Raw genomic sequence first — 109930 nt, 5'->3', positions numbered from 1 at the left:
CTGCTGGCTGGGGTGGAGAGACCAGGGAAGACAAAGAGCCCTGTAATTGTGTTTTGGGGTTTTTTTGTTTAAATTTTGCTCACTTGAAAATGAATTCTACAAGGAGAACATTGTTCCAGGATGGGCAGCTGATCCTGTCCTGCAAGTTTCAAATAAAGAAAAAGGGGAAGAGGTGATGTGATAGAAAAAAACTTTCTATCTCTCTAAAAGGATCTAGATTTTTTTTTTTTTAAAGATTTAATCTTTGTTGAAGTCATCCAGGTAGGTGTATTGGAGTACAGTGTCTTGCTTTCTTGCTTTTTTGAAATAAGGAAATTGTGTTGTGTGAGAATCTTTGTGGGAAAGACAAAGGGTCCCTGGCAGAGTGACCAAGCTCAGCTTTGGCAAGAGGTGAAGAATGCCACAGGAGGTCTGTAGTGAGGTAATGGTCACAGGGATCTGTCAAAGGGCTTGGCAAAGCTGCAGTGTGGTGCCTGTGTGTCCCCTGGCACATGGCGGAAGAGGAGCTGGGAGAAAAATGCAGGGCAGTCCAGGGGTGAAGATGCTGTGGGAGTGTCTGTGTTGTGTAAGATGGCAGAGCTGGTGATCCTGTTAGTGCCTCGGGGCTTTTGGGAGCTTTAAATTGTTTGCTGAAGCAGAAGAGCAGTTGAGACAGCACTAAAGCTGCAGCCACCAGGAATGTCAGAGGCTGGAAGAGAGGGTGAAGCAGTGTTTGGACCAGTTCCACTTACAGGACAGTCTCCCATGAAGAGAAAAGGAGACTTGAGGTGCTCAGTCACTTGTTGGGATGAGTGTTTTTACAGGTTAGGCTTGTTGGACCATGTAATCAACACCACCACCACAAAAAAAATCACTGTTGCATTTGAATGTTGGAATTAAGACTTTTTCAAAGTTAAAGGGCTGTTATGATCATACAGTCCTCATGCAGATACTGGATTATCATCTCTGCTTTCAGGGCTTCTGCTTGGCATCTCTAGCCTTGATCTTGTGGTGGAATGTTTACCTGGCAATTGTAGTCAGTTTTATGGTGCTTCGGAGAAAAAAGTGAGGGGTTTTCTGGTTTGAACATAACTTGCCAGCCCTTTGTTGGCCAGCCCTTTGTTGGTACCTGGGTGTAGCAGATAGATGCCTGAGATCAGGATGGAGTTATTCTCCACCCCAGTCACAGACCAGAGTAGCATAAATTTCCTGCCTTGTTTTTCTCCAGGCACTTATTTGTCTAGCTCCATTCTTCAAATGCTTTGCAGTTTTGAAATCTAGATGACCTCCAAAAAAAGGGGAGGGGAAAGAATGGGCAATGAGGCTGCAGCGAAGCTTCACTTTGTTGATTCTGCATGGAGGTTGTTGCCCAATTGCACGTAGGCAAAGCTGAGTAGCAAGTTGGGGGCTGAAGGTCAAAGAAATCCCTGTCACTAACAACTTGAAGCTTTCGTGGGAAATCCTTGTCACTAACAACTTGAAGCTTTCGTGGGTATTCTCTGTCCTGCTTCATAGTGATGTTAGTGTTGCAGTCCTGTATGTGCAGTAGTTTATAAAGCCACTTATAATTGAAGTGGTGTTGGAACTGACTAATCAAAATGTGACCAGGATCAAGCTAATAGTTCTTAGATTATGTAAATAATGAAAGTCTGCTGGCATTAGACAGGCTGAGTTGTTGAACTCTTCTCCATGTCTAAATCTAAAATTATCTTGTGTTTGTTGGCTAGGCAGGCTGTCAGGCCAGAGAAATTAATATGATTACATTTAACGTATGGCTGTTTGGTGGTAAAAGATATGGATGGACTTTGTATTCCCTTGGTGCTCCCAGGCTGTTGGGTGTTTGGGTTTCCTGGTGTGCAGGAGCTCTGACAGCTGTAGCTGGTGGGATTAACTCCTTGACGTACGGTTGTGCAATAGATAGGGCAGCACGGGGAGGGGGGAGTGCCCTACACTAATCTGCCACAAAGACTTAAAAATCAAGGGCAAGCTCTGACATGTGATTACTTTTTTCATTTCCCTGTCAATGCATGGAGTGTTAGGGGTAGGGAAACAAACACCAAGGGGAGCCTGAGACCAGACATGTTAAAGAATCCATAGAAACCTGCCAGGAAAGGAGAATTGAATCAACAGTTAAAATAACCTAGTGGAAATTTTGCTGTGGACCTAATGAGCTCTGGGTAAGGTTCAGAGTAATTACTTTATGAAAACTCTGATCAGAGCAGTAAGCAGGTGTCTCTGGAAACTCTGCTCCCACTTTTCTTTACACTGGTACATAGTCATTGCCTAAGTACTGTAGCTGGGAATGTATTGAAGGTGATGCCAAGGTTCCCTGAGCTTCTGTGGCATGGAAAAAATGTCTCTACCTCAAAGGAAAAAGGTGTTAGCCAGCCTGGATCTGTGAGCTTGTACTAGTGTCTGCAGTGAGGTGCAGTCCTCTCAGTGCCTTTGTGTTTAGTTTTAGATCAGTTTATCAGTGTTGGTGCTAAAGGCATGGAATATGAGCAGTGATTCATTTAATCACACCTTTTTTTCCTGGAAGAGATGATGGTCTAATAAAAGAGGAGCTGATGAAGTTTAGTAAAATATGATTGCCCCAGAGGTGAAGAGAGATCAGATTTTTTTCCCCACTCTCTTCCAGTGAGATAAGTAGAAGAAATGAAACTAAAGTAGAAGATGCTGGGCTTAGTATGGGTGAAGTTTCTTCAGTAAAATGGCAGCTGTAGGACTCCTTGCATGTCGGTGCTCTGAATTTCTGGTGCCCACATGGGCTTCAAAGCAACTTGTCAGATCCCTCGAAATAAAAATATATTATGGGGAATAAATGCATACACTTTATTTGGGCATTTATTGCTGGCCCTGTTGGACGTGTGGTGTTGGTTTGCATGAAGCTTTGGTCAAGCTTGGTATGTTCTTAGTCCAGTAGTACTATTTACCAGTGGTAAAGCTGGACACCAAGGCTCAAACTCAAGTCCTCAAAGGGCTTTCTGTTAAAGCTCTAAGGGTTTTTGTGTGTAGCTCCTGCTGATGGTTGCAGGAGCATTGCTTGCTCTCTGAACAGAGAGGAGAGGCAGGGCTTGCCATGGCTGCTACCAGTGTGTATTACATTAGGCTGGCTGCATCTCTTGTGCATGTCATGTCTTGGGGTTTCCATAGCCTTTGCCGCTCTGGCTTGAAGTTTCAGGTGGTGGTGTATCTCCTAATTTGTGCAGATGGTTCCGTCCTGTCTACTGTATGAACTGGACACCTGGATCCATAATGCTACAGAGGGGACTCTTAATTGAAACACATGGGCTGCTAATCTGGAATTATTTGAATGCCAACCCTTAATGCCTGTTGATCTCTGGGGAGCCTTGCGAAGGTGAGGTATGCAAATGAAAACCACTGAAAGGACAGAGGCAGTTGGCTTTCTGGAAGGGTGCAAGGGGGATGCTGGAGACTTTTCCTGTGCTTCACAGTGATGATGCTGTGCAGCCTGCAAGCATGCTGGGTGTTCCCTCCAGCCCACACTTTGTGGCTTTTCTTTATCTTCTGAAGCTACAGACACCTACAGCTGAGGATGGCACTGAAGGCACAGCTGAGCAGTGCCAAGATGGGTGGGGTTTTCTTTTGTTTCTGTCCTGTTCCCAGTCCCTGATACATTCATGCAGTAATTCTGCTGTTTGGATATTTTAGCATAAAGTTGTCACTATTTCTAGTGCTATTTAAAGTCTGAAAGTGTTAAAAATCTGACTTCACACAGTTGCATTTAATACAATTTTGTGGTACACCTGCTGGAATCTAGAGGAGCCTTTTAAAATATTTCAGGGGTACAAGTTAAGCTATGGGCTTTTTTGCGACACCCGTCTGTAGCACTCTTGTAACTGGCTGAAAGCTGCTAAATCTCCCCATCTGTTTTGCAGTCATTGGTCTCTACTTGCTTGCTTCTCTTCTGTGCTTCTTGCTTGCCTTCAGACCTGCTAACAAATTAATTAGGAAGGAAAAAAATGAGGGAAAGAAATTTGTCTACTGCATGTGGCAAGAGTTAACTGGCAGTGAAGTAAGGTAAATTTAACTTAGGTAAAGTACAGAAATACAACACATCTTACAGAAAGTCCATCTGCTTCATCTTTCTTACTTCAAAGTGGAATGTGCAGGTTTTATCTGGAAAACAGGACCAAGACTGGAAAGATGGGCTACTGTAGTATGGGCTAATTAGCATTGCAGTTAAAGAAGCAAATGGGACAAGACTAGAGTAGGAGAGATAGATATGCTGAGTCTGCTGGCCAGGGAAAAGGGTAACCTGAGCCCAAGGGGCTGGGAAGCAACTGTTTGGAAGCTGGGTGGAAGCAAACAGCCAGCGTGAAGGGCAAAGCTCATCACCAGTTATTCATGCACAGAAAATAAGGTGGGGCAAGCCTTTTTTTCTTTATGGTTTAATCTTGCCCAAGATCAGGCACTGGGGATTCATTAGAAGAGACTTGAACCTCCTTCCTTCCCCTTTGTCCCAGTTAACCTCCTGGTGTAGCCCTTCCTGGTGCCTGGAGTTTTCTTCTCCTGTGCTTGGGCATGCAATCCTAGGAATCCAGAGAAAATTATTCAGTGCTTCCTTGAGAGCCAAGCTTAGAAAGGCAACTGGTCCCATAGCAAATCTTGACCTAGGAGAAAGAAGTCTACTGTGTCCTCCCTTCTTCCCCAGCCCTGCCTTGGTGTGCCATAGCAGTCATGTGAGCTGCTGCAATAACAAATTTTCCCCCTTACAGCACATGGCAGGATTTCTGTAGCAGTTCAGGCCTGGTTAAAGGCAGTGGCTGGTTTGTTGGGGTGTTACTGTATTGCTCAGTTTGCACCGTCAAGCTGGAGGCTAGGAATGCTCTTTGGTTTTACTGTGCTACTGCTCTGGGCTAGATTAATGAATTGCAATAATCACAAGCTGCCAGTGTTACATGGGGTTGTGTAGGTTTGGACTTCAGCCCATCCTGCAGAGGTTTGGAGGAGGCTGCTCAAGCTAGCGAACAGACCAGTGCTCCCCAGGGTGAATCCATTCAATGCACCTCTGGTGCCAGGTCTCTGCACACTACAGTCTTGTGTTTGTTTGTTTTTTGTTTTTTTTTTTTCCTGTTCATTGGCATATTCCAAAATTCAAGCTGTCTTTTTATTCCTTGTAAAGTTCCCACATGCATATGCAAAGGGAAGTTGTCCTGCTTGCATCTTTATTTTTGTACCCATGGCCCAAGCGGGGCCATGGTGGGAGGTGGCTCATGCAGTACCACCAATTTTATTTGCTGGGTAAGTGTGGACCAGTTATGAATTTGCTGCTTGCAAACACTTGAAATGTCACTCTTAAGACTGTGTCAGTCAATCAACAAAGATAGGCCTGTGTGAGTTATCGAAAGTTACACATCTACTGTATTTTTCTTCTTGTGTAATTGACATTTTGTTTTAGCCTTCTTGCCTGAGGTATTTGCGTGGGGAAAATAGTGTCCAGAGAAGGTCAGCAAGAGATGAGGAGGTTGTGCTTGTTAAGAGTGCTAAGGTGTTGATGTGCCAGAAGGAAGGAGCCTGTCACTGGCAGCAGGTGCTGGGAACCCATGTAACATCAAAACCTTTGTACATGTGGTACTCAGGTGTCTGAGGTAGCATCTCCCTGGCTTCCTGCTTTCTTCGTGTCAGCTGCTCTCCATGAGCCAGTGCAGACACTTTCTTCCTTCTCATCTGTGAGTGAAAGCTGCTGCATCCTTGGTGTGTGTGCACGGCCTCTTACCAACAGCTCCTGGCACACCCTTGAGCTGATAGTCTTGTGTTTTGTAGCCTTGGTGGCCTGATCTCTTACCAGTGTCTCCCTTCTGTGTACTAAGGTGGCATTCACATCCCAGTAGCCCTAAGGAGTGAACAGAAAAGGAAGAGAGAACTGTGGAGATGATGGAAAGTTCATTCATTGGACAGTTATAGGTCCATATGAGGAGGGGAGGTGTACTTGTGCCATGAGAGACTGATGTGTTTTGCTGTGGGGAAGACTTGAGGCAGGAGGTCCAATAGTAAGTAGTGTTCAGAATAACTGTTCAGCAGATGAATGTGGGAGATGTTGTCAGGGTTTACCCCAAAAGCTCTTTATTCAGTGCATGCATCCAGGTTTCCTTGTTAGGAGTTCTCTGCCAGCTGTTTCCCCCCTTTGCACCTCCTCCATGTGTAACACATGCCTGTTCTGGACTCAGACCTAAGGTAGTGTCTGGCTAGCTGGGTAATCTAGCCTTGGTGTCATGCCAGGTCCTGCCTCTGGTCTCCTTCCTTCTCCCACACCTTGTGTGGATCTATGGCAGCTGCCTTTTCACTGTTTGTTCCTCTAATTAGGTCCTCAGGAACAGGCAGAACCCAGCTGAGAAAGCTGTAGCCAGAAGTCTTAAAGGAGAAGGTGAAATGGGAGAGGAAGGAAGAGTTTTCAGTGTGTTGATGCTTGTGTCAAAGCAGGTCAAAAACTGCTGGTTTGATGTTGCTCTTTAAGTTGTTTCTGAAGCCACTTCTGTACTTCCAGGCTGTTATCATGGTGGGAACTGGGGCTGAGGTGTTTGATCAGGAGAGTTGTTTCTTCTCCTCCTTGTCTGATAGGAAGAATTCTGTATTTGTGTGGTTCCAGTTGGTGAGGTAGCTGTGCCTGTAGGGCTGAGAGATGGATTGGGCCAGCTTGACCACTGGCCAGTGGTTTGGGTCATCTGCCTTTGGTGATGCTCTTAGCCCTTTGAAGCAGGTTTTTTGATGCTTGGTTTGAACACAGCTGAAAGAAGGTTGAAATCAGATATGTTTCAGGATCCAACTCAGCCTCACTACTTCTTTCACAAAGTATCAACAGGACTTTCCCTGGCAGCATGCAGAATGTAGAAGAGAGGACCACACTGCCTCAGAACAGCCTGATCTTGTATGGTAGCAGTTCACCCCTGGTTTGGGATCCTTTGTCTCTTTTATGCTTTTTAGCATAAGCCCAATAGATCATTGGAGTTGTTCTGCTCTGGGCTCTTTGAAGGAAACTTTAAACAAAAAAAAACACATCACTAATCAAACTCTGAAATTTACTTAATTTCCAGTATCCTGCCCACTGCTGGAATTACCAAGAGGCATGAAGTAATGATTTCCATGTTTCTCTTGTATCTTAGGGCTTGATCAGTGCTGTCACTGCTGAACCTCTTACTGTGACAAGATCTTCCCCACTTTCCCAAGTTTCTGGGCACCTGAGGAGGTGTACTGGGTGAGAACAAAAGGGTAACTGAGTTGGATGATCCCATCTTCTGACAGCAACCACCAAGGAAAGCCCAGGGAATATGGTAGTACTTCCCTCAAAATGCTTACTTGGGCACTTAAAACTTCAACACCTAATAACTGTTCTAAAAAGCAAACTAGTGAGCTCAAGTAGAAGGCTGACAGTGCTGCCTGTGCCAGATCCTTTGAATCCCCTGTTCTTCCAGTACTAAGAGAGTCTGCTCTTGTTTGTGAGCCCATCAAGGGGAGTTGGAATGCTTGTGTCAGGTTGGAATAAAGACAACAGTTGTCCTAGAGATATGCTGAATATAGAGAGAGCTTTTAACTTCTGTATACCATGGATTATGGATGCTTTAGACCTCAAGGCTGAAGTTTGAAAGATCAGTCTGTCTTGAGCAACTTGCTGCTGCTGAAGATGAGGATGCCTATTCCCAGCCATGTGCCTTCCTAGCCTGAGGTTGACTTGATTTGGTCTCTAGACCAGCAGAAAACACCCAGCTGGATGGGAGTGAGGTTTTCCTCTGGTGCACACCAGAGCTGGGGGTAGGAGAGTGTGGGGAAGGCAGGGTGGAAGGCTGCTGCTCTTGCAGGTCTCAGGGAAGCTAAGCTGAGCTCTGGTTTGCCTGCACCCTGAGCCACTCTCTGATGGGGTCTGCTTGCTTTTGTCTCCATGCCAAGTTTCCAAATGTCGTGCAGTGATAATGCCACTGGTATCGATACTGCTGCACATGGCGTGTCGATCTTTCCAGAGGAAACAGCCCTGTCTCCATGTCATTAGCAAAGAAGTCAATTACAATTGATTTATTTTTTTTCCTTTAGTTCCATTAGAGACAAGCAATCCAATATTACATTTGGTATTCCCTGGAACAGGGCAGCACCTTCCAGGCCTCTTCCCTGCTCCTCTAAGCACCCCTGAGCACCCTGCCAATGTTACAGCAGAGTCTGAGGAGTGTTTGCACAGTCAGTGCCCTCTTCTTATTAGAGTTGGACCTGGGCTGGAGACTTCACTTAGCTCACTTATGTTTGTGTTTAGATGTTTGGAAGGTGAATGTGGGATCCTTGTGCAGAGGTGACTGTTCTTGCTGAGCTGAAGGATATTATTTGCTGAGGAGCCGTCCCTTGAATAGTAGGAGGGGGGTTGGCATACAGAGACCTTGGAATGGCTTGCTGGAAACATTGCCTGTACAGACATGTGGTGGAAGAGGCTGCTGATGTGCCAAGAAAACAGCTTTACTGAGGGGAAATTTATGAAGTTAAGTGTCAAGGCTCCTTCTCTGATGCATAGTCTAACAGAGGTTGAAGACTGCATTCGTTAGGTGTACTTCAGCCTGTTTCTGTTGTCTGACATGCTTTTCTGGAATATGTATTTTGGTGGAATCCCAGCTTGGTTCTAGATGTTGAAGCACTGTTTCTGCTTAAGGGAAGGTCTTTTGGGGTGGGAAAGTGAGGGGGTGACATTTTGGCTTCCTTGTCACATCTCTGCTACTGTGCTCAGAATGTAAAGGCAGACTGAGCCCGAGGACATAGAGCTCCCTGGACTACGATGGCAAGATGGTGCTTCCTACTGATTAAGCATCCCTTCTGCTTTCTGAGCTTGTTGCTGTCCTGGAAAAGTGTCCTGAGATAGCTGCTGACCATGACTGTTACTGAAATGCATTCAGTGAGGGCCATCCAGCAAATCCTTTTCCTCGGACTAAATTGTGTCAGGGACTCAGGGTTTGGTACAACTGGAAGACAAAGGACATTTCAGATGCTAATTCAGAAGATTTTCCAAGGAGAGGCAGGGAAACTTAACTGGGAAGAATGCGTGTGTGGGTCTTCAAGAGTTTTTGTTGGATTTCTCCCAGTTTCATATGTGCTGCCTTTCTGTTCTTGTCTTTCTGGATGCTTGTGAATCAAGAAGGGCTTCAGGAATAAATTTTAGGCAGGCTTCTCCTAGTTCTGGCAAGTTCAAATCCTTGTCACCATTGGAATAGTGTCTGCAATAGTGAATGGTGGGCTGCAGAGATCAGGCTTGGATCCACCAGGCTGGGAACAGAAATGGTCCTTCTGCTTTTCTAAAAGCACTTCACATCTGCCCAGGAGGGCTTCCTGTGTGGTGTTCTTCCTATTCTGTGAAGGCATCTGTGATGGGGTCTGTCCCCTCCATTCAGGGCTTGCTGCTGAACTCCTGTACCAGTCCCACTTACTGTTCCTCTTGTGATGGTTTTGTTTTTACTCTGAAGTTATGCATCTGCATTGCCTACTCAATTCAGTTTCTGGCTGACACAGTTGTACTGCCTGGAAATGTAATTAAGTATTGATCACAGTGTGCTCAGCAGACAAATTAGTTATTATATTAATTATGTGTAGTGGTGCCATTCCAGTAATACTTGTAAGCTACTAGCTTAAGCAGCTTTGTTTGCATGTGTAGAGGAAGGGCATAGAGAGACCTTGGAGTGCTGTGCTGTGTCTGCTTTCATTTTTGCCTTTTAATGGTTGTGTGTCCCTTGGATAGTGGTCTGGACTATGCTGTTCTGGTACTGTTGTTTCTTGCCTGTTTCTTCTTGCTAATCCCTGCTGGTCATAAATATCCTGGAGAAGCCACATGGCACCTCAGTGGCTACTGCTAAATCCTCTCGTCTGTTGGAAGCCAGGCTGGAGTATTTCTAGTTCCCCTTTTGGGGACTTGCTGGAGAATGCCACCATCTTCCTTACTCAGCAAGTATCTGTCAGTGATTGACCTGCTTTAGGAGCTGAGTAGTGGACTTGATGATATTGAAGTTTTTTTCCAACAAAAAGAATTCTGTGATTTTATGACCAAATAGTACTGCTCCCAGTAGGGACCTCTGAGGGATATCACTTGTTACTAATCTTGATTTGGTCACTGAGTGCCCAGTCTCAGCCAGACTAGAGGGTCTTAACAAACCTGCAAGAAGTATTTTCAAATGCTCAAGTCATATTGCTCTGAAATAGAGTGGAGATACTGTGTAGTTGAAGCCCATGGTACTTGTGATGCATCCGATGTGGCAGGGTATGGCTGGAGCTGTGACTTGATTTGTGGGACTTGAATGTTGGGAGGAATTTTCAGTTCAGAGCTTGAAACCAGCCATAAATGAAACCCCAGCTTGGATATGGGGTGTGCTGCTTGGAGAAGCATGAAAGGGTCTGTCATTAGAAAGAGCATTTTTAAAATGGTTTGCTGTGTGATTGTGAACTGCTGACAAGGGTGATGACAGAGTTAGGGTTGCCTGCATAATGTTGTCGGGTTTTTTTTGTACCTGTTTGCCATTTAGATCCCACACTCTTTGTAAAGCACATAACTTTGTAAGGTTTTTTTGCCCCAGTAGTGCAGATAGAACAACCCTTCATGTTTTAAGGCATCTTGAGTAACCCTGCAGGATGTCTGGAGACTGTGGGACAATCTTGGGGCTGTTTTTTCTTTATAGAGTGGGTCCCAATTTGGATGTTTCCTAATGAATTCTACCTGAAAATTAATTTGTATTGCTGAACTGTTTGAAGAAGCACCAAAGAAAACTGGAGGGGAAGAGGGTAGGAGAGCCTTTGAAGTACGTTTCATTTTGCAACGTTTTGTTTTTCCAAAACAAATTAAGAAGCATTAAAAGGAGAGGATTTTGATGGAGATGTTTTTTAACATCTGTTAACATATCCTTAAATTCTGAAGATGTTTGAATTTGGAATCCACAGGCATTTCCCAGGATGGAGGAAGCATTTGCCATGAATATATGTTAGGGGAGAAGCAACATCTTTCTGCACTTTCATGTGTACTTGCATCAAAATAGATGCAAAGGAAGGGTTCATTCAGCCTTGAGTTTTAGATGGTATTTATCTGTGTGACTGTTTTACTAATGTCTCTTCTTTCTCCAGTTCTTACTGCTGGGTAAAACTGGCTGAACTTGGATTAAGGGAATGAGGAAAACTGTTTCTAGCAACAAAGGAACAAATCCATGAAACATGCTACCTGGAGAAGGGGAGGGCAAGGTGGAACTCTGCATATAACGTGTTGTAGCATCTTTTGTATTCTCTAAGGAACTGGAAACAGCTCCACAACTTGTTCCAGGGATCATCTTGCACATCCCTCTGCTTAGGGCTGGTCTGCTGCCAGTGGTGCAGTGGCATCTGACAGTGACAGATTTGCCTGTCTGCCTCTGAAGTCTCAGTGTCTCTGCTTTTGCTGTTCCTCTGAGCATCTTTAAATGCATATTCTTTTCCCCTCTGCCTTTTGTTATCTGCCCCTCTCTCCTTTTGCCCTATTAGGCCACTGCTTAGGCACTGAGGGAAATGCAGTATAAAATGAGGGTCTCTGGGTATTTTAAAGAAAAAATACAGTGGTTTGAACATAGTGGATGTATGAGTGTGTTCATATATCTGTATAAACATCAGTTCTGCCTAAATATAAATCTCTTGTGCACAATTTCCAGGAGCTACAACATTGTCTGAGGTATAGTGGGGCTTCAGCTGTATAAAACTCCTAAACAGTAAAATCAGTACTTTGTACAAAAGTCTCTTGTTTGTAGCCTCAATTAAAGGAACTCTTCAGAAACTAATGACTGAAGTGAAGAAATTCAGGTGGGACAAAATCTGCCTCTTGTCAAACACAAGGAAGGAGACTGCAGCCTGGTTTGCAGAGTTACCACTAAATCCATGCACTGGGCATATAAGAACAAGTGCATCTGAGCAAAACTGGCTCTTCTAAGGAGCTAAAAGAGCACATATGAAGTGATGGGTAAAAATACATTTGTGAAAGAGATGGGGACTGAAAGAAATGCAAGCAGAGTTATAAGAACCAGTGGCTGGAAGTTGAAAACTTGCCTAGAGAATGACCACTTAACTGTATATTTACTAGTAGAAAATTAAAAGACAAAGAAATGAAGGTAAATGAATGTCTTCATGCATTTTGCATAAATTACAAGCACCAGGTAAAATATTCTAACACTTTCAGGTCTAGATCTTTAAACGTGTTATATTGCAGAAGCTATTGAGTTGCTGCTTTTTCAAGCTTCTGAAAGGAAAGCATACTCAAAGGTAATCTTATTAGCAGGAATGGAAAGGATATTTTTGGGGAAGTCTCTTTAAAATGCAAGCCTGCAAGACATTGTCAAAAAGCATAAAGATGTTTCAGTATCCTGTCTCTTTTAGTAAGCCTTAAGGAGAGAATTTACCCATTGGTAAACATGAATTGCTTCTAGTCTCAGAATAAATCTCATTCTAGGTATTTGTTGCTATTGAAGCTTTTATAGAATTTGTGTTCTCTTCTTCCCACTGCTCCCTGTCAACACTGCAATACTCACAGAAATATCTCTTGCACATCTATCTTTGTATTGTTAAAATACAAATTTTTAACCTCTGTGGGAGGGGACTTACCAACTGTCCAGCTTGGACAATGCTGTGGACTCCCTGAAGTGTACTTTGATAGTCCACCTTGGTGGTGTCCATGGTTCTGTATGAACTTTAAAGGGGCTTGCTGCAGGAGGTAGAGACAGCTCAGAACCACACCTCCACGTGCCTGGTACCTTGTTTTCAGGTTGCAGTGGCAAACCTGTGAGTCATTGCCTTCCAGATGCCTGCTCAAAGGAACGCTGTTGCCAAGGTGACTTTTCAAATACTATTTTTGCAAGAGCAGATATTTCCAGACAAAGGGAGCTGCAGGTCTGTGCACTTCCCTTGCTGCATGTAAACTGAGGATGGGCTCAAAAGGGAGTGGATCTGTCCAAATCATGCTGGCTAGGTGGGTAGTGACCTGTCAGGGCAGCTGGGAAGCTCCAGCTCTGTACTTTCAGTGCCACTGCCTAATGAAAAGCAAAGGAGAAATCCCTGCTCCCCTGTCTGATCAGCTTGTGCTGAGGCTGGGGTCAAGGGCTGAAGCAAAGCTTGTGTGCTGTCACCAAAGCTGGTGGTGCCAGTCTTTTTTAAACTCAGCAGCTGGTAAGGACAGGGATGAATAATCTGCATTCCTTACTCATGCCATGCCAGGCAAGTGTTTTGTTTTTATGGTATCTTTCCCAGAGGGTAGCCTCCCGATGGGAAACTTGAAAGTAGCTGTATCTATGAAAAGTATCTGAATGTTTTGTTTTGTGGTTGCAAATAATCACAAAATTCCTAAGGCTGGAAGGAACCTCTCAAGATCTTGTTCAGCCCCTGCTCAAGGAGAGCCACATACGGCAGGTTGTCCAGGACTGTCTTGTCAGGTTTTGAATATTTCTGGGGATGGAAATCTGGACATTCCATAACCTTTTTGGGTATCCTCTTCCAGTGTTTGACTACCTTTCACAGCTAATACAATAATTTTTCCAAAATCAAGTGTTTAAATTTGTGCCCATCGCCTCTTGTCCTGTCACTGGGCACCACTGGGAATAGATGTCTCCCTTTTATCCTTCTTTCCCATCACGTATTTACGCGTAAATATATGCATAAATAATAAAGTTAGTTAATAAAGTTTTGCATGAGCCACCTCTTTTCCAGATCTTTTAACCTCTTCTAAAGTAAAAGATGCTCCAGCGTCTTAATCTTCTCAGTAGCCCTTAGCTGCATTCACTTGAGGAAGTGCAAATCTTTCTTGTACTGGGGAGCCTGGAACTGGACCCATCCCTCCAGCTGTGGCCTCCTCAGTGCTGAGCAGAAGGGAAGGATCACCTCCCTTGACCTGCTGGCAGTGCTGCTTCTAAAGCATCCCAGGCCAGCACTGTGGCAGTTTTTGCTGCAAGGGCACATTCCTGGCTCATCTTCAACTTGTTGACCACCAGGACACCCCAGGGCCTTTTCTGCAGGGATGCTCTCCAAACTGGTCAGCTGCTCTCTGCTTATCTGGAAGCCTATGATGCAAAGGAGAGGAGGCAGGTGGAGAAGACAGTAGTGGAGGGAAGATGCAGCACTGAGCTCATGGAAAGGTCTGTCAGGCCTAAGCCCCTTGGTTTGGTTTTGACCTTTCTCACTAATTACTCAGGCATTATTTATCTAACAGTGTTGTGATTCTACATCCAGCTCAATTGAGATTCCAAGTACCTTGTGGCAGTGTGTGAGCCTTTCTCAAAGGTCAGTGCTTAAAAATGGGAACATGGTGTCTCTTAAGTAGCCCTTTTATGTGTGATGTAACACTCAGCATTCTTCTTCCTGTGTCTGACCTTGTCTCTCTGTCTTTTTGTGTCTAAGGAATGACTGCATATAACAGTCACACTTGGAACAAGAAAAGTGACCCCAACACCTGATCTGAAAGTGGTGTGGCTATTTAAAGTTGAGTTTGTTTGACTTAAAGCATGACTTCTGAGACTCCATTCTAGTCAGTATTGAGCACCTGAAAAATAGGTCAGAAGTGTCTGTGGCAGAGATGAGAAGAGGATACTACTGAGACTGCTCTCAGTCCTACCTTACTCCCTGGCTGTACATCTTGCATCCACCTTGGCTGTGAATGCAGGGGCTGCGGTGGAGTGCAGCTTCGTACAAGTCAGTCATAGAATTTGTTAGGGTCTAGAGAACAAGTCCTGTGAGGAGAGACTGACGAGCCTGGGACTGTTTAGTTTGGAATAGAGGCTGAAAGAGAGACCTTCTTGCTCTCTACAACTCCCTGAAAGTAGGTGGTTGTGGGGTGGGTGTTGGCCTCCTCTTTTGATTAAATAAGGGTAGTACTAGAGGAACTGGCCTGAAGTTGTAGCAGGGGAGGTTTAGACTAGATATTAGGAAGAATTTCTCTACTAGTTAGGTACTGGCAGAGGCTGCCCAGGGAGGTGGTGGAGTTACCATCCCTGGAGGTATTCCAAAACCATGTAGATGTGGTGCTTCAGGGCATGCTGTTGTGGTCATGGTGTGTTTCTGGGGGTCTCACAGTTGGTCTCAGTGATCATAGAGATCTTTTCCAGCTGTGACAGTTACTGATTCTATGATACCCCAAGCTTAAGTGCTGCTTCCAAGAAATGGTATAAGTGCTGGATTAAAGGAGGACATTGAGGAAGAGCAGCTTGCTGGGCTTCCATGGAGAAGAGAAGAAATTGGCAGTGAAACAGAGACGCTGCAAATCCTGTTGGATCAGGTCTCATTTCCTGCAGAAGTGGGGAAGCAAGTTAGTGAGTGTACTCTCAACATGGGTTATACACTGTTTATTTGCAAGCCTTTTGCTAGGGCTGGGTGCCACAACTGTGGAATGACTGATACCACTGAGACAGGAGGGCTGCCTGTGCTCCCAGGGGAGCCTTTCTCCCTGACTGTCACACCTTGCAGGCTTTGCATAGCACTGTTGGCCTCTATATCTGAATTATAACCGAGGAAGCTGCTTTAATGCCATTATACAAGGTCACCAGCTTTCTAACCTGAGAGATGGCAGGGATGCACTTGTTCATGTTTAAGGGATATCTTGAGCAGATTAGGCTTGTTTCCCTTAGGTGAGGGAGGGAAATGCATGGTGGCACTGTAGGTCCAGGCTCCCTGGACACTGCATGAAGCAGCAGTTCAGCTCCACTGTCTTGCAGTTCTTGGAGGCTTGACTCTAAGGCTCCTGCATGGCCAGTGAAAGCAAAGAAGCCTGCTTGGGTCTCTGCTCTGAGGAAACTGGGACCATGAAGTCACCCTCAATCTGGCTGGTGGGGTTTCTCTGCTAGTGGTAGTGAGGCAGGACATTGGAGTTTCTCAGGTTTCCTGGCTGAGTGTGGAAAAGCTGAGGCTCTGCTGCAGACCTGTAACTCTTTGGATCAGCTTGATGGCATGGAGGCTTTGCCATTCATTCTTCCTCACATGGAGACACAACAAATTCTCATCTGCTGTGGCTGTTCCCTGTGTGATTTGCTGTGACCAGAGAAGAGTGTGCAGGAAGGACAGGATGCCCTGTCATAAAACCTGAAAGACCTCTTGTGAACTGAGCTATTGGGAGTGTCTGCAGCCTGCACTGATACCCTAATTAGTACTTTGCATCTCTTATGCTTGCACTGGGTGACCTTTTGTGAGACCAGAAGCTGCAGGAGCCCTTGTTGAGAGCTGTTGGGCATAAAACGTCTGTGATCACAGATGTTTAAACTGTTCATGGATGGTTTTCATGAACTTTTTGTGTGTACATCATCTTTTTTTTCTTTGTTTTTGCTTTGCTTTTTTTCTTGTGGACATGAAAAGGACAAAGAGGGGATTGAAATGTCTTTGCTTGAAAGCAAACTTTTTACCCCAAAGATGAATAACCCTCTTGAATGAAATCATAGTTGGTATAGCAAAGTCCCTGACGTATGTGTTTCCCTGGTCACTTGTTTGTGCATGAGTCTGTGGTTTTGTGGTTTTTGCAGTATTGGGCAGTGTTTGGTTTTTGTTGTTGTTGGGGTTTTGTTTGTTTGGTTGGTTTGGTTTGGTTTTTGGGGTTTTTTTTGTTTGGTTTTTTTGTGGTGTATTTTTGGGTTTTTTTCACCTGGGTGCTGCAGAGACATGAATGGAAATAAGTAAAAAGTAACCCAGCATCTTTTCTAACAAGGAGGTGTTGAACCCAGATAGGTTGGTGAGGATACACAGCTGGGGATGCTTTTTCTATCAGGTCAGGTGGAGCTCTGCACTGGTACATCATCATCATCCTCAATAGCTCACTTTTTGCCAAATGGTGTTTCTCTCTGACCAGGAAAGTACTTGAGAAAGGTGAAGAGCTTGTACACTGCTTCCATCTTCAGTGGAAGAAGAGCAGTAAGGTACCTCCAAGTATTATGAGCCACAGAAAGAGGGTTGGCAGTTGCTCGCTGTAATTGTCCAAGAATTCTAGAGAAAGAACAGCAAAATATGCAAGCAGCAGGAGAAAGGTTGAGTGATAGCACCTGCATTATTCAGGCAAAACTGTGTGTCTGCAATGTAATAAACTTCAGTAAATAAAGGGCACTTTCTGCATGCAGAGTTTCTGGAGCTCTAGTAGATGGCTGCCATTCATACCCTTGTGTTTGCTTAAAGACAGACTCTCAGAAAGATGTGTTCAGTACTTAGTTAACTTTGCCCAGTGTAGGCAAGTTCTCCTCTTCCTGTGGGTGCCAGCACACCCTGCTACAACTTCTTTGTCTCCCCTGGGTCCTGGCTGCATCTGTTGTGCTTTCCTGGTCATGAGGGGGAGAAGCAGCATGGCCTGTCTGGAATCAGGCAGTGGCACTGTCTGGCTGGTATCCTGTGTTTCATTCTCCCACTTCAGTCTCACCGCCTACCCAGTGACTCAGCAGGACATGCTGATAGTAAATACAGGGGTTCTTTCATTTTTTTAAAATGAGAAACTTTCCAGAACCAACAAAAATGCATGCGAACAAAAATATTTCAGTGCCCTGGACTAGTGATGGGTCTGACCTATATTACTGCCATCCAGGCTGCTGGCAGCAGGCTGGAGGTAATACAGGAAAGACACAAATGGAAATTTATGAGCAAAATAAAGCACGGACCTTGCGGTTGCCCTGCTGGCTCCTGGTGCTGCTTCTCTGCACATTTTTCCCCTAAGAAGGTTGCATGCCACAGAAGTCATGGTATTCCTTCCTCTGAGCCCACCATGTTTGTACCCTGTACATGTTTTACAGGGAAGATAACTACTGAAATAAGCTGACCTTTTTTTCCATGAGCAAAAGGCAATGTTTCCCAGGGAGGAGCCTGCACAATCTGGCAGGTGAGGTGAGCGGCTTGTGACAGCCATAGCTCCTCCATTGGGAGCCTCAGAGTGGTTTCTGGGACCTGTCACGAATTGGCAATAGCAAGCGCTTGGGTTAGAACAAGGCATTTTGCAGTCCTTATGGCACACTTGTCTCAGGGAACCTACATTTCTGAACCATGTTACTTAGTTTTGACTTTTGAAAACTATGAAGTATGAATAATGATGAAAATATTCCTGCTGCAGAAGTGGATTTCAGGTGGTACACCAGGTCACCTTGAACATCCTCTATGTGCCTCTCCGAGACTGACGCCTCAAGTGTCAGCCTCTCTGCTGGGGAGGGCTGCTGAGAGGGTGCTGGTGGAAAGGCTGAGGACTTCTGAGGTGTGAAGCCTGTCCTTCTAATGAGCACAGGCTGAGAAAGTTGGGTGTCTTAAGCCTGGAGAAGAGAAAGCTCAGATGAGACCTTGTAGTGGTCTTCCAGTATCTGAAGGACTCAGCTACAGTAAAGCTGAAGAGGCACATGTTACACAGGCATGAGGTGATAGGACAAGGGGTAATGACTTTAAACTGGAAGGAGGGAAGATTAAGGTCAGATATTAGGAAGAAATTCTTTGCTGTGAGGGTCGTGAGTCACTGGAATAAGTTGCCCAGAGAAGCTGTGGCTGCCCCATCCCTGGAAGTGTTTGAGGCCAGGCTGGATGGGGCTTGGAGCAATCTGGTTAAGTGGGAGGTGTCCCTGCCCATGATGGGGGGTGTGGAACAGGATGATCTTTAAGGTCCCTTCCAAACCAAACTATTTGGTTATTCTATGATATAATTCTATGAAAAAATCTCGAGCAGAGAAGGTATTTTTTACTATGTGGCAGGGACTGAGTGTGCCTGCAGTGCTGAAGTTACGGCTTAGGAGGACAGACTTTTTCTCCAGAACTGCCTTTCCCAGCCTTCTGTGCAGATTATGACTTCACAGTAACCTCCTGAGGGGAGCTGCTCCTGCTTCAGCTGCTGTGTCACTTAGTGTGCTTGTGTGGCTAATGAGAGATGAGCTGAGGTCCTTCTGCAGAGAGAGGTTTTGTGCCCTCGCTGTAGCTGGTCAGAGCCTGGGGATGTTTACCAGGCCTGATAGAGCCATGACCTTGGTTCAAGGACACGAGTTGTGCTGCTCCTGGGGATCTTGGATGGGAAGCTGGGCTTGGAAGTAGGTTCTGCTTTAAACAACTGGGGGATCTAGAAGGGTTGAAAATACAGATCCAGCTTTAAATCCTGCCTTCCTCATCAGGAGGAGAACCTGGTGTTAGGATTAAGAATGAACAAAACTAATGTAGCTTCTTTCAGAACATAAAAAGCAAACAGTGTCTCCATGGTGAAACCTGTGCTGTCCCCTCAGGGGCTGTCATCTTCTCTTCCAACACTGGTTTATAACCCTGCTGAGGGTGGCAAGGCTTGGATTGGGCAAAACCCAACCATTCCCCAGCAAATGGTCCCTGCATCATGTACAGGCTACCAGGATACCTCTGGGGGCTTCTGTAAGGGCAAAGGGGGTAGGGAGCCTGGATATCAACCTTCTGCTTATGTCCTTGGCACTTCTGAGCTGTGGTCCCACTAATCCCAAATGATTCTGTGTTGGTGCTTTCTGGAGAAGAGGAGCTGGAGGTTGTCTGGTTGGCAGCTGAGCTGTTGGGTGGGTAAGGGGTAGTGAACAGCTTGGAGCACTATCTCTTCTGCTGGACATCTTGGCTGTCTTTTTCCTTGGCCTCTTTCCATCAACTTTCTTCCTAGAGGAACAAGAATACCTTCAGTGGTTCTGCACTGGCATCTGTCAGGTCACACTGGTTTTGTGTTTACCCCAGGAGACTGTGGTTACCATTTCCCAGGCCCTTTCAATGGAAAAGGGTATCAGACAACTTACAAGTGACACTATAATTTTGAAAGAGAAAATCCCCAAGCGCAAAAAAAAAAAAAAAAAAATAAAAATATCAAACCCCAAGCCACACCCAATCTTCTGCTTTTGGATGTACTCTGAATTTGTTTAGTGAACTCATCCCACAGCTGTAGGCATATGCTGCTTTTTGCTGCTGTTGCACAACTGAGGCTAAAATTAACACATCTGTTGTTGCTTAAATTCAATTTATATGGTACCCTGTTTTGCCAAAATATTATGTTTTGAGCAGCAACAGCTTTACTGTAATGTGTCATCAGAGTTCTGGGAATAATACTTAATACTACATACTGTTTCTTAATAGCTCATACCAAAGGGGGGGACTTGATGCTTCCCTGCAGCTTTGCACAGGGGGAGCAGATGCCCAGTGCTGAAGGTCCCCCCTCTGTCCATGTGGCATTGCACAAGTTTATTGGATATTTCTGCTCATGGCAAAATCCATGAAGTTATGTGGTTTTGTGGAATTGTGAAGACTGGTTTTTCACCGTCTCAGTTGTGGAATCAAATTCAAATAGTGGGATCTTGAGTCTCAGGGAAGCCTGTAGTGTTCTGGCTTTACCCTTCTTTCTGAATCCTTAGGAAGGATAAAATGGGTACCTTTAGGGCAGGAGATAAATATATATATAGATAGTAGTCTAAAATAGTCTTTTACCAAAAAACCCTCAGCCTTTTTGAGATGAAGAGAGCCATAATAAAATATAAAAAGAAAATCTATTTGACTGCAGTGAAAGCAGGATCCTGAGAATTGCCAGGAGTTGTATCAAACAGTTGTTGTAGGAGGCAAAGAGCTATTGGTTTGTTTGGTTTTTTTAATCTATTTATATTTGAGATGTTTTGTACTGGGAAGATCAGAGGGAAGAAAAAACATCCTTGCTAAAAGCAATAATTGTCAAGTTTACATTATGTGAATTACCCTCAGCTAATGTGAGTGGGTTTTGCTCACCTGTCTGCTATGCAGAGTTTCAAAGACAAGTGTTGTTTTATTCCATGTGGATCAGGCTGGAGGAGGAGGAGGACCCAAACCCTCCTGATTTCATAGAAAAATAAACTGGAGCTGTTCTCTGGCTTTCATCTTGGAGGTGCTTGCAAGCTAAATAAAAATAAAAGACTACCTCAGGGACAGTCCGTGCTGTTAATTAACCAGCTAAATTCTGCCTCCACTGTTCTCCAGTGGGTTCCCAGCAGCTTTGGCACTCAGCAGGGTGACTGCAAGTTGCCAAACACAACTTGGCACCTTCCAGCAGCAAAACAACCTCCTGTGGGTGGGGAGGGATACGTAAAATGGAGGTGTCTGGCTAACAGGCAGTGAAAAAGGGCAGAAACTGGCTGATTTGCTGTTGTGGCAAGTGGATGAGGAATCCAGCTCCCCTCCATCTGGTGATCTCCTGCTCAGGCCACCATCCTCAGCCTCCAGCATGGTTGGGTTCCTGCCAAAAAAAACAGCTTTTGTGTTTCCTTAAATATACTGCTGCCCTTTAGGGTGGGGGGTGTGGGGGGATAAAATCCAAATTGATGTTATTACTAGAATTGGCCAGCTGGGTGAATGTTTTTATTTATTTATTTTCAATAGCAAATCCTGCCAGGAGCTGTTTTCCCAGTGAAGTAATGAGCGTGACAAGGGGGCAGATCTCAGCACTGGCACTGCTGAACCAGATCTGGGCAGGGTGGAGGTGCCCGGGATACCTTCAGAGCCCATCAGGGTGTTATTTGCATTTTGGCCTTGTGTGATTCATCCTGTTTTTCCCTGAAACTACAGAAATGCGGAGGTGATCATGGGATGGGGGTAGCTGGGAGTTGGTTATTGGAATATGCTATTTATTATTCTAGTATCTGCTTTGATACCACTGCAAACAGATTGAGGAAATTCACCCGTAACATGATTAGATTTTTGTCTCCTTGTTTGGCCAGGTTCTGTGTCCTGGTGAGGCTCTCCTAGCAGGGTGCTCATGCTACAATGATGGAGATGGAAAAATGGATGGCAGCATGAGTCACATACAAACTCTTCGAGACATCTCTGAGCTTTGTAAATCATAGAATCTCAGGCTGGTTTGGGTTGGAAGGGTCCTTAAAGATCATCTAGTTCCAGCACCCTGCATGGGCAGGCACAGACCTGCTGTTAGACCAGGTTGCTGCAAGCCCCATCTAATCTGTCCTAAATAAGTGATAGCTTCTGGGTGTGGTTGCTTCTCACTTCTTGTCTGCATTGACTGCAGTAATGCATTTTCCTGGCATAGGAGGCAGTGAAAGCTACAGCATTGTTCTTAGTTTTCTCTAGAAAGTCAAAACGTGGTGGTAGTTGCTGGCCACAAAATGGTGGAAAAGCCACCCTCATGACCCAGCAGGCTTTTTCTGATCTTCAGGCATTGAAATAACTAAGGTATGATTCTGCTTCTGTTTAAATCATCCTGAAAGGTTCACAGCCTTAGAGAAGTTGTCCTTAGTGAGTTGTTTTTAGAGTTGCATTGAATTCCATTCTCCTATTTCTTCTTGGGAGAAAAAGGGTATTTTTTCTTTTCCAGGCTTAAAAATAATCTAGAGGAGTGGGAGTTTGTTTCTCCATTGTAATTCCTGCAGCAATATTCCTAACACATTTCAGGTGAAGTTGGCTGAAGGCAATTTTTATTTTAAATGCCAACAATAGGATAAGATTTTATAGCATCTATAACAGTAAAAAGATCTGTGACATTATTTTACTTGGTCTTAGATACCAGTGATCAATAGCTGGTTTCCAAATACTGAATTTGGTATAAAGTAGGTATTAACCTTTTTTACAAGCTGTCAGTAATAGGTTGCTCTGTCTCTGGCCCACAATTTCCTTCTTAACTTTATTGGTCTGCATATTTTCAGATCAAATCTTGTATTTATTCTTCCAGTTCTGGAACCTCTAGGTCCTCCCACCACTTGCAGCCCATCCTCAGAAGAAAATACCATCTCCCAGGCCAGGTTCATGTAGGAGTGCAGGACACTGGGCCAGGGTATCTCAGAAAGGTGTTAGGTTTTGGTTTTTTTTTTTTAAAGGGCTTCTTGGTCTGACAAAACAGGGCCTGGGGCACCAGTGATCTGCTCTATTTGCCTGTTTCTTATTTATTAACTGACAGAAAGCCAGGTTTGATTTATTGGCCTAGAAGTTGGGATGTGGTATAGCCCCCAGTCTGCCTGACCTTCCAGCAGGTTCAAAAGCATTAAGGATTTAACAAAATATTATAGACTGTTCTGTCTTTTGGAAGTATTCAGCACTGAATCTGTGTGCATGAGCCAGGCTCCATCTCATGTCTCTCTTCTCCTCTAGGTTTAGAAGAAAAAACAGTTCTTTCCAAGAAAGAAAAAATGAAGCTGAGAAAAGAAAGATGGCTACAGAGTAAGTACTGCTCCAAAGCATGGGGCTGCCATGGGCATCACTGCTCGTGGCTCTGTTGGGTTTCTGTGTAGGGAGTGTGTGTGGGGGGGTGTGGGGTAGTGCCTGGGGAGGCTGAATGCTTCTTGGAAACCTTCAGATCTGCATCCCAGCACATAGAAAGAGGTCCCAGATACCATTCTTAGTGCTTAGCACTGAAATTGAGTCATTGCCCCAAACCTGCTTTTGATCTTTATCCATATGTAATGTGACTACATAAAACCTTTATTCATCCAGATAGGATATTGTGATCATGTGGGTTTAGCATGTTTATCTATCTTCTAAAGTTCTGCTACAGATACAACCAGTATATAGTAGAGCCCCTTCTCCCTGAGGAGCTGCAGGGACAGGGGGCAGCCAGAAGCTGAGCCCCCAGCACCCCCCAGCTAATCCCAAGGCTTTGTGGTGAAAGCCTGCAGTGAGCCCTCCTGCCCTTCAGTCTCTGGATGCTGCTGATTGTGTTACTGCTCTTTCTCATGGGCCACAGGTCAATGAACCCACTTACCAGACAGTCTGGCCTTTCTTGGGGCTGTGAAGTATGAGCTGAACAAAAGCAGCCTGTGGCAGAAAGGCTTCTGTTTCCTGTGGGAAGTGTCTGTATTTTTGCATTGAGTATCTTGGCACAGTCAGAGATGATGCTGTGCTACTCGCTGTAGTAAAGGGTTTCCTCTTGCCACCTGGAGCTGTTCTCAGGACAGGCTTTTCCCTTTACACCTTCTTGCCCAACAGCTGCTGGCAAACTGTGTTTGGGGCTGAGGAATGTGGCTTTCTGCTGCACCATATGCTCTCAGCTTCTAAGCTGAAGTCCATCAACCTGAGATTTCACCCATAGCACTGAAGATATCTCTGCTCTTACATAAAAAGCTGATAATTTTAACACCCTGAATATGAAGGAAACCTCTGTCACCAACTAACAGTTTCCAAATGCCTTTGACACCTCCAACCCTGGGTGTCCCTATTGGGCACAAAGCACAGATGGCTTTGTTAATTTCTGGCCTGCCAGCTGCAATTCCTAAAGGTGTCTCCTTGTCTGTTACTGTTGTGGGAACAGAGGAGGGCACTGATGGAGCACAGCTGAACTTTGCCTCTCCTGACATCAGGACTGGTAGCAGGTGTCATGGAGGAAGGCATGTCCTCAGCAGCAGTGTGACAGAACCCACAGTAACAGGGGTGCAGACTTGTGACTTCTGCAAATAACAGAGGGCATGATCCTGTAGCTAGGTGACAGTGCTGCTCTCATAGTTGAAGAAGCAGCCCAGGAGCAGGATCCCTACAGTGTCTTAATACCTTTGTGTTGCCTTTGTAGCATCAGTCTTTTTCAAGATCATGTATGTTATTTGGACTCTCCTCTTCCCTTGGCTCTGAATTATGAAGCTGAAGGAAAACAAATTAATTGCAGAGACTTTGCTTTGGTTAGAACACCCAGATAAAAAAAAACCTCAGACCAAATTACCTCTGTCTTAGAAGATACTAGGTATTAGAAGTACCTAAATTGCTGTCCTTCTTGACAACCCCAATAAACCTGGAGCCACCTGGGAAATACCAATATTCCCTAGCAAATGCTTTGCCAAGGGTAGCAAGTACCCAGGGATTTCTGTAAGAAGAGTCAGCAAGTACCAGGTGTGCAGCTTGCTATTGGAAAAAAATTGAATAGCTGGAAAGAGCCTATATAAACATCAGTAAAGAAACATTGTTAGTATAAGTATTAGCTGATGGAGCAAAGTAAACTGGTGTTTCCAGAGATGGTGATTTTTAAATGAGATGGGCATTACAACATTGTGACCTTCAGGAGCTGGAGTCAAGCACTGATTTTTATCTGGTGCAGAAAACTGCCATTTCTTTGTGGGTTTTGCAGCCTTTGCCTGCTCCACTCACCCCCTGAAAGAGAAGCCAGCTTGGATTGCTGAAGCTGTTATCATTACATGTCTGTTTTCCCAAGAGTTTGTTGTTTCTTCTTGTCCCAGGGCTGTTTTTGTGACACTGGATACCAAGACCCTGGGAAATAAAGTTCAGCCTAGTAGTGCAAACACAAAACTTGGAGATTTCTTCCATTCCAATAAATCATCTCAGGAGAGACTAGAGAGGGAAAATAATTATGCAATCCTTCAGACACTGGAAGTATGCACATTTAAAAATACATATATCGCATGGCTCCTCAGACGAACAAGACTTCATAGGAAAAGAATTTGGGAAGTTTGTGCAGAATCAGGTGTCTGAAAATTTTGAGCACATACTGTTTATGAAAGCACTGAAGTAGTCATCAGCTTCATAAAGCCAGACCAAAAAAAGAAGTGATGGAGAGCAGAAAGCTGTGTTCTTGGCAGGGATTGCTGTGAGGAGAAGCATTTACAATCCAGATTTGTCACAAACATCCATGTACAGCAAAATTTCAGTTGGTGAAAAACTGTTGCTCTTCAACTTGGCTGAGTTGGGAAGCAAACAAGACAAAGAAATTAAAGGAGGCAGCAGCTGGCTAGGGAATTAGACTTCTGCTTTCTTGAATGTGGGCAACAGGATTAGACCCAGAATTGTCTGAAGTATCTGGAGTGGGACTGGCTGATTTTGTGTTCCCACCAGCAATACTTGTGCTGATTTAGTCTTGCTTCTGTGGCCATGATTCTTTGGAAGCCACTGACCTCCTTGTATTGCCATTTTAGCTCCACTGCTGCTGGCAGTGTGCTCCATCATGTCCAGACAAGGAGTTTTTAGCTTGGTGCTCTTTGAGGAATATGCTCTTTGTCTCAGGCAATAAGCATGAGCCTGTTCCTCTACTGAGTGCACATGGAGGAGGAGGGGTCCTCCATCGTGTACCCCACAGCACTGGTACCCTGGTGAGTGCTGGGGCAATGCAGAGGGCTTCCAAACCCAGAAGTCACTTAACAGAAGTGAACAGGTAGTTCCTGGACTCCCCTGAGCCTTATCTGTTTCTCGTAACGTCATCAAGGGACTCCTGGGACAGGTTGGGGCAGTTTGGAACTCAGCTGAAGTTTTATAGGAATTCTGGGCTTTTATGGGCTGTCTTGGAGGAGAATGTGTTCTGCTGGGGCTTACTCTGGAGGCTTTTGTAAGGCTTGGGCAGCTGAGGGACCTCTTTCTACCTCAGGGCATTTTGAGGACTGAAGCAGAAGCCACCTTCCATGGCAAGAATGGAAACTGCCATAATATTTGTAGACTTTTATGTGTCCTCAGCTCAGCCTTAGTCAATGCTACTGCAGGGAGACTGGTGAACACTGTCTCAAGGCAAAGCCAGCTGCCTCTGCCAGCTGGGGCAGTGCTTTTCTGAGGGTGCAGTTTATCCAGCATCTGCCTGCTTGGAATGAGTCATGAAGGTGGGACCTTGACTTGCTCCAAACTAAGTAAACAACTGAAATTAAGTCCATCTTTTTTGTTTGTGCTAGGAGACCGTTGTTTTGTCCCAAAAGCAAAGCAGAGATAAGACTGTTTAATGCCACCTGTGGAGCTGAGTGTATTTAGTTTCTCACTTCCCCCCTTAGTTCTCTCCCCCAAATCCATGCAGTGTCAGCGTGGGCTTTTTTCTACCCCAAAACTCCTGTGCAACATTGCTGTGAGCAACAAACAGCCTCATGTGCTGCCATGCAAGGGATGGGAGCAGTTCAGACAGGATCAGTTTGGGCATTTCACTTCCTATTTCAAATGTCAGAAGAGATCTATAGCTACAAGCAGACACAGCAAGGGAGGGAACTACCCAGCTGCAGTATTTCCAGTCTTTCCCTGGTTTAAATCACTCCTAGCCTCTTGTTCTTCTAGATGGTGAAGCAGAGGATGAATTTCCTAGCCTAGGGGTTATGTCTTGCAAACGCTTCCCCTTTCTTCAGCAATCTTTTCTTTCTGATTCAGAAATAGAAAATGTGAAGCTAGCCAAGCAGAAGCAAAAAGCCGAAGCAAAGCGGAAAGCAACACCTGTGGTGGGAGACATGCAGCCTTTGATGGAAGCCCTCCCTGAGCTCTCTGACCTCACCATGGGTGGCAGGGGCAGAAAGCCCGCCAAGAGGTATGTGCCATTTAGGGATTTCTTCCCTTCTTCCTTGTAGCTAGAGGCCAGGCAAACTTGGTGCCAATGGCCAGAACAGGGCCTCGTTCACTTTGCCTGTTATGCGCTTCACTCGCTCCAAGAAAAAAGCTTAAACATATCTTCTGAATCCACAGCTGGGAGAGAAACTATTGCTCAGGTGATGCTTGGCATGAGACAGGCTGAGAGCAACCAGATGTCCTGAGAGCTGCAGAAGTGACACGCAAGTGTCCAGAGTGTAAATACTGCTGAGCTCCCCTGTGAATCTGAACTTGTGGTGTATTTTTAATGATGAAAATTGTCCTCAATGTAACTATCAGGAAATGATGTTTGACTCGGTAAGAAAAATCCTGTCTCTACTAGCAAATTATTCTGCAGCATTAAAAAAGGGGGAAAATTCTGGTTTTGTGAGTGACAAAGATGAGGATGATGGCTTGCCCAAGTTCACACAACTCCAGGGGGATAGAGGGGAGTGGGTCTAGAAAGCCAGGGTCCAGAGCACAGTACTGCCTGATAGGTTTTTTGTATTTCCTTCCCTTGTGAGTCTTTAGGCATGTTGCAGCCTGCTGTTCTACTCTTCCAGACCTCCAAGCTTTCTCCTGAGGCTGCTCAAACCTTTTGAGCAGAGCTTTATGCTCTGGCCAGACTCCTTGTTCACCCCATTTGCTCAGAATGTGACTTTAGACAAGAGCAGAAAGATGGTGTTTCCTTTCCCTTTATTGTACTGAAAGAGAAGGACTGTTCCTGGTCCTCTCACATCCTTACCAGCTGTAAGTGTCAGTTCTGGTTGCCCTTATGTTTTCTCTTTTTTAATGCAGTGCTCTGCCTCACCATCTGGTCAGTGTTGCAGCTGCTTTTGCATCTTCCACTGCAGAATAAAAGCATTTTGTGTGCTCCATGAATGCTTGCCCTCCTCTCCAGTTGCTCTGTAGGGGTTGGGACTAGAAACTTGTTTTGACCATAATAAGAAAGTATTTGAATTAGAGAACAGACAAGAAGGCAGCTGTCTGGCAAAGCACCCTATTCTTTGGTTGCAGATCAAGCCTGGAGATATCATGAACATTCCTGTTGACTTGCTGGATGCCCCAAAAATAAACTCTCACGCAGGTGGGACACCCACCTACTGTGCATGGTTGAGTTGGCAGTTCCCTGTGCTTCTTGAAAGCCACTCCTCAGAGGAACAGCAGCTATGAACCTTGCATGTAAGCATGGGAAAATATTTTCCTCCTTAACTAGGCTTCTAATTCTTTGAATAGCAATTTTTTTTCTTTTTTTCTTTTTTCTTTATACCATTCAGTCAGCCTGCCCTCTCTTCTAGTGCGAATGACCAGCAAAAGTACATGCAGAGTTTTGAGTTTTGCAGAGCACTGAGGGTTGGTTGGACAAAGCTCTGTTCCAGGGCTTAGCATGAACCTGAATAAATGACTTTACCCTCTTCCTGTGATGATGTGCCACAACCACACATGGCCTCTCACTCTTAAGTTGTGTTCAGGAGTCATCTCCCCCTCATAATTTCTCCCCTTAGAGGCTTAGCTGCTGTGCAGACGAGTGGCTTGCAGAAAGTACATGTAGGAGGGGTAGGACAGGTAGGGTGCTCTCTCTGGGTATTGCTTTTCTGTGTGGCTGCATGATCTTGTACAAACATATCCTGTGGCTGCAGCCTGCAGCTCTGGACCAGCTCAGTTTGAAGGGTCTGGTCTGGCACAGCTTCTGTGTGCAAGGTATGACTGGATAGGAGATAAAGGCAAAATAGGTTTGGGAATATAATTGTCTATAAAATCAAGTGTGATGTGGTTAGGCAGTAGTTCATCTTTTCTAGTCTGAGAAGTGAAGGACATCACAACACAGCTGGCAAGCAGCTGGTTCAGTGCAAGCAGGAGGCTGATTGCTCTGTGCAGCTGCTTGCTGCAGGATGTCATGGATGAGGGAAGCCTGTGGGTTTTGGTCAGACCTGATGAATCCAGTGAAGGTTTGGAGGCTCACTTCATGTGTATAAACTGCAGCTGGCACAAGGTCTCTGAACTGCACACACTGGAGAGGAGGTGAGTATAAGTCTTATCCCTCTCTGGCTATCTGCTGCTTCAAGACCAGAACACTGGCCAAAATGGTACTTCCAACTGCAGCAATCATTCTTCTCTTTTGTAGTCCACTTCATGGCAGGGGAATGTGTGGCACATGTCAGAGCACTCAGTGGTCTAGCATGAATCCAGAGATCCTTGGAGGGGCTCTCCAAACCCAGACCTTCTGTTGGGGTGTGACAGCCCTTCTCTCTCCTTCTGGAAGCCTGAGCTTGTACTCTGGTTATCACTTAATCTACAAGCCCCAGAGGGCCTGTGGCACAGCAGGGTAAAGCCCAGCCCTGGCTGAGAATTTTGGGGCTGTTCAGCACCATCTTTATTTAGCAGAGTGAAGGTGGGAGCTTGGCATGGACTGATGTCACCCAAACTGCCTGTGACATGCCAACCACAAAGCAGTCCCCATGGCCCTGACACAGATGTGCAGCAGTGCTGCTTCTTACCCTTGCTGGCTTGTGCCTTCCTGGGCTGCATGAGGATGTGTATGTGTGTGTGTGTGTTTGAAATAACCAGAGGAGGCTTTTACAGGATTTGAATCATTACATAAATGAAGGGTAATACTCTGGTGATTTGTCAGCATTATTAATAAAAGATTAGATTCTCCAGGAATTTGATCTCCTGCAGGGTAAAAGAGCATTACAGTGAGGTTTTTATTCCATTTTATAATGAATGAAGGCAATGAAGTGTAATGAAACAGGGCTACTAATGCTGTCCAAGTGAGCAGGCAGCGTGCTGGTGGTTTGGTGGGGGGAAATTCAGGCAGCAGCCTTTTGAACCTGTCCTGCTAGTGGGGCAGAGTGCTGTTGTGTGGAAATGAAAAGCCTTCAGAAGCACCCACCCCTTCCAAATAGTGGGGTGGCTGAAGGCAAAGGTGAGCTTGCACAGCCTGAAGAAGCCCTGTGTGCTTACGGGGTTTCTGCAGAAGAAGCTGTCCTATAGCCACAGCTTCTGGGGCACTTGGTCTTGTGTGGCCCAGGATGTTCTTTCTCTAGAGTCTTTTGTTTAAGCATCATCACCCTCTGCAGAGCATATTGTCTTTGAAGGGACTTTCATGGTGACCTGGTGGCACAGATGGATTTGGTAAGGCCCTGCTCTGGTGCTTGTGGGTTGCCATCTAATTTGACAAGGGGTTTCTTTGTTATTCTGTGAGCAATCCAGGCACACTGGGACAAGAAATCCTTCTTGTGCCAGCCAAACATTTTGACAGACATGAAGAGGGCAGAGATGTTTCCTGCTCTTTCTGTGTCTTGCAGTACCAGTGGGCACAGCAGTGTGACAGGAGCTGCTGAAAGCCCTGTAGCTGTTTGCTCTTGCTGATGGCTGTTCCTTGTGAGCTCTCAGGCCTGTTGTGTAACACCAGCAGTGCTGGGGTGACCTTGAGAGGGAGAGGAGCAGCATGCAGGCATTGATCTGCCTGGCTGCTGGTTGCTGCACAGGCTCTGTGCTGCAGAGGCTGCCTGACATATACCCATCTGCTTTGGGTTTTTACTGTATTGGCATGGAACCTTGATGCTGGGGGGCATGCTGGGCTGAGGACAATTCAGAAGGGATCAGGGCAGTGGTGAGAGCAGCCTGTCGTAGCTTGGACCCACCAGGATCTCCCTTGAGGAAAAATAAAATGGACCAGGATGGGGAGAGGGAAGGATGAGGAGGAGGAGCAGGAGCTGACTGAGTAGAGAGACATGGTGAGAGTGAGTGGGGTGAAGGAATATGAGGCCAGAGAGGAGAAGGAAAGGAAGAACAGGGAGGAAAAAAAGCAGAATAAAAGGATGGAAAGTTGGAGGTCAGAGAGGGATATAAGAAGAGGAGGTCACTGTGACTCTGCCAACAAGGTACCAGATTGTGTTATCTTGAAGAGAATGGGAGGGACCGTCAGTCTTTCCTTGGGAAAGCCAGTGGCACCTTGGGGAAATCAAGGAGGGGAGGCCCTGGCCCCCAGCACCCACCAGTAAGGGAATCCTCCTCCTTGAGCCATGCCTCAGCAGAGGGGTGGGAGGCAGACCCTCTGCCCACCTTGGGCTTCTGGGGCTTAGCCCCAGGGAGAATTGCTGAGGAGCTGCTCTGCAGAGGTAGACCCCCTTCCCCACTTTCCTCTCCTGTTTCCTTCTGTACTCCTGTGATCCTTCTCCTTTCCTTAATGTCTGGTTCTACTGGCAACTCCCCATGTGCACTTTCACGTCCCAAAAGCAGTCACTGCCCTTCCTGCATGTTCCTTTCTGGGACTCAGTGCTTGGTGTTGTGGTAAATCTCTGTTGCTGCCTGGCATTGGGCACCACATGCTTCCAGTATCCTGTGCAGGATGGGATTACACCTCTGGTCTCCTTGGACTTTGCCCAGGAATAATAATGGGTGCAGAGAGTGCAACCTGGCCTTGAACTCTTAAGAGGCATGGGGTAGCCATGGCTTCTCTGGCAACCTGATCCACTCTCTCACTACCTTCACGGTGAAGGATTTCACCTAATGTCTCATCTTCACCTAATCTCTGAAGAATGTCTCACCTAAATCTGCTCAGCTTGAAACCATTGCCCCTCGTCCTGTCACACCATGCCTTTGTACAAAGTCCCTCCCCAGCACTCCTGTAGCCTTCAGGTTACTGAAAGGCCACTACAAGGGCTCCCCAGAGCCTTCTCTTCTCCAGGCCAAACAACCCCAACTCTCTCAGCCTTTCTTCATGGCAGAGGTGCTCCAGCCCTCTGAGCATCTTTGTGGCCTCCTCTGGACTTGCTCCAGCAGCTCCATGTCCTTCCAGTGTTGGAAGCTTCAGCACACTTTATACACCCCAGCAGTACCACCACAGGACTTGGAGCAGGGCTAAGAGTTCCTTCTTCATGCTGAGTGATTGTGGTTCTGTCTCCTGATGCTGGATCTCTGCAGCATTAGCAGGGAACATGAGATATGGAGAAGTGATGTGTGCCTGGTGGTGAGGGGAAGTTCAGTGGGATCTTTTCTCTAAGCAATGGTATTGGTTTGACCTGGAGGTTAATGATATGTAGAAAGTGTTCTGAGTGTGGAGCAGCTCATAATTTTTCTTTAGTGCATTTACCTCCTGCCCATCCTGTCCTGGCTTCTGAGCTGCTCTCAGTGTGTGATGAAAGGAGTTTTCATGCCCATTACTCCCTGACTATGGCAATAATTGCCTTTCAGGACAACTTCCATGTAGGACAATTACCTGTACTTTCTGGGAAAGCAGATGCAGAATCTCTGGACACCATTTGCACAGTAACTGCTAAATTACTGCGTCTCTATAACACTCACTCCTTTTGTTTCTTCTCTCCACAGCCATGTAAAAGCAAAGGCAGAACCAGCAGACTTCTGTCTGATGAAACAAGCTCAGAAACACCGCCTCCTGTAAGTACCCATTTATCTGAGAGTCTGGTCCCTGCTGAGCAGTACTGAGTGGCTGAGACTGGAAAGCTGACCTCTGCAGGTCAGCTGGTCCAACCCTCCTGTTCAGTCAGAGTCACCTAGGGCTGGTTGCCCAGCACCATGTCTATGTTGCTTTTGAATATCTCCAAGGACAGAGATCATGCAAGCTCTCTAGGCAACCCATTTCACTCCTGCACATGTGAAGACCCTGGGAGAAGTGGCAGCTTTGATTTTTATTTTTTTTTTTCCCTTTTATGTAACACAGGATGTTTGTGGGTATCCTCCTGTCTTAGTCCCTACCAGACTAAGTTCTAAATTGACTCGGCTTGCTTCTGCCTCTACCCCATGTAAAATCTAAGCAAAGAGAGCACAAGAAACTACATCTCCTTTTAAGAGTTCACTTTCCCTGCCTTATTTAAAGAAAGTGAAGTCTTTGGCCTGCTTTCTTTGGTCTGTGGGGTTTCAGGACAAACTCATAGCAACGTCATCTTGTTCTTCCTGGGCACAGTTGTAATTTCATACCAGGTGAGAATTGCTGCACTCTGTCCCTCTGTGCAGCACAGATGATGTGATTATCAATCAAGTGATGCATCCTTTGTCTCAAAGTGCTGAGTTGGAGCAGCAACATCTGGCTGTGGCTGAGTCTCTCAGGACACCAGGCCCTCATAGCTATAGATGATACCCTTGGAGAAATCTTCCTATGGCTGTGTAGAGCTCTTGGACTTAAGCATGGCATCAGGAGCTACAGCTGCTCTGTTAAAACACCTCTGGGATGCTAACTTACATGCAGTAAGCTGTCCAGTGGCATCTGCCAAACCTTTTCTTGTAAAGTGAAGCATTAACTAATTGAATAATTCCTGGGATTGGTCTGAGCACACCTTGATCCTCTTGATATTTTATACTACCACCACTGGGCATCAGTAATGTCATTTCTCCTCAGCACAGCTCTTCTGGAGCTAGGCACTGTCATCTGGAAGTGTTTGCTTTCCTGTTCCCAGAATTTGTCTGTTCTGAGCCATTCAACCTCAGGTCAGTTGGTCTGCAGACCCCAGCACTGCTCTCCAGCACAGTCACTGGAAATCCTTCTCTATCTGAAACTGCTCAGTGTCAATGCTGGGATGCCTTTCCTGGTCAGTTCAGCCTTTCTGGATGGGTCCATCCTCAGCTCATTGCAGAAGCCCAAGGGTCTTGACCCTGAGTGCCACCAGTGAGTGTCTCATGGCACTGGAACTCATGGATCAGGAACACTGCTTGAGAATGAACTTGAATACAGAACTAAATCCCAACAGGCAATCCCACCAGTCTTTCATGTTAGGAAGCTGCTGTTTCCTTGTGTGGCACTACACAAAACTGGACAGATGGCACTGAGCAGTAGCATCTGTCCTACCCTAGTCACCTGCAAAGTCTGTGCTTCTTGGGAGGAAGATGGAGATTTATTTTCCAGGATGTTAGTTGGGACTGGAAGTTCCCTAAGCCTCACCTTACTGCCCCAATTGTCACAAGCCAAGCTTCAGGTTTGACTTTCCTCTCTGTCCCTCTGGAAGGGGCAGGGATAGTGTTGAAGGGAAGAGCTGCAGGAGGGAACCAGCTGCATGCTGCAAGCTGAAGAGCACTCTGCTGATCAACAGCAGCTGCTGAGAACATGGAGATCTGTGTCCAGCTGGGCTGTGGAGACCCTGGCAGATGTCTGAGGGAGATGGGGGTGGGGGGGGGCTGCAATAGATGTGACTTATGTGAAAATGCACTGTTCTTTTTTGGTTTGTTTTTAAACTCCTGCTCTGTTCTTATTTCTTCCTGCTTTCTTGCTTTTTAAGACAAGACCATTTCCACAGCAACCACTTGTGACCAGGTGTGCAGAGGTAATTCTGCCATGCTCCTTCCGTGGTGTCTGACTAGTACTACAAATAGGATTGCTAAGCCTCTATATTGAGCACTAAAGAGTCAGTAGGTGAGCTCTCGAAAGCAGAATCTGCTTTTGTGCCAGTGCAATCTGAAGTACTTTTCATTCTTAATGATTTACTGGATCCCCACAGTCTCTTGTTTCTGGTCTGCTAGGGAAAAACTCTAAAAAATATTTTTTTTTCAAGAGTTGCTGGACACTAAAGTGATTGTTTCTCTGTGGCATGAGATCAAGTCTTTGGCTCCCATGAAGCTGGCAGCAATTTGAGCTTTGCCCTTGGGTAAATTAGGTTTATTTCTTGCACTATTTCTTTCTGAGGGTTTCACCGAGGATCATTTTATCTGCACAGAAACCCTGTGTACTTTATGAGATCTGTTCTTATCTGCTCAGTTCCTTTTGCACAAGGCACTTAGCATTTGTCTGTTGGTTTTCTTTCCTCAGAGAGGAGGAAGTGACTCGGTTTCACGAGGTCATCACTGATCCCACGTACAGAGCCAACCCCCTCATGGCCATCACTGAGCATCTCTCCAGGAGGCTGAGGCAGGAGGAAGAAGGTAAACCCCTCTAGGGTGTCAGCTGGCACAGGGGCTTCAGGCTGTAAAGGAGCACATCACTGACATGACCTCTTAGCCACTTCAGTCCTTGGAAACAGTTCAGCAGATGATTAAACCCAACAGTCCTGTTCTGTCTGCATGAATAATGCAGTTCTCTCCTGACAGTGGAGGCTGCTCCTTGGCCAGCAGCCTGCAGAGAGCAGGGTGTTCTGCAAGATCTTTGTGCAGACATTAAGCTCCCTGTGAAGTGTCTTGACACTTTCTCTCTTTGTGTGAGCCACAGCAGAGTGCCTGTTTTCTGTTTCCCTTCTCTTTCTGACAATTGCGAAAAGAGGTTCCCTACTGCTCTGTCGAGGTGGTTCAAGACCCCAAACCCTGGAGCCCAGAAGGATGTTGTAGATCTGTGTCAGAACAGATGCCGCTGTTCAGAGGCACTGTTTTATGTGAGAAATTTAGCTTTGGAATAAACACACTTTTGCACAGTTTGTCTGGCTCTTGTTTTGGTAAATACTAAGTGAAATATGGCCTTTTTCCCATCACTGGAAAAATTACTTAAAATAATGTGGGTTTTACTTAAAATAATGTAGGATGAACCACTAGGCTGATGCTGCAACATGCAACACATGAAATCATTGCAGACCATGTCTAACTCATAGATTTGCCTCCTTTCTACCTTGGAAGTGTGTGCTTTCCATGAGTGATGCTGATCCCTATGTTGTGTTCTCTGATCTGCCATCCTGATAGGAAGCATCCCAAAATGTGTCCTGGCTGTGGGCTGTGAACTCAGTTGCTCATTTATGTGTTTGGGCTTGAGAACCACTGAAGCTGGCAGAGATCTACACTTCTCCCAAACATCAGTTTTCACAAAATCCCGGGATTTTTCCTTGGGACAGCTGAAGGCAGGACTGTTCCCCATTTGAAATGATCTCAACTTGGCACCACAAATGTCAGTTCTGTCTTTTGAATTATACAAATAGTTTTTCTGATGCTTCTTAACCTGGGAAAATCACCCTGCCTATTTTGGGTTACCTGTGATGAGGAGCTGAGGCTTTTAATGAAGAAATTTACTCTGATTCCCCAACAGACCATGGAAGCTGCAGCTGCTCTTACCCAAGTTAGTGTCTAAAACCAGCTGCCATGGGAGTGGCAGGGACAAGAGGAAATTAACTCAAGTTGCACCAGGGGGGGTTAGATTGGATATTAGGAGAAGCTTCTTCCCTGAAAGGGCAATTTAACAATGGCACAAGCTGCCCAGGGAGGTGGTGTTACCAACCAACCATCCCTGGGGGTGTTAAAAAGCCTTGTAGACATGGTGCTGAGAGACATGGTTTAAGCACTGGACTCAGCAGAGTTGGTTTAGTGGTTGGTAGAGTTAGGTTATGGTTGGACTCAATGATCTTAAAGATCTTTTACAACTGGAACAATTCTGTGACCTTGATCATACCTGTTTCTTGCTTCACTGTTAATGCTGCTTTTTTTTCCTCCCCAGGCTGGCACTGTTGCAGAAAGGCATTTCTAACACCTGACTCTTAGCTGTGCAGATGTCATTGCTGATGCTGCTTGCTGTGTTGTTAGAAGAATGTCATTGTGCCACCTCAGCCCCAAAGGCCTGGGCAGGAGAATCCTGCTGGCAGAAGCCACAGACAGATGCTGTTGTGTGCTGTGGACCTCAGGCTCTGGGAAGCAGAAGGCTGTGGTGGGGTCAGACAGCTCCAAATACCCCTACCTTCTGGCTGGTTCCTGTTGGATCTCATGCCAGTGCCTGTTTCTTTTAGGCCATCTTGGATTTTGAGCTCTGAACATCAGCCCTAACTGCAGTCATGGGTCCCCTGCTCACGTTATCCAGGCTGAACAATCTATTGGAGAACTGGGCCTTGGACATGGAGACAGTGCACTAACAGCACCCCTGACCTCATGGCTCCCAGAAGCCCAAGATGTGACTAAGCCTTGGGCAAGGCTGAGGTTTTTTGGGTGGTTTTCTCCATAAACCTATTGTTTACTGCTTTACTCCATCTCAGTCTCCTGAGAAAGGTGCCAGCCTTGTGCTTAAATAGAGGGAGGGTGGGAACACATAGAGGGAAGGTGGAGACATCAAAGTTTGAAGGAGGATGGAGGTGGCTCCCATTCTTGGTGAGCAGGACACTCAGGAGAATTTTATCTGGAGGGCAGGAGAAGCAGAAGGCAGCTTAGGTGGTGTGTTGAAGGTCTTCTATTGCTTGTCTTCTGTAGTTTGCAGGAGCTTTCTTTTTGTCTTGTGGTTTTTAGATGATATATGGAAGATGAGTGGCCTGGCCTCACCCAGGAGCTCATCTGTACCCTCACATTTCTCTTGGCAGCAGTAGTGATGTGTTGGTCTGCACGGGCATAAGTTGCTGCTGTAGCTGGAGAGCAGCCACAGGCAAGTTTATAAAATGCTGTTCTGGGTTTGCACTAAGCCTGGGATCATCTCCCTCCCGTCAGAGGTATGTTACATATCATGGCTGTGGTTTGCAGAGATCCACTGGGAGTAGAGATTGCAGTTGACAAGCACCAATTTTCTGGGCACCATCTATTTTGTACAGAGCAAAACTGACCTTTAAAGCCTCTGGAGAGTTACTTGAATTGTCCCATGCTCCTCCATTCCAGACCAGTTTCTTCTTAGGAGCTTTCGGGTGAAAACAACTGAAAGGGTGACAATTTCTGCCTTCCCAGAAGGCTTTAGTTTTCACAGGTGGTTCCAAGTAACTCTAGAGGTGAATCATCTGCTTTGGATGGCCTGAATTTGCAACTTTAAGGAATATTGTTTATAGTTATAGATAGGTGCTCTATCTGTAAAAGAGTAAAGCTTAACCCGAAGATGTCCTTTTCTCATCCTGTACAATTTTTGCAGAGTCCCTGCAGTTTGGGGCTGAAGTGGAAAAGGGATTTCTGTGTGCAGAACTATCTCTGAGCAATTTGAAGCCCCAAAAACATCACCAGGGTGAAGGGACCTAAGGTTCCTGTAGGTCTTCCAGGATAGCATCAAGGCAGGGGCTGTCCCGTCTCAGTCTGCATGTAGTAACAAGTAACAGGACAAGAGGAAACGTTGCCCCAGGGGAGGCTTAGATTGGATATTAGAAGCAGCTTTTCCGTGGAAAGAATGATTAACACTAGCACAGGGAGGTGGCTGAACTGCCATCCCTGGATGTGTTTAAAAGACGTGTAGATGTGGTGCTGGTAGAGTTAGGATATGGTTGGACTCAGATGATCTCAAAGGTCTTTTCCAACCAGAAGGATTCTGTGACTCTGTGGACTGCCAGCTGTGGTGGTGATGGTGAGAGCAGAGCTAGAGCCTCATTACTTGGGAAGCAAAGGGGTGACTGAGGCTGTAGAGGTGTTGAGCCAGGTGACCCCACATAGCAGTGCCTGTGGTGGCTGTACCCATGCTGCTGGCCCTCCATCTCCAGGTACAGCATCACCCTGCAGCATCTTCACACCTTCCCTTTTCTCTGGGATGGGCCAACGCCATCAGTTGGCTGCCTGTCTAGCTCTTAGCCCGCTGTTTGGAAATGTTGGTCTCCTGGGTATTTAGCAACAGTTAAACATGTGACTGTTTGGAACTACAGTTCACAGCCTGCTGCTGCAGGCATCTCCTGCCCCCGCCATCCTAACAGTTGAGCAAAGGACTTAAAATCTGCCAGGAAACAGGCGTCTGAGACACAGAGTCGCCTTCGCAGTTGGCATGTTTTCAGGATGATAAAAGCTTTCATGCCAAATTTTTTTTTTTTTTAGATAGGAGGGTGGGAAAAAATAGCTTCCAAACTGTAAGGAGTAGTTTTGCCAGAGGGAAGGGCGGGGGCCCGACCCGGCAGCTTTAGGCTTAGCAAGAAGTGAGTAAGCAGCGAGTGCACTGCAAAGCCGGGGCTGGAAGAATCCCGCGGCTACTTTTCACAGCTGCTTTGTTTCTTGTTGGTGATTTTGCCCCTAAGCTGTTAGCAGACCCATGTCTGAAAGCAGAATCTGTAGCTGTATCTTGTCCATCTGGTGGTACCGGCAGATATTTTCTGCTACAAACAAAGCAAAGTGGTGGGTGGAGGGGGATTCTCCTTTAGCAGCAGCTCATGGGTAGTTTCTCTGGTTCACGGGTTGCAAAGAGAGATTATTTTCTTTTTTTATAGCAGCTCTTGCAGCTCCCACATCTCTCTCCAGTATGGGCAATGGCCTGTTGTGCTCGCTTTCTGCTGGAGCAGGGGTTGCATCAGTCCAGTGGCATGTCTCAGAAAAGTGTGGTGAGTCACAGGGACCTGGCCCTGACCCTTCATCTCACCCAAGGAAGTCCTGAATGTGAGTACATAGGCTCTCTTCACCTTCCTTCTGCTTCCTGGCTTGTTTGTCCTGTGAAATTTTCCTTACAGACCTTATGAGTCCCCACTGTCCCTTTGACGTGACAAAGATGACTTCTGCTGCATACAGAGTACTTTTGCTTCAACTCTGGGTGAAGCTATGAGCCCTATTGCCTCATGGCTTTCTTTTTTTTCCTAGAGCTAAGGATGTGTGATGGCTTTCGCCAGCATAGCCCTTGTCACATCTAGCACTGAGGAACAAACCTGTGCTCCAGGTTCCAGCAGGGTGAAGCTGGCTCCCTCTGAGGCTGCCAGGAAAAGCTCTTGGTGGCTGGGGACAGGCAGTGGAGCTCCCAAGTTTGCAGCAGTTTTGCACCTAGGCTGCAGGAGGCTAAATGCCAAACTGGCACCCAGGTGGCAGCCTCCTGCTGTCCCAGCACGTTGTCAGGAGGCCTGTGACTGGGAACCCATCCCTAGAAGTGCATTCCTGCTTGCCCTCCAGGTGGACTCAGCCCTTCATAGTAAACTGGACTTCAGAAATCAGCTAATCTGTGCTGCATTAGTCCAACTGGCTTTGTCAGGAGGTGTTCTGAGATGCAGCATTAGAATGGCATTGAGAAATAGGGGGTGGTATCACAGCAGGTTTTAGGCAGGATAGCATTTTTAGGTACTGTAGTATCTTAGTACCTTTTCTTGGATGACATGAGGGTTGCCATCAGCACCACCTCCACACCAGCTCCAGTGTGCGGAGGAGAGGAATGGGAGCATGACAGATTTGCTTTCTCCTGAGGGTTGCTGAGCCAGTGGAGTGATCCCAGGACTCTGGCTGTATGAGTAGTCTGCACTTGCATCCCTAAAAAGGGCTGTCACCCTGCTTTTCATGCAGGCAGTGCAATCACCAGTCATGGGAGTGAATCCCTCTCTTGGTGTGGCTGAGGAGAAACAGCTGGATGTCTGACTGGGATGCTGTTTTCCAGCCATCCAGCTATCTTCATCCTTTGGGTTCCTGAATTTGATCCCAAGTTCAGACTCATCTTGTGGCTGTGTGAGATCCTGGAGCAGCCTCCAGTGTGCAACTAGGCCTTGATCTGCTTCATGGGAGGCTCCTGCTGAGCCATCCATGAGTGAGCCCAGCCATCCTTACCTCATGGGATTTGCCAGAGGCTCTTGGACAGCTTGTGCCAACTGCTGGCTGGGAGTGGTGGGGCTGTGGGGTGCCATGGGCTCCTTTAGATGACCCCTAGGTTCTCCTTTCTACCATCTGGCTGCAGTACCTTGGTCATGACCTGGTCTAGTGCACCTCCCAGCCCTGGGCTGCACTCCTTACCCAGTACTCAGTGTGTCAGTGACAGCTGGTGAGGAGCAGTGGGAAAATTGGGAGCACTGGGTCTATACTGCAGGATGGTTGCTCTTCTCTGACCAGGGTGTGCCTGGGGCTGACTCCCTTCCCATGTGTCTTCACCACAGCCACTGGGCAGTCAGTCTGTCCCCAGGAGCACTCAGCCTGTCCATGGCTGTCCTTGCTACAGCCCAGGTCCTGGTCACCTCCCTGTGACCTAGAGAGCCTGGCCAGCTCCACCGTGTCCATGTTGGCTTTCTGGGGAGCAGAGTGTCTCATGGAAACACAGGGATCCTGGGGCACAAGGAATATGGGTATTTGAACAGCAATGAGTGATAAACTTCCTTCCTCCACCACTGCCCCCACATGCCCTGCCTGAGGCAGCTTTCCAGGGAGGTGCCTGCAGTGCTCATCTTGGGGACTGGTTCAGACAGGAGGCTCCCTCCAGCCATGAAGAGGAGCCACAGGTCCTCAGCATTCCCACTGTGGCAGCTTGGCTGGCCCAGCACTCAGGGAGCATTAAAGGGTTCAAGCTACAGCAACTCCTATTCCTTCCAGCCCAGAAGTGACAGGATTTAGAACCAAACAAGGCCAGCAGAGAGGACCCAGCACTTGTCACCACCTGCCACTCCCCTCTAGCATGCTCAATGAAGTGGGGTGTGCCCTTTCCCTCTGAAGGGTTATTTCTTCCCCACAGATGCTCTCTTCCCTGGCTGATCTTTGCATTTCCCACACTTTACAAATCTCTTTGCGCACTCATACCTGTTCCTTTAGTCCTTTATCTACAGCGTGGGTGCATCTGAAGCCAGCCCCAGATGGCTTCCTGCAGATTAGCAGAAGCAACTGCAGGGAACCTAAGGTAATACAACTGCATGGGAATTTGAGTGCCTGATTGTTTTGGAAGCAGATGAGACTGGCACCAGGAACTTCTTTCATCCACACATTGCACAAGAGAGGGCGAGGTGAATCACCTGAGAGAATTTCCGTCACTGAGTGTAGAGCCACACGTCCCCACCCTGAAGCGTGGATTGCACCAGAGTCTGGTTGTGGCAGCCTTTGTTAATTTCACCGCCCTTGGTGGCCCCTCTGACAGGGTGTGTCATCACCTTGCTGTCTCCTGGCCTTTTCCAGAGCTCTCAGAGAGGTGCAGGAGATCAGAACCTTGGGGGTTCTACCAGTGCCCTCCCCTGGGAGATGCAGTCCTGCTGTCCTGCTCCTCGCTTCCTGACCTTTAGGCAGTTACTAATCCCAGGAGTTCTCTACTTCTTATCCCATGTCAGCTCGCTTTCTTTAAGAGCTTTTGGACATTCTTTAAGTACTTAAGAGCATTGCCACGTGCCATTTGGAAATCCAGGTAAAGCCTGGTTAATTGGATCACCCTTGTCTCCATACTTAACATTGCCTTGCACAGGAAAAATTATGCCCTGCAATTCCCAAGTGATACTTACCTGGGCATCTGCTGCTTCTGCTCTGAACCATCACTTACTCCAGTGTGAAGCCTGAAACCTGACTTTGTGTTTCAAATTTAATCCATTTCAGACACTTAGTCCAGGAAAGGTGGTGGTGTCTCCCCAGGAGCTGTAGTGCTGCAATCCAGGTTGGAAGCAGCACTGAGTTAGGGTGGCACATGGGGGACCTGGCCTGGCACACCAGCAGCTTGAGCAGAGGTGGATGTCTGACATGCAAATATCAACTTCTCTGCTTTCTTGGAGCTGCTGGGATGTGTCCCCTACTTCACACACAGCAGTGTTCAGTTCTTCACAACAAGAAGACACTGAGGGGCTGGAGTGTGGCCAGAGAAGGGCAGTGGAGCTGGGGAAGGGTCTGGAGCACAAGTCTTTCAAGGAGGGGGTGAGGGAACTGGATGTGTTCAGCCAGAGAAAAGGAGGCTGAGGGGAGACCACCATACTCTCTACAACTCCCTTAAGGGAGGTGGCAGAAAGGCTGGGATCAGTCTTTTCTCCCCTGTAACAGTGGATAGAACAAGAGGAAATGGCCTCAAGTTGCACCAGGGAGGTTCAGATTGGATATTAGGAGCAATTTCTTTACTACAACAGTGATCCAGCGTTAGAACAGGCTATCCAGGGAAGTGGTGCAGTCATCATTACTGGAGGCATTCAGAAAACATGTAGACATCACACTTAGGGATATGGTTTAGTGGATGTGATGGTGTTAGGTTGACAGCTGAACTTGATGATCTTTGAGGTTGTTTCCAACCTTCTTGATTCTATGATTCTGTGGTGAAAGGTGGTCATGTGAACATTGCAGGTCAAGCCACTGGTTCTGCTATGTTTTGGTTGTCAGGGCTGGGCTTCCAGAGTGTGTGAAAAAGTATTGCCAAAAGAAAAAGAGAAGAAAAGGTGGTGAAGGAGGTGACAGTTCTCAAGCACTGATGTATGTAACAGAGTTAGACTTGCGGTGAAAAACCTAAATATTTGAGGGTGATAAGACATACAGACAGGAGAAAAATGCATTATGTGTTAAAGGAAGTATTTAAAAAAACATGCAGAAATAAACAGTTGTCTTCAGTTCCTTGACACTGAGTAGCCAGAGCTGCAGTGTGCAGCTCTGTGGTTTCTTCCCACCTGGCCCAGATGCCTGGCTGGGTGCAGGAGCTCCAGCATCCCCAGCTGGGACTAGTGTCAAGAGCAACATCACTGATGGAGCTCTGTCAGCTGAGTGCTGGGGTGAGGATTTTTGTGGTGGCTTTTTTTTTCCCTTAACCAAGTCAATTCTTCCCTTTCAGGGAAGCTGTTAAATAGGGCAACGAAACCACAGAGTCATGCCAGGAGCATTGTTAAGATTTAGACCTTTGCATCTGAATGTTGAGATTTTACAGATCACTTGGTTTCCAGTGGTATGCATAAAAATATGATCTTGGGGTTTCTCTCTGCTTTAACAATCAGTGTTTTGTGCCAGGCTGAGTGTGTTGGTGACCCTGTTTGAACTCACTGTGTACATGAGCTGCTCCTGTTACCCTACAGGTCCATCTGTATCTGCTTGGTGTAGCTCATCCCTGTCCCTTCTGGTAGCCACAGTTATCCTCAATGGCACTGGAGGGGACAATGAGTTACCCCTGAGGTGACAAGGATGGGTGACTGGTAGTGTGATCCAGACCTTGTGCTCAGTGGTCATCAAGTGAGGATTTCCGTGGTTTAATCTAAAGCAGGTTCTCTGCAACTGAGTGGAGGCAGGGAACAAGGTGTCAGGGTGGCCACTGGGACACATGGCCACCTGGTGGAATCCAGGGGTGCTTGAGGCTGCCCTGCTGTGGTGACCCAGCAGGTCCTCCCAATGTGGGGTGCAGTTTCCCTTGAAGGATGTTGGCAGCACAAAACCTGCCTGCAACACTCGGTTTGCATGATGCAACTAAGTTGCCTTAGTTTCAGTGGCAAATGGAAGAGAGGAAGCCAAGACAAAGGAATATCCCAAACAGGAAGGTTCTGGGAAGGTAACAAATGTCAGGGATGGGTTAGGCAAAGGCAGATGATGCCAGGATATCCTCCCAGGGGAAGGAGGTGGAGGAAGAGATAACCACCCCAGCACACACAACCTTTTGTCCCACACTCAGCCAGCGGGGAAGATGGACTCTCAGGTGGCAGAAGAGGCCATGAGGACAGACAGACTGTTCTCCTGGCTGAACACTTCATCTCTATTTAAACGTGTGGTTTGTCCCGCTTTACCATGTACCCCCTGGGGCACTGAGGGGTAGAGGCCAACGCATACAAAGGAGGAGAGGCCAGCAGGAGACCTTCCTTGGGTGCTATCGCTGCTCCCAGCCCCCGGCAGGCTCTGCCACCTCAGGGAGGAGGGGCTGCTCAGACCCCTGCAGCAGGATAGGGCTGTGGCAGGATCGATGCTTCCGAGGGCTGCAAGCCTGGCTGCATCCTGGTGTGCTGGGTTTCTGAGAGCCTCAGCGGCGCCACAGCCCGGAGGGACGGGCAGCAGCTCCCGGCTGAAAGCGGGGCCGCTGTGTCCTGAGGGGATGTGACTCTGTTTACAGCGATTTTGGATCCGTTTAGTCTGAGAGCCTTTACAGCCATCCTGGATACGTTTAATCACCACTCACCAACGCACCTCCCACTTCACTTGGTGAAACAACAGCCGTCTGTTTCTTTAACCTATTTGCTGGTGGTTTGGGAGTAATAAGGTAGCACTGTGGGAAGAGCCCTTAACTCTTACAAAACTGTTGATGTTCCTCTACCTGCCTTTTGGTCCTATGTGTTAAGGTAGAGCTCATGCTGCTTTAGGAGGTCTGTAATGCCTGATGATGATGATGGTGGGCTCCAAGCGAGTGCTCGAGATGCTCTGCATGCTCAGTGTGCCATGCAAGCTGCTTCAGCCAAGCAGAAGATGCTGCAGGGGCCATGGGATGAGACTGCTGATGGTGGGTAGCCTAAGGAAAGGGGCAAACCAGTTCAAGCATTACATTTGTCCAACCTCCCACAGTCTGTGTTTTGGGATTTTTTGAGACAAAGATGTTGTTCTTGTTTTTACTAACCCTTGCTGAATATTGTTTCAAGTTTTTCATCCTAATACTTCTCAAGTTTAACTTTGCTTTTTGTATTTTTTTAACCTCGTCACAGCTCCACGAAAGGTTCCCTCAGTCTGTCACAGTGCCAAGGCTTTGTGGCTGAGCCTCACTGGCCAGCCCAGGGCTGCAGGACTGGGTTCTCCCAGTGCATCACACTGAGATTGCCCGTGCTACATTTCGGACCTTCTCAATCAGCCTTGAACAAAATCTTTCTGCAGTTCTTTGTGTTCAGCCTTGTCTTTGCTTCCATGATGTATCAGCAACAAACCACATCACCTCACTGCACTCACCTTCTCTGGGTAGTTTATGACCATGTTGGAGAATGTAGTTGCCATCACAGATCCCTGCAGATTTCCCTGGTGAAAACTACCTGATGCTCCCTCCATTCCTTATCTTTGTAGCTGATTTACCCCTGCAAAGACCTTTCCCCTCATCCTGCTGCATCTTGGTGTCCTTAGGCTTGCTGGTGGGTGACCCAGCTGAATGCTGTAGACATCCATCTGCCTTCTGTTGATCTCCCAGTACCTGTGTCCCCTGCCTTCCTGTGGGTCATGTTGTTGCATGCATCTGTTGGTTTTGCTCTATTGGGTGGCATTGGGTTTGGACCAGGACTTCCCTAGATCTAGGATTTTCAGCTTGGAGAAAAGGAGGCTGTGGGGAAACCTTCTCGCTCGCTATGATTTTCTGAAAGGAAGTTGGAATGAGGGGGGGGGTTTCAGTTATCTTCTCCTAAATAACAAGCAACAGGACAAGAGGAAACGGCCTCAAGTTGTACCAGTGAAGGTTTAGATTGGATGTTAGAAGAAACTTTTTTGCTGTAGTGCACTTAAACACTAGTGCAGGCTGTCCAAGGAGATGGTTGAATCACCATCACTGGTATTGGTTAAAAGATGCATAGATGTGGTGCTGAGGGCCATAGTTTAAGCACTGGACTTGATATAGCTGGGTTAATGGTTGGTAGAGTTAGTTTGTGGTTGGACTTGAAGATCTTAGGTTCTTTTCCAACTGGAACAATTCTATGATTTAAAAATTTGCTTTGCATTGGAGGGCATGATTCAACACTGTCTGGCAGCTCCACCTACAATAACATATTCCCAGCAGCATGAAGTTGCATTAGCCTGATGTCACCCTTCCTCCAACCTCCAAGGATGGAGATCCTCATCTCTGGGACCTGTCCCTGGCCTAGTGTGGGAACCCCTCAGTCTTGGGGTCATCCTGCTGCCAGCTCTCCTCTTGGATGAAGCAGACAGGGCATTCCATGTGGGCACCCAATTTGGGTGCTGGCAGGTGTGTGCTGGTGTGGCATCATCACCCTGCCTGCTGAGCCACTGCTGGGCACTGTGTCACCACAGGTGGACATCTCAGTGTTGTTCAAGGGTCTACACAAGAATGGTACTGCAGGTGGAGATGCCAGACTGTGTTGAATCATTCCCTGGCCTCAGAAATTCATGTCACAGAGCAGCTGTGTCAGGCACTGACCTTGGCATCTGTGTGAGACCAGTCCCAGATAAATGAGGTGGCAGGAACACAGGCGTGGTGTGGAATAGCAGCCGGGTCTTGGTGACCAGCACCAATTACACAAAAAACAATTTGATATCTCAACAGCATGGAAACATCAGCAAGTGAGCTTAGGCAGTGCATTGAACATGATGAATAATTGAGGGAGTGATGATGTTTTATGAGGGAGCTAAATTACATGTGATTCTTGGCCACCTCTGCTCAGAAACACACAGCTTGTCCCTGCCAGCTTGCCCAGTGTGGGGCCAGGGTCAGCACTGCCAGGGGGAAGGATCTGGGAATGTGTAAGGTTCCAGGTGGATGGATGGACAAGCAATCAGGTGGGCATTTGGCAGGGTGCCCAGGGCCCCAGTCAGGAGGGGTAATGTGCCCCAGGCACTGCAGACCACAGTGTTTCCCCCAGTCCTGTCTTCTTTCTAAGAAGGATCGCTGTTAGTAAGCAGCTAAATCCTGGAGGAGGCATCCATGCTTCCCAGGTGCCCTCGGGCAGGCAGTCATTACTGTCACAAGTGTGCTGATGTCCTCTCATAGAACAGCCAGCGTGCCACCTTCTGCAAGGTCTGGGTTAAACATCCTCCCTTTTTACAGCATCAATTTTGGAGCAGGTTCCCTGGGTTTGGCTGCTGCTCCACTGAGGATGATATGACAACAGAGAAGGGAAACTACCAAGCTTGGATCTACTGCTGGGGCTTTCCAGGGATGGAGTTTCTCTTGGACTTGTGGCATGGGGATGGAGAAGGCAGTGGGCCCAGCAATGCTTTCACCATGGCTCTCAGGTGAGGGCAAGTACTCTAAAAGCAGGTCTGGGGGAACAAAGGGGTGGCTTCAGCAGGGTGGAAACTGAACTGCAAGGGGGATGCGCTTATGATGTCAGGACCAGCACTCAGTGCCTGCCATGAAGGCTGCCAGGATGCTGAAGCACCTTGGACACACTGCTCCAGGTCAGAGCTCACCAGCAGGTCACCTGCAGAAGATGACAGCACAGAGAGGTGTGTGCAGACAGAGCCATTGTGAAGCAGCAGGAGGTTTCAGCTGGTGGTGAGACGTGGCAAAGAGGCAAGATTTCGAGACACAATTCCCTGAAGTCACTGGTGACACTTCTGGGAAGAGTTGGTCATTGCTGAAATCTGTGGCTCTGGCAAGCCCACAGTCATCTCAGCTTTTAAAGCACCACATCCTGCAGGAACCTCTGATGCTGCACAAGCCTTGCTGGTGACACCAGCTGGAAAATTAGCCCTGGCTGAGGAATGCTGGGGGAGCGTCAGCCCTGTGCTGGGCACGGTCCTGGTCCCACCAGTTCCAAGATATGTCCTGGAGTGTGGGGGACCCCAAAGAGTGAGGCCAGCTTGAAAATCAAGCTGTCCCAGGGTGGAAAACCATTTCAGGGCACAGAAAGTATAAAAGGTGCTTTAGACTTCTGGAGTTGGAAACATGCTGTGCTCAGTTTTACTAGCAACAGCCTAATATTTCCAGTTTGCCAGGACTTTAATGAAAAAGCCACTGTTAAAAAGCCATTAATTTACTGAAGTTTATGGAAAACAAACCAAGCAAAAAGCCCCTGAAACCAAGATTTGGATGAAAGCCAAGAAGAAAAAGAGCAAAGGACTTTGAAAAAAAATCAATGTTTGATAAGCCTCACTGTTAGAGCAGTGCAGCTCGGCAAGGCTGGCACCATTAGGGCAGAGGGTCCTTTTTGTCCTTGCAGTGGCAGGGACCCAAGCTGATGCACAGTGGAGTCAGGCTCACCATCAAGTGGGATGAGGTGCTGAGGAAGATGCTGTGCCTCACACCCCACCCTTGCTCCTATGCTCTCTGCCCAACATGAGCCCTCGGGGGTGCCCTGCTGGTGACAATCCTCTCTCCAACACAGGGCTGGAGGTGGCAGAGACCCTCTCCATGAACACTTGGATGCTGCAGGGGCCAAAGGGGACACCCCTGGGTGTGTTTATGGGTGTTGTGGGGGGCATCAACCTGCCTGGGAGGAACAGCTGCCCTGGGGGCCAGCACCTCACCAGCCTCTTGCAGCCCAGTAGCAGGAGCTTTTCCTCAGCTGAGTGATAGCAGCAGCAGTGCCAGTCAAGGAAATTAATTCCCAGTATCCTCCCCTTGCTATCCCAGCAGTGGTGTCCCTAGCATCCTGGTGGGACACAACTCCTTCAGCTTGTGATAGAGAGGTGGAATTAAGGAACTTAATTTTGTTCTTGCTGGCTTTATTGCTAACCCTAAGCAGGGCTGGGGGGAGAGGGAAGTGGTAGCTGGTGTTAAATTTGTTGAGCTGAAAATAAAATACAATAAGGAAATGCAGACAGGCGTTCCCGGAGGTGAAGGCCAAGAGCTGCCTGCCTGCTGCTGCTCCCAAGCAGGGCAGGGGCAGAGGATTGTCTCTGGGAGGGAGGAAGTATAAAAATAGGTTGTTGTTTTCAGCCCGGGCCTTTGTGCTGGTCCTCTTCACCCTCCCTGTGAACGTGTCCAGTTCCTTACCCTGCCAGGAACAGAGAGGAAGGGAGAAGCAGCCAGGTGCAAGCAGACCAGCCAGATGGGACATGCCAGAGGCACTTTCCACCCTAAGTTCTTTCCAACTACATGTGGGTCAAAGCCTTAGAAAAATACATTTTTTTTGTGTGTAAGTATCTTGTATTTAAACATCTCTTCCTTTTGGATCCTAATTATTTCAAAGAATAGTTTCTTTTTCTTTGGCCAGCAATCTGGGTGTCACCCGTGGGTCTGTGGGCAGCTGCAGGAGGATGTGTGTCAGGAGTGGTCTTTCAGGAGGGTCCTTGAAGGCAAGGTCCCACCTTGCTTTATGTCACCTTGGTTTCAACATTGACTCTTGCAGTTCTGGATATTCCTCTCCTCCACTCTCTACAACTCCCTGAAAGGAGGTTGGAGCCAGGGGGGGGTTGGTCTCTTTTCCCAGGCAACTCTCAGCAAGACAAGAGGGCATGGTCTCAAGTTGTGCCAGGGGAGGTTTAGGTTGGATATTAGACAGAATTTCTTTACCGAGAGGGTGATCAGGCATTGGAATGGGCTGCCCAGGGAAGTAGTGGATTCTCCATCCCTGGAGATATTTAAAAAGAGACTGGATGTGGCACTCAGTGCCATGGTCTGGTAACTGCAGCGGTAGTGGATCAAGGGTTGGACTTGATGATCTCTGAGGTCCCTACCAACCCAGCCAGTTCTATGATTCCATGGGGCTTGGAGCGGACCTGTTCCAGGGGGAGGTGTCCCTGTCCGTGACAGGGGGTTGGCTCGGGATGGGCTTTAAGGTCCCTCCCAGCCCAGTCAGAGATTCAGTCCCAACACTTTCCCTATGAGGCAGCCGCTGAGCGCTGTCAGGGTCCAGCCCGGGCGGGACTCCCGGGGGTAGCAGCGCCGGCGGTGCTGAGGGGACCGAGCCCTTCCCTCCCCTCGCTGCCGCCGCAGCGCCCCGTCCCCTCACACACCCCCAATCCCACCGCCCGCCCCGCCGCTCTCGCCCAATCAGCGCCGTCTCTCCAGCGGCGGCTCCGCCCCTCGCCGGGGTTCCGCCAATGGGAGCCGCGGAGCCCTTCCCGGCACCGCCCCGCGCGCGCGGGGCTCGCGCGGCTGGCGGGCCAGGCGCGGCCTGCACGTCGGCGGGGGCGCGCGCGCGGCCGGTGGCGCGCAGGCGCGCACGGGAGCCGGCAGCGGCAGCAGCAGCAGCAGTGGCGGCAGCGGCGCAACGGGGGCCGCCGCTGGGCTCGGCCGGGGCTGCGGATGGCGAGAGCGGCGGGGACACCGGCGGCGGCGGGACCCGGGCAGCGGCGCGGGACCTGTTTCGGCGGAGGTACGTTTCGGGTGCGGCGGCGACGGGAGCGCCCCGCGGGACCTGTCCAGGTCCTGACGCGGCGGCAGGTGCCGGTGCAGGCGGTGTCGGCGGGCCTGGGCGCCCCGCACCTGTTGAGCTGCGGCGGGGTGACTCGGGCGGGCGGTGGGGTGCCGGCGTGGCGGGGCGCAGTACCGCCCGGGGCCCGGCTGTGCCCGGCGGCGGGAGAGGGGCGGGCTCCCGGGCGGCCTTTCCCGGCCAGGGGCCGTGGCGGCGAAGCCATTTTGAGGGGGTGGCGGCGCGGCGGGGAAGTTTGACCCCGGTCAGCAGCCGCGGGGGAGCCGCCCGCCTCCGAAACGGGGGACGCGGCGGCCGCGGGTACCGGGGTACCTGCCCTGCCCGGCGCTCTGCCGCCGGGAGCCCGCTGCTGGCGGAGAAGGGTGAGTGCGGCGGTCGCGGTGGCCTGGCCGCCCTCGCGTCCACCTCCCCCGGTTACCGCCTGGCCCCCGGGGCCGGTGGGTTCCCGCCGGGGGAGCCGGGCCGGACGCCTCTACCCAGCACCCGCTGCCCGCCCTCTGCAGCGGGGAAGGCGGGCATGTCCTTGGGAGAAGAGCTCGGGCGTGAAATGCGGGTTCTCCTCGCAGCGTCTCTGTTCCCTGGCTGGTTAAAATACCCTGGAAGGCCTTTTTTTAGTGTGCCATCTGTTGCTTTGGCCCCTGGTGGATTTGGGTTTCCTGCTTCTTCCTGGGTTTGGTTGGATCCAGGCTGCTTCGGAACAAACTCCCGTTGCAATAGCTCTTACTGTGTGAAAAGTGTTCGGTTTGCTTAGAACATGTTCATGTGGGTTTTTAGAAATTGGGGTGTGTTGTGTTCCCCTGGGCTGTGTCCAAGGAGTGGCTGCTGGTCTGGTCCAGCCCTGCTGTCTGCCCGTGTCTTCACCTCCTGTCATGCAAAACTTGGGGAGAGGGAGCTCTGAGCTGGAGAGGAGAGGAGGCTGTGAAGCATTCAGGACTCTGGGCTCTGCCTGGTGAAACCACAAAATAGATTGACAAACGATGTAGCCAAGAGCAGCCAGGCTGCTCCTTACAAACATGTTTGGATCAGGCTTTTATTTAGTTCTTCAGGCAGACTTCTCTGTGTGTAGGAGCCTAACCTCTTTTTTTTTTTTATTTTTGTTTTTCACCTCCATTAGATTCTTTCAAGGGGCAGCAAGCCACAGTTGATGTTTCCACGTCATGCCATATTAGATGTGAGTCCTGGGGCTCTGAATGTGGTGCTGTTGCTCGAGGGCTTCTGCCACTGTTTGTGGCCTTGTATTCCTTGGAGAATCTTGTTTCGGTGGCAAATCAAGGCTTCCTGAGTTTTGTAGCTTAAACAAAATTGCGGTCTCCTGGGTTTTTGGAGTTTGGTTTTTTTTGGTGTGTAGAAGCAGTGATGAGCACACCCTGGTTGCAGGACTCGTACGGACACACTGCTTGGTCTGTGAATTATCCATCACTGCTGTTCCAGTGTCGTGTGAGTGAAGTCCTAACCTCATTCTCTGAGCCATTGTGCTTGGGAGTGGCAGCAGGCCAACCTACAGAGCACAGAAGATGTTTAGAATAGTTAGTGATGGAATAGCCTTTTAAAATAATTGTTTGGGTTTATTTAGCACTCAATTGTAGTGATATCTACCTCTAAAAATAGGCAGGCCTCCTGTGTAATGAGTCTCGTAGTATAAACAGTCACGTCTTGAATGACTGTTGTTACTTTTAGGATGTCTAAGATAGATGCTTTTGGAGGTTTTGCCAAATCCTCTGTCTGTTTGACTTTTTTTTTTTTTTCTTCCCCTGCAGTGAATAATGTGGTTCTTGGCCCTTACAGTACGTAGTCGTGCAATGACCAGAGGAAAAGTTGAGTAACTCTCGCCATTCAGGGCTGGTGCAGCAGGAAAGAAAGCTTCTCACCACCCTTCTGGCAGCCCAAGGTCAAGCAGTCGTGTCTCTTCCATGAAATTCCTGCTCTGTATGCTGCCAGGATTTAGCTTTGACAAGTGACTGAGCAACACTTGCTTTGAGGTACCGACCTCAGTTCCTTAAGCACCGAGCTCTATTTGTCTGTGCTGGGACATTGTGGGTTTCGTAGGAAGAGGAGAGAGGAGCAGCTCAGGCGTGATGGTGGTCACAGCCCTCATGCCAGTGCGCTGGTCTCTTTGTCACAGTGCTCAGCTTGGCAGGGCTGGCCTCCCGGGATGCCTTCCCCAAGTTTGCTGAGGCACAGCTGCATGAAGGCAAAATTCTTGCTTTCAGTAATTAAGACAAAGGATTGTGTGGGGAGTTTTCTCACGTTTGGCCATGCAGGTTATTGGGGCGTAACAGATGAGCTGCAGCCCTAACCCCTTGTGTGTACGTGCTTTTTGGAGTTTCTTTTCATCAGCCAGGCTTATCTGGTGTGACTTGTGTGCAAACATGTCAGCTTCTCAGCTCAGGGGAGAGCAGCCCAGCTTTTTCAGCAGGAGGAGAATTTGCTTTATGAGAAAGAACTTGTTTTCTCGGAAGGTACTGTAGAGGACACTGTGCTTAGTGTTTGAAGTGCGAGGTGTCTCGCAGCTTTGCTCATGCTGCTTGTGTGGACCTCAGGCCATTTTTATGTTTGCTCCCCTTGGCTTATTTAGATTTACCTGCTCTGATGGAGTTCAGTGCCCTTTTGGGGGCTCTGTGTGGTTGAGGAATGGAAATGCAGTGCTGGAGGCATTCAGCGGCAGTCCTCTTGCCTGCTATGAGAACATAAGTCTTCTAGAGTACTTTTATCTTGTTCATGATAAGCAAATGGGTCTTTTTTCTCTTTTAAAAGCCCGCTGTGTTTTAAATTGAGTGAGTAAAGCCTTCTGAATTGCTGGGCCTATTAGATCAGGCAGAGCATCATTGCAGACTGGGACTGCAACCAGGTCAGGCTCTGCTGCCCTCCAGCAAACTCTTCTCTGTGCTTGACTCACCCTGCTCCCATGCCTTGGGTCAGAGATCCTGCATGAGAACGAAGGGTTCCTGTTAGACAGGATGATGGCAGACACTTGTGTAGGGGACCAGAAATATAGTAAACCCTCTGAGGAACTCTGCACTGATGTTTTTGAGATATCATCTGTGACTTGAGGAAGTTTTGAGGGTGGCAGGGTGGGTGAGGTTCTTCAGTGAGGAGAACCGATAGTGCTTCTCTGTGCCAGGAAGGTTTTAGGTGAGGCTGAAATGGGCTGTATCCAGTGATGAGCGTGGCTTGCCAGGTTGATACCTCTTGCATTTGTAGTCAGCTCAGTGGGCACTGGACCCTAATGTGTTAGGTGAGGATTTTTGTTGGAATGGCTTAGGATGTGGTCTGATGGAGAGAAACACACAGCAGTTGATGTTTCTGCAACTTCTGAGACTAAGTGCTTGGCACCTTGGAAACTCAGATCATCCAGCTGCTGTACTATGGATTTCAGTTTAAGTTTAAATACCAAAGATTAAAAATGTGGGTTTGGCCTGTATTTATCAGTAGAAGCTGTTATTTATGTACCTTAGTTTGAAAGACAGTACCTTTATAGTATAAATGTTGCATGACCAAAAATGGTTGGCAAATGGATTATGTAAGTTAACAAAATGAAATTTTAAAGCAAGGTTTTCCTGTTTATGTATAATATGGTTGGTTTTTGCTCTTTCATATTATTTAACAACAGAGTGCATTTTCCCAGTCCTTTTAGTCCCTGTCTTTTGTATAGTAGGTATGAGAAATACTTGTTTTCTCAATTTGAATCCTTGAAGAAGCCATCAGCAGACTCTGGAAGCTGACAGGAGTATCATGCTCTGTAGCTGACCAAAGCAGCAACACATCTGTTCATTTAAAAAATAATAATCAAAAAACCCTAAAAAATATGTAACTGATATTAATCAGGGAGACAAGCTTGTCTCAGAGCAGTGCCCCAGACAGCTGACCTCTCAAGGATATCTGCTGGTCAAGGGAATTGGGGTCATTTTTAGGTTCTCTGCCTCCAGGTCAGCTGTGGTGTTTGTGCATTCCTGTGCAGGACTTGGTTATCTCCACAAAAGCTGTGCAGGTTCCCTTGAGCCTTCTTTGCTGGCAGGGAGCATGGGGCTGAGTCAATGCTGGCTGTGACTCAGTGCTGTCCCCTCGGATGCACAGCCATGCCACTGGCAACAGAGCCAGGGAATAACCTCATTAGTGGAGTGTTCTCTGTGAGTATCTGCTGATCTGAGGGATCTGGGAATGTCGGGATGCTTTCAGTAATTATCTGTGTGCTGGCAGAAGTTGGTTATTGCTGAGCTTCCCTGTGTCATGCTGAGCATCTGTGGAAGCACCAGGAAGCCAGGAGCTTCTGTCCTTTGTAATTGATAGCACAGTGTTATGGTTTTATTATCTTTGTGAGTGGTGATGGGTTTCTGGTTTAATATATTTAATTTCAATTTCTGTTTGTTTGTGTGTATGTACTTGAAGAGGAGTGGTACTTGGTTTTCCTTGGGGAGATATGATGCTATAGGGACAGGTCTCTTTATGTTTCTCTCTTAAAGTGAGAATGCTGTTCATGCTTTTAAATCAGGATTGGCTCACAAACAAATGTTTTTTATCACAAACTTCTGCCACCCCTGTATGCTTCTGAGCTCAATTTCCCACTGTTAATGCCCTTGGGTGAAGTTGCTCAATGCATTGAAAAGTCCATTGAATCTGATGAGAGGGTCGAGGTGGCAAAAGTAAGTGCCCAGAAGTTATGTGAGGACAAGAATTGGTGTGGAGGAAATTCTCAGTTTAGTGCTCTGCTGGAAGAAAAACTGTTGGTTGGGTGCAAATGTATTAGTAGACATCAGAGGATCTTCATGGTAGAGAGATAAACTGGAAATCAAGTTTCACACGTGGTTCCAGAAGAAGCTGAGTTGGAAGTGGTAGCAATCTTGCATTGCCATAGGTGAAACACAAGGGTTTGGGTACTGTCCTTCACCCTTCACCCTGGGGCTGAAGAGGCAGGGAGATGAGCAAAGATGTTAAATTTCACTCTAAAGAGTTTTGTAGTTTTCAGTAGTTGTTTCCAAGGTGCCATGGAACCACAAGAGTCAGGATTTTTCTGTGCTTTTGGCAGAGATGCAAAAGGAAGGTCTTTGTGGGGGTTTGAAGAGTTTCATATTTTTCCTGTTTGCATCAGGGTAAATTCAAGATAGTCCTACTGGTGTTCTTCTTCATTTGGATTTCTGAGGTTTTTTTTCCTTGCAAGGTGTTCTGAAACAGGAATTTTATTTATTAGTTTAAATAATGGAGCTCATGGAATTATCTATCATCCTGGGTGTAAGATGCTGAGTATCCTGAGGGTTTTCATTCAGAGAAAACATGGGAACAAATTACTCTGTTTTGAATTCATAGGAACATAGAAATCTTCCTCATTTGGAGATGAGTTTGGTGCTACATTTCAGGGTGTACTCTCTCTTTACCTTGCTGTTGCTTTTATTGCTGCAATACTTTAAGCTGCAGAAACAATTTTGAGATAGGCCTTTGGTAATATTGGGGCTATACTGATGCCAATTTATCATTGTTCCAAACTCTTCATGTGCCAGCCCTCTTAATTTCCCAATGGCTCTCTCCTCCTTTCTGCTATTAGTTTTGTCATACCAGCTCTGGGAAGAGACGAATTGTTTAAAAATTGATCAGAAAGAGAACAAGCCTCTATGGAAATAATTTGTTTCCTTCCTTTGTCAGATGTAGCCTGTGAAAATGGAAGTTTTTGCACAGGGGTTGTGAAGCAGCCTCAACCAGAAGTGTTGGGGTTTTTTTCTATTTAATCTGTTAAAAGTTTTGAGGTTTTCGGAGGTGATTAGTGCCTATCTCTTGCATTCTGAAGAGCTTCTGCTGAAAGCTTTCAGTGTGTCTAAAATGAAGTTAATTTTTATTTAGGTTGACTTACTCAGTTCCTCATCTTTATTAGCAAGTGAGTCCTTAGGTTTAAAGTTTCACTGCCTTTTTGCCTTCTTAATTATACTCTAATATATTTGGGCATAGTCTACTGGGAAACTATTAGAGGGGAAAAATATCTATGACTTCTTTCTTTAGATGCAGCCTTCATAAAACGTGGTTAACTAAGTCCATTCTGAATGAAAATGAGTTTTTATGTTTCACCTCAAATACTGAGCACAGGTACTTAAGAATAATAACAAGGACTTTATGTGACTCCCAAGAGGATCTTTCATTTGAAATCATGATAATTTCTATGTTTTTATGAATTAATTTTGCACATGTGTGCAGGTTAGCTAGAAAATAAATGTAAATTGCCCTAGAAGAATACTCCAGGTGGGTTAATATAAACATTGAGGTATGGATCATAAATTAAGAAATTTGTGCATCAGAAATTTCAGGAGACCTGGAGGGAATATTGGGGAAAAAAAAAAATCTCTGCAGGCTTGCCCTACTCTTGCAGCAGTTCCCGAAGGAAAAGAACAGCCCTCAAGATGATGGCACCTTGGTGTGGTCCACCCTGGATGCTCTTAGGATAGTAAGGAAACAATACGTACTGATGGAAACCAGACTAGGATAACACATTTTGAGGCTGCTTTTGTCCTTAGATTTGCCATGCTTTTCACACCTAAAGGCAGGGGATCAGTACTGGTGTATTTAAGTCTTTGAAAAATGAGAAGAATGAACATAAGCCAATGGCTGGGCGGGGCTTCATTTGCAAGAAACTTGTACTAAAGCTGGCTCCATGGGGAAACTGAGTTTATATCACCCCTCCACTGCCCAGGTTTTAAAGCTTGCTCTTGACACACACACATTTAGTCCACCTTGGGAGACCAAAAGAGAAGGTGGCAACTTCATTTTTGCTCCCCAGTTTTTTAATCCTTTGGTCAAACTTGCACCCTGGAAAAGAACATTGTAGCTTGTGTGTTTCTTCCACGCAGAAATTAGCAAAGAGTTTTAGATAGAGTGGGATCTCCTTTGTGATAGCTGCTTAATCTGCATGCGAAACAGTGTTGTCTTTTCACTTAAATTTTGGTAGGTTTGGTAGCTGAAGCTTTAATTTGGTTGAATGTCCCCTTTTGGAACCTGTTGCCTGTGGAATCTGCATAAAGTCTAGGTGGCATTTCAGAGGTGTGGAATCACAGATCCTATGTTGAGCTGGAGTAATTTTATTTTTTTTTCTTTTTCTTCTCTTTAAGTTTTCAGAGTGGCCCTGTGGCACTACCATTTCCTCAGCTGTTTCAGCTATGATATTTTCTCTCCAGCCCCTCTCCTGGGTAGGAGCACTCTTAGAGCCAGCAAAGTCGTCATTCAAGTGCTGAGAGCAGATGTTGCTTTCTTGGGATTTAATTTGTATTATACAGACATTCCTGCAGTTGTATTTTTACAGATGCTTTTTATCTCCTGCTGCTAACAAGCGCCAAGTGGTATTCTGCAGCTTGATGTCGTGTGATACTGTGTTTTGATAACAAAGTGGAGCTGGAAATTAATACTTAACTCAAACCAGTGATCCTGGCAGCCGGGTATGTTCCTGTGCAGGAACGTGCTCTGCTTGTCCCCATGTACTGAGATTCAGCTCATGTGGAGGAGTGAGGTGTGAGTTCATGCCCAGACTCCCTTGGGCGGATGGTGAGCTCTGAGATGAGCTCTAGGGACACGTCCGCTGACTCTAAGTTTGTGATTGGCTTGTGCCTCATTTTTTGATGAGTGTTCAGCCTTTGATTAATCGAAAGCTAAATTAGGACCCTTGACTGAATTAGCAGCTCTTAAGGACATAAAATAGAAAGGCAGAGCTGACTTGGGCAGCCATGTGGAGGACAAAGTACAGGCAAGAGTCTTCCAGACCAAAGAGCTTTGAAGAAAGTGCAGGAAGTGTGCTTGGAACTGTGGAACCTACCTTCCATGCTCTGACTGTCAGGGCTTTCCATGATAGAAAAGTCTGGGAAGTCTGATTTTTCCTATGTCTTTGAATCTCTGCAAAAATCTGGGAAGTTGTGTTAAACCCAGCTCTGCTGTTTTCCATGATGATGATAAAGAGTTGGAAATGCTTCCTGTCAGTGCAAAGGGAGCATTAGTCTGAAGACCTTTGGGTAGTTTATCTCTGTTGATGCTTTGATATCAAAGTTGATTTCCACAGATCTCAGTGCTGATGAACACAGATCATGAGGGACTGCAAGTACTACTGAAGCTTTGTCTATTTGGGTTTTTTTTCTGGTGCAGCCTAGTTCCTCTTAGCCCCCAAAAGCTATTCTTAGTAAGTGGTTGGGTTGTTTGTTTGTTTTGTTTGTTTGGTTTTTTTTTTAATTAAGTGAGTGAATAATCAGTATTTTGTTCAGTGTCCTTACATATGCTTAAATATAGCATTAACATAATCTTCTTACATGCTTTTCCTCCTGCTGCTCCTGAGTTCATAAAAGAACCAGGTTCACTGTTAGCAAGATCTATGAATGAACTTGCCTGGAAATACAACTGTTCCTTCGGGCTCTGGCTTGTATTTATTGCCAAGATAATTTATTTATATTTTTGGAATATAGCATCGTTCTTTGTGCATATAACTCCTTGTACTGTGCCGTTTGTGTTTGTTTTCTTTGGTGTGGCCGAGAGTAATTTTTCTGTGTGCAAAATACAGTTTGTTAAGGGTGCTTGTTTTGGGGTTTTTTATTTATTTTTTCCCCCCTGCTTTGGAAGTTAAATGACCGACTGGTGGCAAATCTTCCCACTTTTCGGACGGTTTCTCCACTTGAGAAGCGCCGGGTGGTGATTGACACCTGTCAGTCTCCTCCAGCAGGAGCTCCGCACGGTTCCCCTCAGGGCTGGAGCCCTCCGAGCTGAGGAGCGGGCTCGGGGGGGTTTTATCCCGCAGCTCTCGCTCCGGTGCCGGCAGCCTGGAGGGCAGGAGGGAGAGAAGGAGAGAGAGGAGAGAGGGAGGGACGGAGCTCTCCGTGGTGCCGGGCGGGAGCCGAGCCGGGGCCTCGGGAGGGGCGGGTAATGCCGAACCGGGGCCCGGGGCTTCAGCCCCGTTCCTCCGCTCGGGTGCCGGCGGTACTTCCTCCGGTGAGAAGGAATCGTGTCTCCTGCTCAGCGGATCCAGCCGGGCCCGCCGGTTCCAGCGTGTTGGATCGGTCGGACGGATGCTGCCCGTGCCGAGGGACGGAGCCTGCGTGGTCGCTGCGTGCGGCGGCTCTGCCGGGAGCTGCAGCGCTCCCCATGGGGGCAGAAACTTGGAGCGCTGTGAGCGTCGTGCCATGGACATGTTTCCTGGAGACTGAGTGCGTGTCCTCCTTGGGTAAATAGAGTTACTGTGCCTGTAACTCCCTGTGTTTTTTTCTCATCCTTCTCCCATCACTGCATTTCAGGACTTGATGGCTAGCTTTGTCATAGAGATAACACTCAGCACTATTAGACAGTACTCCCAAACCTGCTGTTCCTTTTCTGTTTCCACATTTTTTTCTTGGACAAATCTGCCTCCTTTTCACGTAAGATTTGGTCTGATTTAACAGCCAGTAGGTGGGATCCCAGTCAAAGGTGAACCCCAAAATTTCTGAGGCCCATTTTGCCAGCACCATCATGAAAGTTTACAGCTTATCTCAGCATCAGTGTCCTTGCTGGCTCTTTCAGCATCCACCTGGTTCAGGTTCAGGTTTGCCTTTTGCTTTCGATCTGCGTTTTCATTAGCAACTTGTTCAAGAAATTTACTTTAAAAGAAAGTTGCTTTTCCAGTCTTAAGCAAGTTTCTCTGATAGCTGTGAAGACATTTTCTAAATAGCTACTCTTGATTGCGTTAAGTGAATGTGGAAGAGACTGGAAATACAACATTATATTCTTGCAATAAAAGCTCTGTTAAAGAATATGGCTATTGACTTATTCTCTTGCCAGAGTATCACCTGACCTATAGGACAGCTTGGACAAAACATGCTGCTTTGAATCATAAAGAAAAAAAAGCCAATATTTTGAAGGTCGTAGCTTTTATGATAGAAGGTAGGGAAGGGAATTATTCTCGTTTTCAGTGTAATGTAGCTACTCAGCACTGGCTAAGATTTTGGCTTTTGTATTCCTACTGCTTTGTGGCTTGCATACCTTTCTTGCTGCCTTCTAGTAGTTTCTTGCCTAGGTTTGGTACACTGCTGTAGCCCAAATGGGACATAAATTGTAAAACAGGCATATTAATCTGGACAGGATAGTTCCTATGCCTGGGAAGAGGTAAGGAACACTAATGCTGTCCATTCAGCTGCAGGCTTGCTGCAGACTCAGAAGAACAGCTAGAGAGTGAACTGTCCTGACAAAATGTGAATTGATGAAAGTGAATGTGCAGTATTGCATTTGTAAAGTATTTGCTGCTCTTGGTGTGATTGAGCCATAGCCTGCATCTTATGTAAATCTTAACTACAGCCATAAACAGCTCTTTTTCTGCAGGGCACTGAGACAGTTGATGATGATGGTTCTGAGACTTCTCTAGGTTGAGACAACACAGAGGTTGAGGGCTTGTCCCATGAAACATGAAAGCAGCACAGCCCTCTGAACAGCCTGAAAACAGCAGGAACCCCCAGATGTGCAGAAATCTGGGATAGTGAGTGTAAATGTGTATTTTTGCATAGACTGATATGTAAAATACATACAGACTCCTCTTGCTTCAACAGCTTGCTGGACTTAAGGTGAACAGTGTTATGGCAGCCCTGGTAGTGAATACTACTTTAATGTGTGTGGGGGGGATAGTTTTTAGTGAATGACTTTGAATCTGAGTTAGGAGGTTGTTAGCATTCTGGAGTTTTTTCACCTCACAGAACTAAACTCTTGGTTTCTTTTTTAATGCATGTTCACATTGATTGGATTGTCCTTTAGAGACAGCTAACTTCCTGTATTTCTGAATTAATAGCTGCCTCTTTACTGCACAGAAAATATGTGCAGTATATGCATATATTTTGAATATATGCATATATATTATTTTTTGAGTTCAGTACTTGGACCAGAATAAGTAATTCGATATAAAAATAATTTAGATAGAGTAAAAGGTCACTGAAGTAAATGCATAATCTAAATTCCACTCAGCAGTGTGATTTCTTCACATAGGAACTTGCTTTGGTATGCCTTGCTTCAGGGACAGAGATAGCTCAGGTAGCCTCAGTTGCATTAAATGGCTCCTTCATGCTGTGGTTCTATTGTAGTGAATCTGAACCAAATTTTACAACATGAGTTCCTTGCTCCTGCATGTTGGTGTGCCAGGGGAATGGGGAATTTCCACCCAGTTCCAGGAGCAGAGGCAGCATAGTCTGTACAGAAGCAGTGCTTGTCCCTCTGTTAATCTCTTGCTGTTTTAAAATTCTTGAGAACCTATGATGGGGTGATCTTTAGGCCTTATAATAGAACCAGTGATTGATATGAGTTGGAAAGGGCCTTAAAGCTCAGCTGCTGGGGCACGCATGGGCTGCTGGCAGCTCTTGTCCTGGGGCCACCTGGAAATGCTTTCTGAAAGGCTGTAGAAAAATGAAGGTGCTCCTGGCTAATCAAGTGTAGTCATTCATCTGTGCCATGTATCAATTCTGCCTGAAAAGCATCGATTGTTTCTTGCCTTTGTACAAAAGGGCTCCTTTGGTTCTGTACAGCTCTACTTTCCAGGATAGATAATTGCTTCTCTTTTTTTTCTTTCTCTCCCACTGTGTTTGGCACAGTCAAACTCTGATTTGTTCTGGTGGACTGAGCAGCTCTTGAGAGACTTCCTTCAAATTCCCTATGCTGTGGATCCCTGCAGCCCTTCCTGCTCACCTTCTGTTTTGAAATTATATTGATTTATAAGAGATGGCAAATATGGGCAGGGAATGCAATTTTGCTATGCCTCCTGGAATGACAAATTCCTGATATAAATCTCTTGTATTGCTAAATTTTGCTTAACAAAATGTCCCCTTTGGCAGGACACTGTCGTCTCCCTTTTAAGCCCTCTCATTGTGCAAGTCTCCATGAGCTCTGCAGAACTAGTTTAATTATTATGGTGTTCTATCAAAACCTGTATTGATTTATTTGTATTGACATGACTGCTATTAACTCCAGCTCTGTCACTTCCCCATCTGCTTGATGATGGTGAATCCTACAAAAGGGTGCAGTTTCTGGAGAGGGGGACACGAGCAAAAGCCATTTGAAAATCTAGGTGAGGTCAGTTGCCTGCTTCTAAAAAGCCCACCCAGATGTTGTAATTGCTCTAAATTACATTTAAAATACCTCAGTATGTGTGACACTATTTCTCTCACCATTATTAAGACTTAGGTTTGATTAAGTCATGGGAGTAATAAACCATGGGACTTGTATTTTTGTCCCTTTTATAACACCAAATATTTTTACACCCCTCTTTTCTAGCATGACTACTAGCAGCTGTTTCTACTACAGTATGGTTTTATGAGCAATCACCATTTAAGTAACTCTAATCCCTGCTTTCAAGAAAAACTGATTAATTTGGGATGTGCTTGAGTCTATAAATGCATAAAGACTGGAGAAACCACCCCTCAGAAAATAAGTGGAAGAGGGTAGCTTTTTATGTAAGAACCAAGAGATCAGTCAGCTAGAAACCTGCTTACAGTGGAAGATGACATTTGCTGTGACTGTTATACTTAAGTCAGAGGAGTGGCATTTTTTCTCTTATCAAAGGGAACATCAACCCTGAAGTTCCCAGGAAGGTTATAAGAGATTGGTACTTTGGAGAAGCAAATCATCCAGCTTTTCTGGAGGAATACTTGAGTGTAAGGTTTGAGAAACAATTTGGTTTTCCTCTGGAACTGTGATGTGCATTATTTCAGGTTGCTGCATTTTGAGCATCTGTGTATCTCTCCAAGATTACAGTCCTTTAACCACATTGTTTCAGTCTTAGGATTTAGTATTTTTTTTAATGTAACTTCTGAAGCACACGAAAGCTAACAAAAAATTTGATTTGTATCTGGAACTTGTTTCACTGGCTGATTTGGATTTGAATTACCCTATTCTTCCATATATTAGTCATGCTAAAAGATTCTTTGGGTCCACTTTGTATAGTTCAGTTAGTAGATAAGTACCTCTGCTCTCATTAACCTCATTTCACTTGCCTGTCAGGAGCAATGTTTGATACTCAGCAAGAGATATATTATCTGAAAAGTTATTTATCAAATTTTATCTGAATTTGAAGACTAATGAAAACGAGCATATCTGTTGCTTACTGACAAAGACCTTATGGGGTTAATGCATCAAAATGATGTCTCAAGTCTCCATCTACACTCACAAATTCTGGTCCTGTTGCCCTCAGCTGTGGTGTCCACTCAAGAATCACAACATACAAGACTTTTTCAAAACTTTTTCTCTTTGCAAGCAATGCAAGCCAAAGGCTGTTCTGGACATGCCACCCTGACCAGGGCTGGGTCGTGCCAGCGTATTCCCTCTTTCTAGCTCTCCTGCTGCCACATGCAGACTCTACCTGACACCTCCTTGCTGGTCTTGTCAAACTTGGGAAAGTATTACGATTTCTTGAGTAAGAAGTAAGAACTGTTTCTGCACAATGTGGCTGTAAAATGTCTAATGTTCTGTGGTGGCAAACACTCTGCCCACACACCAGAGTGGTGATGAAAGTCAGATTTTACACCATGTGTGTTTGGTGGCTGTTGGGTTTTTTTTAACATACAGATATTTAATACTGAATAACACAAGAAACTACTCTGGAAGGGATAGACTAGTGATAGTGAGCCATCTGCAACTGCCCCAAATGCCATCTGCAACTGGCAGGTCCCAAGAAGGATCCCAGAACTTCAGAAGACTGGCTAGAAGTTGAGACATCTCAAAAGTTAGCTTAAAGTTCTTCAAATCTGCTCATGTTTATAGTGGGGGGGGAGAGCAGAAATGTGACTTTAGAAGTGAAAGGTAATGCTTTCATATTCTTGGAAATCCATCAGCTTGTTCTTTCAGAAACTTTGCAGTGATGAGACAGACACACAAAAATCCTGGAGGCCACCGCCACAGAAATGCAGACTGTTGGTGAGACTTGAGTTACAGATGCAGGGAGCTTCAGGTTTGGCTTGCTGAGGCTGGTTCTGTGTGGGAAAGGAAAGCCAATTTAAGATGCAGGTGGTGTTTTTTTGGCTTCCCACCACACTGAGGCAGTTGCATGATCCCCTTTTCCTTGCCCTCTGTGACAGGGCAGGGACTGCTGGGTGCCTGCAGGTAGCTCAGAGCCCTGGGACAATGGGGAAGAGCTGTGGGCACTGAGATGTGAGCAACAGCCTGTGCAAGAGCAGGACAAAAGTTAGGGCTCAGTGCAGCCTTCCCCTTCCAAGCTTCCTTGGAGCTTAGCCCCTCTTCTGTCCCTGCATGGCTCTCCCACACCCCCAGTTCTGCCCAGAGCACACAATATACATAAATAGAAAAGCAGGGAGGAAAGGGCTGACCTGGAAATGTGATTTCCAGCTAATCACACCCCTGCCTTTTGTTGAAGAAAACAGCATAATTTGGATTTCTTCCACGATCTTTTCACTTCCCTGTGCATGGAGTGCCTGGAACGTGCAAGTTAAAGGCAAAGGATTAAAGAGCTCCGAGATCCTCCCACGTTAAACATTTATTTTGAAAACCATGCACCAGCAGTCGCCACAACCTGTGTGCTAGAGCACAGCGATTGCTGTGATGGCAGAGTGCTCACTGCTGCTGGTGGCTGCTCTGGCTTGTGGTACAAGTGTGCAACCAATAATACCATAGAATCATAATGCTTTTTCCCCTGGTTTTGTTTGTGCTTCCTGTCTTTTTGTGCACAGCAAATGCAGTTTCATGCTCTTGCTCCTCGTGGGGGAAGTTGTTGGCAAGCTGCAGGCTGATGGAGAATGGTCAGCATCATGATTCATATCAAAGGCTAAGCCTGAAATGTGCACAGACAGTATCTGTGTTAAGCCCTGTTTTGAGCTTGTACATTTTATCTTGGTGTATTGTTTTTATTGAAGTTGCAGCGCCCTGTTCTGCTCTTTTATCTTCATATAGGCACTATAAACGGCAATCAAGTTGCCTTTTGATCTGCTCGCTGATAAAGTTAATGAAATTCTTTGGCTGTGCTGCTTAAGATGTTTCTTTCCTGCAGTCATTTGTGTGTGTGTTTGCCTGTACTCTTGGATCATGTTGACAGGTTTTTAATCTCTGTTGTGTCTCTTGTCCTCAGCCAGGTTCTGATAGGTAACCCTAGTCTCTGCTTTTAAATCCATCAATAAATGTACTGGTTCTTCAGCCTGTAGTAGTGGTCTGGGAGCTCCTAGTTGTACTTCTTTACCAAGCACTGCTTGGCATGTTCACACTTTGCTGCACCTTTACTGATCACTGCTCTGTCTCCCAGCTTTGTCAGCAGCCACTTGTTACACCAGGCAGCTGGAAGTGGCTGATGGCAGCAGTTTGCTTTTCTGCCTGGCTGCTGCTCGACCATCCAATCCTGCATTTAAAAGTAGAAGCCTGTGAATAAGATGCATCATTTCAGAAGTCTTGACTCAGTAAATTTGGTATGTGGAGAGTTACTTCCCACGCTAAAGGCGTGAGAAGATATTAATACATCCACAGGACATAATCTCATAGTTTTGAACAGTATTAAACTGAGTGATAAGTGTATTGCATCTTTTTACTAAACATAGATTTCTGATATGTTTTTTCTGAAGTCTAATGTTTAATGTACAAAATATCCATGTAGCTCACATGTACCTACCTTATCTTCACCCTATGGAGGAAGCAAGAACTAAAATAATCAACCTTCCTTGTTCTGAAGTCTTAAAAATATTGCTACTGTCTAAATGAAGAAAGGTTTACAGTCCTCTAGTTTATGCTGAATGTATATAACAAGCATGCAGGTGCTTTGGCAGGTACTTTTTCCAGGCTCTATTATCAGAAGCTCCTGGTCACTCACTGTAGCTGAGACAGCAGCCTTGGTGCAGGAACATCTGCCTCTCAGTGGAGCATCTGCCAGTGCCAGCATTGGTTGGTGTGAGTGGGATGGGTGGGTTTTCCCATCCCCACTGGTCCTCTAGCCTGGATTTTTATCCACAGTCTGTAGTCCAGACTATTTTATTTTTTTTTTTAGCTGTTGTCTAAAAAGTACTAATATAGAACAGAGAAATTACTTTCAAATGATTACTTAAATCTCCGTGTTTCAAAGGTTGCTGCTTAAGCTTGGAATTACGTTGTTGTACTATTTCAATTTGAATAATGTTTAAAAGAGATAAATGAGTAATGTAAAAGTTTAAACATTAGCTATAGTGAAATAACTAAATCAAGATTAAAGCCTGGGTTCCTCTGAAGGCATTTATGGTAGTTTTACTCAAGTGAATAATTTTTTTTGGCTTCAGTCACATTCTCTTCTAAGGTAACTGCTCTTATACAGGGATGTTATTATTCTGCAGAAAGGAGGAGTGGCATTAAAATATTTGATTTTGAGATAATGTTGTTTCAGTATTGACGTTTTTTATTTCAAAGCTTTAGGCTGTCATAAATAACCAGTATGTCAAAACATTGTTAATATTTTTTTTCAAGTGTAGGGCATCACAAAATGAAAAATCTGAAATTAAAAGTTCCTTGCTGGTATTTTGAAATATATGAATATGTTAAAACATTTTTTGTGAGCAAATGTTAAAATAATTTTTCTGTATTTATTCCTGAACATGTTTGAATTTTGAGTGTTCAAGAATAAATGATAAATATAATCTTACTTGATACTTGCAGCAAAAGCAGTAATAGCTTAGATATTACTTCCCAGAGCAGCATATTTTGTTTTTTCTCATGGATACTATCCTGATTCCTATTGCTTAATAGCTGCTGAATTTTCATAGCTTTTGAAGTGTCAGTGAACTTGGTTTCAGTGTCTTATAAACAGATACTCTCTGTACATAAGGTTAAAAGAGTTTATTTTATACCAAGGAAAGAAGACACATTGGACAGCTTTGTGTTGTGTATAAACTGCATTTACTGAGATTCATCCTCTTTTTATGTATGCAAAGATGTGTCATGTCTTTCATCACTGGCTACCACTGTGGTTTTCTGGGGTCGGGAGCAAAATCTGCCATAAAGACATCTCTTCCCTGTGTTCCCCCAGAGAAGAGAAGAGCAGGAGTTGGGAGCAAACCCATGGTAGCTGTTCACAGCTGGTCTCTATCTGGAGCCACCTCTGGCAACTGCTGGTGGCAATTTGATGTGGGAAAGATTCCTAGTTGAAGATGAGATTTGAAATTAAATATAACCAATCAAAAAACCATAGGTTGCTTCACCAACTGTATTTTTCAGCCCTGTGAAACTAAAAAAAATAGGAAAGAAAATACTGGAATTACTGGTTTTGGACCTGTCCACATGGCTGGTGGTGAGTGTCTCTATATAGTTACCTTGTGTTTGAGTGGTTCTTGCAGGATTGTGTTTCAAGGTGGGGCGTCCTGTCATGTCCCTTGTAGGTGGATGTGTTGGTGGTCTCAGTCATTGGCTGTACTTTTTTCCCCCCTAAATCTTACAGAACAGAATCAGCACAGTGAGCACCTTGCAAACGGGAAAATCGCTGTCAGTTATTGGAGGAGAACACAGAGATTATTTGTACATGTGCCCAGTGTGAGGTTGCCTGCTTCCCTCTGCTGCTGTCATGCCTGGTACCTGGGGCTGCAGCTGAGACAGGACAGGGTATCCCCATAATGTGGGTCCCTGCCTGGCAGTGCTTCTGCTCCTCTGGGCAGGAGGAGATGGCCTGGGATGGGCTGATGGCTCCTGGGATGGAGCAGGGTGTTCAGGCAAGGTGGCAGTGGTAGCAGTGGAGCTGGAGTGACCAGATCCCCCCCTCCTGCTCAGCTGAGAGTGCTCTCTTCATTGCTTAATGAGAGCCCTGAAATCTTTCTCATTTCTCAAAGATTTGAGGGCTATGTGTTTACCAATGAAGGCCTCAAAATTTTAGCTGGCACTTCTCAGTGTGTTTCTCCTAAGGAAGTTTTCAAAGGGCTGGCAGAAAACTAGGGAGGCTGTTTCATAAATGTGAGATCGTTTGTAAAGGAGTGAGTTATCAAATGTCTGAGTCGATTCTCATTGCCCTGAAACCTTTTCAGTTGAGCTTTAAAAAATTAGTGTTTTCAGAAAGTCCTAAATGTCCAGCATGACTTAACAAAGCTCTGAAGAGCCAAGTAAGAAATGCTGGAGATGTGAGTTTTGTTTCTGGTTCTTACATCACAGTGGTGTTTCCCTTTTGTTTTCAATTTAGTGTCTTTACTGGTTTAAGGTGTAAAAAACCTGATTTTTCCTTCACCTTTTTTTGGCGCTCACCTCCTAAAAATGTGAGCTTGGACTACTCTGGTTTCCCATCTGGAAAACTAAGAGTTAGAAATTAAATATTTGGATTTTTGCTGCAGATAAGTTTTTAAGTAGTACTGTAAAACTGTTCCTTATGCATCGTGCCTGTGGGCTGGTTCTTACCCCGTAAAACTGTCTGCAGCTGTCAATATGCAAGGATTTTTTTTTTTTTGCACTTAGTGATAAACTTATTTTAAGCCCCAGTGTGTTGGGTCTGTGTGTGGGGGGGTTTGGTACTGGGGGAGGGCCCACGGGGGTGGCTCCTGTGAGAAGCTGGAAGATGCTCCCCCAGCTCCAAGGCCATCAGAGATGGTGACAAGGCCTCTGTGAAGGGGAAAATTTAAGAAGGGGAACATTTAAGAAGGGGAAAAGGAAACTGCTACAACCCTCAAGGTAGAGAAGGAGGTGAGAGCAATCCTGGAGCAGAGACACCAAGGACAATAAGGGAAGAAGGTGAGGAGGTGCCTAGGCAGACATCCCTCTGCGCAGCCCCCAGTGAAATTTAAGGTTGTACTCAATGATCTGAAAAGACTTTTCCAACCAGAACAATTCTGTGGTTATGAGATGGCAGGCTGATCCCCCTGGAGCTGCACAGTGGAGCAGCCCTTGAAGGACTGTGATGGAGCAGACCTGGTCCTGCTGCCCCTGAAGGAGCACAGTGGGGCAGCTGTGGAGGAGCTGGCTGCTCCTGGAGGAGACAACTCTGGGGGAAGCCCACGCTTAGTTAACTTAGATAAAAATTACTAGCAGTGTTCATTCTCAGGGTTAAGTATAGCTTTATTTAAAGCAGTGCTCATGTAGAATGAGAATTACCAAAAACTCCTTGTTAATTTTTTTTTTTTTGTAGCGTATGTTGCCATAAATACTGATTTTCACATTGCAGTTTATATGTGGTATTCCAAAGGTTTGGAAGAGATTTTGTTGTGGATATGGAGCTACAAAGATTGGAAGATATTAAAGAAACTGGTAAATCATCATGGTGTGAAATGCTGTATCTGTTTTTAGTGGACTTGCATAATAATCCGTTGCAGAGAGGGATGCTGGCTTTAGCTGACACTGCTTTGAACTCTCTTGGCATTTCTACTACATCAGGCTGAGACAAACACATTGTTGCCGTATTTTTCTGAATTATTGGAGAATGGCACCATGAAGTGTTGGGAAATTGAAATATCTGAGATAAAAAAAACAAACAAGATTGAATTAATGCAGTGTTCAGTGCATGAACTTTCATTATTGTGTTGGTTCTTTTCTTGTCTAACTTGACCAAACCAGTTACAATATAATAAATATTTCCATCAGTTTGTGTAGTCCACAGCTGTACTGTGGAACTTAAATTTACTGATAGGTTTTGTAGGATGCCAGCACCCTCTTGTGGGCAGTGTAACAGATTTTTTTTCTTTTCTGGGTGCAAATACCAAAATCCTTTAGAGGCACAGGTGATGTCCCCACATTGACTCTGTGTGTGTGTGTTTGTAAAGCAGAGCCACAGGACTTAAATATTCTGTTGCTTTGGAAATGGCTCCTGGGATTTACAGAACCACTTTCAGAATAGTGTGTCTTCACAGAGATAAAGTCATATAAATATTTTCTTATAACTAGGAGGCTATCTGTAAAAATAAAGCCATCTGTTCCTGGTTGAACAGCCATGCAGTTTACATCTATTTATGGAAATAAAAGAAAATGTCTTGTAGCATTTTTCCTTCCTGTTATCCTGTATCATTCTTACCCTACATCTCTGATTTCTTTCCCCACTGCTGGCAGCTGAGAGATTTTCCAGTTTTGCAGTCGCTACAGGAGAAGAGAAGCTGATGTCATAAGTATCAAGGAAGTGCTGTTTGAAAAGGAGGTTGTGGTTGAGGTTTTGTTTATATGGATTAAAATCAACCACTAAAAATAAAATTCAATGTGTAAAGTAAAAAAAAAAAACAACAGAACTTCTAACAAGAAGACAACTTTAGATTTCCTTGTAGGATAAGTGGGTTGTAATAACACAGAAGTTGATTTTAGTTTTAAGCCATTATTGGCCAAATTTTTTTCTTCACCTATTCTGCTAGAAGGTGCAGAGATGACACACGAGGTTCTAAGCAGCTGTTTGTACCTCAGTACTAAGCAGCTTCAGTGTTGGATGTTTTTTTGGATTTTGTTTCCAATCAGGAATGTTGAGAATTATTTCTCCCCCTCCCTTTGCTGGGCTTACAAGGCTCTGTGACTGTGTGTATGCACTATGTAGTTCTTATTCTTACAGAATCAGAATTTGTCCTTTAGAAAGACAGGAGTTACTATTTGTAATACACTTAGTATTTTTTTTTCTTTTACAAATTTAACTGTGTTTCTCTTTTTGCAGGTTGCAGAATCATCATGTACTCTAATTGATAAAAAGGTAAGCAGACCGTATTTGCAAATATACAGTGAGGTTCTTTGTTTTCTGATTGATGTATAACTTGGAGGATAGAATCATCTTAATGTGTTTAAACAATTATTCAAAACTGTCTTTTATATTTAATTTACGTTTATTTTTGTTCACTAAACAACTTCAAAGACAGTTTTAAACCAGAAAATATTAAGAAATAGCTGTTTCAAGTCGATGTTGCAAAAAATCACTTAGCCCTGTGACTGCAAATTTTTACCCAATCCATATTAATAAAATAAATATGCAAAGCTGGCATGTAGAGCTTGAGAGTTTGCTGAGCATTTGAGTTGGGCTTCGTGTAACTGTGGTGGGAAAGGAGCAAATACATCCAATTTTTAAGCCTATCTGCTAATGCCAGACATGACCTTACCTGGATGTCTTTTTTTAATTATTTTTATAAAATAACTTCAAAATCTTTGAGACTTTTTAAACATCTTTTGACCCTATTTTGGATTCTTCTTTCTATTAGCTATCATTTTCCTCAGCACTACTGGGTAGCTGCATCTGTTATCTTCTAAACCATGGTGCTGGGAGCTCTAGGCTGCTGAGTTTTCTTCTCTGAGTGGTTATCGCTTTTTCCTTGGAAATGCACTTTAAATACATCTCTGCAAGTCGTGGGTGTTTTAGGGGTCCTTCAGAAAGAATGTGTCTTTAAAATTCCATGTTCAGTTCTCAGAGTAAGCCAGTAAGAAGCGTAAGTGGTGATACCTAAAACAAAACATGGTCACCAAGTGTATATGGTAAAAAATAGTTTACTGTAGAGTAAATCTGCACATTTCTTAAGTTATTTCTAATTTGTAGATTTCCTCAGCCAGGGAAGGAATAGATGTAAAAGCAATTAATTATGCAGTGTAACAGTAGATGGTGCCATTGGAGCAGATTCAGTCATTTGAGGGGTTGAAATGCAAGCATAGGCATGTAGTATCAGAGCTCCTGGAGTTCCTGATGTGCAGCCAGCAGCTTTGTCTTTTGAGATTTGCTGTGCTGAGCAAATGCTAGAGCTGTAATTAGCCTAAACAGATTCTAGTGGTTGCTGCTAATTTATGTTCATTCTTGCTGCAGTACACAAAACTTGAAGAAAAACTTGCTGTTGGTCTGTAATGCTATCCTTGCACTTGAAAAGTACATGGGTTGCAGGTGGAGAAAAAAAACCACTACGACTGCTTACAAAATGCATTGTGTGACTATTCCTTCAAACTGTGTGCAAAGTAAACTGATAATAGTGGGCAATTTTATAAGAAAATGAGATTTGCAAGGACGTTTTTGGTGCATAGGGATTTTCATGCAATATGTTTAAAAAACAAATTGTTGTGTGATCATATTCTTTTTGTTCACTTTCTACTTTGCCAGTAGCTTTCCAACTTACCTAATTTGAAGTGAGTCTGATGGGTAGCTAAAGATACTACAGGTTATTCCTATGAGCTTTATGAAATCCCAGGTGAAGGAGAAGCTTGGCAGAAGGGCTTCAATGTGGCCTTGAGCTCCCTGGTACTCACAAAGTGGTGAAAGCTTCAACAGCTGGAACAATTACAGTGAAGTGGTATCACATGCTGCTTTTTTGCTTTTTACAAAGTTTATTTTTTGCTCAAAGGAACAAAATTGTTTCCCATTTCCCCAAGGAGTGTTTTAGTTTTTTCTCTCTTTGTGTCAGTGGTGCTTTTCCTGCAAGGCCATGTAATGTAGCTGCTTCACTTCCCTTGTCCTTTGCCCATCATTCACAGCTTAATGGGAATTGAAATGTCCAACGTGGCCTGAAACTCTTGTCCCTGCCTCATGGCAGGGTGGTTGAAATGTGATGATCTTTAAGGTCCTTTCCAACTCAAACCATTCCATGATTAGTGAGGTGCAGAACCACTGACTTTGGCCTTATATTAACTCTGGTCAGATGGTAAAAGGCTCTGACAGCTTGCAACCAGTGCAACCTGTGCTGACACTGGTGCTGTGGGATTCACTGGGGTTTCCTTGACTTCCACCTTCATCTTGCCATGACTCTGTAGACCCATCCAGATGTGGCACTGCAGGGCCTGATGTCAGCCTTGTCATGTTTAAGTGAGGCTACTCCTGGTTTCCATGAAGGGAGGAATGTTGCTTTGTTAATCCAGAGCATGCTGGGCAGTCTGTGAACCCAAGTAAAAGGAGGGAGAAATGTTGGAACCATAAGAAAGTGCCTGACCTTATATCTACTGCAAAGGAGGATCACATCTTATTGCCCCAGGGAAGACTGTTTTGGGAAGTTGGTCTTAGATCATGATGAGGCTCATTTTGTCCCAGGCTTCTTGAAAGCAGTGAACATGTGGTAACATGAACATGGCATTGGTGGCTTGTTCTACCGTGGCAAATTGATCTTGTTAAATTTTGTAAAACAAGCATGAATAGTCCTATTCTCCATCCTCAGTGGTGCCTGTTAATATAGGTGTTAATATAGGTTTCTAAAGTAAGTGGGAAAGTTTGAAGCCCTTAGCACTGAGGCTTCCTGCAGAAATAATTTCAGTCATCAAGTTAAATGATTTCAGCAGCTTTCCATCATAGACTGGCTGGTACTTCAGATCTGGAGAACAATTGCCAGCAGAGGGAGCAGCAGATGGAGAGGTAGGGCTCCTTGTTACCAGGTCATCCCAATCCCAGAGGTGAGCTTGATTGTTTTGGGTAGTGAAGTGCAGCTAATCTAAGATGCTAGTGGCAATGTTTTTCCAAAACAGCTATCCTGGCTAGTTGTCACCTATCAGATTTTATCTGGATTTGATCACGTGCTGTCTTCCATAGAGCCAGGGTCTTTGAAAAGGGCCAGGGTCTAAGAAATTAAGGTCTGAGAGGAGGTGGAGGTGACTTGTCAGAGAAGTCTCCTCACTGTAGTAATATGATGAAGATGCCCATGGAACTTGTACCACCAAACATCCTCTTCTGGAAGATGTTTTCTCTCCTGTGAGGTTTAATCTGCAGTATTAAGGGATAGCTGCAGCCCCCAGTCTGTGGTGATGCTGATGCACAGGGCTGACAGGATGAATGTGTATTCAGCTGGTTGCTCAGAGGAGTTAATGGGGTTCACATTATGGAAAACCACAGTATTCTGTAAAGGCATGTTTCTTTTTTCTGTTTATAAAAAGGCTGGAAAATGCTACAGTTAATGTTGACATTGGGAAGTCTTTTGGTCAGTTCTAGAATGCAAATCCCTATATGGAAACTGTGTGACTAAAACATTGCTCTTTGAGATTTGAATATCTCCATATTCTCGCTATTCACAAATAATATATTTTGTGCATTTCTAGGCAACATATGAAATGCATAAGTAAGAACATGAGAAGGAATTATAAAGGATGCTGAAGGCACCTTGTTTTCACACACCAGGATGGATAAATGTTTCCCTGCTTATATCTCTCTTTGTTTCTGAGGCATGCAGAAGGCTGAAGCCACAGCAAAGCATTGCCCTCCTTTTCAAAAACAAGCTATAAATAAACCTGCCTTTCTGCACCCAGTAGCAAGGGTGTCTTTTAAAAAACCTCTGTCCTTGCCCCTGTCACTTTGGAAGGGTTAATTGGCACATGTGCCTCTTGTGGTGGGTAGGGACGAGCTGCACGTTCATGGTTCATCCTTGTTCATTGGACTGTGCATCCTGCGGCTGGAGAACACCGAGAAACAGCTCGGGTGCAGGGAAGGGCAGGGATATCCCTCCTTAGGGAACACACTGCTGCCTTCTTCGGAGGGGCAAGAGTGGGGGGGACTGGAGGGGTGTGCATGGCATCGCTTCCAGCCACAGCTCTCAGCCTGCAGACCCTCTTCAGCGTGGTCCCCCAGCGCTGGAAACGGAGGCGGAAGAAACGATCGGAGCGGAAAGGTAGCGAGGTCGTCCCCAACCTTAATGATTCTATTATTTGATAAGTGTTGGGGGGGGGTTGTAGATGTAGACGTTTTCAGGTGGGGATTGAACACTTATTCTAAGTGCAATTTCAGTGTTTTGTGTTTGGATTTATAGACTAAAAAATACTTTGAACAGAAACCTTCAACATCTGCCAACATTTTATTTTCCTTATATTTCGAAGTTTGAAAGGAGAGGGATTTTTAACAAATAGGAAACTTCTCTAAAGGTGCAGATTTCTGACTTGTACTGCCTTCTGATGATAGTATTTTCCATCTGCCATGTTATGTTTTTTTGCTTGTATACCATTCTCTCTTAACATAAAACCAGGCAGCCACTAAATTTTGCTTTCAAGGTATTATCCAGTGTTTCCTCAATGATGAGGATAAATGAGATAGCCGTTAAAGACTCCTTCACAACTTTTTTTTTTTAATGCAGTGAATACACAGCATATTCAAGAAAAAACTCAAGTTATATCTCTCTTTGTACTCACATAGTGCACACTTGCTGTAGCAAATACATTAAAAATCTTTCAAGTTATCCTCTTAGGGAAACAAAAGCAACTACTGTTGTGTTGGCTAGTACATTTAAAAGTACTTCTGGTGTTCTTCCTCTCTTTGGTAATACTCTAAGAAACAGACTTCAAAACCAGGGGATTTAAAATTGTAAAGATAGTGTCCTTTTTCATGACTCCAATTTAAAAAGCATACATTAGGTGTTGTTTTCCTGTTTGGTGTGGCTGACATACAATGCATGTAGAAAAGGAAGTCTGTTTGCGGTGCTGCTTATTGTCTGAATATTGCAGGGAGTGCTGTATGCAGAATTGCTTGGCTTCCCTGGGCACATTTAGCCAACAGCTGGACTTAGGTTTGTTTCTCCATGTTAAAATCAAGAATTCCCTCTACTACACCAGCATGGTAGAGTTGAAGCTTGAATTTTTTTAGTCATAACTGAGAAAAAAGCAGACTTTTTCCACACTCCTATTCTACATATAAAATGCTGAATATGCCCTTACCCAAATCAGTTAGCTAATGTTTGCCCTTTATTATTATTTTTGAAAGCTCTATAAATCTCTGAGTAGCAATTAAGCTTTTTCCTATATTCTTACCTTTTTTTCCAAGCTTAAAATTTTTCCAGTGTTCTCAGAGAATATTATTTTATTTGTGTCACTTATCCCAGAGCAAGATTTTGGGAATAAAACTAGAGAGTTTGCTCACACCTGCAGTCAGGGGCAAACACTGAGCTTCAGGGGAGTCCTTTTGGAAGCTGTCCTTGCTTAGATGCCCCCAGTGATGACCCAGCCTCAGTGCTGGAGCAGCATGGAGACTTTGTGCCTGCAGGATCAGAGAGGTTTCTGGACATCAATGCTGAATGGATTATGTAGAGGCAGCAAATGAGTTTATTACTGCAGTTTTGCTGCATTATGAAAACTGCTTGAGTAAAAGTTTGGAAGGTCAAGGAAGCAAAAAATACTGTTCCTCCTTCAGACTTGAAATGATAACTGAGTGATATTGATTTCAGAAGTAATTATGCCCTGCCAAGAGAGGAAACTCTCCTCTGTAGTGAGCAGCCTGGCTTCAGAGTCCTTTTTCTAAAAAAATCTACCCCCAATCTCTCAAAGCATATATGGGTCCTATTTTATATGAAAGGGCTTTTAATTTTTTTTTACTGCCTAATCCTGTACCTCTGTAGCCAATTGAAAAAAAAATATCTATGGACCTCAGTGGGAGAAAGTGTGGAAGACCATTCTCCTAATGAATATGTGTACAAAAGGTGCTGAGAAGTTCATTCTCTCTGCCCCAGCCAAGTACTGACTCTTACATGTTACATGTACTGTTTGAATGTTATTTGTTTGGAAAAATAGATATTACTTGAGCTTCATTAAAAAGTACATCTAATTCATTCTTTTCAAAGTGTTTTTTATGTTAAGGGAGAGGCTGTAAGAAGTTTTTTGTCATGGAAATCAGTGATATGTTTCTTCTTTGAAATGCACACAGTCCTCTTGCCATAGTGATTTGCTTGAGATAGGGGAGTTGCAGTGAAAAATACACAGCTTCCCACTTTTCATACTCTAAGAGAGACTTCTAGTGTAATTTATTCCTTGCTTTAGGCATAAAAATCAAATCCTGGCCTTGGCTGGATAGTTTTAGAGTAAGGTCAGTCTAGATCAGTTGTGTTTGCCTAGCAAAGGCAAAGGAGCCTATGGATGCTTGCAGAGTCTCTGAGCCAAGAATCTGAATCTCTCTTGGTGAACTAAAATATTGTATTTATATTCGTAGTTCTGGTCCTGTTCCCTGCCTGGGTGTGCACATGCTTTTGTGCACTGTGGGAATGTGCTTTGTTGAGTTGAGATGTCTGTTAACCCTTAAAAGTTTGCAAACATTTCATTAGAAAATGTGGACAGACAGCTTAGTGTCATTTGGCTGCCTTATTCATTACTCTGGCATTGTGTCTCTTACGTGCCTCACAGCTCTTCTGTCAGCTCTCCTTCCTGACTGTTATAATTGTTGCTTCCAAAATACAGATCTGTGTAACCTCTATTTCTGTTTATTCTATTTCTTACAAACTTCAGTAATGCCACCAGCAGCCAACATTAATTTATGCAGATATTTCTGCTACTGGGATTGCTGTTTACCTATGCTTTTAGCAGACAGGAGCTTGCTATTGCTCTGCTTCAGGCTGGAGGAGCAGGATGTGGTGCTGAGCCTGGATGGAACCCCAGCTCCTCCATAGGGTTTGTCCCTGGTACAGCAGCAGGAGGCAGCCGTGCAGCATTGCTCACCTCTGATCACACCTGTAGTCATTCCAAAATGAATCGTCCAAGCCTTTTGTCCTTGAACACCATGTGGTGCTGCAGGAATAACTGGAGCTGGTTTGAGATGCTAAATAAGGTGACAAGTCCTGTTGATTACAGTCAAATAATTCCTTTTGTTGCACAGGAGTAGTGCTGATGCTATACTATGCAAATGTGGCAATACGTAAAATGTTTCCTATGCAGCTCCAGTACTTCAGTAAGAACACTGGTTATGGGTTGTTTTCTGTGGTTTTTTCTTTGTTTTGTTTTGGAGGTGGGTTTTTTGTTTGTTTGTGGGGTTTTTTTTCTGTGAGGGGAAGAAGTCTCTTTATACTGTGCTTCAAAAATAATCATCAAGGCTAAAACTAATGGAAAAATTAAGCTGGGTCTGAGCCTGTCTAGCAAAGCACCAAGCCTTGTGTTTAGAGTCAACAGCCATATAAGAGGTTATCTTAATAAATGCTTATGCTTTAAGCTACATCTGAATAACAGCACAGACCAAAGTAGCTGCTTTGCAAAGCTTGGCTCTTTTTCCTGCTTTCCCTCCAAATTTGGGAAGCAACAAATGTGAATTTTGACAATTGGCTTTGTTAGGATAGTGGTGATTCTCTGTCTGGGCTGTGAGGGATGAACACTGCCGGGCATCACATTTCTGAGGCTGAGGAATCAAAAAGAGAACCTCTGCATGTTTTGCTTCTAATGCAGGCTTGGACCCAGTACTTGCATCAGCTCTTACTCTCCCAAAGTCTTTATAGCCTGGCACAGTGATAACTGCACTTGACTCTGGTCACTGATAAGAGTTTTCCAGCCCACACTGCTCACATTTTTAATCTTTATTCAGTTCCATGTATGTGTTGTGATAACTTTCTAAAATGGATGTGAAACTACCTGTGATGTTTAGGAATACCTCAACTGCCTAAAGCCTTTAAAGCATACTATTATCTCAGGAGTATTTTATTCTACTGTTTCATACACTCTGAACTAAATTAATCTGAAAATAATTTTTACTCAAAAAGTAAATTAATTTTTCAACAACTTTTCAGGCCTTTTCTCTAATAGTGATTTATTTACAAGGAAAAGTTATCCTGAACTGATACTCACAAGCTTGGAAAACATGAAATCTTTTGGAATAAAGTACTTTTAGAAGCATTTTACCTTTTTAAAAACATATTTGAAATAGTTATTTTTAAACACTGAGCTTTAGTTTCAACTAATAGTTAAATAAAGTTATCACTTTATCATCACAATGAAATAAAATATATGATAATGCCTAAACATTGTTTGCTGTAGCTTTTGTAGACACAGATTTTATAGTTTCTTCAGCACAACTGGATTTTAAACATAAATTGGCTGTGGTATCTGAGCTGTGTATCTACAGAGAATGAGTGTTGCTGCTTCTGTTACTGTAGATAAATGTTTCCTCCTAACTGGCAGGCATAGCTGTGTGTAATTCTGCCCTTAATTTGCATAATAGATAATCTGGTTGTTGGCAATATTATTATGCCAAGAATTACAGCCTTGTTGATAGTACAGAGTTAATTAGGATTGGAATCAGGCTTTCTCTATGGTAATAGGAAAGCAAATTTAAGCTGCTTTTATAGAGCAAATAAAAGTAGCCTGTTTAGCAAAAGTTATGCTCAAATTTCTAATCTCTTTAAGGGAAAAGGGTTTATGTGATTTGCATGATCCTCTCCCCTCCCTCTGTCCATCTGCTTTAGGGAGGATGTGACCAGGCAGGAGAGAGGTGCCCGAGCTGGTGCAGTGGGAGTAAGGATCACTTTGTCATTAAAGTTTGATGAGCCAGGTGTTGTTTCCAGGTTGTTTCCAGGGAGCTGGATCAGGCAGGGGTTTGATCCTCCCCACCTGAGGGCAGTCTGCCTTGAGATGCTGCATTGCAGGGAGCCTGCCTGTTGGCAGAGGCCCCTTCAATGTCTTGTGCTCATCCTCAAGGTACACCCTAGGACAAGATCTCAGATTTTCTGAAGCAACATCTTCATTCCATAGCATCTTATGTGGGGAAATCTCAACACCTCTGTGTCTCTGACTTCTTCATTTGTATTTCTCCAACAAAAAGCAGAGTGAGGTGCCTGGGTATCCCGTCCAAGGCATATGCATTCTATGTGAAAGTAGTTGTCTCCAAGCTTTAGGCATTTCTTTCACTTTTTCTGGGAAATAACAGTTTTCTCTTCCTGGTTCTTTCACTCATGCCTTCTTCCTCAGTAAGTATTTCTGTAGGTCCTTGGTTATTGCTGGCATTTGTGTCCTTGGCATTGCTGCTCCAGCCCCCTGTGACACTGGGTCTAGGGACAGGCAGTACTGCCAGAGAGGCAATAAAACACATTAAGCAATACTCACATTTGCAAATCCTTGTTCAGTGTAACACACTGGCATAGCAACACAGGCACTTGCAGTCAAAATGCTGTGAATTCTTCCAGGACAAAGCAGTAAAGGCAGCTCTGCTGCCCTGTTCAGCACAGCAGGGAGTATTGCAGTGTATGGGTGAAATCCAGAGGCTGTTGAAGTTGGAAAGGAACTCTGAGTAGCTTCCAGTTTTATGACCTTATCTAAATAAAGAGTGATTGAGGTGACTTGAGGTGACTTGTTCTTTTTACTCTGCTTAGTAAAACAGAATCACAGAATAGTTCTGGTTGGAAAAGACATTTAAGAGCATGGAGTCCAACCATAACCCAACTCTACTGACCAGTAACACAACTCACCAAGTCCAGTGCTTAAGCCATGTCCCTCAGCACCACATCTACATGGCTCTTCAACACCTCCAGGGATGGTGATTCCACCACCTCCCTGAGCAACCTGTTTCAGTGTTTAATTACCCTTCCAGTGAAGAAGTTTCTTCTAATATCCAATCTAAACCTTCCTTAGCACAACTTGAGGCCATTTCTTCATCTCCCGTTGCTTGTTACTTGGGCAAAGAGAACTTGGAGCATCTTTTCAAGACTTAAAAGGGGTCTTACAAGAGGGATGGGGCAGACTTCTTAGCAGGGCCTGCAGTGGTGGGACAAGGGGGAATGGTTTTAAACTAAAAAAGGGTAGATTTAGACCAAACGTAGGAAAACAATTTTTACAATGAGGGTGGCAAAACACAGGCCCAGGTTGCCCAGGGAGGTGGCAGATTCTGGTACCATTCAAAGTTGGATTGGATGGGGCTCTGAGCAGCCTGATTGAGTTGGAGATGTCCCTGCTTGTGGCAGGAGGTTGGGTTAGGTGAATTGTAAAGGTCCCTTCCAACCCAAACCATTCTGTGATTCCATGGTTTTGTGTGACTTTTAGGCCTGGGCTCTGGATTTGCACCACACTTTTGCATACTTTACGTATGGTGTCTACTAAAATAATAAATAGAGGTGGAACGATTTCTTTGCTTGTGGAAAACTTGATATTTGCATATTTTGAACTCAGGTTAATACAGTATTCAGTATGTTCATTATTATCATCAGTGCAGTTCTGCCTTTTGTGTACTATCTAAAGCTTCCTACAGTTTTAACATAGAGTGGAATTAAAGCTACATTTTCCCACAGGAAGTGGGAAGAGAGCCAGAACAAATTTATTGTTACAGAGCAGACATTTGGCTGTGCTAAAATGAGTGCTGACTTTATTGTGTCAGTCTTACCAAGTGTGACCGTGTTGGTTTATATGATTCCTCTTCTTGATAACTTTTGACTCTGTTGTCTCATTTCCACCAGTGCTGACACCTAAAGTTTTGAAAGCATTGAAGTTCCTAAATACTTGATGAGAGACACAGATGTGTATCCTCACTGAGGAAAGAGCAAAATATAATATTATGGAGGAAAATGTAATAAAATAGTAGAAATACTTCAGTGCTATAAAGTGTATAAATTTTAATTTTTCAAGGTGCACACAGTGTAAGCAAAATACCCATGAATAATTAGAATTTATACTATCTATGATAAAGTAAAGTACAGTAGAAGACTGAATCTCTGCTGAAGATAACTGTATTATCAGAAATAACAGAAGGCTGAAGTTTTGCCATGTGACTTCTGTGGACTATTCATAAGAGTTCTGGAGTAGAATCAAAGATGCACTTAAAAATAGGACTTCAATCTTAAATTTAATTTGGTTGACAGCAGAATGAAATGAACATTTGCAGATGTTACAAAAGAATAGATTATTACAGAACAATTTTGCGTTTGTACTGGACTTGACTCTATTCTTGTACTTTCCAAAGATTTAATTGTGGTAAAGGATCAGCAGAAAATAAATGCATTATATTTTTAAAAAATATTGCAGTGTGGAACATAGAAAGCACAGCACTTAGTTCTTAATGCTTCAGAAAATTTAAGAGGCAGATAAAGAGATGAATTTAAGAAGCAAATTAAAGACATGGGCAAAAACAAGACAAGTTTCCATGGTTTGATCTGCTCTGGTGTAAGAATGCGAAGCCCACTCCTTTTTTCTCACCACAATAATGAATCTTTTGTTAAAAGTATAAGTCCTGTGTGGTTTTAGGGTTCAGTGCTCTCTGTTGGAGCACTCGTGGCATGATGAGATTAGAACAATTACCTAGGAAGCAGTGGATAATATGTACTTGAATAGTTTTCAGGAAAAAAACCAAACAAATTCTTTCTTGAATGGTCTGTGTGGTGACTTGCAGAGTGGATTTGATATTATTTTGGAACGTAAGGAAAAAAAAAAGTAGCAAGATAAAGTAGTTTACTCACATATAAAAAAAATACAGTAGTTCATCATACAAAAAAATTCTTGCCAATTGTTGTAGTCCTGCAGAGTTTATCTCAGCTACAGAATGGGTAAATTCTATGTGAAAATTGAGCAAAAACTGTGAATGGCCCAAAGCAAAGTCAGTGCCCAGGCTGCTGCTTTTAGAGGAGGTTCAATGCTTTACCTTGTATGTGGTTACCTTAAAGCTTAAATATCCCACTCTCTGTTTTCCAGACAGAAGCAGTCTCCGCCAGCCAAGAAACCAGCAAAGAAACTTCACAATGGATGTAGACGATGAAGAAAACATGAGTAAGATGTTCTTATTTACACAGTAATAATAATTTCTGAAGGTGACTTTTTCTCAGGAGCACAGGGATGGCTGTGAAGAAACTTCAGGACCACAAATTAAAATGATTTCTTTGTATGTTTTGAGGTAGGGTATAAAAGAGTGACTCAGAACCGTTGCGTATAAAGTGTTTTAAATATGGGTGGCTGCATGCTAGTCTAGCTGTCCCTGATGTCTCATAGTTTTCTTCAAACAACTGACAAATGAAAAAATATTTTCCTGTTTTGAACCAGCAATGAAGAGGAGAGAGAGAATCCTCAAAGTGCTAATGCTCAGGCTAAGGGACCAGTCAGAAGGGGGAGGGGTGTGAGATGAAGGAGATAGAGTTGAAGCGTAAAACATGAATGAGGGGAAGCAGAAGTGGAGGAAGAAAAAGCAAAAGGAGAAGCTAGAGGAGCTCCCCACAGGTCTTGTGTGGCTGATAAATCTCATTATATGTTGATAGTTACAACCTTGGGTTACTGAATTGCTGAAGTGTGTTTAGGCAGAAAATAGACGAATATAGTGATCATCTTGATGCATACACTGGCAAAATACTGCAAACTCTGTGATATACTTAAGATCTGATATCCTGTGGAGAAAGTATTTTCATTAAAACATTATACAAATAATTTTACTATTATTGACCTCTTAACTCTATATTTTTGTGAATGAAAGGTTCTGTTCCTGTTGTACTAATGTACAGTGTAAATAATTGTACATTCTAATGGTATAAATAATAACAAATGTGCTTATTTTTTCCCTAAGTGACAACAGATAAATACTGCTTCAGTGGCTGTATAAGAAGCCACCCCCAAATCAACCCAAACAAACAAACCCTCCCCTCAAAACAATGCGCCAAGTACCCCACAAACAAGCAACCAAAAAAACCCTAGAATTATACTACTCTGGACTTTTTTTTTTTTTTTTTTTAAGGAAACAGTGAGCTCCACTGGAATATGCTTGCTATCCCCCTGTCATGGGCTGGGACACCTCCCACCAGACCAGGTTTTTCCAAGCCCCATCCAACCTGGCCTTGAACACTTCCAGGGATGGGGCAGCCACAGCTTCTCTGGGCAACCGGTTCCAGTGTCTCACCTCCCTCACAGCAAAGCATTTTTTCCTACTGTCTAACCTAAGTCTCCCCTCTTCAAATTTTTAAGCCATTGCCCCTTGCCCTCAAATTCTGCCTGCTTCAGGGTTATGGGTTCAGTTTTGGTTTTGGTTTCTGTGTCAGTGCACCAAGATGGGAACCCATTCACAGAACTTTTGGTCTTGTCAGGAGACTGGTTCCATGGGATTGTGACAAGTTTGGGACATGCATTTGTATAAGTGTAGTTGTCTTCCAGAAGTATGTTTTGAGATGTCATCTGTACCATGTTTTTGAAAGGAAGGTACAGATTATGCCTACTTGGATAAGCCCAGTACCAGGAAGGTGCAGGAAGACCTTCCTGCTTCTATATGCCTACAAAAACATAATGAATTTAAAATGCAAAATAATCAGATTTGGGCATGGGGAAATCAAACCTTAATTTTTCAAGTTCTTCACCCTGATTTGCGCAGAGGTTTGGGGGTATTTTTGTAGGGGGATTTTTGTTATTTATTTTGTTTTTAATTTATATTTTTGTATCAACTTTGTGAGGTGCAATATAAGAAGTTGCTTATTCATTTTTTTATTTTATGTGCCCCCTTTTTTGGGAAGTATCTTACAGAAAAGGAGGGTGGGCAAATGCAATATATGTAGCTTACAGCTGCATAACTAGAATTGCTGTGTAGAAGCCAGAATTGAAATATTGTTGGTTCAACTGAAATGTAAGACATTTATGAGTTTTATTAATGTCTGTGAGAAAATACAGTGTTTCAGACTTCAGGCCTTAAGGTCCTTCTCCTTTATCTGTTTAACATAGAGAAGATGTTTAAAGAGATTGGGAGAAAGATTTTTTTTAATTTATTTTTTAAGAATGTTTTTATTTGGTTTTCTTTGGTTTTGCATGTCTCTGAGCACCCCAGGAATCTGTGCCAGAAGCCCATCTGTATCTTATCTCAGCTTCAAATCAGAGAGTCCAGCAGAAGCATCTATACAATAGAAATAAATACTTTTCTAATTTTAAATTCACACTTATAAATCACCTTACAGTCAAAGGGAGAAGTTGGGCATTTTGCAGAACACTTGGGATACTAGCATGAGGCTGTCCTGACCTTTCTTTTTGGTAATTTTTTCCCCTTTTTCTAAAAAGATTCTCAGAAAAGATCACATGGGATTTTTCTTCTACCTGTTTTTTTATGAAAAAAATTGCTTACTTAGAATTTTTCCAGGCCAGCAAATGAGAAGAGCTTTTAAGGGGTAGCTAGAAACACCTTCCAGTTCAGCTAAGAGTCAAATCAATTTAATTAAGTGTGCTTCACATCCAACAGAGCAGGGAGAGTGTTGTCTCTTAGCAAACAGGTAATGGAAGTCCCCTAATGGATAAAGCATCTTAATTACAGACACTTTTTAATTAAAGGGAATAAAACAAAAAATAAACAAAAACACTCAGATGGAAGATTTCTTTCTTTAATGGTATGAAAATTTCCTGTGCTTGTTTCTTTCTTTGACTGTTCTTGGGTTTTTAAGCCTCTCCTACCCTCAGGGGTAGGACTCTTTTTCACTGAAGTCATTGGCATGATATTCTGTCATCTATGATTTTTACCAAGGCAGCTTCTTGGAGAAATCTCTGGTTAAAGCTGCCAACTATTTTTAGTGACTGGAAAATAAAACAGACTTAGAAAATATGTCTTATTCTTAAATCATGAATAGTATTAGTGTTTAAGAAAACAGGATCCCATTATTGAGTGTTGGCATCTGTATTAAAGCTACCTTAAAGTGTTGAATACACAGCAGCCATGAGTGGACCTCAAAGGACTCTTTAAAAAGCATTAATTCCTTTAAAACTTATTTAAAGACTGGAAAACGCATGGACTTGAAAAGATGTTTAAAATCTAAGATTAAGCTGGTTTTAAACCTCTTTTTTTGTATGTTAGGAGATCCACCAAGACTGTGTAACCTTTCTGAGGCAAGACATATGATGTTAGCATATAAAATATTAATAAAAAAAAGAAAATAATAATGAAGAGCATCCAATACTGAACACAGAGATTTATTTTTTTTCAGATGGTAAATGGTTTCTCCTGCCAGCTCCCTCCTATGCTTTATACTTTCTAATAGTTTTATAACATTCATAATTTTCATTTTCCTGCCTTATTTTGGTGTGATGCTGCCAGAACAAGCATAATACTGGTTTTCAAATCAGACCAACAGAGTTTGAAATGATCTAAGCTGTTTTGGGTTTTTTTAGAACCTTCATGGAGTATGATCCATGTCTGTTTTCACCTCAACTTTAGAGCAATGAAATTTTGTTCCTTTTGATTACTGATACTCCTAGCTGGAGCTATGATGGGTTCATGAATGAGGCAGAGCCAGAACTACCACAGGTGGTGGCAGCTAATCTTACTTTTTGACTCATCTGTCAGCTCTTCTCCAGCCTTAAGATAATGAGGAGACCTCACCATTGCTGGGCATGGCAGGCTGAAGGAAAAGACCTTCACCCTCTGCCTGAGAAGCAGTTGCTTTTTCTAGAAGTCAGTGGCTCTGCATTGAAACAAACCTGGGCCCTTCTGCTTTGCATGGAAAGGTTTTTTCCTTTCCATTGTGAGCAGGGTTTGGATTTGGATCACCTCTATGATTTAGAAACTGGTCTCAGGGTTTGAGTCAGGCTGCTAGCTCCCTGCTTGCTTTCTCTCCTAGTTTCTTCCACCCTGCAGGTTCTCCAAAGCTCACAACCTAGTAGCTCTCAGGCAAGGAGTAGTTTTCTTCCCTTCTTTCTTATTGAGACAAGGTAAGCGTTGCAAGTTTCTTTCCTGCTTCCTACAAGTCACCCCCTCTGCCAGGGCACTGTTTCCCCTCCCTCTGTGTCATGACATGGATTAAGGAGTCCCTCCTTCTGCCACAGATACATGCAAAAGTTCTTTTTTTTTCCTGTGTTCAGCTGGAATCTGTTCAACTTGTGTATTCCATCTGTGGTTTCCAAAGGCACTGATAGTAGTCTTTGTATAGAAAGAAAGAAAAATAGAAGCCATTAAATAGTGTTAACAAAATTATTTTTATTTAGCCTAAAAGTCATACTGATGGGTAGCAAATTCCTGGTGCTGCTAGTAAGAGCAGAAGAGCAGTGTTCCAGGAATTGTGCTCTGTGGAGATCACTGCTTCAAGTAAGAGACTCACTTGTAGTGACGTAAAGAAAGAAATATGTAAAAATTTTCTCTATTGTCCTTAGATGTCTTTACTGTGTATATATGTATATATAAAGAATATACATGCATGAACACTGTGTATTGACAGTTTTGGCCCTCTAGCACACATTTTGCAGTCATTGTAGTTTGTGGCTGAACATTGAAAGAGATACTTTATAAAATTTAGCAGATTTCTAGTAATGCAATGCTTCAGAATACTTCGTGTTTCATTCCTGACCGAATTTAATGTTCGTACTGTACAATTCTTTGTTGTATTACCATGATTTAACAAAATGTTTTCCTACTTCGGCTTTTTTTGATCTTTTTTTTTTCTCCTTCTTTTCTCTTCGAGCACCGAAAGGAGTAACCTATCGAGCTTTTGCTGGAGGATGTTATAAATGAAAATTTAGTAACCATTCCATCAGCTTTGTAACCTGGGTGAAGTGATGTGTGCATTGTATGGGATTTGTAGGGAAGAATTAAATTGTGGCTGAAATTTGCACAGTGAAAGAGAACTTTCACCTTTGCTCTCATTTCAATTAATATTTATCACCTACTGTAAATGTAATATAGGTATTTTAAAGTCTTGGAACAGAAGAATTAGAAATATGTGACCTGCTAAATTTGCCTTTTATTCACAAAAGGCAGTATAAAGCACAAGTAGGATTAGGTCTATGAAGTTATAGCAAAATATACCTCTGATGTGTCAGTACCCCAGATTTCTACTCTAGAAAAGAAATCATTAAATTAATATTACAGTGCCTTTCCTCCACATAAAAATATGATCAAGATTGCACAGATTTTGTCACACTTCTTGTGTTCTTCATAATTTTAAGGGAGGATCTTTATTGTGATTTTTGGGTTTGTAATTCCATGGTGGGAATTTTGGTACTTCACAAGGAATTCCAAAATAGCTTTCAAATGACATATATAAGGTTTCTTAATAATAGGCTGTGTGGAAATACATAAAGCAGTTTTTTGGGCATGCTAACACAGTGGGCAGCTGTATCTCCTGAGCAAATCGAGTTGAGGTGAAATGAGCATCCAGGAAAGGTGTTAAAAAGAATGGAATTTGGTGAGTCTGGAATAGCTGAAGAGAAACAAAAACATTCCAACACTTTTCTTTGTTTTAAAGGTATATGCTACTAAAAGTCGTATCACTGGGTAAAGCATTTTTCAGGCCAAATGTAACTTATGAGTAAAAGTTTTGTTTGAGCATAATTTAAATTGCAATTGTTTTTTTGCTATACAATGGTATCAAATGAAGAGTTTGAAAATCATGATTGACTGCATTCTTTCTTGAATTATCATGAGATTGCATTATTATTATTATTATAATTATAATTATTATTATTATCTCTGATGGTACTGCAAAACATTTAACCTGTGAGCACACATCACTTAACCAGTTACAAAGAGAGATAAAGGAATCTATAAATTTTGCATTTACAAGATCCTGCAACGAAGGCATTGTAAGTTACTCTTTCTGGGCACCGCAGGTTCGAGCAGCACCGATGTTAAAGAAAACCGCAACGTGGACAACGTTCCCCCCAAGGAAGGTGTCGGGCAAGGCGCCGGGGAGGGGACACAGCTCTCCAATGGGGGTGGCAGCAGCAGCAGAAAGCGTCCTCTGGAGGAGGGCAACAATGGCCACTCCAAATTTCGCCCAAAGAAGAGGAAGAAAACGCCCGGCCCCGTTCTGCCAAAAAATGCTCTGATGCAACTTAACGAAATCAAACCGGGTTTACAGTACAAACTCCTCTCCCAGACAGGGCCGGTCCATGCCCCCATGTTCGTGATGGCAGTCGAAGTCAACGGGCAGATGTTCGAGGGATCTGGCCCCACAAAAAAGAAAGCCAAGCTTCACGCTGCTGAGAAGGCTCTGCGGTCTTTCGTCCAGTTCCCAAACGCCTCAGAAGCCCACCTGGCAATGGGGAGGACTCTGTCCGTCAACACGGACTTCACCTCTGACCAAGCAGACTTCCCTGACACCCTTTTCAACGGCTTCGAAACGCCGGTCCCTTCCGATGCTTCCTTTTACCTGGGGTCCAATGGGGACGGGTCCTTTAGCTCCAGTGGGGACTATGGTTTGCCATCATCAGCCGTAGCCAGCAGCCTTTCCCAGTCGCCTCTCCCCGTGCCATCTCCCTACCCCTCTGCCAGTGGGAAGAACCCCATCATGATCCTCAACGAGCTGCGGCCGGGGCTGAAGTACGAGTTCTTGTCAGAGAGCGGGGAGAGCCACGCCAAAAACTTTGTCATGGCCGTGGCAGTGGACGGTCAGACTTTCGAAGGCTCAGGAAGGAATAAAAAGCTGGCAAAAGCTCGAGCCGCTCAGTCAGCCCTGGCGTCCTTGTTTAACATGCAGCTGGACCAGACCCCATCTCGACAGCCCATTCCCAGTGAGGGGCTCCAGTTACACTTGCCACAGGTGAGAAGCCCTTTGGGGTTTGGTGGTGTCTTTGGGTGATGACTTAAGAGTAGCCAAGTTGTGTGTTAAGTCAGCTATAACAGCATTTCTGCTGTTCAGTCTTCTGCTCTAGATGTATCTATGCATATATGCCTCTCTGTCTTCATATATTTACATATGTATTGAGTGATTTTTTCCACTTCTGACAATTGCATGAACTTTTTGCACACTGTTGGACCGAGAAGAGGCTTTGCTGCTGATGCTTTCATTCTTGATCATGTCACGTAAGAGAGCACCAAGCCCAGTGAAATGCCAGCTTGGATTATCATTTGTGCTGAGAAAAGGGTGAATTGCATCTTGCCTATCTTGGACTTAGATGGAGCTCACGTCAGAATTACTTCTTTTAAGTATAGTTATTATTTGATGCAACAGATTTTAGCAGAGAAGTGAATTCCTCTGGTCTGCAAAGTGCAATTGTTGGCATTAACAGAGCTGAATGATGAAAGTCAATGACAGGCTAAGTAAGGCTAGAAGGGTCACCACCTGTTTTCAGGGTCTAAGTAAAGAACACACTTCCATTGCATGTATCCAAGAGGAGTGGTTAAATAGCTGTCATCTAGAGAATTGTGCTCCAATGAAATGACTTAATAAGTATATGTAAGTTACTTAGGCAAGTAAATCAGGATGAGAAATAGTTTAAATCAAGTCATGAATGAACTAGACAAAGTATCAAACATAACAGACATAGACCAGAAATTTAAAGTAGCTAGAATGGGGTATTTTTAAATTTTTGCTGAAGAAAAATTTCTCCTTGTTTTCTTGCTTGCATTTCTCCCCAGCTAAAATACAGTAGTGATTGTTTGACTACACTCTTTCTACTGTATCTTTTAGGTCTTTTTAATGATATTATGTGCCTGTCCAAATACTTCCTTTTGACTTTTTTTAAGCTTTCTATCTTTTTACTAAGAGAATTTGAAGGCTTTGACCTTTTCTATCTCAAAAACGTTGTTTTGGATTTCATTAAAAATGTAAGTTACAGATAAGTTTTGGTGATGTGAGGTTGAAGAGTATGAGTAGATGGTGTGATTATTTTAAATGTGTTGTTTTCTCAAAATGCATGGGCAGTATGCATTGTTTGGAAATTTCTATGTGCTTTATTTATTTCATGATGTACATTTATAGCATTTTTAATGAATATTCCCTTCATTTTCAAATCTGGAATAATGCTATTTTTAGGTCTTTTTCTTTCCTTCCACACTGACCTTTATCCCCACTTTGTGCACAACAGAGCATGCCTCAAGGCTGTCTTTTGCTTCACCTCTCCCTACATGTGTGCACCTCTCCAGTGCAGAGGACAACCTGGTGGGCTTTAGGAGTAATGCCAAATTCATTGGGTAGGAAGGGGAAGGTTGCTGGTACTGCATCGTGTAGACCTGATTCAATTTCATTATTTATTCAGAGGCTTTTGATCATCTTGCCATCAGGACACTGTCATCCTTTCTGCACATCAGTATATTGTATTACCCTGGTTGTAATTATAATTAGCTGTCAAGTTATTGGGATTATATCAAGGTCTGTTACATATTAATGATTTTGGTCTGGTATGTATTAATGATTTATAAGGGATTTAAGCACTGATGATGTTTTCAGGTTCTTCTTTATTTATCTTCTTTTATTTTATAACTCTGTGACTTGTTCTATTTTTTCACAGAGTATTTATTCAGGATGTGTAAAGATGTTAAATGTGGAGATAATCCTAAAGTAGGTAAAGCTGCAAACATTGGAGAGTACAGGAATGATGTAAATGAGGATAGGATTTTTTATAACCTGCAGACCAAACAAAATGCTGACTGGGTTGGAAAAAAATGGAGGATAGAAAGATGCAAGGGGAGGAAAAATCTAAATCCAGACTGCTGAGAGGGAATGACAAAAGTACAGTGTAACTGTGCCAATGAATATGTTGGAATTGACTGCCTGGGTGTCAGGTTCAAAATCTATCTGTAGCTGGTGTGTTAATTTGTGAGAAAAAAGGGAAAGAGTAGGAAAAGTGGAGAGGAGAGATGATGCCTTCTCCAGTGGTGGTCCTGAGCTGAAACATGGATCTGTGATCCCACACCTCCCTATAGCTGCAGATGTTCCAGAAAAAATTAAAAGTAGAAATACACATGCATGCTATCAAATGGAGCAGAAGGGCAGTTGATATCAGAAATCAGCTTGTAAAAATGGGCACAGGTATAATCTTATGGTCTGTAGGGTGTGTTACTGAGGTGCTGATTCTGTTGTTGCCCGTAATCAGGACACAAACCAACAGAGTCAGTTTATGCGGTGCTTTATTCGGGGCCCGGGAAACCTGAGGACTAGCGTCCCAAGTCAGGATTCCGAAGACCCTCGTTTTTGGTTCAGCTTTTATACTATTTTACAACGAGGCTTACGTGTGGAACTTCAGTTACAAAACAGTTAAATACATCATGTAGATAACAATAGACAGGCATCCCCAAACCACAAATCTTATACTTGTTTAACTTAAGCTATTGTTTTAACTGACTCCCACCACCAACCCTTATCTTCAGTACAAAGTGTCAGTTTACTCTTCCTACATGTTCTATATGCTAATTCCTCTGATTATTGATCCCCTCTTCTCAGCACATTCCTTGCTAGTTTCCCAAGACCCGTTCTCAGGGCCTGTTTTTCCGGCCTGCTTGACCAGTCCAAACCTTAGCATAACTACTTCTAAATTTTTATTTCTTCCGCTACTTGCAACACTGTGATTTAATACATTTAAAACTAGTCTCTGCAAAGCAAGCTGATCTGCTTGCTTACAGCTTGGCTTTTTGTGAGGTACAAAACAACTTTGCCTGTGGTGAGTAAAACTTCTCCTCTGGGAAGGTGAGTTACAGCTAGTAAGTTACTCAACATGTACCTCAGAGAGGATGGGAGCCCTGCTGAAAAAAATGAGGCCTTGTGTATTTATCCCCTTGGCAGTGAGTGTGTTAAAATCTTTCAGATGTTGTTGGTCTTCCAGCATATTTGCCTGTCCAAAACAAAGAAGGTATTTTTATGGCTAGCTACACTTTGTAAGTTGATAGCCATCTTCACTTCACCTCCCACCCCTCAAGGCAAGGAGGTGTCCTCTGTTCTGCAGTAAGCCACAGGACATACCACAGGCTCTAAAAAGTGTGTCCTTCAAATTTTATTCTTTTCCATAGAAGAAAACTGCATGTTTCAGCATATTTAGAGTAATATCATTAAAAAGTTCAAGTGCATGGCTTTGTAGAGTTGGTGGGCTGTAAGAACTGGGGAAGACAGTGAAATACGAATAGACCTTTAAAATCCCTTCTGAACACAAAAAGGGTTCACACAGTTATAGATGAAGCATGGAAGTCAACATCACTAGGTTTTTGGAAACCTGTTAGTGCAGTCCAGTTGTGATTTCTGGGAAAAAGAGTGTTGTTGAGCACTCAAGCACTGTTAAGAACCCTGCTGGGCCAGGCAAAAGCTCCTTCTCACATCATCCCAACCCCAGTGCACATCCTTGCCAGCAGCACCAGCACTGAGAAGCAGGAGATTTGCAGGGGATGCTGGTGCCAGCTGAGGTTATCCCCACCTGCAGAACTGCTCTTGCTGCTGAGCAACACCTTGGACATCTCAGAAGATGGGACAAAGACATCCTTGGACATCTCAAGAGCAGCAGATGCTCTGTTGGACTTGCCGATTTCTTCATTTTTAGTGTCTTTACCACCCAGATATCACTTTTTTTTCTCTTATTTTTATCTTTTCCTTTGAATGCTTCCTGCTTCCCAAGGAAGGCCATGAGGCATCTCACACCTCTGTAGAAGGTGTGTGTCCCTAAAAGACTCAGCCCTTGGAATAGCAAATGCCTTGGGAAAAAAAACCAAAACAAGAAAAGGACGTATTGGTAGCAGTACTTCCCCTTCAGCAGTTTGTGTCTGAAGGATTTCCTCAGCCAGAAATGGTGCCCTTCCACCTGAGAGCTGACATTGCTGATGAAAAGTTTCCATCAGACAGTAGTGTTCTGCTGGTGGAGGTATCCTCCTTAGGCCACTGATGACCTCTGTTAGGAAAACCTGCACATAAGCTTTATAATGATATTTCCCAGATTTCCTCAAACTGTTTACTTAAAAACAGAGATGATTAGTCAGGATGCAAAAAAGTGGAAATCAGGGAATTGGAATTGTAAATAGGAATCTAAAATACAGAGCTATTTAGATTAGTGTAAGATGGAATATTGTGAGAAAAAGCATCCTGAGCTACACAAATGAGTGTAGCTGCAGATTACATTAGTTTTAGAAAATCCACTAGAGAGAATGCTGCTGGTCATTCACTTAACTGTGTTGCAGATTCAATTTATCCTGTGTATCCTGTGGACAGACATTGAGACAAAATGTTGAGCAGAAGAAAGGGAGTGAGAACCAGTACTGCAATGGCTACTTTTACTTGAAGTGCAAGGTTAATCTTAGTTCACCCTTGGATGGGGAGAAACTGTAAAAGAAATATTCAAATATGGAAAAGATATACAGATGAATGATGACAGTGATCCAAGATCTGGGAAAGCTGCTTCTACAGAAGTGCTGAGGAACTTTAGGTAGTTTATTGCAATAGACTTCTTGGTGTATAAAGGAGAACGAGAATGTAATGGATTAAAAGCTAAGAAAAAGAGAATACTGGATGTGTTCATGGGAATTAATGAGGAATATGTTGGAATAATTGCTGTGGAATTGACAGAAATGTAGAACATTTATTTGCATAAGCATGGAGAGAATTTACAGCCTGGGAGTAGGACCTTTAAATAAATATGGGAAGCTCTGGAGCACTAGAAAATAATTGCCTTTTTTTATTAGTGTAAATGTTTCCAGTTCTCCCAATTGTGTGTGCTGGTCACTGTCAGAGGAGAAGTAATGGAATTTACCTACTGTGGGCACTGCCACTGCTCATCAGTTTGTGAAAGTTCATATAAGCCCAAAACCTGAAGGCAAGAACAAATAAATCTGAAGGGGAGAATATTTGTGCTTGAGAAGGGATCCCTGGGAATCCAAGGAGAGCACAAAAGATGGTTGAGTTCCCCAGGGAGAGCCCACACAGTGCCCCTGCTCCCATGGGTGTTGGTCCCACTGCACGGGTGCTTCTCAGCGTATGTCCTGGCAATGTCTTTCCTTTGGATCCAAACAGACCTGAACTTCAGGAGCTTCAGAATATTTTAAGCCATGGGTGGTCGGGATGTGTCTGCTACAATGTTGCTGTCAGATCAGTCTGTATGTGTAGAAAAGGAGTGAATCCACTGTAATTTCATCAGAGAAAGGAACAACACACCTGAAATAGCTCTGAGCTCGCATGCCTTGATGAGCAAACTGTCAGCTATTTTAGGTCTTTCCTTTTTTAAATTACCCAACTCTGAATAATAATTTAATGCAGGAGCAGGGATAGAGAAACTTTGTGTCAGGTGTTAGGGCACTCACTGGGAAGGTGAGACAGGAGTTCAGTTTCTGTCCCAATTAGTATTTATTTGTATGAAAGGGAGTAAAGTCAGATTGAAAAGTAAAAGAGCCCCACCCAGGCTGCTCAGTGGCCTGGACTTCATGTAGAGACAGTTTCAAGTCTTTGGTTTTGAGATGAAGACAGCAAGGACATAATTTTAGGCCAGTAACTTGTTCTGGGCACTGCAGTCATTTGTTCGCATCCTGCCTTCTCCCCATCTCTTCTGTTCACCCAGTGACTCTTAACTATGTTAATGTAATTGACCACTTGGGAGGAGAGGATGGTTCTCAATTATCAGAGGAGTAGACTAATAAAAGACCAAAGCCTTAGTAACAAATTCTGTAGACATTTAATAGTGTTTATTCCTTACCACGTACCTGTTGTCATGCAACTTAGGTATGAAATGTGCTAAAACAATCTTTAATATATCTGCCTGGTTTCAGGCAGTTATTTTTTTTCCTATCACTCCGGGCTCTCGTACAAAGTCCCTCCTCAGCTTTCCTGCAGCCCCATCAGGTGCTGTACGGTGCTCTAAGGTCTCCCCAGAGCCTTCTCTTCTCCAGGCTGAACAACCCCAACTCTCTCAGCCTGTCTTCATAGCAGAGATGCTTCAGCCCTCTGAGCATCTTTGTTACCTCCTTTGTTACTTACTCTCCAGGAACTCCATGTGCTCCTTGTGCTGGGGGCTCTGAACTCAACACAGTCCTGCAGGTGTAACAGTACAGAGCAGAGAGTGAGAATCCCTTCCCTTGTCCTGCTGGCCACACTGCTTTTGATGCAGCTCAGGACATGGTAGGCTCAGGCCCATCCCTATGTGGAAAAGTTTATTTCACTACTCTGCAATGTAATATTCCATCATGATGTTATTCACCAGGATTTTACATTGCCCACCAGCTGACACACGTAGAGAGTTGGATCAAACTCTGTAGAGAGCTTTGAGATAGGGACCTCAGCTCATTCCCCAGCTGTCTGCTTCCCCTCTCCACCTTTCTGATCCTGGCAGAAATTGGGTGGGAATGGGCTGCCACATCTCCCCTGCCAGCCTGCTGACTGCTTATCATGCTGTCTACCATGGAACTTGCCTTTCTCAACTGCTCCCTTTGGAACAACCGGAATTCCCTGGTTTTCTGTTTCCTTTCAGTTGAAAATTCAAGAATTTGATCTTGAGTCATCTCTTTTAGCTATTAGGGTTCCAGCAGGTGAGATTAGCTGCAGTGTTGAACTGAATCATCATCTAACAAGGGTAAGACTGGTATTTTGAAGTTTTCTTTAATCTTAGAAATACCCCCCCTCCCATACAGTCTGACCAAAGTTTCTTGCTAACCCTGGTGACAAGATATAACAAGGCTGTGATTTGGTGGTGAGGGGAGTTTTCCTGAAGGTGAGAGATAAATCCTTCCTAATTTTGAGAGTGCTTATTTCAGATTATACATTGACATTTTCTATTCCTAGATTTGTGTACATCTTCTGAAAATAAGAAATAGAAAGGTATTAACCAGTGTTAAAAACAGATATGTTCTTTCTTTATGTAATAGCTAGATGATGAACTTAAATGTTACAAAAGGTTTACATGTTGGTTTGAAGAACAAGTTTTTTTATGCTTCAATCTTGTCAGGTCTAGTGTTGAAGATACTGAAATTATGTGTTTTGAGGTTTGAGCATGAAAGCACAGACTTATCTGTTGATCCAGTTGTTCTCCTAAACCTCAGATGTTCATAACAATCATGAGCATTGGGCACTTCAAGGCCTGACTTAGGGCTGTCTGATCCTGTTTTAACAGATGCTCTGCACCCTCTTCTAAAGAGCCACGAGTGTTCAATATGCCTGAAAATTAGAGCCAGCCACCTCCTTGACATACTGCTGGTGTCTCAGTGTCCACTTGTTTAAATTTATTGTGTCAAATCATTTAGATGTGTGAATCTTTATAAGCTTATGCTGCTGTAATTTTTAAATTATTTTTAAAGTTTTCTAATGTGACTTTCTGTGTCTTCAAACAGGTTTTAGCAGATGCTGTTGCACGCTTGGTTGTAGATAAATTCAGTGACTTGACAGAAAATTTCACATCTCCACACGCACGAAGAAAAGTCCTTGCTGGAGTTGTCATGACAACAGGTAAAGAAAAAGTACTATTTTAACTCCACAAATATGAGAGTTTTGTTTGCATGCTAGGAAACTAATCTCTTTTTCCTGCAGGTGAAACAATTACTGAAATATATTTTTACTATTTAATCTTCAAGGTGCACTAAATATAGCAATTAAATCTTGGCTGAAGTTAATTACAATAAAATTAGACCTACAGATAACTCTGTTTCCACAGAATTCCTGTCTTCTGCCTGATTGAGACTTCTGAGATAACTTATGGTCTGCAAAATCCATGTACCTTTCAAAACAAATCCTGCAACTATTTAGAAGTAAACCTAAAATAAATTTCACTCCATCAGTCACACAGATGCCATTCTTAGGTTTTGGCATATTATGTAAGAAATTATGCTTGCTTCCCACGTCTTTAAGGTTTTGCACTCTGTTATTTTATTGCTATATTTTATTCTTAGTGCCTTGTGCCTCAGTCATTTTAGTAAAAATATCTGAAGAAAGCAGCCTATGTGTTGGCAGCTGTGCATGTGCAAGCATTGGTAATGTTCTCTGATCCCTGGCATGAGATCCACATTCTACCAGATCACCCAGACCAGTGACATTCTGCCCTGAGCTGACCTGTGACCATGCTGCTGATGAATTTTTCCTCAGGCTAAGGTTTAGGTCTTTAACCCATCTGAACCATTGATTTTGAACATTCATGAACATTCATTTTGGGCCTGTCATGAAATGTCTGCAGTTAGTTGTATGCCTCAGATGGGTATTGGTGATAATTCCTGATACAGCCTTTCCTTGGAGATTTGGGCAATGCCAACCCTTCCCTCCTGGGAGGGTGTTTGTAGAGACCTCCTTCCTCCACAGAGCAGAGAGATCTGGAGGTGCTGCTAAGGGTAGGTGATAACATGAGTGCTCTAAGAACAGGGCAATGTGAAAAGGGGACAGTGTGGTCCAAACTCTGTCACAAGGCATCCATGGTGAGCTGACCCTGGCCAGCAGTCCAACAGCTACTCAGTCTCTCACTCCCTGCCTTCTCTGAAGGGACAAGGAGGAGGCTGAGAAGACTTGTGGATAGATGAACACCATCATCTCAAATGTCCTCTCTTCCTTTCCCCGAGCTCTTCTTGCTGAGCACAACACTGGTGGTGTAGGACATCCCTTGATCACTTTGGCTCAGCTGTCCCAGCTGTGTCCCCTCCCTTTTTCTTACCCACTCATAACACAGTGGCCTTTGGGGGGCTTGGAGAAAGATTTTTGATGCTCCTCAAGCATTGCTCAGTGACAACCAAAATGCTGGTGTAGTACTAACACTGTTTTATCCCCAAATGCAAAGCTCTGAAAGGAGCATCTTTAGTTTTATTTAGTGTACTTTGTGTCATTTTGCAAGTTTTTATTGTAATTATGTTTCTATGTCTGTAATTCCCAGATGACCAAAGAATTAACTTATCTAACATGGGAATTCATTTTGATTAACTGCCAAGCTAGTTTTACACAGAATTAGAAAATATCTTTGCATGGGTTGGTGTCTCTGGAACCCCTGGAATCAGATGATCCCATTGCACAGTCCTGTGTCATGGAGGGGTTTAGCTCTCTGCTTCTCCTCCATGGGCTTCTCCTCCAACCCCATGGGCAGGAGTGGGCAGCTGGTTCTAGGTTTGCTTTTTGTAAGGCCATATATTTCCTCAGGAATGTGAAGCTCTAATGGCCCTTGTCTCAATTACCTTTTTAATTACTCAGTTACCAGTTCCCTTGCTAATTGCTGTCTACACCCCTTACATACTGGCACTGCTGTTGTGCAGACAGCTGGGTATGGGAGGATCCTCTTTCTGCCTCCGCTGATCAGTCCTTGAGAGCTTCAGAGGAATTAGTGAGGTCTATTGGACCTTTTTTTGCTGAGCATTTTCCTAGAGATAAACATTTGATGTTACAATGATGTAACGTTTAATGGCCTCAAGTTGCTCCAGGGGAGACTTAAATTGGATGTTAGGAAGAATTTCTTCACTGAAATGGCTATCAAGCATTGGAATAGGCTGACCTCAGGGGAGTGGTGAAGCCACCATCCCTGAAGGTGTTTAAGAGTTGTACAGACATAGTACTTAGGGATAAGGTTTAGTAAAGGTCTTGTCAGTGTTATGTTAATGGTTGGACTTGATGATGATCTTGAAGGTCTTTTCCAACCCAGCTAATTCTGTGATTCTGTGATTTTGACCTGTCTTTCTGTATTCTTCATGCAGCTGACTGGTTTGGGGTTTTCTGGGTGGGATAAGGACAGTTCTCTGTATATAGAGCATCCCAAATAGTATTTTTAAATTACTTTGTAGGGAATTATTTAATAGCAAAAACTACATGTCTAAGCACTATGGTGCTGATAAGCTTTACAGTGGTTTAGGCATTTAAACTTCTTCATTCCCCAGCCTTACGTTTCCTGTTGTTGGCTTAATACCCTTCCAGAACGTGTCACTATGCAGTAACTTGGAGCCTCTCAGATTTCTAAAGTGAGTGTGGATCTCTGCATGATGGCCAAAAGGTCCTGCTGGAAGCTACATGGCTTCCTAGAGCTCAGGAAAGAAGCACTGTCTTTGGAGCTCAGACTTTAATAACTCTTTCTGAAACAGCAATTTTTCCCTGCAGGTTTTCAATTTCTAATCCATCTCAACTCCATCTTGAAGAACTCACCAGAACCATAGACTGTACTGGTACAGGGAGGGTGTGGCTGAGTGAAGCTTTTACTTTAAAGAAAATATCAGAAGAAAATTGAAGTCATTAAAAAGAAGCAACCAACAGAGAAAAAGAGTCTTGTTTGGGTTCTGCAGGATGATTATTTGTGATATTAATTCCCTCTTCTTCCTCCAATTTTGTTTTGCAGGTACAGATGTGAAAGATGCCCTGGTAATAAGTGTTTCCACAGGAACAAAATGCATCAATGGTGAATACATGAGTGATCGTGGTCTTGCACTAAATGACTGTCATGCAGAAATTGTTTCTCGACGGTGCCTGCTTAAATTTCTGTATACACAACTTGAACTTTATCTCAGGTAAGCTGGAGGAAAAAGGAAGATGAGCTGATCACATGGAGCTGAAAATCTGTGTAAAACATCTGCCTTAATTATTTCAGTGTGAAACATTTTTTATGTTGCATTAGGGTGTTTGAAAGCTCAGGCCCTTTCCCCTCAAGTCTGACTTTAACAAAGCCCTGTATTCAGTTAGGTGTCAGTCAAGAGAGGAGAGGACAGAAAAATAATTGGCAATAATTTTTTGAACTGTAAGCATGTAAATCAAAATCATTTCGATTGGGCTGAAGGGTAGTTATGTTTCATTTGCTGGTAAGTGCCTGGAAGCTCATTGGGAGGATGTCAAGGTCTCTATTTCTTGTCTTGATTATATGTCTTGTTTATTTGTAATAACTGTTAGATTTATACTAGGTTTCTAGTGGTCCTGTGTTTGTTTTTAATGCCTATTAAGGCTTCCAGCTTACTGTTATTTATGTATAAATGCCAGTTTTGACTCTAGCTTCACCCTCTGTTTCAGCAATAAAGATGATCAACAAAAGTCCATTTTTATCAGATCGGAGCGAGGCGGGTTCAAGCTGAAAGAGAACGTGCAGTTTCATCTCTATATCAGCACATCTCCTTGTGGTGATGCTAGGATCTTCTCACCACACGAAGCAGCCCAGGAGGGTATGACAGCAGTCCTGCTCACGCGAGGGAGTGTAAAGGGGTATTTGAGCATGTACAAGTGGCACAGTTAAAATCTAGGTGTCTTATTTCCTTTTAGTGTAGATGTGTGTTAGACAAAGATCTCTCCAAAAAAATCTGAGCTGTTGTTCCTGTGTGGTGGAAGTTAAGTGTAGACTGATCCACCATGTGGTCTTGAAGAGGATGAATGCTAGCCAAGATAAGCCAGTGAGTCAGCAAGTATTTGTGAAGAACTAACCAAACTCTTTCACTGTTTCCATCTTTTAACAGTGGTTGTCTGCCTCCCCCTTTCTTACCTGTCCATTAACTTCATTCTAATGCTGTAACATGCAGAACATACCTCAAGAGCTACCTGCTGCCTACTGCTCCTTTGGGGAAAGCTTGTTTCATTGCAAGTGTGTTTCAGAAGACAGCATTTCTGAGAGATGCCGGATGCTGTAGCTTATTTACAGGGAGCAATAGAAATTGTTATGCAAGCCAGCAATTACGCAGGCAGATATCTGTAATTGACTCTAATTATTGAGATGCTATCTGTAAAACACTGTGAGAATCAGTTCTCAGCTGATTGTAAGCTATTTTTGTCATTTAGATCAAGGCGACAGGCATCCAAACCGCAAAGCCAGAGGCCAGCTAAGGACAAAAATAGAATCTGGGGAAGGGACCATCCCTGTGCGCTCTACCACCACCATCCAGACCTGGGATGGTGTCTTGCAAGGAGAAAGGCTACTTACCATGTCCTGCAGTGACAAGATAGCAAGGTGAGACATAAAATGCTTCATTCCTTACTGCTTTTTATCACTAACGGAGGGTTGCATGCTGCCTGCAGTGAAGGTGTAGGTCATTGATTGGCTTATGGCATTGCTTACACGTAGTGTGGGGTGGTTGTAACTCCAGTGATAAAGTTCTGATTCTTCATTTGTGGTGTCAGACCTGCTGGCTTCAGAGGCAAGGTGAAATCATGATCCATCATTCCAGCTACTTCAAGCCATGACAGCTTTGTCTTGTAATCATATCACTGGGAAATAGCAGAGGAATGGGGGTTTTTTTGTTTTTTTTTTTTTCCCCTAAAGCAATATAACATTAGCAAAACAGTGCAATAAATATATTACATTAATTACATTTGGATAGCTTCCTCTGATGATACATCCTTGCCCCATCCCTGGAAGTAGTGGAAGGCCAGGTTGGATGGGGATTGGAGCAGTCTGGTCTAGTGGAAGGTGCCCATGCTTCATGGCAGAGGGGCTGTTGGTATTTAAAGGTCCCTTCCAACCTGAACCAGTCTGTGATTCTATGGTAACAAAATACACATGTCCCATCCCATGGAGAGATTTAGAGTAGTATTATTTTATACTAAGAAAAAGTGTTCCAATTTAAAAAAAAACCAATCAAAACCCATCATAATTGAGGGGCACTTTTAGTTTTTAACTTTAAAATTATATTTATTTTATTTTAAATACTTTTACTCTAATTACATATTTGTTTTCTAGTTCTAGCAATTTTATTTATGCTTTATGCAATTCCTTATCTGTTGTCCTTTTTGACAAAGATTGAAAGACATTTTTTTGTTTTCAAATAATTACCCCCCAAAAATTTAGGAGAAGTATGAGAGGTACTGAAGTGTTGCAACATAATTTTTTTTAATGAGTCTGTGTGTTTGAAGCCTCTGTGTTGCTGAAAAATATATGAGAAATGCTAGGTTTTTCAACTGATGCTATTTTACTTATTTTTTTAAAATAAAACAGCTCTTCTGTTTTATCAAGTTACAGTTGGTCTGATTCAAAATTTATTAGGTGTTTTAAGTTGGAACTATTCTTGTAAACTGCATATGCCAAAATCAAAAATATAAGAGGAAGGTTATGTAATTGCTTTTTTCCTCTTGTCTTGTCTCAAGCAATCAGCATCTCTCCTGGAGGAGGACATTTTACTTTAGTTTAAAGCCCCCTAGCATCAATGGACAGGGATTTTCAGAAGCTAGGTCAGTGAGTTGTTGAAAGATTATTCTACAAAAATGAAATTTCTGTTTCTTTTATAATATTTTCAATGAAATTCACTGAATAAATTCCCTAGCTTCATGCCAGGAACTTTTCCCAACCACTCAACAGGGTAATCGTGCCACATTCATTTGACTTCTGGTATCACATCATCATTGATATTAGTGCAAATAAAAAAAAAAATGAAGACAGTTGTTGAGCTAGAACACATTTGACTGTTTTGTTGATTTTGTGTGATGCAGAACAGAATCCATCTCTCGCTTGCGTAGCTAGCTGTCACCTCTCCTTGGGGCTAATGGGAATAATTTTGTTTGTGCCAGTGAAGGAAGCAAATAGAACCCCTTGACACAGAACAAAGACTGTATGACGGGTAAGGAGGCCCAAATTTTCATATTCCTTTTTTTTCTTTTCTTTTTTTCTTTTTTTTTTTTTTTTTTTTTTTTTTAACATTTCCCTGACACTTTTGACCGTGTTTTGTCCATGTACATTTGAAAGAATTAATTGCTCTGTAGTGTCCAGCAGTCAGTCCTCTAGTATGACTGAGCCCTGGGAATTTCCACTGTGCTTTCCCAAAGGTTCACAGTCCCAGCCTGGAAAAGATGTGGATAAATTTGGGGTATAGAATTGCACAAGCAGGAATACTCCTTGTATCTGAACAGCTTTATCTGCGTGGATTATATGTGTAATCCAAGCTGCTATTTCCAGCCTCTGAATGCTTTGTTGCAATGTGCTGTTTGCACCCTCCTGAGCCTGGTAGGAGAAACCAGGACAAAATGGTGAGAAAAACAGAAAGGCCATGAGTGTAATCCCATTTGGGTCAAAAGCATTAGAACAGGATTATGTGAGTGTATTAGTGCCTGGTGGCACACTGCAGGACGGTGTTAGGGTGTTTTCTGTGACCAGATTAACTGTTTTGGGATATTAGTATACGTACATTTGTTTTAAATATATCCTAAACTTGTTCCATGATACTTTATGGTATCTTATTTTTTTCATTCTCCTTTTGATATGTTTTACTGCCTGCATTCATTTTAAGTTTTTGGCTTCAAATAATCACTTAACTTCTCATGAAACATTCCCCAATGTGATGCTCATCTATAAAACCACAGATGAGCACATTACACAGAGAGTAAACTCTGTGTAAATGGAGAGGCCTGTACACAGATCTGCAGAGATCATTTTTGGGCTCTAATCTGTGTAGGTGGAGAGATGCAGTGGTTTGAAGGATATTTCTCTGGAAGCTTGGGCACAAGATTACTCCATAAATGAGGTACATGACATGGCAAAATCTTGATGACAGGGAGTAGTTGATCTGTTGGTCTCACTGCATGGGGAACTGTGGACTGCAGTGGAGATACAAGGCACCTCAAGCTCTACTCTTATCTCAGCAGTGTTTCTGAATTGAAGTAGTCTTTGGTTTGCACCTGAAATTTTTCAGATGGGTGAATTTTCATAGTAAACAAAATACTCAATAGAAAGCAGTTTTTAGTTAAGAAAGAAGACTTACTCAAAAAAGATGATCTACTGGTACAGCTTTGATGGATATTTCTCAAAATAAGAAGCTTGATACCAAATAAGACTGCTATAAGAAATTGTGCACTATTTATTCTGCATAGCAAACAGTGAATAAATGAATATATGAAAATATACATTTAGAAAGGAATAATAAGAGGTTACTCAAAGATGACATGTTCTGTGTTGGTCAGGCCAAGTGTAAGTTACTGCTTCTCACACAGTTTGCTCCATCTTATATAATTTTCCTCAGCAGGGTGGCCCCACTGTGATCACCAAGACTATGTGCAGGAAAATGTATCATTTGTCCTTTCTAAAAGCAAGCTAACTTTCAGCTGGACTTAGGAGTTTGTTTTAGGTATTATATTCACTGATGGAGAAAGTTTTTTAGGAGAACCCCAGCACTCATGCCCAGGTGCTGCATCTCCCTGCCTCAGTGGCTGGTGGCCCTGTGCTGGAAACCAGACTAAAGAAACTCCCTCTTCAAAATACAAGGCCAGGGGTTGGGGGTTTTTTTCTGGTTTGTTTTTTGTTTGATTATTTTTGTTTTTTTGTTTTGTTCTGTTGTGGGTTTTGTAACAAAACAAAACAAACTTGATTAGTGTCACTGATTTGACTTCATCAAGAGCTGTATAAGCAATAAAATTAGGAGACTGAGAAGGATAAAGGTGGTGACTGGCAGTCTTCTTCAGTCAGGCAGGGCCCTGGGGACATGCTGGGATTCAACTCACACTTAATAGCAGCAGCAGATTACATCTTTTCACGGTCATCCTCATGCTTTTTAACTGTTTGGAGCTGCTCAGTAGCCAGATAGTCAGAAAAAGATCCTAATTTCCTTTTCCTTGTCCCCAGCAAGTAGCAATAGTACATATCTGTAGTGATGGGAATGCCCTTAACACCCTAATCTAGGCAGTGTGTTGGGCCATTGTGCCATGTTGGTGGGCCTGTCTGAGGAAAAAGGAGAGCTGTGGTTTTCATTTGCAGCTTTTGTTCCCCTTCTCATGCTTAAGGACTTTTCTAATGGCTGCTAGAAAAGCTTTTGAAGTGTCATTGCCTCATCAAACATGGTATGGCTTAAATATCACCCCAACAAGCCTCTGGTAGAGAGTGAGTCAAACAGCTTGGTGACTCTGATCTTCTTAGTCACAGAAGGCAGCTCAGAAGTGTAAAGCCAGTTCAGGATGAGTAAATATTGGGGGTTGGACTCGATGATCTCTGAGGTCCCTTCCAACCCAGCCAATTCTATGATTCTATGATTCTATGAAATATGTCTTTGAACTTTCTGGCATCATGTCAGGTTGCTTTTCCAAGTTGCAGGTTCCCCAGTTTCCCTGGCATTAGATGGCCAACCTGTTGTCAGAGAACTACTCCCAGCAACCTTGGTTGTACTTTGCTGCTGAGTAAATCACCATTAACTATAATGAGCTCTAGACCCTCAGCTCACATCAAGGCATCTGTATATAAGTGCTGGCAGTATGGACCTAAATCCCATGGTTCGTGTTTTAAGTCAATCTAGAAGCTTTTATTTTAGATGTCAGATTTATTTTTAAGTTTTAGAAAGGCTGTAAAAGAAAAGTCATGAAGGAACTTAAAGCACAACACACAGAATATGTAAAATACTGTCATAAGAGGCATTAGTTTTACACTCAGCTAAGACTGAGCTAAAATCTCTGATTTTTCCAGTGGTAAGTTTTACGTTGGAGGATGTCCCCCTGCCTGTCAAGATGGTCTTCCTGGTAGCACATCTCTTCCCTATGTACTTTGCCCTTGATGTGATGCTTTGATGGTTTTCTCTGTTGCAAACATGGTGCCATTTTCCTGGTGAGAGAAGACACAGTACAGGTTCAGTCTGCTTTGGGTTTTGCCCAGTAAGACTGGATCTGAGGTCAGGTCATTTTACTTGGAAGCCAGTGCAGGAGAAATTTAAACATTTAAACTGCTGAATTAGTGATGGGAGTGATGTCTTCCATCATTGCTTTCTTGAGCCCTCAAATTCTCCTGAACTAGCTACCCTGCAGCCAGGGTCTTGTTCACTCAGCTGCAGTGTTGAAAGGTTCATTTCTCTGTTATAAACTACATCTGAGCTTGGGAAGGATTGAGTTTGTAAGCTAGTTTTAAGTTGCTTCACTTATCTAACTCTTTTCTGATACTATTTTTAATCTGAAGAACAAAATCCTCTGTTTAATTGTTTCACTGGAAAGGCAGTGCTGACTTTATGAAGCTTTCTTTAACAAATTTTGCTCTTTCTGCTCTGCACCTCATGTTCTGTAGTGAAATGCAAAATTTGGCCCATTAACTTCAAAAGAAGTTGTGGTTCCAGTAAAGGTTGCTCCTAGATTGGCAGCATTTCTTGGCATGCATTCTGACAATTTGTGCTTGTGAGCTGTGAGGACAAGGCAGTTTTACCACTTCAGGAGCATATCAAAAACTGATGCATGGTATTGGTGTAGCTTCTCCTCAGTTTATATCTATAAAGGCTATTTTTCTTATACATGCTAATGGAAGTGAGAAATTACTGTTGGACAGAAAGAAGTACAGTATAAAAAAGGAACAACAAGAAGGTTTTGGTGCAGTCCTTCCTTTTTATGCTGTTACAACCTAAAGAACTTGATTTGGATTCCATGGCTATTGATGTGTTATTGCCAGCTTCTGATACAAGCATATATTTCTAAAGATAAATATATGTTCTTTTGTAATAATAATTGAAATGTAAAGCTAGTTTTATAAACCTAACCACTATCCAGCCCTGCCTAATCAATAGTAAGAGCCTAAGGCTTTGGTTTTATGGATGATTTCTGCAAAGCTTGTCCTTGCTGCAGTCCAGCTGCTCTGAATCCAGTTCTCCTGAGCAGCACACTCCAGCAAAGCAGCAGGCATGTGGACAGACACAGGGGAGCTTTTGTAATACCAGTTCCTACAGTTCACCTTGCAAAAGCTTGTTCAGGTGTCCCCTCTCCTTCTTCTCTTAACCAAAAGAAGTTTATTAAGATGAACTTCATCTTTCAAATGCTGTGCCAGAGAAGGTCACCAAATGTGGGAGAAAGCAGCAAAACACAAGCTCTGGAAATACTGAAGACTGAAGCAGGGAAGAGGGTTTGACAGAGGTTTTATTTAGGTAGCTAGGGCTTGCCAGAGAAATGTTTTGGCCTTTAAAAAAATGTCTATCTGTCACTCAAGTGCCTTTCATGAAAAGTAAAATGTAATGTAGCTCACTGAGGGAAGCTTGGTTTGCACATCTGCAAGTTTCAGATACAATTGTAAGAGCCCAGTTTGCAATGCTCAGTCTTGAATTCTTTCTAGGTATTTATTCCATATCATCTGTGTCTGTAGTAGTCCATATGTTTCTCTGTGCTTGGTGTAGGCAATACTGCAAAGAAAAAGAACATACTATTATGGTTCATTTGGCACTTGAAATACCTCTGTGCTTACAAAATTCTAGTGATGGTCAATGCCTTAGAAAGGCATTTTGGCCCTGACTAGCAATAATTTTCACCTGGTATCTTGATGTTTGATTCCTAATTGCACTTTCAGTGTTATACAAAATATGCCCGTATTCAATGTAAAAAAGAGACTTATTTTTATTAGCACAGTATTTTTACTAACTCATTAAGGCAAGCTTTTTTAATAACAGGTGAGTAAGCTAATGCACATTGCCTCCATTTTCATCCTCAGTAAAGATATGCAAAGAAGTTGTTTCCTTGGAATGCAATTTTTGTTCAACTTTTTTTTTTTTTTTTTTTAAAAAGCTATTTTGTAAGTCTTGTAGCCAACATGCATAGTTCAGTTTTTGCAGCAGTGAAGCAGTTGTGCTCTCTAGTTTCTAGCCTGAACTGACAGTGATGTGAAGCCATGCTATCCAGCTCAAGCTGCAAGAAACACTGTTAGCAGCATCTGAGCTTTCCTGTTTAATAAGGACAACCTTGCAACCTGGTTTAGGATGAGCATTTTAATAAGGACAACCATTCTATTGAGCACAAGAGCTTCCATTCCGCTCATCTATTTTATTCAAGCACCAAAACAAATTTTTCAGCTGCTTGTGTTCGGGTGTTGCAGTTGTACTCAACTATTCTGTTTTATGAGTGCCAAGCTGTTTGCAAGTACACCTCACAGACCAGGACAGTGAAAATGCTCTGCAGGAGACTTTGTGGTTTAGAAAACACTTTGTATGACTGTTGAGAGCCAAAACTAGATCTGATCTACAAAAGTGGCTCCTGTGCATGCTATACTCCTGCCACTGGACCTGATCCAGTGTAGGTTAAAGTGGTCCAGACAGGGATTTATGGTTGGAGTTTATGAAGCAGCTAAAGTGAGGAAAGAATATGCACACTCTTTGCATATGTTCAGTTTTCAGATTCAATTTTCTCCCTGCCTGTGGATGTTACAAGCAACTTCATGTGTCCTTTCTGACAGCAAAATATGGGCAGTTTAGCTGGGGTGTCAGGGACATGCTTTCCCCTATGGTAATGAGGTGCTGAGGTTTTGCAAACACAGTCCTTCTTGCTTTCTAAGAAGGATGGCTTCCCCAGTGCCAGGTGTCTTTTCAGAGGCATCAGCTACTGTTTGAGTGAAAATCTCACAGTTAGGCTTTCTCTGAATGAATGATTCAGTCCATCTCTCACAGCAGGGTGGTGGAAAATGCATCACCAGACATGTTAGTGAGGAAGGAGAGTTATGGAGTCTGCTCCTGAAGTGGATGCTGACAGTGGGCCTGTTGCTAGAGGTCATCTTACTCAGGATTTCATTGAGCATCCCACAAGTTGATCTCTGAAGTTCTGGCAGGTGTCATAGCTCTGCTACCATAGTCATGTGCTAGTCAAGAGGAAGGGTTGAAAGTCTGGTCCGTTGTGATTGACTGCTGTTATGTCTGGCAGATGTTACCTGTTCCATTAAAAAGAAAGTGTTTTTTTGTTTTTTTGTTTTGTTTTTCCCTCCCTCTTAGGTGGAACGTATTGGGTATTCAAGGAGCCTTACTTAGCCTCTTTGTGGAGCCAATTTACTTCTCTAGCATCATCTTGGGGAGTTTATATCATGGGGATCATCTATCCAGAGCCGTATACCAGAGGATAGCAGAGATAGAAGATCTACCACCTCTTTATACACTCAACAGACCTTTGCTTAGTGGCAAGTATCTAATGGAGAAGGCCGTGCCGGTAACTCTTTCCAGTAGCAATGTGATTTTGCAGTTCTAAAAACCTTGCAAATTGTGTACTGTGGGTAAAATCCTGTCTATTTACAACAGAGGAGTTACAATCTAAACCTAATGCAGACACTCAGTCAGAAATACCAAAGCAAGGACTCTTTGTGAGTTAAAAGGTGGAAAGAACTGGAGCATTAACCTCTGGATGGATGTGGTTTCATGTAATTGCTGTCTGGAGTGTGCCCGAGCAATTTGTGAGGGAAGTTCAAGGCCCTGGCTTAATGAAACCTCCTTCTACCTATGAAATATCTTGTCTCACTGTCACTTCTCTTGCCATTACAGGTATTTGTTGAATGACTATGTCATTATTAGTATGCCTAGACAAGGACATATTTGGTTCACAATTTCTAGACCAATAACCAACAAAAAATGGAAGGAAAGAACATCTCAAATGCCATTGTTGCATTTTATTTTTATCATCAATCCATTGGAATCC

General features: G+C 44.0%; 2 protein-coding genes across 3 annotated transcripts; both read left to right on the top strand.

Moving 5' to 3' along the window:
• Positions 1-23043: 23043 nt before the first annotated feature.
• On the top strand, positions 23044-35522 carry FAM207A (family with sequence similarity 207 member A). Its single transcript, XM_030454261.1, has 4 exons — positions 23044-23076; positions 26971-27124; positions 32497-32565; positions 34925-35522. The coding sequence occupies exons 1-4, from the start codon at positions 23046-23048 to the stop codon at positions 35049-35051; spliced, it is 381 nt and encodes a 126-aa protein (XP_030310121.1). The 5' UTR covers positions 23044-23045; the 3' UTR covers positions 35052-35522.
• Positions 35523-50491: 14969 nt separating this feature from the next.
• ADARB1 (adenosine deaminase RNA specific B1) lies at positions 50492-109301 on the top strand. Of its 2 annotated transcripts, XR_003987768.1 has the most exons (10): positions 50492-50534; positions 71107-71142; positions 82746-82820; positions 88605-89536; positions 97006-97120; positions 99966-100134; positions 100628-100776; positions 101384-101552; positions 103028-103155; positions 109237-109301. XR_003987768.1 is itself a non-coding variant. In XM_030454690.1 (8 exons), exons 3-8 carry the CDS (start codon positions 82793-82795, stop codon positions 101554-101556), a joined length of 1566 nt encoding a protein of 521 aa, XP_030310550.1. In that variant the 5' UTR covers positions 50492-50534; positions 71107-71142; positions 82746-82792. The 2 variants fall into 2 exon arrangements, 1 of the variants encoding a protein (XP_030310550.1); XM_030454690.1 differs by lacking the exons at positions 103028-103155; positions 109237-109301 and having other exon boundaries at positions 101384-101556.
• Positions 109302-109930: the final 629 nt, after the last annotated feature.

This window comes from Calypte anna, chromosome 7 (genome assembly GCF_003957555.1).
Source record: "Calypte anna isolate BGI_N300 chromosome 7, bCalAnn1_v1.p, whole genome shotgun sequence".
Taxonomy (NCBI): Eukaryota; Metazoa; Chordata; class Aves; order Apodiformes; family Trochilidae; genus Calypte; species Calypte anna.
Note: the sequence above shows the minus strand (reverse complement) of the source record. Positions and strands in the feature narration are given on the sequence as shown.

Coding starts and splice junctions, on each gene's coding strand:
- FAM207A (XM_030454261.1), top strand. CDS start 23,046: ATGAAGCTGAGAAAAGAAAGATGGCTACAGA. Junction 23,077..26,970: donor AAAAGAAAGATGGCTACAGA/GTAAGTACTGCT, acceptor TTTCTGATTCAG/AAATAGAAAATGTGAAGCTA. Junction 32,566..34,924: donor GCTCAGAAACACCGCCTCCT/GTAAGTACCCAT, acceptor TTCTTTCCTCAG/AGAGGAGGAAGTGACTCGGT.
- ADARB1 (XM_030454690.1), top strand. CDS start 82,793: ATGGATGTAGACGATGAAGAAAACATGA. Junction 97,121..99,965: donor TGGAGTTGTCATGACAACAG/GTAAAGAAAAAG, acceptor TTTGTTTTGCAG/GTACAGATGTGAAAGATGCC. Junction 100,135..100,627: donor CAACTTGAACTTTATCTCAG/GTAAGCTGGAGG, acceptor CCTCTGTTTCAG/CAATAAAGATGATCAACAAA.